The 113,954-nt window shown below is 42.6% G+C and overlaps 2 protein-coding genes across 6 annotated transcripts; one reads left to right on the forward strand and one right to left on the reverse strand.

The window, feature by feature from the left end:
• Window positions 1-432: 432 nt before the first annotated feature.
• LOC124134437 lies at window positions 433-11,717 on the reverse strand. Of its 2 annotated transcripts, none has more exons than XM_048381131.1 (4): window positions 11,567-11,717; window positions 6,725-6,866; window positions 5,336-5,550; window positions 433-2,213 (listed from the first exon to the last, which is right to left on the reverse strand). In XM_048381131.1, the coding sequence occupies exons 1-4, from the start codon at window positions 11,646-11,648 to the stop codon at window positions 1,969-1,971; spliced, it is 684 nt and encodes a 227-aa protein (XP_048237088.1). In that variant the 5' UTR covers window positions 11,649-11,717; the 3' UTR covers window positions 433-1,968. The 2 variants fall into 2 exon arrangements, with proteins under 2 accessions (XP_048237088.1, XP_048237089.1); XM_048381132.1 differs by lacking the exon at window positions 11,567-11,717 and adding an exon at window positions 7,057-7,455.
• An 18,587-nt stretch (window positions 11,718-30,304) lies between these two features.
• On the forward strand, window positions 30,305-98,813 carry LOC124134439 (proton channel OtopLc-like). Of its 4 annotated transcripts, XM_046499247.2 has the most exons (8): window positions 30,305-30,505; window positions 48,457-48,500; window positions 67,380-67,617; window positions 83,635-83,755; window positions 92,240-92,576; window positions 92,886-93,046; window positions 97,165-97,312; window positions 97,888-98,813. In XM_046499247.2, the coding sequence occupies exons 3-8, from the start codon at window positions 67,418-67,420 to the stop codon at window positions 98,784-98,786; spliced, it is 1,866 nt and encodes a 621-aa protein (XP_046355203.1). In that variant the 5' UTR covers window positions 30,305-30,505; window positions 48,457-48,500; window positions 67,380-67,417; the 3' UTR covers window positions 98,787-98,813. The 4 variants fall into 4 exon arrangements, with proteins under 4 accessions (XP_046355203.1, XP_046355202.2, XP_046355204.1 ...); XM_046499246.2 differs by lacking the exons at window positions 30,305-30,505; window positions 48,457-48,500 and adding an exon at window positions 54,069-55,280; XM_046499248.2 differs by lacking the exons at window positions 30,305-30,505; window positions 48,457-48,500 and adding an exon at window positions 65,522-65,789.
• The last annotated feature ends 15,141 nt before the right edge of the window (window positions 98,814-113,954 follow it).

Genomic DNA, 113,954 nt, shown 5'->3' on the forward strand with positions numbered 1-113,954 from the left:
GCAATTGGGATCAATGACATACATCAACCAAGTCAGCGAGCCTGAACACCCGATCCCGTTAGTCGCCTATTACGAAAAGCATAGTCACCTTTTACGGCAAGCATGGGTTGCTGAAGACCTATTCTGCCCCGGTAGTGGTAGTGGTAGTGGTAGTGGTAGTGGTAGTGGTAGTGGCAGAGGTAGTGGTGGTAGTAGTATGTTCTTGGTCAGTCTCACCTGCACGTTGTCAGTCTACATCTGCACGTGGTCAGTCTACACCTGCACGTGGTCAGTTAACACCTGCACGTGGGGTTTCACCAACGAGGTCTACGTGTAAGGCCTGCATGGCGTCCTGCTCCCGTCCTACAGACCTGTCAGCTGACAGACCGGGGTTTAGCCGAAGTACTGCCATAAAGAAAATACTTGTGTTTCTGTAATGGTCAAGAATGCGGAGGCATGAAATGGCATTTCAGTTTATTTCTCTACATTTCACCTGCAATACATGCTTTGTTTATTGTATTTTACAAAGCAGCAACCACACTGTACATTAACGCCCATAATCACATACTGTTGCTGCAAAAACATCATCAACTCACTTTATGGCATCTGTCTACAGAAGCGAAGGTAGCGAAATGTTTAAGATGTGCAAATAAGTCACATGTGTTTAATCGGCTTCAGTACAAAGCTAGAAACTGAAGGCCATTGGTGGCTTTGTCGTTTAAGGTGCTTCCGTGCTCTGGAATTCCCTTCCAGTGGAAATTAGGCAATCTCCAACTCTGGACACTTTCAAGACAAAACTAAAGACTTATCTCTTTAGATGTGTCTATGACCCTGTGTGAGGCGCTATGAGCGACTACGTAGACGGGAATGGCGCTGAAGAAATGGACCCCATTATTATTACCCATGTTTAGAATCAAACCCGGGTCTTCGGCGTGACGAGCGAACGCTTTAACCACTAGGCTATCCGACCGCCCATTGATTACTTGTCCCACATTAAGCTGACATACCGTGATATAGTCGATTTACTGTGGCGTTAAACCAAGCTCCCGCTCTCCCAACAAACAAATCAATCACATCGACAATACTGACTCCACAACGCGTCTTGTTAAGCATGTGGTGTTGTGTAGAGTTATTCCACGGGTACATGCATAAGCCAGAACATAACACGAAGTTGAAGAGAATACCGCCAATAGGATTAATAGCTCACCTGATCTCTTGCTGGAATATGTGCTATATTACATAATAAAAGTCATCAAGGGTTAACAAAAATAAACATCATTCTGTGAATACCTGGCTGGGTACAAGGCCACAGTGACATGTTAGATGCAATGTGATTGCAAGGACTCACATCGGCATATTCAACTGTTAAAATTGTGCCAATTATCAAAATACAAGATACAGTAAACTACGGTTATAACGAACTCAAATGGACTACTACTTTTAGTTCATTATAACCGTAGTTCGTTATAAGCAAATATATAGCATAACTACAGCAAATAGTCGGGACTAAAAAGTTAGTTCGTTATATCCGTCAGTTCGTTATAAGCGTGTTCGTTATAACCGTAGTTTACTGTACAACACATCATTGGCCCACTACAAACTTACTGCAAGGCAGGGTGGTCAGGCTTGTTTGATGCATGCCTGGGTATCTCAATTGCAGGGATCGATGCTCAACAACTGGATTGTCTGGTCCAGATTCTATTATTTACAAACCGCCGTCATGGCTGGAATATTTCGGCATTGAATAACAAACAAACAAACAAAACATTATGCAAGTGACGGGGATGAGGGGTTAAAGTACAAATATAGCCACCATTTTATGGGCACAAAGTCGGACAGGCTTCTGATAAATATTTTTATTTTGATAACTCCAGGAGAACTTTTCCGTATGGCTGCCACCAGTCGTTTCTACTACGCCCTGTTCACTGCCAAACCGCACTCATGCTGAAGGAAAGATTCTGTGTTGTGTATAATCCATCGGAGGACATTTTAGTTCATTCTCCACACCTGGTGTCCCTGCGTCGCCTGCGAGGTAGGCGCAGTGGACGTAGACGTGTACAGTAGACATTGGTGTAGCGCCACCTGGTGGCTGAAGTAGACGCAGTCGGCGAGAGCCCGGCACGACACCGCACACTCGATGTTGTTGTCTGACGTTACTGTTGCTGCCGCTTGCTGTACAAACATGTGGTCGTTCAGGTAGACGCTGTATGTGCTGTAGAGCACGTTAGATTCACCTGCAAAATAATGACAGTTATAAATGAAGTGGACCGTGTCATAATATTAAATGTCCAAAACAACAATGGCTGACACACCTGACCTCTGTTACGTTCAACACAAAATATATATAAATTATATAGTACTATGAAGTTGACTTAGTGCATCTTCCCGAAGCTAGAGAGTTAACTGACATTAAAAGTCCAGTTTCCACCCTTGCCGAACTAGGCTGGAATTACTTGGCTCGATCGTAGCGCCACCAGTGGCTATTACCATTTATGTCCCCGCTAAGCCTCTCCTATGGACCAGTCAGATTCCACCTCTCGTATCACTTGCGTGATGATACCTGACACTGCAGTAATCTAGACTTGCCAAACATTATAAACTTGCATGGGCTGTATGATATATATTTGTTTCAGGGTCTGTATGACACACTAGTCTAAGACCTGCACCACTTGGAACTTTTCTCCCACAGCAATCTGACACGGTGCGATATCACTGAAATGCTGTTAAAATCGGCGTCAAATCTTACTCATCCTGTTTCATGCATTGTAAATCACCAGAGCAGACCCTACGACTCCAGTGTAGGATCATGCACAGGTGTGCACGAAAATTACCATACAGAAATGATACAGGTGTTCGCGAAAAGCTGAGCGTATCCTGCCCCACGGTTGGTCCTCGTCACAAAAACATGCAAAGGCATGTCAATTGTTTACATGATAAGACACGGGAACACATGCTACAAGCCAAAATAGGGAACTGCATCTGACATTATTTTAGGCACAGTTTTGGAAATGTCATCCACATGTCTACCATAAAGCTTCACTAGGGTCTTGAATGTTGTAACCTTGATCGAACAACCATTGAGCAAAAGTCGTAACAGCTTGGTAGTCATTGAAATCTTTGGAGATAAAGCATGCTCGATTGTAACTCCAAAGTTGTAAAATGTAGACATGCAGGCTGGAGCTGCTGGCTTAATGACTATTGGAAAGTTGAAGTAATTCCTCTTGTCACAGATGACACAGCCTAGACGCCGCATTTCTCTGTGCAAAGTTGCGTCCCTTTGGCACAACAGAAACCTATGATCGTGAGGTTTAATCCCAGTACGCACCGATTATGTTCCTAGGCTAGTCAGCATCATATCCGTGAAGTGACCTGCATCACTTCGGACTTTCCTGTCACATTAAGCTGACACTTTGTGATATAACTGGAATACTGTTCAAAGCGGTGTTAAACTCACTCACTCACTCTTGTCAAACCGTCTTGTGGGGAGTTTCTTGTCACTCTGAATCTTTATGCATAGATGTAAATATGACACAGCTGAGGTGGTTTCTCAGGTCTCCTTTATTTCTAGTTTAGGTGGGTAAATCAGTGGAAGGGGATCGGATATTTGACCGTTATTGAACGATATCAGATCATCGATATATCTAAAGCTTAAGTTAAAGTTCATGGCCAAATTTCCTTGTTTTGATTTTGCCAATTCAGAACTTGCGATTCATATACATAAAGAAACAGATCCGCAAGAATGGAGCCCAATTGGTGCACTTGGGGATGCTTATGCTTCTTTGTCTTAATGTCTCAACCCCACATTGGCGTAGATACATCAATGAGGAAGTCCAGCATTTCACAAATTGTTTTCTCTGTAAACCTCGGAACCTCGGAAGATAGATATGTAGCTATATCTATGCGCAAAACGTTTAGTTACAAATGTCCCATGGATCAACGAATAAAGTTTTTTCTTATCTCGTTGTATGGGATAGTGGTGTACAAAGTTTAAAAATCAAATGTTTTGACAGAATTAAACTTGGTTCTTTTTCTGACATTGCACAAATTCAAACAAATTCTTTGAGTTTTTGAGAATCCTTATGGTATTAATTCCGCTTTTTTTGAATACGTTCTGTTGATATAAAGAAAGTCCTTCCTTGATTGTATTAGGGATTATTGCCCGTCAGAGATTTGGAGACAGAGATTTGGTGGTACAGTTGCTGTACCCAGAAATATATCTCTCTTAGAACGGATTTTTATGGTACAAAAGAGGGGAACACAGGTGGCCCAGTCGTCTAAGGCGCCGCGATTCGCTGTGCCCTTGGGCACGTCAGAAACCTGTGACTGTGGGTTGGAATCCAGGTTCGCCACAATTATGTTTCTAGGTTTGTCAGCACCATACTCATGCTCATGGGTTTCACCGAAGTGGTAAACGTCTGAGACCTGCATCACTTCGGGCTTTCCTCCCACATTAAGCTGACATGCCGCGATATAACTGGAATATTGTTAAAAGCGGCGTTAAACCCAACTCAGGTTTTACAGTCCAAAGTTGGTGCTACTGATGCATGGTTTCCGCAGATTTCTTCTTCAGCTAACAAAATGGCTTTATATGTGGCATTATTTGATATGTCGTTGATACCAAGTTCTTTGATAAAACAATTAACGCGTAACAATGCCTGCCTATATTGGTTATGTTACTGAGAACTTGCAAGAGATATCAACTACAAACTTTTCAAGTAGGGCAGCCAGACTTTGGTGACAGAGAGCTGAGAAAGAATGGGTTTATTCCAATTCCGTTTCCTACCAATGACAACATCACGCACTGACTGAACTCACTCTGGAACACATTCAACAGGTTCTCCATCTATTTTGGCACGTTTTTGGGAATATGCTTCAACAACATCCACAATGTTTTTTATCGTTGAAACAACACTCGGTTGTAGGTTGTTCATGATATTTTGTCCCATATTCGAATATCTGAACAAAGCGACAAAACGCTTTATATAACAAATTATCCAGCAGAAATATCTGCATAAAGCAGAGTCGATAGTACGATTCCGACTATATCTTAAGCATGTGTTTATGATTCACTATCAAATAGTGATGATACCAGAAGTAAGCGTATCCTGCCCCATCAGTGGCATCCGTCACAAACACATGCAAAGGCAAGTCAATTGTTAACTAGTCAAAATAGGGAATATATCACATGTAACCATAACAACAACCTAGATATACCAGGCCCAACACTTTCTGATATCCCGTTGTAATTTTAGCATGACTATTTTTGTATGTCATTGCTTGTGATGTATAACCTATTTTGTGTGTGACATGTATAGCGTAGCACGATCATATTGGACATATATGTGTGACAACGTACCAGTACTGCACAGCAGGTGGAAGGCTATGTCACACTCCCTGGAGTCCCACTGGTTGTCCCGGCGCCTCCACACTGCGCATGTCTGTTTGTCCAGATTATCCGGCTCGTCATCAGTCGTCACATCCCATTGCGCTGCAGTCACAGATTCACCATTGATCCAGTTAAACTGCTTGTCCTTCCCTGTGTACTCCATACCTAGCCACGCCTCCACTGAGCTGTCGGAGAGAAGAGATCAGGCTCAACAATTAAACTACATGTAACCACGCCCCATTGACCTGTTGGACAGAACACTTTAGCCTCAACAATTGAACCATGTGTAGCCACCTCCACTGAGCTGTTGGACAGAACACTTTAGCCTCAACAATTAAACTATATGTAACCACGCCCCATTGACCTGTTGGACAGAACACTTTAGCCTCAACAATTGAACTACGTATAGCCACCTCCACTGAGCTGTTGGACAAACGAGATCAGCCTAATAATTAAACTACATGTAGCCACGCCTCCACTGAGCTTTCAAACAGAAGGGATCGGCCTCAATGATTAAACTACATGTAGCCACGCCCCCACTGAGCTGTCGGACAGAAGGGATCGGCCTCAATAATTAAACTACATGTAGCCACGCCTCCACTGAGCTGTCGGACAGAAGGGATCGGCCTCAATAATTAAACTACATGTAGCCACGCCCCCACTGAGCTGTCGGACAGAAGGGATCGGCCTCAATAATTAAACTACATGTAGCCACGCCTCCACTGAGCTGTCGGACAGAAGGGATCGGCCTCAATAATTAAACTACATGTAGCCACGCCCCCACTGAGCTGTCGGACAGAAGGGATCGGCCTCAATAATTAAACTACATGTAGCCACGCCCCCACTGAGCTGTCGGAGAGAAGGGATCGGCCTCAATAATAAAACTTCATGTAGACACGCCCCCACTGAGCTGTCGGAGAGAAGGGATCGGCCTCAATAATAAAACTTCATGTAGACACGCCCCCACTGAGCTGTCGGAGAGAAGGGATCGGCCTCAATAATAAAACTTCATGTAGCCACGCCCCCACTGAGCTGTCTGACAGAAGAGATCGGCCTCAACAATTAAAATACATGAAGCCACCGCCACTGAGCTGTTGGACAAACGAGATCAGCCTCAATAATTAAACTATACGTAGCCACCCCCTAACTGAGCTGTCGGACAGAAGGGATCGGCCTTAATAATTAAAATACATGTAACCACGCCCCCACTGAGCTGTTGGACAAAGGAAATCAGCCTCGACAATCAAACTACATGTACCAACGCCCCTATTGACCTCTCGTTCAAAAGAGATCAGCCTCAAGGTTCCGATCCTCTACACATATTATAAAACTATGATGCGGTATAAACATTATACTTACTCTCCAAGATACGCCAAATATTTGTTCATAGCCTCTATGTCCTGAACAGTGTCAGCAATGGCCACCACCATCCCAAGCTCCTTACACTGTTCCCGGGCCTGCTTGAAGTTCACCTCTAGAGGCTTGTATACATAGGTCCTCACTGGGAACAAAAGCTACAGCTGATCAATAACCAACAGCTTGCAATCATTAACGTACAGGCAACTACAGTAAAAAAAAAGCGACATAACCCGTTCCGTGATAAGAAATCTCAACTAAAAGTAGAGTTCATTGCACAATTCCGACTCGATCATTGTGTTTGTTTATAAATCAATGCAAAATAGTGAACGTACCAGGTTTTCGCGGAACGCTGAGAGTATTCTGCCCCATCCATGGCACCCGTCACAAACACATGCAAAGCAAAGTAAAAATAGCGACAAAAACGTAAAGACTACTACAGTAAAAACATGGTTTTAATAACAGACAACCGCCTACAGTCAACCATGGTGTCAATAAAATACATTTACCGAAAACACTGGATAACTACATGTATGGTAGAGTCACAAGCTGATGGCACTTTTAAGAAATATGTGAACCTGTGAACTGCCAACTTGCCTTGGTTTAATCAAATAATGACCCCGAGTTTCATAAAGCTCAGTTACAGTCTAACCACCCAGTGTCCATCAGGCAACTGGTCTTGTGTCAAGCAGAAGCGTTGGCGTATTCGATAGAAACAATCACGCAGACCGACAGTCTGACACAGACAGGATGAATGGTTGGAGGATAGATACATAGACATACGGGCGGGCGGACGAATGGATGGATGGATGGATGGATGGATGGATAGGTTGGAGGATAGATACACAGACATACGGGCGGGCGGGCGGACGGACGGACGGACGGATGGATGGATGATGGATGAATGGCTAGGTTGGTAGATAGATACACAGACATACGGGCGGGCGGACGGATGGATGGATGGATGGATGAATAGGTTGGTAGATAGATACACAGACATACGGGCGGGCGGACGAATGGATGGATGGATGGATGGATGGATGGATAGGTTGGAGGATAGATACACAGACATACGGGCGGGCGGGCGGGCGGACGGACGGACGGACGGATGGATGGATGATGGATGAATGGCTAGGTTGGTAGATAGATACACAGACATACGGGCGGGCGGACGGATGGATGGATGGATGGATGAATAGGTTGGTAGATAGATACACAGATAGAAGGGCGGGCGGATGGATGGAGGGATGGGTGGATAGGTTGGTAGATAGATACACAGATAGACGGGCGGGCGGGCGGGCGGACGGACGGACGGGTGGATGGATGGATAGGTTGGTAGATAGATACACAGACATACGGGCGGGCGGACTAATGGATGGATGGATGGATGGATGGATAGGTTGGAGGATAGATGCACAGATATACGGGCGGGCGGACGGATGGATGGATGGATGGATAGATAGGTTGGAGGATAGATACACAGACATACGGGCGGGCGGATGGATGGATGAATGGATGGATGGATGAATAGGTTGGTAGATAGATACACAGATAGACGGGCGGGCGGATGGATGGATGAATAGGATGGTAGATAAATACACAGACATACGGGCGGGCGGACGGACGGATGGATGGATGATGGATGAATGGCTAGGTTGGTAGATAGATACACAGACATACGGGCGGGCGGACGGATGGATGGATGGATGGATGAATAGGTTGGTAGATAGATACACAGACATACGGGCGGGCGGACGAATGAATGGATGGATGGATGGATGGATGGATAGGTTGGAGGATAGATACACAGACATACGGGCGGGCGGGCGGACGGACGGACGGACGGATGGATGGATGATGGATGAATGGCTAGGTTGGTAGATAGATACACAGACATACGGGCGGGCGGACGGATGGATGGATGGATGGATGAATAGGTTGGTAGATAGATACACAGATAGAAGGGCGGGCGGATGGATGGAGGGATGGGTGGATAGGTTGGTAGATAGATACACAGATAGACGGGCGGGCGGGCGGGCGGACGGACGGACGGGTGGATGGATGGATAGGTTGGTAGATAGATACACAGACATACGGGCGGGCGGACTAATGGATGGATGGATGGATGGATGGATAGGTTGGAGGATAGATGCACAGATATACGGGCGGGCGGACGGATGGATGGATGGATGGATAGATAGGTTGGAGGATAGATACACAGACATACGGGCGGGCGGATGGATGGATGAATGGATGGATGGATGAATAGGTTGGTAGATAGATACACAGATAGACGGGCGGGCGGATGGATGGATGAATAGGATGGTAGATAAATACACAGACATACGGGCGGGCGGACGGACGGACGGATGGATGGATGGATGGATAGGTTGGTAGATAGATACACATATAGAAGGGCGGGCGGGCGGGTGGATGAATGGATGGATGGATGGATGGAAGAATAGGTTGGTAGATAGATACACAGATAGACGGGCGGGCGGATGGATGGATGGATTGATGGGTGGATAGGTTGGTAGATAGATACACAGATAGAATGGCGGGCGGGCGGATTAATGAATGGATGGATTGATGAATAGGTTGGTAGATAGATACACAGATAGACGGGCGGGCGGATAAATGGATGGATGATGGATGGATGGATGGATGGATGGATAGGTTGGATGATAGATACACAGACATACGGGCGGGCGGATGGATGGATGAATGGATTGATGGATGAATAGGTTGGTAGATTGATACACAGCTAGATGGGCGGGCGGATGGATGGGTGGATAGGTTGGTAGATAGATACACAGATAGACGGGCGGGCGAGCGGATGGATGGATGTATGGATGAATAGGTTGGTAGATAGATACACAGACAGACGGGCGGGCGGATGGATGGATGGATGGGTGGATAGGTTGGTAGATAGATACACAGATAGACGGGCGGGCGGGCGGGCGGGCGGGCTGGCGGGCGGATGGATGGATGGATGGATGAATAGGTTGGTAGATAGATACACAGACAGACGGGCAGTCGGGCGGATGGATGAATGGATGGATGGATGAATAGGTTGGTAGATAGATACACAGATAGCCGGGCGGGCGGATGGATGGATGGATTGGTGGATAGGTTGGTAGATAGATACACAGATAGACGGGCGGGCGGGCGGGCGGATGGATGGATGGATTGATGGATGAATAGATTGGTAGATAGATACACAGACAGACGGGCAGGCGGGCGGATGGATGAATGGATGGATGGATGAATAGGTTGGTAGATAGATACACAGACAGACGGGCAGGCGGGCGGATGGATGAATGGATGGATGGATGAATAGGTTGGTAGATAGATACACAGATAGACGGGCGGGCGGATGGATGGATGGATTGGTGGATAGGTGGGTAGATAGATACACAGATAGAACGATGGGCGGATGGATGAATGGGTGAATGGATGAATAGGTTGGTAGATAGATACACAGATAGACGGGCGGGCGGGCGGGCGGGCGGATGGATGGATGGGTGGATGAATAGTTTGGTAGATAGATACACAGATAGAAGGATGGGCGGATGGATGAATGGATGAATGGATGAATAGGTTGGTAGATAGATACACAGATAGACGGGCGGGCGGATGGATGGATGGATGGATGAATAGGTTGGTAGATAGATACAGGGATAGACGGGCAGGCGGGCGGATGGATGGATGGATGGATGGATGGATGGATGGATGGATGGATGACAGAGTGAATGAGTGAGCTGAGTGAGAGAGTGATACTATCATGAACCAATTATTTAAAAACGTATGGTGCTATCATGGACCCAGTGTTAATAAAAGAGCCATACAAACTTGGACCCAAATATCATAAAAGAGTGATACTATCACGGGTCCAGTATGTTTAAATGAGTGATACAATCTAGGACCCGCATATTATGATAGAGTTATACTACGATAGACCTGTATTTATATAAGAGTAATACTATCACGGGTCCAGTATGTTAAATGAGTGATACAATCTAGGACCCGCATATTATGATAGAGTTATACTACCATAGACCTGTATTTATATAAGAGTAATACTATCACGGGTCCAGTATGTTAAATGAGTGATACAATCTAGGACCCGCATATTATGATAGAGTTATACTACCATAGACCTGTATTTATATAAGAGTAATACTATCACGGGTCCAGTATGTTTAAATGAGTGATACAATCTAGGACCCGCATATTATGATAGAGTTATACTACGACAGACCTGTATTTATATAAGAGTAATACTATCAAGGGTCCTGTGTTTAAAAAGAGTGCTATAGAGTGATAAGAGTGCAATACTTCATGAACCCAAATATTATGAAAGAGTGCTACCATCCCAACCACCACCCCAACCCAACCCACACGACAAGCAGCTATATATATAAAGTGCAATAGTGAATGTCGTTTCTATGTTATAACTCCCGCTTCATGTTTGGGATGCATGTTTTACCTGGCAGGCGAACAGGACCGCTGTATAATAACGGACATAACTACGAAACACCAATGTCGATATGTGTTGTATGACATAACCGGAACACAAACAAGAAATGGTTCCCATGGTGATGTTTTCGATACGGGTATTAAACTTGTTTTAGGCCTCAAAATTGCAGTGTTTCAGCGACTGTTTTGATAACGTTTGTAATTTCGTTGTAAGATCCAATTTTCAAGTTTAAAGGCAGTTTCTATAAAATATCCAAAGTGGAAAAGTCTAGGATGTATAAACTAAACCTGGCAGAAGCAACAAAATACATTATTGACACATGACAACCAGCATCACGAGACATGTCAGTTCCACGTACGACCTACCTGCGGAACATGGTAAGACTCCAACAGTAACGAAGCAGAAACTACAAAACAGCAGAGCGATACATGCCTGCATCGCCGTCATTGCGCCGTCCTCAACTGCAGATGCACGGCACTAATGGCACAACTCTGACAATCGATGTCTCTCCCGTCACCAGCAGTACTGGGCCTGACGCTGACAGTCGCTAAAGCACTCAACAGGGTGCCTATGGACGTTTCTGAGAACTATTTTCGTCAGGGTTTATGTTTGCGCCCCGGGTACATGTATTTCAGTTATGTGATGGCGTGTGGGGTCAGTGTGGGAGGAAAACACGTTCCTCGACTGCATCTCCCTTAACAAATCTTAAAGTTATTATATACATGTTTGTGTCTATGTTGCCAAATCACTTGTTATTTTTACTTTAATATCATTCTTAAATAAATCTTGTATTTTTAAATAGTATCTTCCTTTAAAAATAAACTTTGGTGAAACAAGAGCAAGAGTTATGACTCACCAGTTTTACTACTTTGCTCAAACACACGTCCAAGAGTCATGAGAGACCATTCTTACCATTTTGATAAAACACACGTCCAAGAGTCATGACAGACCATTTTTACCACTTTGATAAAAACCACGACCACAAGTCTTGACAGACCATTTTTACTACTTTGGTGAAACGCTACTTTGGGAAAATAATGACAGGTGCTCATTCATGGAGTTTTTAGCGTTTCTTGCCGTTTGTTATTCTCTTGATAATTTTTCGTTATAAACTGTAAATTTATGATTTAACTCGTCACTCGAGACTGTTAATTCGCAAAGCGTTCTTTTTGTTACTTCACCAGCGTGTATTCTTTCGCTTCAGGTCTCGTAGATTTTTTTAGAATATTTTCTGTTGAAGTTGATTTTGAACCATATCCAAGTGTATGATAAAGAATTTTAGCTACCTCAAATAGTAGTTTTTGTGACTTTATAGTTTTTATGATTTTGCAAACACTGAACTACGTCTTAAGTCGTGATCAGAAGGGGTGGTGAACGTCCATGCATGTTTGGTAGGTACAAATTACGTTTCAAAATATACATTTGCAATGAAATAATTACATTTTCCGGTAGACAACTTCACAAAATGTATATAATAAATAGGATAGTCCATGTGTCTCACATTTCGTGACGGGGGAAAGTAGCTACCCCACTCGAGAAAATATCTGCTTTCCCTTTCACTCGATGAGGAGAAACTTGAAACACTCCACACATGAAATGTCCTCTTTTTGTAAGAATAGACTTTCACTTCGTCGCAAGCTCAGACTGTTTGGCCCTCACTCTATGAAGGCTCATACTCCAATGAACTCACACAACGTGAAGGTCAAGGACGTAGACATTGACCTATATACACAAGTATATTTAGTACGCGTGACTTCATGTTTACATTCGGGGCGGTCAGGTAGCCTAGTGGTTAAAGCGTTCGCTCGTCACGTCGAAGACCCGGGTTCGATTCTCGACATGGGTACAATGTGTGAAGCCCATTTCTGGTGTCTCCCGCCGTGATATTGCTGGAATATTGCTAAAAGCGGGGTAAAACAATATTCACTCACTCACTCACTCATGTTTACATTGACAACCACAGAACAACCAGCTGTATCGCGGAATAAAACAGTTTCTCAAAACGAGAGGTGACATTAGCTCAACTAAACATGCAGGAACCTTTTTGCAGTTTCTGATCAGCAAATGTACTCAAATGATATCCTCATTAAGAACTACCTCAGTAAGCGTGTCGTAATACATTTACATCAAATACAAGACGTGAAAATGGCCGACACGATAAACGTGACGGGAGAGATTTCCGTAGTTGTTAATCAACCCGTGGCTATTAGTGTTAGTCATCACTGATCATTTGGCCGATCACTGAAAGGTGATTGTAAAGATGCGTCGATACTAAGGCACATTCATAGATTGCTGTAGACTGTAACTGTCGTTTATAGACACGGATCAAATCGATACTGCGGTAGTTTGGATGTGCTTTTCTTCGTTTTGTTCTCTAGGATATCCTTGAACGGTCATGCAATCAAACTCTCTGACTAATCCCAATGTATGCTAAACCGCTAAGTTCAAGATTAAAGGGTCTAAATGGTGAGAAACATCGTGAATTGAAGGGGTGTCCCCAGAAATGTGGAAGTAGTCCGCCAGTGTTCACGTCATTTCAAGTTGTGTCGTTCATACACTAATGAACGTCAATTTCGCGGTCATGTGACCGTTCTCTCGTCCAATGGAAAAGCCGTATTTCGTGTAAACTTCATATTAAAAGGATTATATTATATTCTCGTGAAACAACTGATCATGACGTCATATAAACAGTAGGCTGCCTATAGTGACGTTAATCTCTAGGGTCGCCAAAGGCTCGGGATTAACAGTCACCATCGAGTCATTCACTCCTGACAGATATTCCGTAATTCGTCGTAACTCGTTTGTTGTCCTCTACTTATCATTCAATCAATATCAAACATCTTACACCAATTTGGCAGTATAGAACTGACAGTCACGTCAAGTGTGGTGTAGGCTCCTTAGTCATCAGTGCTATTCTCGTGGTAAACAGGGACTTCTATTCTATGTGTAGACTGCGCGTTTGCGCGCGAGCTGGTGAATGTTACTTTACAAAGCGTGCCTTGAAACAAATAACTTTACATCTATACTCTAATTTGAACAAATTCAGTGTCGACTAATGCATCTAGGTAACCTGCCTTGTATCACAGCAACCAGGGCAGATAAATATGCATTTTCACGTTGAGCGTGTCTCCTCTTCTGAGGTTCACTAGGCAATATTGACAAACACTGATCTTGTAAGTACCAACGGTTGCCATTCTAGTAAATCAGATATTAGGAAATATAAGTTCAATAATCTAGATGTGAAGGTAAATAACTTGCAGGTGCTCTCAAAAACATTTTAACATGTTTCTTTTTTATAATCTAGTGAGGTGTGTTGAGCGTGTATTCATATTATTATATTTTGTTTACAAAAGGCTCTGTTATGTTCGCTTTACGTTTTCTTCCAGAACATTCATCACCAATAACCTAAGGGTCATGGTGACCATGAATGTGTCCAAGGTCTAGGGTTGGATGACGGTTGGTAGCTCAGTCGGACGATGGGAGACAAAACCCAGGGGTCAAATTTTAAGGACGTCCTCGGCCGTGTTTATTGATGATGGTTGATAAATGCTCGAAACGGTACAGATTGATAATCATATGGCAGAACGCACACCAGAAGTTAGTGTCCAACGGTCCCAGCGGGGACAAGTGCTGAAAATCGGACGGCGTTTCTTTACCGTCAACGTAGTCTTTTTGATGATGTGGCGGTCGTAGACGACGCCACGATGGTCGTGTAATCGGTCAGCTCCTGTCGATGATCTGGATCGATCTCTTGGTCTGACCACGTGGGTCAAGTTTAGTAGGAAGAGATATTTGTTACGTGTCGATTCCTAAAATGTACAAATATGTTTACCCAGAAATCGATACGTAAAAGAACTTAGTGTGAACCGAAGAAACAACCAACAAGTGGTATACAATCAACAAATGTATTACTTATTAACTAGGTTTTCATTCAACACTAATTACTGCACAACAGTACACAATGGAGTGCAGGTACAATATCCAATGGTAATATATAATATGATGGCAGTAGTCAGTTTTAAATACCAAAATACAGTGGTGATATCTAAAGTCAGTTATAATAGTATATTCCCCCAGCGGCGACGGTGCTCAAGCATCCGAGATCAGCCTAGGCGTGGAATCAGGGATGATGAGCGATCCTCACAAGAAAACTGGTTCCGATGTAATGGAATGCGTGAGAGATTCGTAAACACGCCATTGGCCCCTTATATCTAGCTACTGAAAAGTCCTGCACAGTACCCTCAACATTCCAGATGTTTCTATAACATACTATCACCGTCCGCGGTATGCCGGACCGGAAGTTTACACACTACCAGCATCTAAAGGTAGTATCTTCCTGACGACTGATCACTGCCCAAACACAATGCAATGAGCGTCTACCGAATCTCAACAAAAACAATGCAACACAGTTACAATCACTGTAAACAATGAAATACACTGCTACATAACACATTACATAACGTGGCATAAGGTCATTGACCCACTTCATACACATACGTAAGATCCGGTGACGCGTTGCGGTGTTAACTCAAATTTATAGATAAACCTAGAAGAAGTTCCTGCCGGAGGGAGCTTATGATATGAGGTGATACGGCCAAAGGTCGGTGAATATATTAAACAAAGAATGGATGAGGTTGTCATTTGGGAAAGTACATAAACAATTCCGCATTTCGGATAATTACACTTATAAAGAAATCTGGCTCCCCACCATGACAAATTCCTTAATAATCACGAACCTGTATCTACAGCTGTAGATCGCCTCGGTTGCAAGCGTGTCAGCGTATCCCAGAGGTAAAATTGGCGTTCAAGATTATTGCATTTATATTGCGACGTGCATGCGCGTGCGTGCGTGCGTGCGTGCGTGTGTATGGCTGCTTGTACTAGTCCGGAGTCATGCCGAATTTATAGTGCTACTACTTTTAAGATACCATGCCGCAGTTGAAAATGAATACCCCATTCAGGCACAGGATACTGACTCCGAGCCGACCAGTCCTTGTTTTAGCCCCTTTTTGCTGAGCGCCAGGTAGGGTAACAACAAGTACCATCTTTAAGCGCCTCTTGGTATGCCCCCACGGACAGGATCGTTGTTCACAATATCACTGGATTGTCTGGTCCAGGTTCGATTATTTACAAACAATTACTGTGCTGTAATGGACTTAACAATCGTGAATATTTCGATCACGTCACAGACTCCACACGTATTCGAAGTCCAAGCCACCATCAAATGCACACGAGCTTAAAAGATAAGGTGAACCTTTAAAAAAAGTTTGCTTAAAAGCTAATAAATGAAAATAGAAATCAAATATAAATAAACGACGATTGTTCGATTTCCACCAAATCACGAGCTTTCAAAACTAAACACAGATATTATCTTTGGAACACGAGAAAGCCATTAGAAACCATGTACATTTCATAACTGATTGCGATATAACACACTGGGAAATGATGTCAATAGCTTCCCACATAATGTGATGTTATGAAGCACTCCACGGTGCAAGAATCTGTCATAATGACGTTATGGCTGTCTTCACAGAAATGGAGCTTTGTTTATGTTTGTCAATGCGTTTTCTTTTGTGGCAATTCACCTGAAAGCCTCCTCCACATTGCCAAATACCTTCCTTATCAATGAGTCGGCCCATACAAAAATCAATGTCTCTAGTCTCATGCATTGACTGCCAGTGAGTTATACACAGAGCAGCTTGAGTAAGTAAACTCGTCAACGAAGCGTCAAGAGATATGATAATTGTCCATTAGTAACATTGATCAACGTAAGGGTTTGGTGGCAATAGCATGTAGCCACGAAGGCAAATAAATCCAGTTCTAATTGAGAAGCCCTGCGGGATGACCATGTGTTTTTCTATTCACTCATATTGATAATATAATGCTAGTTTGATGTTGTGATCGCCCTGGCGTTCTTCTGGCAATAAAACAGCTATTCCTGGCCTCCTCTCTATATCTGTAGCAACCCCTGTGTACTCGGGCTGCTCTCTTAAACCGTGGGAAGATTGGTGCATTGAGTATAGAGGACAGCGGGGACAGCGAGGACAGCGGGGACAGTCGGTCCGTGTCCCCAACGTGACCTCTGAAAGTATCGGACGCTCTGTTTCAAGTTAGAATTGAAGGTATTCAATAACCATTCTTATCTCACCGTAGGGGTATCAGGCAAGACCAGTTCCTCAATACTTCGCGCTCGTCTCACCGTGGGGGAATCAGGCAAGACCAGTTCCTCAATACTTCGCGCTCGTCTCACCGTGGGGGTATCAGGCAAGACCAGTTCCTCAATACTTCGCGCTCGTCTCACCGTGGGGGTATCAGGCAAGACCAGTTCCTCAATACTTCGCGCTCGTCTCACCGTGGGGGTATCAGGCAAGACCAGTTCCTCAATACTTCGCGCTCGTCTCACCGTGGGGGTATCAAGCAAGTATAGTTCCTAAATTCTTCGCGCTCGTCTCACCGTGGGGGTATCAGGCAAGAATAGTTCTTCAATATAGGGGGTTTAACGTCACGTTCTAGATCTTGTGCGTGCGTGCGTGTTGTGCGTGTGTGGTGCGTGAGTGTGGTGCGTGTTGTGCGTGTGTGGTGCGTGTTGTGGTGCGTGTGTGTGGTGCGTGTTGTGGTGCGTCTGTGGTGCGTGTTGTGCGTGTGTGTCACTGCAAAAAAAAACATATATACAAGCTTGTATATCCTTTGGAAAGATTATATTTCCAAAGGATATACAAGATTGGAATGATGATATATACAAAAATATACAAATTTGTATATATGGTGTATCCAAATTTGTTTTCTTTCTATATATTGGTTAAGGGAGATAATTATTATGTATTTGTGTATAATTATTATATATGTGCAAATCAAAGTGTTGAGCACTGTGTTTCTTTGTATATGTTGGTAAAGGAGGATAATTGCTATGTATTGCTCTATAATTGTTTTGTATGTGCAAAATAGTATCAGAAGTTACAAAAAACTGATATAGTGGCGGGAAACATTACTGGAATGCTTAATTAGCACTCCACACTGTTAGCGGGAGTACATACTGTCCTTGCAATGATATTGACGGGTGGGCGGTTGAGGCGTCTGGTACTTTTCCTGGCGCGGTGCTGGGTATGTGAGTAGACTTTATGGTCAAATGCACAGAGAGGATTAGCTGTCGGGGGTGATTGCATTGGCCGTAACTTCAGTATTGAAAGTGTTTGAGCTTGGATTCGTTTTACGGGGAGACAGCGATGTGTTTTGTAACATGCTCTCGTGCACATATGCCAACAGAGTGGATTGCACAAAGGATGAAAACTATTTTATCACTACTTAAAAGTGTTGCATTTGGTTTGTTCGGAGCTGTCTGTTTCATTGTAGATATACATTGTTATTTTGTGAAATCTCGGCGGAAACGCGGAAAATCGCGTTTTGTAAAACGGTAGTCCTTGGAAAAATCATCTACAAAATATTATCAAAGATTATTTTTTAAAAATACTACGAAAATATTGTGTTTTCTTTGTATATATTGGTAAAGGGAGATAATTATCATGTATTTGTGTATAATTATTATATATGTGCAAATTGAAGTGTTTTAAGTTGAGCACTGTGTTTCTTTGTATATGTTGGTAAAGGAGGATAATTGCTATGTATTGCTCTATAATTGTTTTGTATGTGCAAAATAGTATCAGAAGTTACAAAAAACTGAAATAGTGGCGGGTAACATTACTGGAATGTTTAATTAGTACTCCACACTGTTAGCGGGAGTACATACTGTCCTTGCAATGATATTGACGGGTGGGCGGTTGAGGCGTCTGGTACTTTTCCTGGCGCGGTGCTGGGTATGTGAGTAGACTTATGGTCAAATGCACAGAGAGGATTAGCTGTCGGGGGCGATTGCATTGGCGGTAACTTCTGTATTTAAAGTGTTTGAGCTTGGATTCGTTTTACGGGGAGACAGCGATGTGTTTTGTAACATGCTCTCGTGCACATATGCCAACAGAGTGGATTGCACAGAGGATGAAAACTATTTTATCACTACTTAAAAGTATTGCATTTGGTTTGTTCTGAGCTGTCTGTTTCATTGTAGATATACATTGTTATAATGTGAAATCTCGGCGGAAACGCGGAAAATCGCGTTTTGTAAAACGGTAGTCCTTGGGAAAATTGTATTATGAGTAACCGGATGCGTAAATAACGTGTGTAATATATTCCCGTATTATATTTTATAATACTTGTTCTTTTAATATTGTTATCAATGAGAGAACGAAGATTACCTTGAAAAACCCAACAGCATGCATATGTTCTAGCAAAAGGAAACTTGATATATATTCATTTGGCTTAATTTCTACTTTGGAAAACTTAGTTGGGCTCTAAAAGCATGACGCTGTATAATTTGGCACGCGCATGATTGGGTGCAAACCATATGTACATCAATAATAAAAATAATAATAATAATACATCATGATGGCAGTTTCAATGTAAAGATTAAGTATTTCTAAAGATATGGAAAATAAATCTTGATAACTGCTTTAATCTTTGTTCTTTGGGAAAATAATAATGGAATTGGTTGAGTGACTCACGTATTCTACATTAAAAGTGACAGGAACGTGATTTACATAATTAAAATATAGAATAATATACAAATTATAAGAGACGGTTTGTGATTTATTTTGGGTTGAAGTCAGTATTTAACTTGCGCTTTCCGACATTATGCGTATTTCGCACACGGTTAAGAAAAAAAATGCAATTCATTTATTTATAAGAAGTACGAATGCATCAATCCTACATCACAGGACCATGTACATAATTTGTTGAATGTTATTTCGTGAATACAAAAATTGCATAACACATTCCCTGAGGACAAACCCAAATTGCCCGTCCCTTTGTGACAGGTGTTAATTAGAGAATGTATTGCCACCATATTATGTCCCGGCACTTTTATGACATGTAATGAACCTAGTCAATCCCTGGGTCTGTAACAACAACATGGGTCTAATAAAATCAAAGTAACATAAATGTTACGTAATTCGAATTAAAAAAGAGACTGAAAAAGGGTAATATAATTTTGGGAAAATATACGTTTTCTTGTATTTATGGACGACTTCACACAAGCTGAAAAATTAAACATATGTTTATATAGCTATATTTACATACATGGCATTAACATGTAATAATAATATTGATCATGTTTGTTAATTTGTACATTTCGTTGTTATTGGTATCCTGAGTATGTTGTAATAATGCATGTGTTCTGATCTTATTTGACGTAGATTACATGAACTAGTAGAGTGACTTTCTTTCATCAGCGTGGAAGGATTACCCACACATATACCCTTAATCCTTTGTCAAACAGAAAGAAGTCATATAGATATCATATCTAACTGGTACTAAAAGTTCACTATCAATCTCCTCTGATAACAAACTTACATTTAATATCCCCAAGCTACAATACCAAGCCTGCTCATAGAGTAATTATGAGAAACCCGAATGATATCCTGTCTACGTGGTCACACCCGGTGATTGTTAAGACATTCAGACAATATGGCAGTCTGTATTCATTTCTTATATCCCAAAAGTCCCCACCAAGCTTCCTTTTATTAACATTGGGATGAGGGGAGATATACATATTGTATTAAATAATACATCAATACATCAAAACGGAACAAAAAAGATAGGTCAACAGTGCGGTTGATGGAAAGGGGTTTCCTAAGAAAAGCTATTTAACTGTTTAATACTTAATACGTGTCTCAAAGTATGTATTAATTCTTACTACTAGTTATTATATATGTGCAAATCCACCCGAACGTCGGATGTACATGGCCGATTTCAAAATAGCTAAATTAGGCACTGTTCAAATTGTTTCCAATAAACCACTGATTAGAAACTCACTTAACCTTTAGAATAGAATCGTTTCTTAATATATTGTAGTTGGGGCATGTGAAAAAATTAATGCAGTGAACCATTGTGACAGCCACAAGAGCATGCATGATGTGTTATCTGAGATGTGTTTTTTAAGCCGATGGAAGTTTAAAGTGACAAAATCTGGTATCATGGCTTAACTGAATAGAACATTGTCCAAGTTTAATAATCCTCTTTTTCCGGTGACTATTCCAATTATTAATGGTATCAGGTAGGAATGACTTGGCATAGCATTCAGTTCTACAACGTATAGCCTGTGAATTGGTTAGATTTCTTTATATGTATTCACTAACAGCAAAAATGTTTTCCATCTTGTAAAAAGGTGTAATGGCTACGTTGGTCTCACTCTACATTTTCTCGTGGCTTGTACTTCTTATCGCCCCACAAATAGGCCGTAATCAGTGAGTGGGCGAGGTAAAAATTAACGTCTCATCGGCATTATTTCAGCGTCCGTAATGAATTTATGTGTAGACATTCTAGGATTAATTCTTGTTCTTTGGTACAATTATCCAAAACATGAAAGCAAAATATTGGCAATATATATATGCTTGTTCATGACTTATGTAAAAGGGGTTATTTATCTGAGTGAGTGAGTATGGTTCACGGCGGTGGACACCAGAAAGGTATTTAAGACAATTAATCATAGGGCTTACCTCTTTAACTCGCCAATATCAGAATCTGACTGAAATATTAATACCAAAGTCCTTTCATTTTAAGATTAGGTTTTGCACTTGGGCACACTTTGACGTGATATTGAACAGTTTTCTTTTTCCCTGGATTAAGTTTTACTTGCATTCATTCATTTGGTAATTTTCTCCAAATCGGCATTAATATTTTACGCAGTAGTATTTGGAACTGTCCATTTTGGGAATTGGGTGGACCCCACCGCAAGCACAGTAAACAGAAAGTCCAAAGTGAATAATATGTACTATAGTTTGTTGGCTCGACATGCATGACTCCATAATTTTAGCTATAAAGTCATAGTAATATTAAATTAATTTTTTTTATAAATAATTCATTGATGTATTTGACATGAGACGTAGCGACACTCATGTATTTTATAATAATGTACAATTTCAATGCCTTAAATCTGTTGCATTAAACAAATTCTTTGATTTGATGTTGTCATATTGTGACTCAATTTGTGTCTAGTCTTCCAAATGTTCTATTGCGAATACATATAGTGTCAGCGCTCATGATCGCCATATCTATGAATGAATGAAAATATCATCATTAATAAACTTACCTGAGCTCAATATGTGTTCTGAAGACAAATCGCTGTAAAGCATCTTGCACGCCTTCGTTCACGTTCACCCTCAAATGTACGGAAGGAAAATCTGCGACTGTGCGTGTTCAATGTTCGAATGCATTTTTGCGACAGGCGGTCGTTTTTTTATTAAGATTCCACAAATTCATAAATCACAACTGATGTAGCTGCCTTGGTTAACTGGAGTCAGGATATATCTAATTACAAACTCTGTTCTAATTATGCTAATCGAGGAAGTGCATTATACTGGATGACAAACATAGTAATCCTTTCATACTTATCTTTGTTTACAATGAACGCATGTCAAATGACTAAATAAACATCCTTTTTTATTTTCTTAAGTAGAAGTATCACAATGGGCGGTGAACACAACTGTTTGTAGAATGATAGTTTTAGAAAGGAATACAAATACAAATATACAGAAAGGGGTTTAAAATGGTTTCTTTCTTTGCATCCACGCATTGTTGTTGTGGATGCGGTTATTTGCTGTCGGAATTGTTTTTGCAATTCGATTAGTTAATTACATGTCACATGACAACTGCATGTCACGGGGGCCTGGACATAAATCACGTGGTGCACTATTAGGCCTATAATAACCTCAAAAACTCCTGAATCCTCAGCCAAGAGATGCAATAGCGAAGGCCAAACTAACTCTATTTCTGAGAGATGGACAGCTGCTCGAACGTATATGAACAGAGCAGCCAAGGATAAAAATGAAATCATATCAATATAAGAAAATAGAAATCATATCAATGCAAAAACAGAAATTATGTGAACACCGAACTCACAATAGATATGTGAACCCTTCTCACACACAGGAGTCCCAAAGAGGGACAGGTCAGCCGAAACTGCCTAGGCAGAAGGCGACCTCTTAAACACCTAATGCAACAACAACATGAATCCTCATCGACTCCTGAATATTACGATTTTGACTTTGTCATCTATTATCAGAACCATCAAAGGCGGCAAAATACAGTAAGCAACTTTTTCCTCCACTTTTCAATTAAGATGTAGACAAGTACAACACGTTTAGTAACGATTTAAAAAAGTGTACGAGTTTCTTAGTGTCAATAATTAGTAGAACAGACGTAAAACAGACATACGAATGGACACGTTATCGACAACAATCCTATATATTTTAGTAACAATGATTAGTTGGAGTGACTAGTATATATTTGCAAAAAAATAGATTTATAAAAGTTCAGCTTATTAAGTACAATACACCCATCAAATAGAGCTGCATGTGTCAGGGTATCTAGATAGCGCCAACATCTTGAACCGCTGCGCCGGAAGTAGGTAACGTTTCTAGCTCTTACGTCGAGTAAAATCAGAAATGATTCGCGTGAGACATATGATGTACATATAAGTGAACAGCCTCTCGTTATTAATGCCCTTTAATTGTAGTCATCTTACTATTTGATCGTTTATGCCACACAAAGCTGTAAGTTCCGTAATAAAAATACGGAAAAATGAACAGATTAATCTCATGGACATATATTCAAAAATGGTAGCATAACGAATGAAGTAATGTTTTAATGTCCGTTCCCATAATACTGTTTAGATGAAACACCGTTAGCAACTTGTGAAACTTTCTTTAAGAGGTGAAGAAATTCAATCAAGCAGTGGTAAAATCTAACCATATATACAAAATTGTATAGTTTTGGAAATACCAACTATACAAAATTGTATATTTTGGAAATACCAAATATACAAAATTGTATATTTTGTATATATGGGTATTTTTTCTTGTGTGTGGTGCGTGTTGTGGTGCGTGTGTGTGGTGCGTGTTGTGGTGCGTGTGTGTGGTGCGTGTTGTGCGTGTATGTGGAGCGTGTTGTGGTGCGTGTGTGTGGTGCGTGTTGTGGTGCTTGTGTGTGGTGCGTGTGTGGCTGCTTGTGCTAGTCTGGACTAATCCAGGTTTTATAGTGCTAGCCCACTGAGATATCATCCCGCAGTTTTGCCATGGATGTACGAATCAGACACAGTGTGTCTCCCAGCCGAACCCTCTATCCCCTTCACGTCGAACGCCAGACAGGGTAACAACAAGTACCATCCCTTATTGTTTGTTTTAAATGATGAGGCCATGGAATCAAACCACCGACCTTCAGCTCTCCGGGCAGACACCCTATCCACTACACCACTGAGGCGGGCTCCGGGACGACACCACGTCGACTACACCGCGGGGTCGATCTTACAGTTATGGAAATAAATTGTCAATGCATGAGAATAACCAGTCTAGATTATCTCCCGAAACAGATTCCATTTGGCATAAGGGACAAAATAGCAGTGGAGATTATATGAATGGACCACTGAAAATCAGTGTAAACACCAGGTGTTCGCGAAGTGTACGGATGTCCTGTGCCACCGGTAAAGGTGAGGTGAGGTGAGGTGAAATTGGGTTTAACGTCGCGTCCAAGATTATTGCACTTATATAGCGACGTGCATGCACGTGTGTGTGTGTAGCTGCTTGTACTAGTCCGGACTCATGCCGAATTTATAGTGTTAGCCCACTGAGATACCATGCCACAGTTTAACATGAATACTCCACTCAGACACAGTATACTGACTCCGAGCCGACCAGTCCATGTTTAAGCCCCTTAATGTCGCGCGCCAGACAGGATAACAACAAGTACCATCTTTTAACGTCTCCACCGGTGAAGGAAGACACATAGAGAATAGGACGAGCTTCGGGTATGTGTGCGTGCATGTTGTTGTACACCGCGTTATAGTGAGCGACGATCTATGCCCTTGGGGTACAATGACACGCTATCAACCCGATAACAGACTCCTCCGGGGGTACAAGTGAGTGAGTATGGTTTTACGCCGCTTTTAGCAATATTCAAGCAATATCACGGCGGAGGACACCAGGAATGGGCTTCACACATTGTACCCATGTCGGGAATCGAACCCGGGTCTTCGGTGTGACGAGCGAACGCTTTAACCACAAGGCTACCCGACCGCCCCCTCAGTTGGTACACGCTGCTATGTGTTGAAATAGGCAATTAACGGGATCTATGGATAATAACAAACAAAACTATTCCTGTGTCAGGATGGCAAGACATCTCTTCTTTTCTTTTTCACTGTTCCCAGAGTTATAGGGTAATACAGTATTCAGTCAAAACAAAATTTAAAGGTTTGACAAGACATGTTTGGGTCTGTAGGCTATTCCATTTAATACTCAATGCCAGTTTACAAATGAATGAACGTGTGAAAGGTCAACCCACCTAGGAATCTTCACTGATGTCAGTCTACTGGTCAGGCAGCGTATGGATCAGTCTACTGGTCAGATGACGTTTGGATCAGTCTACTGGTCAGATGACGTATGGATCAGTCTACTGGTCGGGTGACGTATGAATCAGTCAACTGGTCGGGTGACGTATGAATCAGTCAACTGGTCAGGTGACGTATGGATCAGTCAACTGGTCAGGTTATATATGGATCAGTCTACTGGTCGGGTGGCGTATGGATCAGACAACTGGTCAGGTGACGTATGGATCAGTCAGATATTGACGTCATGAATAAATGGAAGACGTCATATCGAGATGTTGTCAACAATGAAGCAATGTGACGTTAGTTCGTTTCAACTGACTAACCGGCACTGAGGATCGCTAAAATGCATATGCGGAAATATCCGAAAAGCCCTCAATCTTGTACCATTATAGACAATATTGTACAATTCTTACAATACGCTTACAAATCCCTGGCCCAGTTATCAAAATGTGTTCTTGATTAGATCTACTCGGGATCAGTGACTTCCAAGGAATGACAGATTGGTATTGATCGAGGCACAGGTGAAGTGATCAATATAAAGAATGGGGCCATCTGGAAACTCTTGTGAAGGTCAAGCAACAACCCAAACCCGATACTGGGTAACAGAGCCGTGCTATTACTGTCGGTGAAGAATCAATGAACGTATTGTTGTGAGCAATTAATAATGATTGACTTCTGTTGTACTTACAAATAACGCTAATTCATGTGTAGAAAGTCGATCCTCGTGAACCAGATGTTGATCAGAGTGTAAACATATCACTTCAAGCCAGCTGTCAAGTTTTTATAGCAGTTGTTTATCAATTACACTAAGTCATCATACCGATGTGTTTTCTATGTCTATTTTCCGATACGGGGTGTTCTAGCTACGTGGGGGTGGTCGGGTAGCCTAGTGGTTAAAGCGTTCGCTCGTCACGCCGAAGACCCGGGTTCGAATCCCGACATGGGTTCAATGTGTGAAGCCCATTTCCGGTGTCCCCCGCCGTGATATTGCTGGAATATTGCTGAAAACGGCGTAAAACCAAACTCACTCACTCGCTAGAGATACGTGTGTGCTTGGTTCGGGTGAGTGAGTTGGGTTTACAGCTGCTTTGAATAGTAGTTCTGTTTTATCACGCTTGTCGCGGCCATGCTTGACGAAGCGGGTTGTGACGCCTGTCACAACATCGTGAGTAAATAAGCCATTCACCTCCAGAGGGATTTGAATCTGAGCAACAGAATAATAAGACATTTTTGGAAACTGAACTTTGTGTTACAGACGAATGGGAAACTGAACTTTGTGTAACAGACGAATGGGAAACTAAACTTGTGTTACAGACGGATGGGAAACTGAACTTTGTGTAACAGACGACAGGGAAACTAAAGTTTGTGTTACAGACGAATGGGAAACTGAATTCTCTGTTATAGAGGAATGGGAAACTGAACTCTGCGTTACAGAGAACGAGGAGACTGAACTCTCTGTTACAAACGAATGGAAAACTTCACTCTCTGTTCCAGAGGTATGGGAAACTGAACTCTCATTTACAGGCGAATAGGAAACTTCACTCTCTGTTACAAGGGAATAGGAAACTGATCTCTCTGTTACAGGGGGATGGGAAACTGACCTCACTGTTACAAAGAGATGGGAAACTCGGTAAGGGGACATTTGCAACACAGTTCAAGAGAAATTGGAAACTTCATAACAGAGAAATATGAAGCAGAAACAGAAATCGAAAGCACTGTAACAAGGAAATGGGAAACATATTTATCGCGGGATGTTTCGACTACATCAGTTGTACAGACGTATTGTGACTGATGTGCCAATGCTCGTACTCCACCCGATTTCCACTGTCAGATATACCCACGAAACATCGGAAGGTGTGTGTCGCACTCATCAACATGAAAAAAAGATTCCGAACTATGTTTGAAAGCTGCACGGATGCCTATAAGTGGGTATATTTAAGGGGCGCTTCTTGCAGTTATTCAAAATGATAACGTTTCTTAAGCAAATAAATGTTTCTCGAAAAGTATTTTTTTAATACTCACATATGTTCAAAGTCAGCGTTCTCACAGCATTGCTATGTTGACGGCGAGGGGTTTCCAGAGAAGGGGTGGGGGTGGGGGGTGGGGGTGGGGGGTCTGTGGGTTGACTGTATTGTGGGCGTCTCTGATATGTGGGGTTGACCGTTATGTAGGAAGTCTGCTCAGTGGGGTTGACCGTTATGTAGGGATGTCTGTCACTGATACGTAGGTGTGTGCTATGTGGGGTTGACCGTAATGTAGGGATGTGTGCTGTGTGAGGTCGATCGTTATGTAGGGATGTCTGTTATAAAGGGTTTACCGTTATGTAGGGATGTCTGTTATTAAGGGCTGACCGTTATGTAGGGATGTCTGTTATATGGGATTCACTGATTAGTAGGGTGTGTGCTATTTGGGGTTGACCGTAATGTAGGGATGTCTGTTATGTGGGCATCGCCAATGTGTGGATTGACTGCGCTGTGCAGGTGACCGTTATGTGCGGGTGACCGTTATAGTGGAAAATGCCCGCTTTGTCGGGCTGGTCCTTATGTGCGGTTACCTGTGTTAATATGTAGATATGAACTTAAACATAACGGTGAATGGATTGTCGGTAAATTCCATTGAAGGGTTTTTACTTACTTCTCAAAGAATAAAATAACACACATGTTTTGACTTAACAAGAGTAGACAGATTCATGCGTTATCAGGCATTTCAATAATAAACACGGAATGTGGCAGCTCCAAGACTACAACTTAATGAGTGAGTAAGTGAGCGGATATTTAAGTTGTATCATATAAAGGTAGTCGGAAAGCTAAATGGACGCAGGTTGTTACCGTGACTTCTTTTTGTGAAACCGGCGGCGTATGTTCCATCTTAGTCATCGCTCTGCTTAGCAGAGAGTTCCTCACAGCAAACTCTGTACCTGGTAAATCCATTATACAGCACGCCAAGTAAACATAAACGAAAAATAACAACATTATCATCAGAAGAAGACCTTTAGGAACAAGAAGAACGAGGAATAAAAAAGTAATTCCTTCCTTCAGGAATATCAATATGATCAACCAAATCACATGTATAATGTGTCACACACATTGATCATGTGAGCAGGACACGACACTCTGCAGATATAAGTAAGTGAGTGGGTATGGTTTTATGCAATATTCCAGCAATATCACGGCGGGGGACACCAGAAATGGGCTTTACACATTGTACCCATGTAGGGACTCGAAACCGGGCCCTCAGCGTGAACCACTAGGCCACCCCACCGCCCCTCTGTAGGATACAGTTTGGGTGTATCTGTTGACATTTCTTATATAAAATTGAAAACAACATATGCAAGGCTTTGTTTCGAAGCTTGTGTGTATTTCTTCCTTGGCGCCGGCGTGTCTTAAAGGCAACATGACAGATATTGTTTTCCTCCTCAGGCATACTGTGAATCCCCCGCCATCATATTGCTGGAATAGTGCTAAAGGCGGCATAAAACTCACTCACGCATACTGGGAAGAAGCAGTAAACACATCAACGTGAACGGCAACGTTTATGTGCTACTGCCTCACGTGTGTTTCACGGAGTCGTAATGGCAGCTGTTGTATATGAGGATAGCCCAGTCTGTCATACAGACCCTGAAACAAATATATCCAATAAAGCCTATGGAAGTCTATCATATTTGGCAAGTCTAGATTACTGTAGTATAAAAAATAAAGAAAGTCTCTTGGCTCTTTTTGATTATATTTTATAACTATAATTCAACAATATTTTTAGAGATATATTAATTTCAGAGGCCAGACAGGATATGCAGAAGGATGGCCGGCAGAGTCCGTTACAACAGAGACAAAGGAATCTGGTTAGTCTGTCTCACAGTCTCTGAACCATTTTTTTTTCCCTTTCGCCCAGCCATCACTGCAATGCTATAGCCCTAAAGGAAGCAGGTCACGACATTTTCACGTCGCTGGTGCTCCTTTTCAGTTTAAATAAAGTTGTTTGTTTCTATCAAAAATATATTTTTTCAGAGACTAAGAGTCCAGGAAGGGTGTGTGTGCAGCTTTAAGCAATACTCCAGTCATATCACCATGGGGGACGCCAGGAACAGGCACATTGTATCAATTAGTGGAGTCGAACCAATGACCGGCTTGTAAAGCGAACAGTTACCTAATTGGCTACTTCGCCGAGGCTAGCTAAGCTAAAATACACTGACTACCTGTTATCTCAGCTTTAGATAAGCTTTAGATAAACTATTCGCACCGTTTTTCGATTCTCAAATAATTGGTTTATAATACGGGGAAAAGTCAACTTAAAGGTATTCCTATAAACCGTTGGTGTACAGGATCTGTTCAAAGCATACTGGTTTAGCAATCAGGTGTCTACAACATCTTTCAGCCACAAATGATAAGAACTGGTGAAAGCTAAATCCTCCTACAAATTACCAACTGAGAGAACGCTGGCACGGGCAATGACTTGATGAGGTTTCCAAGCAATTAGAACAGCAGTATGAGAAAACCCGTCATCACAGACATATAGCCACTGTTTCCCTCTTATCGGAGACCACAGAGGGGCGAGTGTGAGCGGATCGTGGTTCTGCTCCATCCCCTGTCACGAGCATCCCCACCAAACACTGGGTATCTGTACTGGCCGCAATCACACACTTCATCGCTTGATAGTCACAACCCCTTGCAGCCATCACAGCCATCACAGCCGTGTCAGTGAAGCCCAGTGGAGCTATAAGCGACTACAGATCGTACAGCCAGACTACAGGTCGCTACAGGGATATCCGACACCGGACCTCTGATAACATTTTGGTCGGCATACAGACAAAGACCAACCATTTTGTCAGGTTTCGGAAGCACATATCCCTACAAGACGCCAGCAAGGAGGTTTGTGTCAGGTAGGTTTCTGTTATGGTATATAATAGGTTGGAGGGATGTTGTCGTAGTTGCAAAGGCTGCTGTGCTGTTGCAGCTGTCTGGAAGGGAGCAGTCTCCAGGCTGACCCTGATGCCGCGGAGGGACGGGGTCAGGGAAGGGGGAGGGGGCTCTGTTTTGGGGAGCTGAATTTGTGATGCAAGAAACATTGACAACATGGCATCTCCTCTCACTGAGATAACACCGACAGCTGTTGCCTAATAAGACACGTCTTGTGATGGGCAGAACAGTTGTTTGCAAACCTTTTTTCGTGTTTTTTTTGTGTTTGTAAGCTTCAATATTCAAATTATGTACAGCTACACAGTAGTATGTGTCAATATTATTTCATAATATATTCATCTGCAAACTGTCATGTTCATGAATACGAACCAGCCAAATTATAATCATATATTTCTTGAGCCTTTGGGAGGACGAACAGTTGAACGAAGCGTCCCTATAATATACCCCGCTGTCTTGCTTAGCAGGCGGGGAGAGCTTTGTGTAGCCATCTCCGAGCTGATGATAACAGGTCGGGTCATAACAGGCCGGGCGATAACAGCCCCAGTGATAACCTCCTACATGTAGTACCTGAGGAATGTACGTGAAATCGAGAACATCTATGTTTAAGTAAATGGTCTGGCTAAGTCTGTGGTGGTGGTGAACGTCTGTGATGTAGGTCTGTGTTGGTGATGTAGGTCTGTGATGGTGATGTAGGTCTGTGATGGAGATGTAGGTCTGTGGTGGTGGTGGTGTAGTTCTGTGATGGAGATGGAGGTCTCTGATGGAGATGTAGGTCTGTGGTGGTGGTGAACGTCTGTGATGTAGGTCTGTGTTGGTGATGTAGGCCTGTGATGGAGATGTAAGCCTGTGGTGGTGGTGGTGAACGTCTGTGATGTAGGTCTGTAATGGAGATGTAGGCCTGTGGTGGTGGTGGTGAACGTCTGTGATGTAGGTCTGTAATGGAGATGTAGGTCTGTGTTGGTGATGTAGGCCTGTGATGGAGATGTAAGCCTGTGGTGGTGGTGGTGTACGTCTGTGATGTAGGCCTGTGATGGAGATGTAGGTCTGTGGTGGTGGTGAACGTCTGTGATGTAGGTCTGTGTTGGTGATGTAGGCCTGTGATGGAGATGTAGGCCTGTGGTGGTGGTGGTGTACGTCTGTGATGTAGGTCTGTGTTGGTGATGTAGGCCTGTGATGGAGATGTAGGCCTGTGGTGGTGGTGGTGAACGTCTGTGATGTAGGTCTGTGATGGAGATGTAGGTCTGTGGTGGTGGTGAACGTCTGTGATGTAGGTCTGTGTTGGTGATGTAGGCCTGTGATGGAGATGTAAGCCTGTGGTGGTGGTGGTGTACGTCTGTGATGTAGGCCTGTGATGGTGATGTAGGCCTGTGATGGAGATGTAGGCCTGTGGTGGTGGTGGTGTACGTCTGTGATGTAGGTCTGTGTTGGTGTTAAGGTCTGTGATGGAGATGTAGGCCTGTGGTGGTGGTGGTGTACGTCTGTGATGTAGGTCTGTGTTGGTGTTAAGGTCTGTGATGGAGATGTAGGCCTGTGATGGAGATGTAGGCCTGTGGTGGTGGTGGTGAACGTCTGTGATGTAGGTCTGTGATGGAGATGTAGGCCTGTGGTGGTGGTGAACGTCTGTGATGTAGGTCTGTGTTGGTGATGTAGGCCTGTGATGGAGATGTAGGCCTGTGGTGGTGGTGGTGAACGTCTGTGATGTAGGTCTGTGATGGAGATGTAGGCCTGTGGTGGTGGTGAACGTCTGTGATGTAGGTCTGTGTTGGTGATGTAGGTCTGTGATGGAGATGTAGGTCTGTGGTGGTGGTGGTGTAGTTCTGTGTTGGTGATGTAGGCCTGTGATGGAGATGTAGGCCTGTGGTGGTGGTGGTGTACGTCTGTGATGTAGGTCTGTGATGGTGATGTAGGCCTGTGATGGAGATGTAGGTCTGTGGTGGTGGTGGTGTACGTCTGTGATGTAGTTCTGTGATGGTGATGTAGGTCTGTGATGGAGATGTAGGCCTGTGGTGGTGGTGGTGTACGTCTGTGATGTAGGTCTGTGATGGTGATGTAGGCCTGTGATGGAGATGTAGGTCTGTGGTGGTGATGTAGGCCTGTGATGGAGATGTAGGTCTGTGGTGGTGGTGGTGTACGTCTGTGATGTAGGTCTGTGATGGTGATGTAGGTCTGTGATGGAGATGTAAGCCTGTGGTGGTGGTGGTGTACGTCTGTGATGTAGTTCTGTGATGGTGATGTAGGTCTGTGATGGAGATGTAGGTCTGTGATGGAGATGTAGGCCTGTGGTGGTGGTGGTGAACGTCTATGATGTAGGTCTGTGATGGTGATGTAGGTCTGTGATGGAGATGTAGGCCTGTGGTGGTGGTGGTGTACGTCTGTGATGGAGATGGAGGTCGGTGATGGTGATGTAGGTCTGTGATGGAGATGTAGGCCTGTGGTGGTGGTGGTGTACGTCTATGATGTAGGTCTGTGATGGAGATGTAGGCCTGTGGTGGTGGTGGTGTACGTATGTGATGGCGATGGAGGTCGGTGATGGTGATGTGGGTCTGTGATGGTGATGTAGGTCTGTGATGAGGATGTAGTTCTGTGATAGTGTTGTAGGTATGTGATGGTGATGTAGGTCTGTGATAGAGATAGAGGTATGTGATGGTGGTGTAGTTTTGTGACGGAGATGTAGGTCTGTGATGGTGATGGAGGTCTGTGATGGAGATGGAGGTCTGTGATAGAGATGGATGTCTGTGATGGAGATGGAGGTCTGTGATGGAGGTCTGTGATAGAGATGTAAGTCTGTGATGGAGATTTTGGTCTATGATGGTAGTGTAGGTCTGTAATGGTGATGTAGGTCTGTGATAGAGATGGATGTCTGTGATGGAGATGGAGGTCTTTGATACAGATGGAGGTCTGTGATGGAGGTTCAGGTCTCTGATTGAGGTCTGTGATAGAGATGTAAGTCTGTGATGGAGATTTTGGTCTATGATGGTAGTGTAGGTCTGTGATGGAGATTTTGGTCTGTGATGGTGGTGTAGGTCTGTGATGGGGATGTAGTTCTGTGATAGTGTTGTAGGTCTGTGATGGTGATGTAGGTATGTGATGGAGATGTAGGTATGTGATGGAGATGTAGGTATGTGATGGTGATGTAGGTCTGTGATGGAGATGGAGGTCTTTGATAGAGATGGAGGTCTGTGATGGAGATGGAGGTCTGTGATAGAGATGGAGGTCTGTGATAGAGATGGAGGTCTGTGATAGAGATGGAGGTCTGTGATGGAGATGTAGGTATGTGATGGTGATGTAGGTCTGTGATGGTGCTGTAGGTATGTGATGGTGATGTAGGTCTGGGATGGCGACGTAGGTCTATGATGGAAATAGAGGTCTGTAATGGTGTTGTAGTTATGTGATAGAGATGTAGTTCTGTGATGGAGATGTAGGTCTGTGATGGTAGTGTAGGTCTGTGATGGCGTTGTAGGTCTGTGATGGTGATGGAGGTCTGTGATGGTTATGTACGTCTGTGATTGTGATGTAGGTCTGTGATGGGGATGTAGTTCTGTGATGGCGACGTAGGTCTGTGATGGCGACGTAGGTCTGTGATAGAAATAGAGGTCTGTAATGGTGATGTAGTTCTGTGATGGTGATATAGGTCTGTGATGGTGATGTAGTTCTGTGATGGAGGTGGAGTTCTGTGATGGAGGTGGAGGTCTGTGTTGGAGGTCTGTGATGTAGGTGTAGGTCTGTGATGGTGGTTTAGGTCTGTGATGGAAGTCTGTGGTGGTGATGTAGGTCTGTGATGGTGATGTATAAGTTTTGACCTACCTAGAATAAGGGCTCTTATATTAAACATTCCGTGCGGTGGTTGATAGAACTCATTGAACTAGATCTGCTAAATTGGCCAGGAACACATTCCTTGCAACATGATCTTCCAATGCCACGCTTGGTAACGCACCGGCCGATGCTGTAGCTGATAATTTTTCTGGAATTCTGCACAGATTCCACAGATTAACAGTTCTATTAGCACCAATTTCCTGCATTGTCTTTACCCGTTGGAGGCAATTACTAGCTATAGCTCAACAGTTGTAGGTACTTCCCGCCCATGTAGTCATCACGCCTCTGACTGTCTCACCTGACGCCAACCGCAGGTGTTGTAATTAACCTTACCTGCCTGACTCACATACCTGTCCGTGCAACAAGGTCACGCCAAGGTCATCCTAAGGTGCGTTGGAGATTCTGAGTCAGCTGCAGTACACTCTGTTGTCATCATCTCACATTTTATAGGAAATGATGAACATGTGAACAACAGAGACTTGATGCAAGACATCAATACGGCGCCTGTATCAAGGCTGTTGAAAAGACAATACGCGTGTTTTGAAACGCAATCGAGTAACTGTTGCAATCAAATGCAACTATATGCTGTGTGGAGACACCTAAGACCTATTATTGTGTCATGTGACTATTTAAGACCGGCCGAGGGGCGGTCGGGTAGCCTAGTGGTTAAAGCGTTCGCTCGTCACGCCGAAGACCCGGGTTCGATTCCCGACATGGGTACAATGTGTGAAGCCCATTTATGGTGTCCCCCGCCATGATATTGCTGGAATATTGCTAAAAGCGGCGTAAAATCAAACTCACTCACTCACTAAGACCGGCCGCTCCCCGATCTACGAATCAAGTGCAGCCATAGCGTAGAGCTGTAATTCAATGTGTTTTAAAATGCACTTTATCTATCTATTTCATTGATAAACTACATGTACACAACACGTTAACACACTTTCAATATATTAACAGCGCATGCTTGTCCCATTCGCTTGCAAATATATTCGCGTGAAACTACCACATAGGGATTGATTGCAAATAGAGCAAGATGCTTGACGGGAATCTATGAGTGTATTAATAACGCTAAATCGCCAACTGTGTGAACATCTGACTCACGGTTCCAATCCAATGGTAACACGAGACTTTTGTGAAGGTCGGTTAGGGGAGGGGTGGAAGAAAAAGGGCTATCGTTGGAAGGGGGAGGGCTGTGGGAGTGGAGGAGGACTACGGGGGGTTGAAACGGGGGCTTGGGGGGGGGGGGGGGGTGCAAGAAAGAAGGCAAGGGGTGAGAAAGGGAGAAAGAAGCAATCAGGGGAGCGGTGATGTTTGAGTTTAGCAAGTCGAGAAGAATGTGTTGACACAACAGTGGGTTGCTGCTATAGAGGTGTCTACTCGGTACAACAGAGGAACCTGAGGAACAGTTGGCACCACGCTCTGTGTGCTATTCTCGCACGCGGGCTGTGAAACACGCATTGTTACAATAATAACAAAAACAGAGGACCTGAAAGCCAACACGTTTAGTCAAAACAACCAGTACAGTTTCTCGAGTCCCGAGTTTCTGTACAATATGAGCATGAATTTCATCTACGATACACAGATGGATTCATAAATAGCTACATAGACGGATGATGGATGGATAGATAAATGGGTGGGTGGGTGGTTGAGTAGACAGACAGACAGACAGACAGATAGATAGATGGATGATGGGTGGATAGATTAATGGATGGGTGCGTGGTTGAGTAGACAGACAGACAGACAGACAGATAGATAGCTAGATAGATGGATGATGGGTGGATAGATAAATTGGTGGGTGGGTGGTTGAGTAGACAGACAGACAGATAGCTAGATAGATGGATGATGGATGGATAGATAAATGGGTGGGTGGGTGGTTGAGTAGACAGACAGACAGACAGATAGATAGATAGCTAGATAGATGGATGGATAGATGGATCTCTGGCTAGCAAGGTCACATGGTTATCTAGCCAGTCTGTGTGATCCATGTATTTCTGACTATCTCGTGCTGAAATGGATATCGAGGGAACGTTCATCACTACCTTCCCCTCGTCCTATCTAGGCATATAAAGATTGAAGAACGGCACGAGACACCGATATCGCACTGTATCAGATTTCATTGGTTTTATAGATTGAGTTACAAATATACACACGTGCTTACATAAATTAGCATATCGTCTTGGACACGGAATTAAGGATGTGTTTAGTTTCATAATCCCCACTCAGTGCGTATACATGCACGGAAACCTAAAACAAGATCACGTGAATACTGGTGATACATTCTCATGTTCTCAACCACATCAGCACCCCAGAAGATCTGCAGCTGGAATTAGTCTTCAGCATCCCATGCTTGTCGTAAGAGGCGGCTAACGGGATCCGGTGGTCAGGCTCGCTGACTCGTTAATTGTGTGTCATCGCATCCGAACTGAGTAAATATATGCTCATGATGTCAGTCACTGGATTGTCTGGTCCAGACTCGATTATTTACCGACCGCCGTCATGTAGCTGGAATATTGCTGTGCGCTAACAAACAACAAACAAACAAACAAACAAGGAACATAGCTCGTTTACGGGGGTGATGTTGGTTGCTTATGCTATAGTCGGACTCCTACAACGAATCTCCTCTAACACAGATTTCTTATGATAATCGAAATGGTTTTGTCGCTTTTATTGTACCTACGTACCTGACACCCTGACAGGCCTCTGAGGGGGCACGGGTGGCCCAGTCGTCTAAGGCGCCGCGATTCGCTGTGCAGAGTTGCGTCCCTTGGGCACGCCAGAAACCTATGATTGTGGGTTCGAATCCCGGTTCGCCCCGATTATGTTTCTAGGTTTGTCAGCACCATACCCGTGCTCGTGGGTTTCACCGAAGTGGTAAAGGTCTGAGACCTGCATCACTTCGGGCTTTCCTCCCACATTAAGCTGACACACCGTGATAGAACTGTAATACTGTTAAAAGCGGCGTTAAACCCAACTCACTCACTCACTCACTCACTGAAAGGCCTCTGACATATATGATGACGGACACATACCAAGGTTTAATCCCTGAAAATCAACATGTTCTGTATTTTTCGACATATCTCCCAAAACTTGCATGTGCCATATTTGTCTGCTGAGGTGGGCATTCACAACGTCACAACGTCACACTTCATGACCTGGCCAAGCGCATTACAAGCCACTGCTACGAGTTTAGAGCTACTCTTTGTCAACGACGGACACTTTTGGCATCTACAAATTACTTCAAAGATAACCCACCTTCTGGCATCTAGGGAAGACTTAACAGCGAGTAGCACTAAATTATTGACAACCCAATCTTTGTTTAATTGACACTGGGGATTTTCGGGTTAGTTCAAAAGTACAGTTCATGACAACATTATCACATGTTTATGAAGTGCCGATTTACTGGGAACTTTCTACATCAAAACATCACGACAACCATCTTGTCTATGTCTCCGAGTAATCTTCTCACTAATCTCGTGTTCTGCACGAAACTAATTGCTTTTGGGGTGCTTCCAAACAGACGTAAACAGTTTAGAAACATATAAAGCGTTTTTTTCTTAATAGAAATGCATAAGGCCTAATAAAAAGTCCGGTCGAACGCCGAGTCTTCTTATCAGAAGGAGGTATCGCTCCAGGACCGTGCTTGATGCCTCCGTATTACTGTGTTCAAGTCACGCAGCATGGCTGGTGCATATTGAATAGCTACTGATATCAGACGCTCGAAAATATCAAAAGTGTTTTGGAAAGTTAATGACTGCATGCGGCAAATCGTGGATAGCTTGCATGTGCTTTCCTGGCAGGCGCTGCACGTGCAGCACGTGCTGATGTAACTGACGGTTGTGGAATAATTAAAGAGTAAACAAATTCGCGGTATTCGCTTCAGGAAGTCCCCGAATAACGCCCAGAAATAATTTCTGACATAAAATCACACTAGATAACACACGAAATACTTTTAAGGCTGAAAATACATTAGGGTGGTACGTTAAGTTTAAAATACACTGAGTTATAGAATGGGTTTTGTGTACACTTTAAATCGCTTGTGTATCACAACGTAACGGTTGGTGGGATGCGATCAGTGCATTTGATTACATCCATGCGGTACATTTATCCAAGCGTTTATATCCCTTGGATATGGTGGATGTGGTGGCAACCTCTGCTAAAAGTAATATTAACCATGTTCACTCACTCACTCGCGGAGGTGGGGTAGCCTAGTGGGTAAAGCGTTCGCCCGTCCCGCCGAAGACCTGGGTTCCATTCCCCCACATGGGTACAATATATAGGCACTAAATAAGTGCAATAACCTGTTAACACGACGTTAATGCCTGTTTACCTTACCTCACCATATTCAATTCAGACACTTAAACACCTAACTATCCAAGAAACCACTCACTCACTCACTCACTAACTCATCAACTCACTCATCTACTCAACCTACCCACAGACACACTCACTCACTAACTCATCAACTCACTCATCTACTCAACCTACCCACAGACTCACTCACTCACTCACTCCCAAGTCTGACACTGTCAAACCACTGGTGATACTTCTGTTGTCACAGTAACGGTCGTATTGCAAGGAATACATTGACAGGCAGTAGCACCGTTCTCCAGAACACGGCGTATTAATGACCCTCTGTCTGTAATCATCATTATTTAACGGTGGAGACTACATCTCGTATCCCAGTCTCACACGCTGTCATTGCAAATTCAATGTCCTAAACACCATAAATGTGCAAGATTGATTACATATCCAGATTGATATTTGATATGGCCAAGACGGCTACACTTACCATAAATCACCCGGATGTCAGTCAGTGATATGGCCGCTAGGGGGCTCCTATATATTCCTGTAGGTTTGATCATAGCTGCATCTGAAGCACTGATTGCAGGGGTCATCTCAAAGTTCGCCTGGTTTGGTAAATATATAAACCTAGCCCCATGGGGCCGCTATCACGAGATAGTTCTACATACATCCTGTCTCACTAGAACTACAATTTCCTGAAATGTTAACTAAACAACCTGTTGCATACGTTAACGTCTTCCATATCAACAAGTTCTGGAATTTTATCGAGGATGTGATTGTCGTCCACAGCCACATCGTTAGGCTGACACAAGTCGATAAGGCAATAATTGAAATAATAATTTCTAAATTATGTAAATACTGAGAACAAGTTGTCCCTATAAGAGACTGGAGTTCTGTCCACATAACTGGACTTGCCTATTTGGAGGATAGAATTCTTACACATCCATGGATTTATCTTCCAGTATAGCCTTAGAGCAAGGCTACCACATCTTCTTCATCAGGTTTTGATCACAGTTTTGTGGTTGTGTTTTGGCGCAATGTTCCTGAGTAAGATTCGTTGGCTTTGTACTACAGAGGTCTTGGTCGTGTCTTATCTGTCTACCATTTGTGTCAAAGTCATGAGTTGTATGCAAGATTCAACGTAGTGTCCAAATAATGGTCAAGGACAAGGGTCCATTGCATAGTGGCCAGTAACTGACCGTCGCTCATCTAGACGTTGAAACAAAAATATCCGAAACTCCAAGTCTGCAATTCTTTAACGATTTTCTCGTCCCCTTCCTGTTATATATTATGTAAGAAAAGTAACAAACTATCTTGACGATTTTCATTTCAGAGATTAAATGTTAATGTAGCTTGTAGTCCAGAAATATATATGGACCCACCCGATACCTGATTTCCCCATAGCGTTCCTCCATAGTCCTAACGTGCTGACAGAGACCGTCTGTTGCACCGAGTTACGGCTTTCCATCACCGTCAGCATCCCACCCCCCACGTCCACCCCCATCAGTAGCGGTTCTTAGGTCTCAAACGTTGCGCTGTGGTGGGTCATATCAAAGGCCATCCATACCAGCGGTCAGTTTTTATCTGCTGAAAAATCATCATTCTCTTTGAAGAAGTCGCCGACTTGTTTAATGATCGCCATACTATCTCCCACGTGACTACTGTTTGTTAGGAAGTCATCTGGAGGCAGTTTATGTCGACAGCGTGTGTACTGCTTGTGATACAACAACTTACGCTTCAGCAGCGTGATTAAGAAAGTGTTACCCGTACTGACACGTTTCCTAATTTACCGCCGATTAACAGCAGAGTCAGCTATTTATGTATGGAAGCCGGTCTAGTCAGATGGAAGGAGAAGCTAGGCCTTTAAACCTACTTTACTCTAATGCAAATATACGCGTCAGCTGGATGGTGAAAATATATTCCGCGCGAGTGTATGTTGCTAGAGTAAATATGACCGAGAATCTAAACAACTCTGGTTCAGAAAAAAATCCTCTGCATCTTATATATCCAACTGTCGCCATATACTATCCCTCATCCCGCATCTGCAGCTGTTGTGGCAGAAACAAAGTCAAGGCAATCATTTTTTTGCATAACAGGAATAGAAATTACGTGTTTATCGGTTCCTCTTCTCTATTCACGATGAGATGTTATAAGTTGCACAAGTTTCTAAGGCAATAATTATCAGTTTAATGTCTTGATTGTCTAAATACATTAAACTACGTGTATAACGAACTGACGGATTAAACGAACTGTTTTTGGTTCCGTCCATTTGCTGTATATATGCGCATAACGAACGTCGGTTATATCGAAATAAAATCAGTGGTCCCTCTGAGTTCGTTATAAACGTAGTTTGCGGTAAAAAGAATGTCCGCTTATCTAGACTTGCCGATTATTAGGATGGAGTTACTATACACCAATGGACATACCATTCAGTACAGCCTTGGAGCAAGGCTACTCTGCCCAGTGCAGTCTGTGAGGGCCGTTTCTATTGTTTACCAAGATAACTGGCCTCCGTTGTCAGCTATACTTTTAAGCGGAGCAGTTTTGTGAATATCGATTGTTTTAGCAATAGTATCCCGCCACTCATTCTTAAAATTCCAAATTTAACGAAATTCTTCATTCGTTACAAGGGTCAGTAATTAGACAAGCGTTGTTGAACGGAAGGGACAGAGATACCGGGAGTTATTGATACTGACCAGTGGGACATGTTTCACATCCGGCCTACGACATCCTCACAACACCGGGTGGCGAGGTGTCTTAAGCGAAAGACCCGGTTTTGATTCCCTGTATGGGTGCAGTGTGTGAAATTGGTGAACTGTTGCTGAACGCGGCGTAAAACACTACTCATTCACAGCGATTGGGCACGCGTAACAATGTTTCACAAGCGTTACTTCTAAAGGCTCAGATCGGTTCATTGTGTAGGCCACTGACTGGTGGAATACTTATCACAGTTAATCATGAGGTGAGGTGAAATGGGGTTTAACTTTCCGTTCAAGATTATTGCACTTACATAGCGACGTGTGTTTGTGTGTGTGTGTGTGGCTGCTTGTACTAGTCCGGACTAATGCCGATTTTATAGTGCTAGCCCACAACGATACCATGCCTCAGTTTAACATGAATACCCCACTCAGACACAGTATAAGGACATCGAGCCGACCAGTCCTTGTTTTAGCCCCTCAATATAATGCCGAGCGCCAGACAGGGTTACAACAAGTACTTAGTCTATCTTTTGACGTCATTTGGTATGACGCGACCGGGGATCAAACCCCGGTCCTTCCGCTCTCCGGGACGAAGCTCTACCCCTAGACCACGGAAGCGGTCCATTTGGTAATGAATTGCGAGGTTTCAATAGTTGATAAAATCGCGACAATGTCAAATTATTTTTTTTGTCATTAGCAAACACACTGATGGTTAAAGAGTTACATGAGCTAATGTAACTAGTTTACCCAAATCATCCGAGTTGTAATAACAGCAGTTAACTAGTCTTGACCTGTTTGTTATGTAGTGACACTCGTTGAATGTACGGTCATCATGAGGGATTCGACCATGTTGCGGTCCGGCGGTGCCAAGAGCTGTAACCGCTCAGCCAAGTTTGTACAGAGCCTGTTTGAGTGTTACTTTCATTACACTACCCACAACCCATTGATCATCAGATCAGAGAAATATATCTACCACTCAGCATTTATGTAAATGAGGCACTTGTCTAGTCAGTTGTTAATGGCAGATGAAAGGCAGGAATGTACTCTTCTGCGTTAGGCGTCCTCGTTGACCTCGGCACGGAGCCAACGCTTTTTCAACCGTTTTCTACAACATTTCCAGACAACATCTTGTCCTACTCCAATTTAGAAGTTGTGTACGACCACAAAGAGGTGATATCACATGACCCAATGTCTCCATTACCACTTTTAAAGGGCAGGTCCTTAGTTTTGTCAGCACCCGTGGGTTACACCAAAGTGGGCTACGTTTAAGACCTCCATGTAGCGTATCCCCTTGTCTAGGATTCAGGTACTTGTCGTAAGAGGCGACTATGCTTGTCGTAAGAGGCGACTATGCTTGTCGTAAGAGGCGACTAACGGGATCGGATGGTCAGGCTCCCTGACTTGGTTGACTTGGTTGATGCATGTCATTGAATCCCAATTACGTGGATCGATGCTCATGATGTCAATCACTGGATTGTCTGATCCAGACTCGGTTATTTACAGACCGCCGTCATATGGCTGGACTATTGCTGAGTCCGGCGTTAAAAAACCAAACCAAAAACCAAACGAAAAGGAACTGGCCAAGTTGTACTATCATGCTCCCACAGTGCAGAGGCTCCCTGCTTTGTAACACTATACACTATTTATCTTCATTTACCGTTTGACTACAGCATTTATATAAAGTACAGTTATATCAATGCAAAACAATTGCAATTACAATAAACTACGGTTAACTCAAAGGGAACACTAATTTTATTTTAATTCGCTATAACCGAAGTTCGTTATAAGCGTATATACAGCATATGGAGCAAATGGACGGGGCCCCAAAACAGTTCGTTATAAACATGTTCGGTATACACGTAGTCTATTGTAGTTCATATTTCTAACATATTTCTCACTACGATAAATGTACATGGTAATTTCGAAATGTTATTAGTACATAATGATATATTAAAACCATCTTTACTAGATTACTGAGGACTGAAAACATGTTACACGAAATTATACAGTGCATGTTTTTAGGCTCAACTGTTGATAACCAGGGGAAATGTTTTTTCTCTAAGATAGGAGTAGCTCTTCTATTTCGTGGTCATCCCAAAATTTGCATGCAAACAGAGCAGTGTCTTGGGTACAAGTTCTTAACTTCCGAAACACATGATTTTCAGGTTCTAAAATTCTATTCTAAATTTACACACAACTCATATAAAAGATTTTTCTTTCAAGTTGTTTGTACAGAATTATGTTTGAAATAATGCTTGTAATGGGCTAAGTAACTTGAAGTGGAAAGAGACATATGCAATTCTTGACTGAACATGTGTTTCAATTTGTGTTTCAGCGTATATACATATGATTCTGCATCAACGATATCTTATGAAAACAAAAGCAACAAAACACTTTCTATATTCATAAGAAACATCGACTGTACGATTCCGACTATATCATCAGCATGTGTTAATGAAACACTATGAAATAGTGATGGTACCAGGTGTTCGCAAAACGGTGGCGTATCCTGCCCCTTCGGTAGCACTTGTCACAAACACACGTAAAGGCAAGTCAATTATTCACCTGAAAAAAACCACTGGAACATATGGTACAAGTCAATGTAGGGAATTTGCATCGGACACCATTATTGTCAGAGATTCGTCAAACTTCGAAATGTGCTCAACATGTCTACCATAAAACTTTTTGAAGGCTTTTTGAAACCGTGATCAAACAACTTCTCAGCAAGAGTTGTAGGACGCTCTTTGAAATCTTAGGGGAAAGAACATGCTCTACTGTACCTCAAGAGTTGGGAAATGTCGACACTAAGGCCAAGCCTGGAGCTGCAGGAATGTTGCTCGAGATGAAGGGAACACTGACTATTGCAAGTTAAAGCCAACCCTCTTCATAAAGGATATAAATATAAGAGGAATTAAAATGCATCCTTGTCGTACACCACAGTTTGTTTAAACTTATCCATTATTAGCCTTCACACTTGACTGATGAATGCATGCTGGATGCAACGTTGAACATTTTTCATGGCAACCATTCTTCTCTGTTAACGTAGTCCGTGGTCTAGAGGTAGAGCGTCCGCCCGGACAGCTGAAGGTCCAGGGTTCGATCCCCGGCCGCGACATACCAAAAGACGTTAAAAGATGGTACTTGTTGTTACCCTGTCTGGCGCTCGGCATTAAGGGGATAAATCAAGGACTGGTTGGCATGGAGTCAGTATACTGTGTCTGAGTGGGGTATCCATGTTAAACTGCAGCATAGTAACTCCGTGGGCTGGCACTATAAAATCGCCATTAATACAAGCAGCCACACACACACGTGCATGCACGTCGCTTTATAATTGCATTAATCTTGGACGTGACGTTAAACAACCTGTAGACTTCGACAGATACTTGTTTCACATGGCCTGCAATGTAAATACGTTATCCATTCTAGCTCACCCAGGAGAGAAAACCTGCTTGAAATTCAAGTATCAGCTCATTTACATCCATCCATGTTCCAAGTCGCTTTTTCCAGTACAGTTGTAAAAAACTATCCTGTGGCGACGTAAAGAAGACATACTCCCCTAGAACTGTTTGGCTCAAGCGTAGAACCACTTTTGTGAACTGGTATTCCGATGTTCCAGGCCTCAGGATAAATTTCAGTATCCATTATTTTAATGGAAGGATTCTCTAAGAAGAGGAGTACATTTGTTTCTCCTATTGTGAAAACTTGTAGGGTATGACTATATCATAATACACCGTGTTCCCTATATGAACGAGTATATCAAGTGTATAGCCGAGGTACATGGCTTTGATATACGAGTATACCAAGGGTAGTAGCAGTAGTGGTAGTGGTAGTAGTGGTTGTGGTGGTAGTAGTGGTAGTGGTAGGGGTAATTGTAGTGGTAGTAGTGGTTGTGGTGGTAGTAGTGGTAGTGGTAGGGGTAATTGTAGTGGTAGTAGTAGTAGTAGTAGTAGTAGTAGTAGTAGTAGTAGTAGTAATAGTAGAAGTAGTAGTAATAGTAGTAGTAGTGGTGGTGGTGGTGGTAGTAGTAATAGTAGTAGATGTAGTAGTAGTAGTAGTAGTAGATGTAGTAGTAGTAGTAGTAGTGAGTAGTAGTTTGAGAGCTGATTTATATTGGTATATACCACGTACGTTGCATTTTCGAATATATGATTAAAGCAGGTATCTAAATTAAATATTCGTTCTGGACTCTGCATTAGATAGTATATCAGTTGTTTATTTCATGTAAGTGTTATATGTAGATCACTGACGTGTATATCACTGTTATATCACCTACATACTCACTATGACCACGTGCAGATCAAAGCCGACACTACGGGCTTGATGTTAGGACCGGAAGCGATGAAGATGTCATGACGAGTTTCCCGATAAGGGAGATAACTCGCGTCTACGCTAACCCTTGAATGAACAGCAAGACATCATAGCATCTAAATGTGCTGGACGAGTGGCTTCTGATAGCACTGCATCTCTGGCAGGCCGATCATGTGTACTCTGGGACCAGATGAGGTATGTCGGAGCAAGAACTGTGTCAATATCTGACCCTTCTGTATCTCCATCTCTGACCAGGAACAATGGCCGCCCTGTTCTCTGTGACGTCATAGGTGCACGCGGTGTAGATAATGAACTGTGGTTCCTGTTTCGCTTTGGCGTAGAATCAAGTCGTTCCAGTCTTCAGATAACCTCTCGTCCACTCCAGGGTATAGCACCAGCTCTTCTCGATTAACCCCTGTGCTATTTCTAGTACTTATAAATCTCCATAGACGAGGTCATTTCGGGTTATATACATGATATTACCATACATGGACAGGTTTGTGATAAACCACTTACGGCAATAACAGTAATCTGTAAATATCCATCTTCTGAGGTACTGACTAAGACCCCCATTACGCTGACAACGGCATACATAATTGTATCAATCGGGATTTTATCTCTTATGCTTAAAGCATTAGTGAGTGAGTGAGTGAGTATGGTTTAATGCCGCTTTTAGCAATATTCCAGCAATATCACGGCGGGGGACACCAGAAATGGGCTTCACACATTGTACCAATGTCGGGAATCGAACCCGGATCTTCGGCGTGACGAGCGAACGCTTTAACCAGTTGGCTACCTGACCGCCCCCTTTAAGCATTAGAGCGGAATTAGGATTTACTGTGTTGTAAGAAATGTTGTTGCTGTTACCACAATTCCAAGCGACTAAGCTGTCTGGCTATGCTCTAGGGTTTCGCACAACGGCAAAATTACATGATGAAGAGCAGGCATTACAAATATAAATGACCCCTGAAGATCGGGGTTACAATAGGTCTTCAGCAACCCATGCTAGTGGTAAGTAGCGACTATGCTTGTCGTAAGAGGCGACTAACGGGATCGGGTGGCCAGGCTGGCTAAATTGGTTGATGCATGTCATCGTATCCCAGTTGCGCGGATCGATGCTGATGATGTCAGTCACTGGATTGTCTGGTCAAGACTCGATTATTTACAGACCGCCGAATAGTGCTGAGTGCGGCGTTAAACAACAATAAATCAATCATAAAAAAAACATACCACACCAAAACATATACACATATTCTGACACACATACATACACATACACACATACTCAAATACACACACAAACACACACACATACACATGCACACATACACCCACACACATACACACGCACACATACACACGCGCACACATACACAAACACACATACACACGCATACCCATACACCCCAACACACATACATATACACGCACACACATACACACGCACACACATACACACTCACACACATACCCACACGCACACACACAAACATACACACACATACTCACACACACACGCTTTATTTTGCCAGTGGGGGGTAATCGAACTCTGATCTATGGCGTGAAGTTTTAACCACCAGCCTTGTCTACCGCCCACTCATGGACACGACATGCGTTTTGTTTATCATTCTTATATTCGAGTAATCCTCACCTTTGAGTCAGTGAATATTTGAATACGGTTTACCGCCGCTGTCAACAGCATTTCAGTTATGTCCTGGCTTGTCAGATTCATGATGGAGGAAAACCAGAGGGAAACCCAGAGGGAAAGCCAGTTTTAGACGTTACCCGCTGTAAAACGCATAATGAATATGAATCTTGGATTCGAACCAAGGTCAAAGGGTTCTGGGGCGCGTGCCCAAGCCTCCTTTTAAAAACATATAAGTATTTATGTATTTATTACTGACGCATCCAATGGCCTTGAAGCAGCGGTAGCCATTAAAGAATGCCATTACGGGTGAAATACACGCGAAGTTATATACCGGACCTCCACCGCCTTGACAGCAGCGTCAGGTGTCTCACTAGGCTTGTTGTGTTATGTCTTTTTCTGTTTACAAGGCTACCAACATCAAACATGCCGTTGTGGTGATAGGTGGGACGGATGGTGTCGTATATCGAGCCAGGAGAAGAATGTGCACGGCATTTGATAGAAACTGAAAAGCATCACGAATATACCATTCAAAGTGTTCAAAACAATAACAAATCTGTGAATTTGCTAAACCGACTTGAACCGTCATTTTACTGTTGAACAAAGATTAGATTTGTAACTTTACATTTTTCTCTCCCTTCACTTAAACCACCGCAAGATTTTCTTATCAGTTACACTGAGTGAAAAAATCCATTAAATGAATATACGACACAACTAATTTTTTATTCAAGAAAAGATAACCTATTTTTCCCCACGCCCTATTTCAAGCATCCCGGATTGCCCTGATGCAGGAGAAGGCTGTGCCGTTATGCGAGCGTCCCTGGTTTCTGGAAGAACGTCGATGTTATTCCTGTTTACAGTTACACTTAGTTCATCTGATGGGGAAACGGCAACTGCTGCAGTTAAACCGACATGGTTACATAATAAACTCATTACAAGATGTTACATTCGGAGAAATTACTCTCATATCGTTGACCCGTTTCGTCAAACCGAACACGCCATCTGCACATGATAAGCGACAACTGGTGCTATAAAACTGCTCAAAGTTCTTATCTTTTATCTCGAAGCAGAGGAAGAAACTTTACCAGCGTTCCCTGAATGGTCCCCGTCTTCCCAACCAGCTGATCCTATGTTCTTACTGTTTCAGATAAGGAAGCATTTGACCTTGACCTTGACCTACCAGGAATGACGGTATGTATCAATAATATGACTGTATTACGTGTAAGCCTTGAAACAACAATCATACATCGCCCGCAAACTCGGATTGTGTTTCGTGGTTGATCTTGAAATACACGTCCACCTTATTGACAGACAGGCAATATTTCAGATTCACGTATTTCTCCAACCTCATTAAAATCAGTCCTCAGTTCTCGCTACCGCTGAACAAAGATCTGAAGACATTCCATTAGGGGTCACGTCATAACGACCTTTCATCCGACCAATCAGAGCATCGCTTACCAGATTATGAAAGTGACAGTCGGAATGTGATTTCTAATCATGTAATAGAAAACTCCGAATGATAGTTACGGGTTTAACGACTGAATCCATACAATCTAGACCATCTATTAGCCATTACAGAATGTTCTTTTGTTCAGGTTTCAAATTTGTAATCGAGAATTTGTCAAAATATGTTTGGAAACGTAATCGCCAACTTGAAATTAGAGCCGTAAAGCACGAGAAAGCTGCCTTCTGATTGGTCATTCCATTGGTCGGTCAAAGTTCGCGCAAGGTCGGTCTGACGTGACCCGTAATGGGATGTCCTCAGATCTTTGTTTAGCGGTAGCGAGAACTACGATCTGATTTTAATGAGATTGGTATTTCTCCCAGGGCAACGTCGAGATTAGCCACTTCCGGTTACGTGGCCCCAAAAGACTAATCAATGCACTTCACGAATCCATTGGGGAATTACTTATTTTTTAGCGTATACAGAAATGTTTAGACTGTATCAATGAACTCTAAATGTTTTTTATCTCCTTGCTTCCACCCGTGTTATCGCAAACTATGAATTGTACAAGTAGAAGGTTTTTTGTGGGTTTTTTTTTAACCATCTTCAATCCAGTGACTGTATTCAGCGAAGCAGATATTTACTTAATCTCAAGTGGCTCCTATTGATATACTATACTCTTATGGCTGTTCAAATATATTTACCGCTAGATGGCGCTGCCGTCAGTTTGTTTGATATATGTGTGATGAGTATTGGCGCATGCTGCGAAGATAGCCGGGTCCTGAAGCCGCGGGAAACACGCTGATGTACCGAGTGCTTCATCAGCTCTCCTTCACAAGACTGATTACCTATTCAGCCCAAGATAAAATGGCCAATTCCACATTCAGGCATGATTTTGTTTAGATAACAATATAAAGAAGAAATCATTACATTCATGGAATGGAAGATATTTAAGACAATCGTGCAAAAGCCGGGGGGTTTCAGAGCTAGTTTAGGTTACCCTGCTACATTTAGAGATGCCCTATTGGGAGCCCCATATCACTCAATTCTAGACCATTCCAAAACATATGATTGTACCATAGACCATTCCATCCAGGATAGTTCTACCACAGATCGTTTAATTATATTGACCAGTGTTCCATATACTGTTTCCTTCAACCGGTATTCCATTCTCTCGAGTACCTTTATCTGCAGACCATCCTCTCGAGTACCTTTACCTGCAGACCATTCTCTCGAGTACCTATACCTGCAGACCATTCTCTCGAGTACCTTTATCTGCAGACCATTCTCTGGAGTACCTTTACCTGCAGACCATTCTCTCGAGTACCTTTATCTGCAGACCATCCTCTCGAGTACCTATACCTGCAGACCATTCTCTCGAGTACCTATACCTGCAGACCATCCTCTCGAGTATCTTTATCTGCAGACCATTCCTTCGAATACCTTTATCTGCAGACCATTCTCTCGAGTACCTTTATCTGCAGAACATTCTCTCGAGTTCCTTTACCTGCACACCATTCTCTCGAGTACCTTTATCTGCAGACCATCCTCTCGAGTACCTTTACCTGCAGACCATTCCCTCGAGTACCTTTACCTGCAGACCATTCTATCGAGTACCTTTACCTGCAGACCATCCTCTCGAGTACCTTTACCTTCAGGCCATTCTTCCGTATGTCATTCTACTGTAGACGATTATACCGTAGACCATTCTACTGCAGACCATTCCACAGTGCATTATCATACCTCAGACCATTCTTTCGTATGCCATATTTCACTGTGGATGAATATACCGTTGACCATTCTACTGCAGACCATTCCACAGTGCATTATCATACCTCAGACCATTCTTTCGTATGCCATATTTCACTGTGGATGAATATACCGTTGACCATTCTACTGTGGACATTCCACTATACATCAGTATACTGTAGACCATTCTACTGTAGAACATTCCACTATACATCAGTATACTGTAGACCATTCTACTGTAGAACATTCCACTAAACATCAGTATACTGTAGACCATGCTACTGTAGAACATTCCACTATACATCAGTATACTGTAGACCATTCTACTGTAGAACATTCCACTATACATCAGTATACTGTAGACCATTCTACTGTAGAACATTCCACTAAACATCAGTATACTGTAGACCATGCTACTGTAGAACATTCCACTAAACATCAGTATACTGTAGACCATTCTACTGTAGAACATTCCACTATACATCAGTATACTGTAGACCATTCTACTGTAGAACATTCCACTATACATCAGTATACTGTAGACCATTCTACTGTAGAACATTCCACTAAACATCAGTATACTGTAGACCATTCTACTGTAGAACATTCCACTAAACATCAGTATACTGTAGACCATGCTACTGTAGAACATTCCACTAAACATCAGTATACTGTAGACCATTCTACTGTAGAACATTCCACTATACATCAGTATACTGTAGACCATTCTACTGTAGAACATTCCACTATACATCAGTATACTGTAGACCATTCTCATTTCACCGTAGTCCATTTGACTGCACAACATTCTCCTATAGATCTTTTAAACCTATCTTTGAATCTTGCAGGTTTTTTCGATATCAGATATCCTCCATGTTGACCTACAGTGTCCTCTTGGGCAGACGTAGACTGCACTAAGTCTGTGAAACCAGTTCGTTAAAATAGTTTTACTCTTAGTACAAACAATATGTGTAAAAGTTCCACAGTCATGGCGCAGGGAAAGGGCAGATCGAGGGTTATAGGGTTACGACATTTGCACATGTGATTTGTATATATTCTCGATGCTGATTGGTTAGTTTTAGCGAAGTGACGTGGCAGTGTTTCATTGTTGACAACAATACGATCTGACCTCATCCATTGATAACAACAATCTCATTAAAATCAGATCGTAGTTCTCGCAACCGCTAAACAAAGATCTGAGGACATCCCATTACGGGTCACGTCAGACCGACCTTGCGCGAACTTTGACCGACCAATGGAATGACCAATCAGAAGGCAGCTTTCTCGTGCTTTACGGCACTAATTTCACATTGGCGACTACGCTTCGAAACATATTTTGACAAATTCTCGATTACAAATTTGAAACCCGAACAAAAGAACATTCTGGAATGGCTAATAGATGGTCTAGTTTGTATGGATTCAGTCGTTAAACCCGTAACTATCATTCGGAGTTTACGTTTTCGACGTTGCATGATTAGAAATCACATTCCGACTGTCACTTTCATAATCTGGTAAGCGATGCTCTGATTGGTCGGATGAAAGGTCGTTCTGACGTGACCCCTAATGGGATGTCCTCAGATCTTTGTTTAGCGGTAGCGAGAACTGAGGTCTGATTTTAATGAGATTGTTTAGCGGTAGCGAGAACTGAGGTCTGATTTTAATGAGATTGTTTAGCGGTAGCGAAAACTGAGGTCTGATTTTAATAAGATTGTTTAGCGGTAGCGAGAACTGAGGTCAGATTTTAATGAGATTGTTTAGCGGTAGCGAGAACTGAGGTCTGATTTTAATGAGATTGCTCTGAACAATGGTCCGACTTCAGAGGCGATTCCCTGGAGGTTTGTTTGCCCTGATAGTTTTACGAATTTTTCCATTTTCATTCTTTAGACGACAAGAGTAATATTTAGAATAACCGAAACTGCCGGTCAAAATGAAGTATACACTTGAAAATTGGATTTGACCAAAACATTTCAAATGTTATCTAAACGTTACTAGGTTGAAAACAGTCGCCGAAACACACCAACTTAAAGGGCCAAAATACAGTTACAATCCTCACGTGCAGACTAACGCTTAGTCTCTGAACATATATTTTTCATAATAACAAGTACTCCATATAAACTGAAAAGGAGCCCCAGTGGGATGGGAGATTCAGAACCTGTTGGAAATCTAGACTTGCTTCATTTAGAGCTTTTGCTTGACAGAAAGAGCTGGGCCGAAGGGAAAATATTATGGTTAAGTGACTGTGACTGACTAACACTTAGCCTATGACAACATTTCTTTTAAAATAATGATAATGTTTCTTCTTCAAAGGGACTATATATTCACAATATACACGGTGTACTATGGTGCAACAGTTGCAGCCTACAGAGGTTAGCCTTGTGTTCACGGGCACATGTCAGAGCCACGTAACAGCTCACTCTCAACTGACGATGTTGACAGAGGAAACAGACACCCTGGCATCTGCAGTATGTCTTCAAGACGCATGGCCTCCAAAACGTGTAATTAACCAGACTTGCACAAGTCTCTAAGGAAATATTGAATAGTTTCATTCATAATTTCTAGATTATGTAAATAATAAGAACAAGTTGTCCCTACAAGAGAACTGTTCACATATCTAGACTTGCCTGTTGGGAGGATAAAATTACTACACATCCTTGGACTTTTCTTTCAGTTGAGCCTTTGAGCAAGGCTAGTAAATAACCTACACAGTAGAAGAAGCTCTTCCTGTCTTGAGACAGATGCGTTGTTTTAACGCGCTCGTATTTTGTTGTAACCTCCTTTGTATCAGGTATATTTCCTGTGTGTTCTCGTAACTTATCATACACATTCCTGATCATTACTTGTTGCCAAAACAGAAACCTGACACTGTGTGATGTGTCCGACAAGCTCAGTGTTGCTTTGTTAAGCTAGACTTGATGCATTTATAAGGAAACAGTTTCTAATGAAGATTGAAAGTCTATTTTTAATAAAGTATAATTTTAAAAACTATCAACTTATTTTTGTTCGTATAAGAATCTGGATTGTCGGTCTATTAGATCTAGACTTGCTCATTACCAAGATAATATAAATAGAATCACATAGATTTTGGCTTCAGTACAGACTTGGAGTAAGGCTACTGCCGCCCCTGTTATTGTGATATCAATATACCTTACTCCATATGTGCTATAGCCTTAAAAAGACCCGTAGTATACACGTTATTCTCAAGTTACAAACCCAAAGCAATGGCCCTACATTTTTTTTACATCTCTAAAAGTTTCTTTTAGCCTAAAAAAACTCTTGCGCATGGATTGTACTGGCGTCTGCCGTTCTCTTCATCATCTCGCGCCCCCTCCCCTCCCACGCTGCCTCTACCCCCTTCTTCTCCCCCATCCCTCACCCCTCCCCAGATACAAATCTTGAAACAGATGCAGTTCCCCAAGATATGTGAACCCTAACAGCATCGCAACGCTCCTCCCGGCCTTACACGCGTGTCCGAGGCAAAATTAAACTGGGACCAACTGCCAGGTCGCTTCCCGCAGATTGACTGAGCGATTTAACTTGCTGATCGCAGGGTGCCTCAGATAGGGATATTTTAAAGAAGAGAGCTTACAAAGTCTTTGACTGTTTAATGAGCGGCCATGTTGACAGATGGGCGGTCTCCCATTGGATGTTGAGGGCGAAGATTGGACGCTGGAGATAGGACTTGTAAAAACTATCGGAAACATTGATGGGATATAGGTGAAGGGTCTGCCTTTCTTCAAATGAGCTGATCTCTTCCCTGCATGGCTCGACCCACGATCTCACGGACGATAGAACGACTCTAGACCTTACACATCTGATTGTAACAAAGTCGGTATCTCGAGTGCCTGTTGACTTCTTGCCCACATCTCATTGTCGTCTGCTTCTTCCATCGTCTGTCAGAATATGACGGAAGGCAGGTGAGGATCGTTTGGGTTGTGCTTTGTTTATAAGACAAGCTGGTTTACTGTTTACAAACTTGCAAGGCTGAAAGTATACTGACCGGGAGGCGATAAGAGATTAATTAAACACATATCTTGTTAGTCACCATATCGTCTGCTCGGAGCGTACAGGAGAGAAACAGTCTCAGCGTCAATCCTGGAGGTTGTGGTGTGATGTAATACCGTGAGTGTGTTCCAACAGGCCCTGCTGGGGACACTGTTTTCACACGTTTACCAGTGTAAATGCGTTAATTGGATATCAGAGCCAGAAGCGTCTGCACGTGTCAGATAGACAGCTGAGCGGTCAGTGTTGGAACTTCCGGCAAATGTCCGAGCGTGGAGGCAGACGATAACTCACGTGTATCTTCTCATTTCTGCCTCACTGACACTCCTACACCGTCGTAAATTGTTGGGAATTTGCCGGGGACTGAAGTAAGGAATCTCTCCCACACAGGCCAGATCCGACTGTAGCGAGCGGAAGGCTATCGCTTTAAAAGATAAGTGGATATTTCAAGATGGCTTCTAGCGGCGTTGACCCTGATGTTAAAGAAAAAGCCAACGAGGAAGTCAAAGAAGTCGTGGCAGAACATCCTCCCGAGGCTAAGAATGAGCAGGTTCCAGAATGTGTAGACAATCCTGCAATAGAGGTGACTGAGGCTCCCTCTAAGTTGGAGGAGGTCAATCAAGCGGATGATCCAACACCCGTCGAGTCGCCGCCAGAACAACAGGAACAGCCGATACCCGAAGAAGCCCCACCCGGGGAAGCAACCACACCCGAGGAACAGGCGCCTCCAGCTGAAGGGGAAACAGAGACTCCGAAAAAGCTCACGCGGCTCCAGAAAAGTAAGATTCTATTAATGTTTTGATGCAAAGTCGGTAAAGGTTCAAAGTGGCGTGTGTTACATTAGCGTAGCGCGATGACGCTAACTCAGAGGGGTTGGGGGCAGGAGATGGGGGTTCGGTAGGGGAGGGGGACCTGCTACACAACGCAAGCTGCTTGAAGGGGACGCGCAGCGTTCTTCGAGCATCTCATCAGTTCCAGATGGCGAACTACTGCTGTACCTGTTTGATGGAGTGGAGGGCTTTCATTTTTAACGATACTTGAATATTTAACATAGTTGGGATACTACATTGCTATTGTACATTATCCCATTCTTTGGTGGTTCATAAGTAATGGCAGGGGGAAATTTGAAGCAGACCCTATTTATATCCGCCTTTTAAATTCTGTTTACAAGGTTGTAGAGATAAACAAAGATAAACACAGGTAAACAAAGAGACCGATCAGCACTACAAGACAGGCATAACTAAGCGTTATTATGTTCGACATATTTTGACAAGATGGAGGAAGCTTCTGATGTAGCATTACCCTCGTTAAAAAGTGAATCAATTATACATGCCACACTCTGACATGCCAAATGTCTAAACAGCTCCGCATGTCGGACATTACCCAGGATTCATCTCCCCATCCTGTCCGGTTAGTTAATGGCCTGGAGAGTCTCGACCACTCACAATCAACCAATCACAGCTTAGGATCTTAAGGAGTTTGTAGTTTCAGACAGGCGATATATTTGCAGATGCAAACATCAGATACTGTTACAGACTGTGTCAATTCATCATCTTCCGTCTGTTCCCTGTACGTGTCTGTCCGTCCGTGGACTTCTTATCTACAGACAAACAGACAGACATATAGATAGATAAATAGATAGATAGATGGATAGATAGTTAGATAGATAGATAGATAGATAGATAGATAGATAGATAGATAGGGACAGAAATAGGTACACTATATATGTACATTCATGTGTCTGTCAGTTTGTTGTGTGTCTGTAAACATAAATTAATATTTATAGCTTGTTGCTAAGTTGATTTCCGTGATATGCATCAGCAACCCATGCTTGTAAGAGGTGACAAAGGGATCGGGTGGTCAGACTTGCTGACTTAGTTGATGGATGTCATCGTATCCTTATTGCGTAGATCGATGCTCATGATGTCAATCACTGGATCGTCTGGTCAAGACGCGAGTATTTACATTCCGCTGGAATACTGCTGCGCGCGGCGTTAAACAACAATCGAAAACGTAATATGTCATCAATCACGTGATGATTTGTAAGAAGAAAGCCGTTGACGATGACGTTGGTATATAACACCTCAACACTATCTGTACTAAACGACGAGACTCAGATAAAATCAGAACGGTCTATCAAGCTATAAGAGAAACCATCCACAGATAGGGCCGGGTGCAAACTATCTACATATGGACATTCTTCATTCTTGATAGGTTCTTACTTTAACAAGGATATTCGTAATTCATATGTTGATGTTACAAATTGAGAGGGGAAGATACTCCAACACTCCACTTGAAAATAGGTTCCGTCCGCACTGTGACTGCCATTCCGTGGAGGATGAGGAACTCTTCCTGCTTTCATGCCCACTGTGTACAACCTCAGGAGAAATCTCATCACACTGATAGAAATAGGCGACCCTTCCCAGACTGATAAAACCAATCTCCTAAAACAAACCATGGACCCTCCAAATGAATGGTCAAGTCTTGTTGCAAGGACTGTATTCGGCATGTTTAAGCTGAGACCATGAGAAATTCTATTCGTCTATCAATACAGTTTCAACACCAAGTGTACGCTGCTAGCCACCTCATGATATACATAAATGTTTATATACTGTAAATGAAAATAATATATAATACATCTATATATAATGTACATGATGTATATCTACCTCTCATGTTTATAGCTATATTTATGTCCATATGTAGATCGTTTGTACCCTGCCTCACGAGGATGTTCTGTACAATAACATTCTTGATTCTTGATAGGTACTCACTCTTACAAGGATAATCGTAATTCATATGTTGGTGTTACTTGATCACCAGATCACGGCTATTTCCCAAGCAGCACCTTCACGTCACGCGCCATGATTCCGAGTGATTGAGTGAGAGACTTAGGATTAAAGCCGCTTTGAACATTTCATGGCGTTCACGCTCCCAAAACCAAACACTTTCTCAAGAAACAAATATAATGCAACGGCCCTGAGTATAAACAGGCCGATTTTGTTTTAAATTTTAGATCATTTTTACAAAGTCTCGAAATATATTCTAAGGTCGTAAACAAGTGCTCGCCATCGGGAGACTCGTGTCTTCCCAAGCCCAGACGCTGCTCTTCAAGGTCACGTTGTCTGATAGTGCCTCGCAATATCTCGTAATGTCTCGTAATGCCTGGTAACACCTGGTAGCGACCACCGGGAGTAGGGCAACTCTCCTCAACGTGTTCCACTACCCCCAGCAACCTCAGATCATCGTCTACCACGTAAGTGGTTATGACTGCAATCGAACTGCCTCACCCGGCAAATGCTGCGCCTAATCAGCTTGATGAAGGGAAGGACGCCACTGATGCTAGGATGTGCCTCAACTCACTTAGAGGGATACATCTAAAAACAGGTGGAACAACGCTAGAAATAGTACCGTGTAGGTACCACGAAGTCCTGGGTGACGTTATCTACTGCAGGGGAACTACGTATCTGCTCGTATACTAGTATTTCAAGGATACAATGTCAGCAAACATGTATGGCGCGTGTTAAATGAATATGTTGTGTAGAGAGACTAGTATCTCAGTCATCGTTGAGTAGATATTTATAAGAATAAGTATGACGGCGTTCAGGTTTTGATAGCATTTTGTTCTGTTTGAAAAGATTTCAATCAAGTACTTTTACATTTAAGTATCATTTGATTCGAGAAAGCATTTTCATTACTAGTTTGGCATACGATAAATAAAAAATATATGTGGACATTACACTTTATCCAAGCGCTCGCTTCGATTCGAAATTCTCTGTGTGGACGTGCGTCAATGTAGACTAACATCTAGTCTGTGAAATGAACGTATTTTACAGAAAGAAACATTATAGTTATTAAATAAAATAGAAAGGGGCCCAGAGACTTTCTTCATTTTCAGATACTGAAGTAATCTAGACTTGCCAAACATTATAGACTTGCGTGGGCTGTATTGGATATATTTGTTTCAGGGTCTGTATAACAGACTAACGTCCCTGTTACCTGCCAGGATCGGTAATTCGTTAGTTCGAATCCGACATTCGACCTGATGGTGATCCTTTGTTGACGAGCACTATACCGGGTATATATATACACACACGATAGACCTGGAGATAAAGCCTGTATATTGTACGATCGACCAAATGATATACCCTGCATATTGCACCATAGACCAGATGTAAAGATGAATGGATGGTTTGATAGATAGTCGGTAACATTATTATGGTAAGGAAATAGATTCAGATTTTGGGAGATCAGGGTCAGAATTCGCTGTATAGTGTAGGAGTACCCCGGGATTGCGATGTCGTAACATGTGTAACGTACATGATGTTTTGTTACTGTGCACTGATATGTGCGTGTGTCCATTTTGATATCATCTTTATATTGTCTGAAAGGTCAAGATTTATTTTGAGAGTTGTGTTGAATCGGTTTATCTTCAAAAATATGACTGGATGTCAGACAGACAGACAGACAGACAGACAGACGGACAGGCAGGTTTATTCAGTATTATGGCCATATGGACTAAAGTACAATTGATACTAACTCATAATATGATGCTACGTGCATACAGAAATTACATTTTCTTGAATCTGATAGTAAAAACATGCTTTATGTAAGCAGCCACTGAATAGATAACATGTTTATTTTGTGAGTTGATAATATTTATCATTAACATTTAAGATTTAAAGTCATCATTCAAGAAGGGGAGATATGTAGATCTTAACTTGGAATACTTGTTACACTTAAATAAGACATGGAATTCATCTTCAGTTTCACCTCTGTCACAATTGGTACAAACACTGTTAACAGCATCAATATCTTTCGATTTATGACACATATTTACATTGAAATTATGTAATGAGATTCTAAATTTAAGAAACGATCTTATTAATGATTTGACAGAAAAATACATTTCCTGTTGAAGATGTGACTTTAGTTTATTATAATTGCTAAGATAATGCGAAGATGAAACAGTTCCGTACCAGTTTTGTGCAAATGTATCTTTCATTCGCTGCTTAAATATTCCCATAAATACTTGAATGTTTCTAATATCCCGTGCAGTCCACACAAAAGAAAAAACACATGTAAATAAACAGATTTCTTACTTCAGATACCCAGTTATGTTTACCTTACCATCCAACTGCTTTAACAATTTATAACATTGAAGAGGATATCTACATTTTTCCATTCCTAGTAACTTTATCCAGTATTTAACTGCTCTAACTTGGCTGTGCACAAACATATTGTGACTGGATGTCAGTTGGTATTGAGCTGGAGATTAAGGCACTTTGTCTGTTGTCAACAGTATCTAAGAGACAAGAGAATACGTAAAACCTATCCAGTTCTGTTTTGGCTGTAGTAACACTCGCATTGCAAACAGTAGTTTATATCAATATGAGGATGACAATATGTCACATGCCAGTAATATACTACATTAAATATATTATGTACAAGAACGTCAGACCTAGCCTTCCTCCAAGGCTGTACTGAAAGATAATTCCATGGATGTTTAGTAATTCAATGCCCCTAATAGGCAAGTCTAGATATGTCGACACTACTCCAGTCTCTTATAGGGAAAACTTGTTCTTTACTTGTTTATTTACTTAATCTAGAAATGACGATTTATGATAATTATTGCCTAAGAGACTTGTGCAAGTCTACCGCAGACCAGGTGCCTACAGATCCCTAGGTAGCTTGCCTCGGATCATCTTACAATAACAACATTATGGCAATTAACCCATTCCCTGGGCGCGTAATCCAATATCTTCCGAGGTAACACCTTGAAGTGACAGCACTATATTGCCGGCCTCTCGCCACAGCACGACCGATGTAGGTGACAGGCTAGCCTGACATTAACTCTGCATACAGGCCCTGAAATAGACTTGCACAAGTCTCTAAGACAATAATTATTAGCTAAACTAAACGGGAATGGTAATTCAATACAAATGTGATTGGTATCACCTGTGTAAACAATTTTATGCTGAACTGAAGAATCGATTGAGGATGACAGTAATATTTTTTAGAGATCTGTCTCGAGACTTGCACAAGTCAATAATTGTTAGTTTAAATCATAATTTCTAGATTATGTAAACGATAAGAACAAGTTGTCCCTATAAGAGACTGGAGTCCTAAGAATGTACTGTCCACATATCTAGACTTGCCTATTAGGAGGATGGAATTACTACACATCCATGGACTTTTTTCAGTTTAGCCTTGGAGCAAGGCTAGCCCTGAAACAAATATATCAAATACAGGCCATGCAAGTCTATAACAGTGGGCAATTCTAGATTACTGCAGTTTCTGAAAATGAAGAAAGTCCCATGGCTCCTTTTTATGATATTTTCTTAAGATAATTTGGGAACTTTCCGAGACTAGATGTTAGTCTAGTGACGGGTAGCACCACGGAATGCCCTGAAAGCTGCTTGCTATCCTGGACGTTGTACAAGGAATTATCTGAACTGGAGGTATTCCTGACAGTAATTATGTTTATATACCAAAAAATATTTTGATGATATCGTTTAGTAGCATTACTGGAGGTAGCGTGAGAAATAAGCCAGAAAGCACGATATCACTCCCTGGTTCATGCAACATGGCTGCTGGAGAGTGAAGACGTTACACGCGTAGGCGATGAGAACAGTGACGTCATCCTGTTACAGTATACATACTGTGCTGCAACCAATGCAAGTAATTTCATCAGTAGCAACATATACCAGTCACTTTATGATATATTTAATTCAATTAAAGTGGCGAATGTATTTGATAATATATCTTTATTAAGCCTTATTTTGTGACATTATTAATAGATTTGATGATCATTAATTCTTTCGTTTTAATAAGTAATCTATAAATTGATATCAGAAATTCGTGTCTTGATGTCAGTATTTCATTTACTGATATGCTCAACTTATTTAACAACATCAGTAATTGTATTTCTGATATTTTAATTACATGTGAGTTTGGCATATCGTTCAATTATTTCAAGGCCGTCATTTCACAATATCGTTCATTTAGGTCATATCACCAAATATTTAATAAAATATTAATACTTTCCATATCAGTATTCATGTAATGTTATTAATGAACAAATGCTGATATTATTAAATAAATAATGTTATAATTAAATAAATAATGATATGATATAAATAAATACTAATGGCGTGTAAAGTACTATTCCGGTAATAAAGGTAAAAAAGTATCAATCCACATATGCTCCAAAGATGGCCGAAGTTACGTACATTTCATCACGTGACGTGTTTTGCAGAACACCGAAGTGAACGTTCTGCATGTCGCTTCGTGTTCATTTATGTTATTCATCGGTATATAGGTATCTAGACTAGCATATAGTCTATGAAATATTTAACTGCACAATGCATTTTCTCTTCTCTATAATTGTTTTTTATATTTTCCTGATAGATCTGACTAGGGTTTGTTTTCATAAAAATCATAATTTACACAGTCACAGTGCAGGACTAATATGCATCCTGTACGTTCCTGTAAGAGAAAGATTAGACTTGCTCCAAGGCTGTACTGAAAGAAAAGTCCATGGATGTATAGTAATTATATCCTCCTATAGGCAAATCTCCATTTGTGGACAGTACATCTAAGGACTCCAGTCTCTTATAGCACAACTCGTTCTTAATATTTACATAATCCAGAAATTGATTTAAACTAATAATTATTGCTCTATAGGCTTGAGCAAGTCTAGTTACAGATGTCGTCTCTTGTTTAACCTACGCGGGTGTCTAAATATAGCCACAGGAGAGAACTGTTCTCGTTCACAAGAATAAAAATATTACCGTAATGCTAAACCGATTCTTCAGGTCAACATAAATCTGTTTACACAGGTGATACCAATCAAATATTGAATTACCAGTCCCGTTCAGTTTAGCCACGGATCATAATGAATTTCATGAACCCATGAACTTATAATTGATCTGGTGGTTTTTGCATGAACGTAAAGGTAACATGGTATACCACGTGATATCAACGTGACCTCGTTTATCAACGTTACATCATTTATCAACGTTATACAGCATACACCTTTAACATCGTATATCAACGTTTAATTGTATATCAACGTTATATAGCATACACTTTTAATATCGTATGTTAACGTGACATCGTATATCAACGTTATACAGCATACACCTTTAACATCGTATATCAACGTTACATCATTTTTCAACGTTACATCATTTATAAACGTAATATAGCATACACTTTTAACATCATATTTTAACGTGACATCGTATATACGTTATACAGCATAAACTTTAATATCGTATATCAACTTGACATTGCATATTAACGTTATATAGCATACACCTCTAAATCGTTTATCAACATAATATCGTATATCAACATAATATCGTATATCAACATTATATCGTTTATCAACATAATATATCGTATATAAACATTATGTCGTTTATCAACATAATATATTGCATGTTAATATAATAGCGTATATAAACATGTATATCAACATGATATATCGTATGTCAACATAATAGCGTATATCAACATGATATATCATATATTAACATAATGTCGTATACACGCATCACATCGTTTATTAGCAGAACATCGTACGTTGTATTGACAGCCTTATCGTCAATAGCATTCTGTTTCCAATGGATGGCTGATTTTCCCCGATATACATGCCGATATCAATCAGCACTTAAAATCAAGAATCAAGAATTGTAACGTACAGAGTGAGTGAGTGAGTGAGTTGGGTTTAACGCCGCTTTTAACATTATTCCAGTTATATCGCGGCGTGTCAGCTTAATGTGGGAGGAAAGCCCAAAGTGATGCAGGTCTCAGACGTTTACCACTTCGGTGAAACCCACGAGCACGGGTATGGTGCTGACAAACCTAGAAACATAATCGGGGCGAACCGGGCTTCGAACCCACAATCAAAGTTTTCTGACGTGCCCAAGGGACGCAACTCTGCACAGCGAGTAACGTACAGAACACCCTTATACGTAATGTACATTATATATAGAGATATTAAATATTGTTTTCATTCACAGTACGTAAAGATTTCTATAATGTATAAATATCATGATGTGGCTGGCAGCGTACACTTAGTGTACACTGTATTGATAAGTCACAATAGTTACAGTAAAGATTTCTATAATGTATATATATCATGATGTGGCTGGCAGCGTACACTTAGTGTACACTGTATTGATAAGTCACAATAGTTACAGTAAAGATTTCTATAATGTATATATATCATGATGTGGCTGGCAGCGTACACTTAGTGTACACTGTATTGATAAGTCACAATAGTTACAGTAAAGATTTCTATAATGTATATATATCATGATGTGGCTGGCAGCGTACACTTAGTGTACACTGTATTGATAAGTCACAATAGTTACAGTAAAGATTTCTATAATGTATATATATCATGATGTGGCTGGCAGCGTACACTTAGTGTACACTGTATTGATAAGTCACAATAGTTACAGTAAAGATTTCTATAATGTATATATATCATGATGTGGCTGGCAGCGTACACTTAGTGTACCCTGTATTGATAAGTCACAATAGTTACAGTAAAGATTTAACGCCATTTCTAGACGTTGTGTACAATGTGGGTTATTTTAATAGACATATCAGAGATAACTTTTGTAACAGATTTTGCTCGCATTGCCTTTCTTCTCAGTGTATTGATAGCAGCCTTATAAGATCCATTAGGACTACTCGAAGGGAGGAAGGAGTCCACGACCTGAACGATGGGGATGTATGAGTAGCGTCTTTAGTTCTGAACGGCCCGTGTTTGAGGGGAGAAATACCTCGCAGGGAACTTGCACCTTTAATATTGCACATTAACACGATCTAATGATCTGCCCACCATTAGCAGTAATATATTTATTTATTTTACCTAGGCAAGTCTAGATTAAACTAAACCAAGTCTAGTTTCCTTGATTCCACATATAAAAACAGCAGAAGAGGAAAGGTTCTTTCGAAGAACAAAATATAATTATCTTAAAGAGATGTTTTCACTGACTATGTGTAAGTCTTGTGTACGTGATGCCATCATATCTCTACTGTAACCAGGCAACACGTGGTTCCTTGTAATCACAGGTATCGTGGTGCTTATCTACAGCGCATGTTCACAGAGTCGGCTAAATGTTGCTTGCCTGCAATATCGATATCATGCCGCGTAGCAAGTCAATTTCAACGTCAATGTGAAAGTATACAACAGTCACGATTATATACCGAAACAGATTCCACTCCGCGTAAAAGGTAAAATAGCAGTGACAATGACATGAATGGATCCCTGAATATGAGTGATGACACCAGGTGTCGCGATAGGGCAAGCATGTCCTGCCAACCGGAAGTACCCGCCATTCACACAATTTCCATCATGTGCACCTCCTGTTTGGTATTTCACTCTTCCACACAACTCTTCGACATCAGTTCATTCACAGTTTTAGCCTGGCCACCCCTTGCTTCAGAGATCTAGCCCCTCCCAGTATCATGTGTGTTTTGTAACATGAGCTGTCTATCTCAGCAGAATCCCACTACTGTTCTCTGCGACATATTTATCTGGGATGGTTTCCCTCACCCCCTGTAGACGCGGGGGTCACGCTGCCGCCACCCTGGTCACGCCTAGCCATGCTCCACGGCTGTATTGAAAGAAAGATCCATGTATGTGTATAATTCTATCCTAATAGGCCAGTCTAGACATGTGGACAGTAAAGACTCCAGTCTTTTAAAGGGACGTGTTCTTATTATTTACGTAATCTAGAAATTATTATTTAAATTAATAATTATTGCCTTAGAGACTTGTGCAAGTCTAGGTCACGCCGTGATATAAACGAGGTTCTGTTCACACGTCCGTATACCCACAACTCACTGAAATATCAGAATATCTGCTGCTCAGGATAGCCGTGTTAGCTCTCCCGGTGAAACTAGGGTAAAGTCTGCTTAAATGGACACCCAGCAACTACAACCACTACTACTACCACTACACATACCACAACCACCTTTACTACTACCACTACGACGACGACGACTACCACGGAGTAGCATAGTAAATATGGCGTGCACCTATCGCACCAATTTGGAAATTCTCCCCTGTGTGTAGTGACACCCCTACAGATCCCGCTGTTTGCACTGGCACACGATCTTCTGCACCCATGTGCATCACACGTGACCGACACGTGACTACGGCACGGCCTGTCTTGGGAAAAGCCAGCAAAACACGACACGCTTCCATGTCGATAAACATCCCTGGTTAGGATACGCTTGTACCGTGATTCGTTGTGATTTGCAAGGTAGGCTGCGTTTCAATTTCATTCACTGTACCTAGTCAATCCCTATGTATTGTCTTGCACTGTATCTAGTCGTTCACTGTATCTAGTCAATAATAATTTGCATGGACAAATGTGTGGCACCCTTGTTAGGAAAGCCTTTGGCTGCCACCGTCGGGAAGATTCCTATTGTAGATTTTATACAAAGTATGTGATAACATATGTATCGCATGTCATGGCATTATTTCCTCCATCATCGCCCCCTATCACACCGACATCCGTGAGTCGTGGCTCCCGTCAAGAGTCCCCCCGATAACGCTGGATCCCCCACGTTGAAACATGTAGCTCCGAAACTACTGGAGCTTGTGTTTAGTGTCAGCTGTTGATATACAGCTGTATATTTTATCCATAATATTTAAAGATTGTCTTTATTAGTTTCTGAGTTTTTTCCAACTTGTATAATGTCAAGGTGGGTTCTGTTTTATAGAAGGGTGTGTGTTTATGCTGCCATGAATCACGTGTGCCTGCTGTGTGTCGGGTCGTGGTAGATGTGTCAGGCTCTCTCATCTCCAATATGACAGAATACACACCTGACCAGTCTCAGAGACGGTAGAGCAAACATGTTTTGATTAAAATAATTAATAGTAATATATTTTCAATTGAAGATAGTTCAACGCAAAAACATGAACAACTCGCATTCTGGTAGAAAACATAAAGATACCAAAATTCCCAGAGTTCCTGAAGTGAGACTAGGCTCTCGGGTACTTGAAGTCCTAGCAAGCTTGATTTAAGACAAACAAACCCCAAATTGTTTGACTATAAACTCAAAATTGTACGATGTTTATCAATCTAGCAGCTGGTTATTAACCAAAGACAGGCACTGTCTCAGTCTGATACAAGTCTGTCTCAAGGTCTAGACATAGGCCGAAGGTGAACACCAGGTGTTGGACCATAGTGAGTGAGTGAGAGAGAGAGAGAGAGAGAGAGAGAGAGAGAGAGAGAGAGAGAGAGATATTCTTTTACTGAAAGCCCAGGCAAGTCTAGTTTCCTTGAAAACAGCAGAAGAGGGAAGGTCCTTTTAAAGAAAAAAATACAACTATTTTAAAGAAATGTTTTCAAAGACTAAGTGTTAGTCTATACCCTTTTTTAACTACATCAATACAATATCAATTGCGAAAAACTTCATAGAAAGTTTTGTGTGAATCAGCATTTGTTTCCGAATTCGACTTGGTTCGATTCCAAGTCCTCGGCAATATTCATAACATAAAGAATCAACAGTAAAACAGTAGGATGGGCGTTTAGAAAATAAACAGCCCCATTATGAAACATGTGACACATTTAAGTCAGCTATAAGTAGCGCGTCCTCCAGCGCGACCAGTCGCTGTGCAAGTGCCCGAGGTGGCTGGTCTTGAATCATGTAACAAACACATACCATAGCAACCAAACACATTCCATAGCAACCAAACAAGTAATTCCTGCCACATAAACACCATATCTCCAGGCTTCACGCCACAGTTCCACGTGAAGCTATGAAATCAGTCTGTGATCACTGCTGGAATGCGGCTATTGGTATTCTATGACAGTATAAACAAATATGCCATGTGTGTGTTTCAGTCCAGAAGCGTTTTCCGGGACTGCCATTTATCGGCGCAATGCGTTCTGGGACATACATTGTGAACGAGCCCCGCGACGGCGCTGACAACGGAGTAGTCACCACCAGCAAGAAGCCCGACGACGACGACCAGGTGTGTTTGACGAAGATGGAGGCGGATGCAGAGGAAGGGGTCGTTGCCTCTCCTGAGATCGCGGCTCTTCAGAAGCGGAAGACTTGCAAGAAAAATACAGTTTACAGGTAGGACGTTTTGCGTTGATTGGGGTGAGATGAAAGTGGGAGGCCTGGTTCCGCTATATTGATTTGTTTGTTTGTTTGTTGTTTAACGCCGAACTCAGCAATATTCTAGCTATATGACGGCGGTCTGTAAATAATCGAATCTGGACCAGACAATCCAGTGATTGACACCGTGGTCATCGATGTACGCAATAGGGATGTGACAACAACCGATCAATCAAAAAGCAGACATGTGTTCTATCTGTAACTTTAAAACAATAATGGTTGAGCTCCAACATCCATTAGATTTCGCGTGTTATGTCTGTTATAGAGACTATACGTTCATACACAGAACACTTCCTGATCATTCTATGATGAATGATTATCCTGTTCAGTGGAACTGACAATGACAGATTAAATTCAAATGCCAATGACCCATCAGTGTGCACGCATAGATAACCTAATCATTTGTCCGTCCCGAGTCAGTCTGCCACTAGACCAACAGCACGGGGCAGTGCTGGCGTACGGAGGAAGGACAGTAATACAGATCTCACTAAGATCATATCCCTCGGTGTTTAGCACGATACAGTATATGCTCAGATACTTTAGTTCAATGCAACCACTCACGGAGGCAGGTTTAGGGCGTAATGCCTGCATGGCTTCTCCGAGGATGGAGACACTGCTGAACCAACTGACTACAGTGACTTGTACTTGTGAGGGCAAGATAGCCCTGACAGCCGCCAGCGAAACGTTCAGAAAGCTAATAACATGTAGTTTTTGATAGACATTTAGAAGTTGGAAGAACATGAATACATGACACTTTTGTGGATAGCAAGGTCTCGTCACGACCTTTCATCAGGACGAAGGAGTAAGAAGTAGCTCTGAAACGTCGTGACAAAGAAAAAAAGAAGTTGATATCCATGAAAAGTGTCATGTATTAATAAAAAGCATTCAAGCAAATGATGTAAACAATGTTGTTTTATGGCCAAAGCACCAAACATGGATTTGAATATAGCGTTCGACCTACATTTAGATAAGGGCCTGTATAAACCTCTGCCGAACATAATACACGTTTGTCACTTTTTTTAAGATGGCCACATTATTCGTATAAATCGAGGTTCATATTAACAATTAAATCTCGCTTGTATTGTAAAAAACAAATTTGAAGATCCGCGTTAGAATAAGTCTTTAGCAATCCATGCTTGTCGTAAGAGGTGACTAACGGGATCGGCTGGTCAGGCTCCCTGACTTAGTTGATCCATGTCATCTTATCCCAAATGCGTAGATCGGTGCTCATGATGTCAATCACTAGATTGTCTTGTCAAGACTCGATTATTTACAGGCCGACGACATATGGCTGGAATATTGTTGTGTGCGGCGTTAAACAACGAACAAACAAACAAACAAAAACGTATGGTGATAATACACAGACGCAAGTGGAACCTTTCGTTAAATTATCTTGTTAAGACGTTTAATTGAACATATCCCGATAGGAACACGTTAACCCATACGGCCTTCATACCTATAAATACCCATTAACGCACACTGTTTATTTTGGGAATAGTATTCGTGTGAAGTTGTCAAGACCTGCGACCCGGAGGACCCGGGTTCGATTCCCCACATGGGTACAATGTGTGAAGCCCATTTCTGGTGTCCCCCGCCGTGATATTGCTGGAATATTGCTAAAAGCGGCGTCAAACAATACTCACTCACTCAAGACCAGCGTGACGAACTATGACTAATCCCCGTTACACTTACAGACTCGACCAGTGACACGGGGGGTAGGTTTGGCTAGGGCACCTCGCCATCGCACGGACCATACACAATTCATTAGACAAGGAATGTTTATAAAAAGAGACAGAGCGACATTCCACGCGTTGTCATGACAAACACAATACACGCACGTGCGCGTCACGCGCCAGCTGCAGTTATGCACTATGACAGGAATATTATCATGCATCAACATGCATACCTGCATACCATGATGCATATGTGTACACGAGGGATTCGTCTACCTCTCGGCGAGCAGGTCATCATGGTAAGGGAACATTCCTCCACTATCTCGGGTGTAGAAACTTGGTGGTTGTCCAGGTTTGATCCCACATGAATACAATCTGGGAAACCTGTTCCGAATATCCCAGTGACGACAAAACTGCTGCTCAAGCCCTGCTACTAATACGTGAGACTTGGTCTTGCAAAAACTTGAGATGTTTCGGAATCAAATCAAGCTGTGTTGTTCCCTGCTGGTTTTATACTGGCTGGAAAATGCTTTGAATGTTGATGAAATGCATTTGAATAACTGATTAGCCTATTAAATGACACGCGATTTACATATCTTCAATTAAACCAAAAAATAAGCAATGTATTACACAATTACAGAAAACATTGCTTCATCAGTTCCCAAGTACACAACCGCCATGACATCGCATTCTGAAGAAACGCTGATGTATTTCATGCAGGACTAAATGTCTTCAAAATTTCTTTAAAATCTATTTTACTACTCGTGAAGATCCGGGTTTGAATAGGTCTTCAGCAACCCATGCATGCCGTAAGTGGCGACTATGCTTGTCGTAAGAGACGACTAACGGGATCGGGTGGTCAGGCTCACTGACTTGTTTAATGCATGACATCGTATTTCAATGGCGAGGACCGATGCTCATGATGTCAATCACTGGATTATTAGGTCCCGACTCGATTATATATAGACCGCCGTCATATAGATGGAATTGTGCTGAGTGCGGCATTAAACAACAAACACACAAACAAACTAATACGACATATTTGTAAGATACTCATTACATCCTGAGGTGGGAGTGTGTGTGTTGGTTTGGGGGGGGGGGGGGGAGAGGAGAGAGAATCAAAGTGTTTCTGTAGGTCACTTGGAAAGCCTGACATTCTTAAAATAATTCATGTTTTTGATAGATTTTCTCCACTAGGTCACGTTCGTGCATCACCAAGCAATGTGTGCATATCTTACTCCCTGAAACAAACTTCAGCTAAATAGCATGCTGTTCGTGAGTATCGTTGTAATCCAGTTCTATCCGTTAAAAGCATGGCGCTTCCAGATGGCATTTCTTGCAATTGCAGAAATCCCTCGATTTACTTCTGACTGTTTTGAAGTCCTGTATGGCGGATTAACTCGCTGTTTAGGCCGAGCGTCATTTAACCCCTGCAGCATGCGCCAGCTGAGGCACCGGATGCACGTGTGTTGGCAACCACATGGTACAAAGCCTTTCCGGAATTCTCGGAAATAATAATCGGATATTGTTCTTGATGCGGCATTTCTCCAGCTTTCATCAAGGAAACAACATGGCCATGAAATAACGTCAAGTGGTGTTGCATTTAAATTATAACACTTTGTAGAGTTATTTGAAGTTTTGAGTTTAGGAGGAACTTTACTCCATAACTTGTCCTGCGGCATTGTGCAATGCATTGGTTATCCTGAGCTGACGACATCGTCCTAGCGAGTCAATCAACTCCGGCGAAAAATATTTCAACGTTTCTTCAACTTCCTGTTTATTGCATTCTTTCACGAGACGTCATGTTTCTTAACGAACTTTATCTGCAGTTGCGTACTTTTGTTCTTCTTGTAAAACTCGACATGGGTAGTTTGAGTGACATTTAAATGTGACACAACATATCCCAACATGGCAGTCCTCTCTCACATCCGACCCATGAAGATCCGGGGTAGAATAGGTCTTCAGCAACCCAGGCTTGCTATAAAAGGCGACTATGCTTGTCGTAAGAAGCGACTAACGGGATCGGGTTGTCAGGCACGCTGACTTGGTTGATGCATGTCATCGTATCCCAATTGCGGGGGTCGATGCTCATGATGTCATAACTGGATTGTCTGATCCAGCCTCGATTATTTACAGACCGCCGTCTTATACATGTTGATGGAATATTTGTTATTGTGTAAAATTCTTCTTGTAAAACCCGACATCAGCAGTTTGGTTGACAGTAAAATGTGAACTGGAACTGGTTACTTTGCAAACCCGTGTAGTCTACACTTCCTAACCGGATCGCGCATTGTAGAATGGACGCATCTGGTCGGGCCAAACGTACGTTGGCAAGCTGTGGTACAGTTGTTTATTGTGGTTAGGGTACGTTAGGGTATGTGTCAGTACCTGAGCACCTAGGGTGAAACCTGAAGCACCCTGTACGATACAGACCGCTTCGACTTGACTTTCTAGCCTTGATATGTATTTGGTATCATTGTCTGAAATTACAAATATGGTGACATATTAGCTATGGCGCTGACGTCATTATTTGCTCAAATGTACAAGAATAAATCGTTTTCGCCAAATTGTCTGAAACTAGTGATATCTTTGGCTACCTCTTAAGAAATATTTGATGGTTATGTCAGGTACAGTGTAATACATAGTGTTTGAGTGTACTGGAGGTCTGGAGTGTCTTCCTAGTTCTGTTTCGACCTGATATGTTAGATGCCAATTCCGCGTGGTCGTACCTATAGCTAAATTGCTGGCATTTGGACGTTAAGTTCTTAGTGGATATGCTATCTCCACCGGGGACATGGCACCATGTTCTTTAGACCTGAATCGCCCACAGAGATCATCTGGCACTATCATGACCATGTTCTAAAGAACTGAATCACCCACATAGATCAAGAAAAGCATCAACACACCACCACAACCACCACCACCATCTGCAGCAGATAGGATTTCGACTTTTATTATATTTTATTGTCGGCATGATATCTTCCACTTTCTCCGACTCCGACAACCGTAATTTAGCGGCTTCCAGTCTCCGCAGCATACACACACGAGTGGCTTTATCTATATAGGTCATTAGCCCGCAATTAGTGGACACTGGCGGATGTGGAAAGATAAGGCGGTAAATCGGCTACTGTATGGGCGGAGGGATATTGGGTACAGTGACACCCTGTCATCTGGACAATGTAGACTTCAACGTGTAGTGTATGGTGGCATGCGTGGCACCACGTGTAAACACCCACGATATCTCACACGGTGCCAGCTTATCTCGTGCAGGGGATGAACCTGTTACATGGGTTTATGACCATTCCTAATTTGTCGTCCTGAACTTTCGTTCTTAGATACTAATAATTATACAGTCGACTGTTTAAAGCCCTTTTGTTTGTTGTTTAACACTGCCTGTAAATAATCGAGTCCGGACCAGACAATCCAGTGATTGACATCATTAGTCGCCTCTTACGACCTGCATAGTTACCTTTCAAGGCAAGCACAGGTTACTGAAGACCTACTCAAGCCCGGATTTTCAGGGGTCCATCATTTATTTGAGGGGGACAGAGGGAATCAGTTTGTGTTTCCTGAGAGTGTCGCGAAACAAATGTACAAGAACATGAGGAGGATCATTCAAACACATGACAAGCATTCGGGGAGGGGTCATTATTTTTAATACATTAGTGCCGCTGACCCACCCACCACTGCAGTAAATGACCGGTCCCTTATAGAAGTTCCTGTATTGCATTAATTGGACGTTGTGAGTATCATTTTACTCCACTTTTAGTAATATTCCAGCAATATCATGGCGGGGGACACCAGAAATGGGCTTCACATATTGTACCCATGGGACCACCGAACCCAGGCCTGGGTCGTGATGAGCAAACGCTTTAACCACTAGGCTACCCGCCGCCTCAATGGGACATTGTATCCCTGCTCAGGATAATGCTGTGTGAATAGTCATGTTTCAGATTAACTTTGGTTTGGTTTGGTTTATTAAACTGAAGATTTTACTGGCGAGGTCAATTACCCGCTGCTAATATCGTAAAACCCACGTTAATTTAATTTGATAATTCATTGTTAGATTTGTACTCAGTAAATCATATGCAGTTTATGGAGACTGTATCATGAATTATGACCTTGAACTGCCATCTTATTACTACGCCCGTACTTTAGGACATAGCCGTAGTAAACACTGCATTCTTTGTTATGTGAAGGTTGCATATTTCACTTACCCTGCAGGTGCTGGTTATCAGAAGCATCGCTCTGTAGTGGGGGATGTGTGTTGCTGCTGCATGCCGTGCATAACACAAACCATCCCCCAACCCTCACTGCACACGCATCTGCACTCTCAGCGCTGTAAGATAATTAACGCAAGACAGGTGTGCCATCAACAACACCTGTACCTAGGTACTGAACGCTGATAAATAGAGGGGGGACTACCTACACCTGTAGCTTGTGTACGCTGATATGTAAAATGTGTGTGTGTGTGTGGGGGGGGGGGGACTACCTACACCTTGAGCACTTTGTTTTGAGATGGTTTGGATGGAAATGGATGGTTTGTGTAATGTATGCAGTCAGACGTTACCTGATCTCGATATGGTGCCACGCATGTTAATTTAGCATCCACCATGCTATCCACACACTTTCTGTCGGAACATTCGCGCCCGTTGTAACAGTCCTATCTTAAATGAACAGAAGACCAACCATACCTATAAGAAAAAATATATGTATTTACCACCGTATGCCTACCCCACCAGGACTAGCTATTACTGAGTACAGAAATCGTAACATGTCTAGATAAAGGTTAAAAGTTCAAGACCACAAACATGCAGAAGATAATTTATTCCACTGAGAGCTTTTTCGGATAATTTAGTTTTCATCAGATACATCAAAGCCACAAGAGTCTGGTAGAGTTCTTGAGACGGTCCCCGCTGAGGCCGGAGTCGTCTGCTCGAGTCGTCTGCTGGCATATTGGTGCATCCCAGATCAACTGAAGGCGGAATTAGCTTCAAGTATTTCCATGGGGGAAGATTAGGGGCCGAATTAGATTCCAACCATATGAAAGATTAATTTCCGTGAAAAGTCATTCCAAGATGTGTCTGCAACCTCACAAGGATTTGATGATATACGATATGTCGGGTTGTTGTGTGGTGAAATGGGGTTTATTGCGACGTGCATGCACGTGTGTGTGGCTGCTTGTTCTAGTCCGGACTGATGCCGATTGAGTGTGCTATCCCACTGAGATATCATGCCACATAAATACCCCATTCAGACAAAGTATACTGACTCCTAGCCGACAAGTCCTTGTTTTAGCCCCTTAATGCCGAGCGCCAGACAGGGTAACAACAAGTACCATCTTTTGGTGTGACGCGGCCGGGGAACGCTCCAGGCGGACGCTCTACCACAAGACCACGGTGTCGGTCTCGGGTATTAGGATATTAACGGATGTGGCCATGTTGGCGTTTAACGAAATATGAGTACATCAAATGCTAACCGCCTTTCCCATGAGTTTAGGTTTTAGACACTTGTTTTCAGAATAGAAAACCTTCATAGTGTACAGATATTCTTGTCCAGCGCCGCTGTGCAGAGTTGCGTCCCTCGGGCTTGATTGTTGGATCGAATTCCGGTTCGCCCCGATTTGGTTTGTCAGAACCATACCCGTGCTCTTTAGTTTCACCGAAGTGGTAGCGCCTGAGACCTGCATCACTTCGGGCTTTCCTCCCACATTAAGTGAGTGAGTGAGTTTGGTTTTACGCCGCTTTTAGCAATATTCCAGCAATATCACGGCGGGGGACACCGGAAATAGGCTTCACACATTGTACCCATGTCGGGAATCGAACCCGGGTCTTCGGCGTGACAACTTTAACCACTAGGCTACCCGACCGCCCCTCCCACTTTAAGCTGACACGCCGTGGTATAACTGCAATACTGTTAAAAGCAGCGTAAAACATAACTCACTCACTCTTGTCCAGCGCGTGGTAAAATGTTACCACGGGGTAGAAGTCGCCTGCCCTATGCTTGTGGCGCCGGGGGGATTTAGGGGTACAACTGACCCCCACGTGGTGTAAGAGACGACACTGAGGTATCGGGAGGACAAGCTCGCCGACATATTTGATTGCGTTAAGGAGTGGGTCGTTGTTCATGATATCAATCACTAGTTTGTCTGTTCTAAACACGACTATTTATAGTTCGGAGTGGCAAAGTTTAAATATGGGACAGTGTGTCGTAAAACAACATTCGCACATTTTCAGAACCAGACCAGATGTATCTATCCACATCCGGATGTCATTGCACTGATGCGTAGGAGCGGCGGGGTAGCCTTGTGTTTAAAGCGTTAGTTCGTCACGCCGAAGACCCGGGTTCGATTCGGGAAGCTCATTTCCGGTGTCCCCATCCGTGATATTGCTGGAATATTGCTAATAGCGACGCAAAACCATACTCACTCACTCTGATGCTTATCTCTTCGAGTCCCTTGTAACATGATAAACCTTTGTGACCTCATCACAAACAGTAAGATGTTCACGAACACACACACGCACACGCGCGCACCTAGACTTACTCGACATTCGGGTTAGTGTCACATGGTAGGGACCAAGCCTGAGGTAATAGGACAAAGTGTGTTTTGATAAAATACTCCTTTCTTCAGGGACGTATGTAAGTCTAGCACACGCTTTACGTCCTCTGATGTACGAAGTCCGTGACATGCTGACGTGTCATGTTATATAGTTGCGAGTGGAAGAAAGTTGAACTAACTTGCCCCGTGTCTGGCGAGTGCACACCTATCGGGGTGCAGAGATAGCTTCATCTGAACACGCATACAGCAGATTGTTATAAAGGAAGCATGGCAGGAATTCTGTGTAATCACCTTCAAGGATATTCCAGGAACTGACTTCAGAGAGGTGTGACGATACTCAAGTTTTGACAGAACTGCCTGATTTTTTCAAATAAGCGGCTCTTTTTAGTTTTTTAATTTTCAGCTTGTTTCTCAAAACAAAAAGTTCGTCATTTCTTATTCTTTGTCCTAGAAGCATTGTGTCATGGACTTTTTCTCAATGCCAACACAGCAGCGTCTACGACTTATTTGTATGTTTGTTTAACGCCGCATTCAGCAATATTCCAGCTATATGACGGTGGTCTGTAAATTATCGATTTGGGACCAAACAATCCAGTGATTGATATCATGAGCATCGACCCATGCATTTGGAATACGATGACATGCATCAACCAAGTCAGCGAACCTGATCACCGATCTCGTCAGTCGCGCCTTACGACAAGCATAGACGCCTGTTACGGCAAGCTTGGGTTGCTGAAGACCTCAACCCGAAACTTCCCGGGTCGGGTCTTACTGACTTTCAGCTGTTTGAAGGGGAAATGTTCAAGGTGCAATGTGGATTTATCGCTTTGTTTAGGTGGAGCTGATATCCACGACTAAATTTAGGAGTCTGTCCCGCTACATATATCACTGTTGCGGTTGTGTGTATTTATAGGCACAAGTTTGTTCCATATAGAAAGTATATGCCGTTGCTAGGCAACAGAGAGACTGGCAGGTAGTTAAATTCAGGAATCACCACCTTGTCCGTTAAACCCATTAAAAATGAGGCGTACGCTCGGTTTGCGTTGGTGGTCGTTGGTGGTTTGGTGGATTATAAGTAACTACTAATTAGTCATTGTAAAAAATTATCACCGTCAAACAGTTTCGCTCTCTTGGCAGTCTGTGGCACATTAAAGATGAAAATGGTAGCGTGTATGTTTGGGGAGGAATGTGTGAATGCAAAAACACGTGTAAACACAAACACGTAGGTAGAGAGGCCGTGCTATGAGTCAGCCACTCTCCTCCTCTGGGTCCCAGACCAACGCTGCTGCTTGAGTGCAGTCACTCTCGGGGACCCGGCAACATGGCGAGGTAGGTCTTGATGGATTCTAGCTTCTAGCGCGTGCAGAGCACGAGACACACATGACGGTTAGGTCACGTGTCCTGTGTATGCGATACAAACCGCATACTTGTCGGTGAATGTATTGATAACCTAGATAGCGTGTAGTTGTAGCATCTTTGTTGACACAGTTCTTCTGTGTATGTCTTCATCTGGAATTCTGCTAAGCTTTGGCTGGTTCTTCATAGTAAATAGATTCAATGTATTTATAGGTGTATTCCTCTCTCCGTTGTTTGTTTGTGTATGTGTGTTAGACTGTTCATTGTCCACAGATCTGAAATCATAAGACACATTACTTGTCTTCACGACCAAGTTTAATAATGCTTTCTCAGTGGTTAATTTAACCCTCCATGCATCTCAATGAACTGTTTAGCTACTACCGATGGTGTGATATATTCACATGGTCTCATTTCTGAGTTAAGCTTCATCCAGATGTCGACTGTCAGAGCTGAGACACGTCCTGCATTGTGTGTAGCTAGTAATTGAAGACGACTGTTTTTGAATGGAAGCTTGTCTGTCTTGTTTTTATAACTGAAAACATAGGGATTTATTCGGAGAGGATGTACGTTTAGAAGGCTTTTTGAACATCTGTTCGTATATATCATGTCTGTGTAAGAGATGTAATCTTAGAGCCAAGGAATAATATTCACATAAAATGTGTCATCCATAAATGTGGCCAAATGAACAATGGAAATGTTGAACACCAGAACACCGGGTGTTTGTTGACATTTACACTCTCCCCCACCCCAGGGGGTACCGCCCTGTGTAGAGTGAGTATCAGATGAAGATCACAACAGATCACATGTGTATCCACAAGCTCAGGTTACGACCTTCAGGAATCCCTGGTTCTTACGGAGTAGCTTGGTAACATTTACACACAGGACGAGTTGTAGAATGTCTCTCACGTCACTATCACAGCTTCTTCATGCTGGTGTTTCATTCAGACCATTCCTTCTGTCGTCCTGGGGATATAAGGTATCAACTCTGGTCTTTTTTTAACCAGACACAGATGTGTGGCGACCTGGCACGAGGGTATGTCAGCAGTGCATGCTGGGTAGAGTGGGGTCTGAGGTCACGTGACATGTTGCCATGCTTGTGTTAGCTTGTTGGGGTATTGGGTCGTGGGGTACATCAATGATGACGAGGAGACTGCAGTTATTGCTGATGACAGATATCTACTTCTCTGGAAAACTTCTCCTTACAATAATCTTCTCTTACATTCCTTATTTCAACATCTGAAGATGGAAGGTCGTGGAGTGTACTTCTCTAATGGATACCACTGGTGATGGGACTTCTCTGGTTATAATTGGTGTTTGGCAAGATCCACACACTTTGCCCAGAGGACGCACTTCCCTCTCTTCCAGCGTAATGGATACCACACGTGACGGGGGGATACCTGGACACTCATTCAGCTCGTATAAAGGCAGCGGCGCCTCATATCGTGAACACCGGGTGTCTACAAGGTCATAGGGTCGCGGGTGATGGTGTCGACGCTGTCATATGGGTTCTCGGTGATGGTATCGACGCTGCCATTGGTTCTTGGTGATGGTGTTGACGTTGTCATTGGTTCTTGCTGATGGTGTTGACGTTGTCATGGGTTCTTGCTGATGGTGTCGACGTTATTCTGAATTCTGGAAATGGTATCGACGTTGTCATGTGTTCTTGGTGATGGTGTCGACGTTGTCATGAGTTCTTGGTGATGGTGTTGACGTTGTCATGGGTTCTTGGTGATGGTGTCGACGCTGCCATGGGTTCTTGGTGATGGTGTTGACGTTGTCATGGGTTCTTGGTGATGGTGTTGACGCGTGATGGTCTCAAAGTTGTCATGGGTTCTTGATGATGGTGTCGACATTATTCTGAATTCTGGTAATGGTGTCGACGTTGTCATGGGTTCTTGGTGTCGGTGTCGACGTTGTCATAGGTTCTTGAAGATGATGTTCACGTTGCCATTGGTTCCTGGTGATTGTGTCGACGTTGACATGAATTCTGGTGATGGTGTCGACGCAGTCATGGCTTTGCGGTGATGATGTCGACGTTGTCATGGGTTCGCGGTGATGGTGATGGCGTTGATGGTGTCTGCACTGTCCGCCTATGAAGACATACACACTTACCACAGCCAGGTCAGACGAGCCAGGTCCATATCCGGAAACAATAAACTTAGAATACACATTTACATGCAGTTCCTCCGAGCTGAGCTTATACCTGACGTCATCAAATACAACAGTCGGATAAAGAGTAACGACGAAATATGTCATATACTTCTCCAAAGAAGTTAAAGAACACCCGATGTGAAAGAATCGAGTTCTTTAACTTCTTTTTGACAGTTTATACAGCTCGTAGGGGTACATATTGGAAAATAGAGCATTACCACAGCATAAAAACTACATATGAACTCAATATCCGTTTATAAAAGCTGTTGATTTCATTACATCCATACTGTATTTCCTACATCGGCAGGGGGTACCAGCATCCATCTCCCACTCAAGCCGATACCATCACTCATTCAATCAGCTTCAAAGGCCAGGGCTGGGATCATCAGCTCCTATCACCCATCATGTTTACGTCCCACAATAATGTTTAGAAGAAGGCTCACCATAGATCCTATATGTTTATAAACGTCCTGGAATGTGGTTTAAGATAAAACTAAAACACGTGACAGGTAGTGGTCAGATGTTCCCTGACCAACGTCCACTACCTTTAGAGATGTAGTAGGCAGATCGAGGGGGAGCGACAAGTCACGGGGTTGCAGGTCTTGGGAAACAGAACCTAACAGTTTTACTGACGTACTATTTCGAGGTATGTCACGTTGTCCTCTGTGTCCTACTGTGGTAACTCATGGTACAGCCCGTGACGATCGGGTTAGAATAGGTCTTCAGCAACCCATGCTTGCCGTAAAAGGCGACTATGCTTGTAAGAGGCTACTGACGGGATATGGTTGTCGGGCTCGCTGACTTTGTTGATGTATGTCATCGTATCCCAATTGCGATGCTAATGATATCTATCACTGGATTGTCTGGTCCAAATCATTGTTATGTGTGGGGATGTTTACCTACCTTTGGTGTCTGAACGTGTGTGGCATTGCATTAACCTATAGCTTACCATTGATTCCATAGCGTTATTATCTTGGCTCGATCTCATACTGTAGCTGCAATGGACTGCAGCTGTATACTGAAGGTTGTATACTGAAGGTTCAATACTATTTTTATAAGGGAAGGCAAAGATCAATTTTAGATCTCTGCAGCAACGCTAGACTTGAACAGGTCTCTGAGGCAATAATTATTAGTTTAAGTCATAATTTCTAGATTATGTAAATAATAGAAACAAGTTGTCCCTATAAGAGACGGGAAATCCTCAGATTGTTCACATATCTAGACTTGCCTATTAGGACGATAGAATGACTATCCTACATGGACTTTTCTTTCAGTACAGCCTTTGAGCAAGGCTTTACTAACACCAACACCCACATTCCTGCAACCTGGGAGTACATATTAAAACATACACGGTAGGACGAGGGTTGGCGCTATCTTCAAACCGGTCCTAGGATGTTCTAGTACTGCGATAACGTCACCACATAAACATCTCACACATCACATTTTATTCGAGATGTAGACGAGAGTGTCAGATTACAGTCTATAAATATCAGGCCAGATCGGGTCATAGAAAACTACCCCGGCTCTGGGACAGGATGTTGATGTAAGGTTATGAATATACGGGCCCTTGTTGCCAAGTGGTTGTACGCTATGCATTCTTTGTTCAGTGGGTACTTTATAGCTCATAATGTATGTCTAGGTATGCGCGTGCGTTATGTTCCTGATATATGTAAATATTTTGCTTCTCTTTGTATGCTCTTGCTGCCGGCATTGGCTAACCCATCGTCGAAGAAAACCGTTCTTTATAATAATAACTTGGTGCAGTTTCATCTAGACTCGCCGAGGCTTCCAGAAATGGCGCAGGACCATGCCCTTGTTCATATAAAACACAATAGATAGTGGCGCGTAATAAATAGTTGTTAAAAAATTGATATACCTTTCAAGAATAGTTTACACTATGTTTTAGTGAGCACTTTGATAATATGGGTAAAGTGTCTTACAGATACCAATGAGGCATACCAGCATCATACCAGCATCATACCACATTTACTCCGATGCATACCGTTGATGTGACGTACATTAATATATAGAGGATTCATCACGAGTGTTTTTTAATATGGGTAATATCAACCGAGTCTTAGTTAATCGGTATTTGCCGAGCCTTTGGCGAGGCAAATACTGATTAACGGGACGAGGTTGATATTTCCCATATTAAAAAACACGAGTGATGAATTCTATTTATCATTTTCACATTTTTGCTTCCCAATTAAGGAATAATTGCATTAAACATTAACATTAGCAACTTGTCGAAATCTTACGTATAGATCGTGCGTAGTGATGTTTTCCATAGCCGTGTAAATCAAAATAAACAACCTCCTAACTCCTTTATGGCATATTCCTTCGCTGAGAAAAAAAGTTCCTCGGATTATTTTAAAGAAAATACTTGAACAGACTTTTACAGAATAATTGAAATAATGTCTCCAACATCAAAGGTATCCATGTTGCACCGGCGAAAAAAGTCCCACTTCCGGTTATCTAATTTGCATATCTAATTTGCATACTTATGACATTGGGGTATGACATACATGTTTTTATGTCATAAGCTTATGTCATGGATAAATGCTTTAGTTAAATGATAAATATGAAGTATGAGTGAGTGAGTATGGTCTTACGCCGCTTTTAGCAATATCGCGGCGGGGGACACCTGAAATGGATATGACGTATGAACACTATGCATGGAGTAGTTGTAAAGGACGGTTGCAGATTTGAGAAACACTTTTGAAAGTCTGATGTGCATCTGAAAGGTTTACAATCATCTTTGCGGGGTTGGGAAACACGAATGAATGTATTTAGATAGGAGTTGCAGAGCATGTCAAAGGAAACAGCAGATGGAGTAATACTCACCTCAGCAGGAGACAATCCGTGTATAAGTGACGGGTGTGAGAACAATTGTTCAAGGCAATTGAAACACGGTAACCACCTTTCCTCTTGCATAGCAACGTGGGCCAACTATTGGTGCTGTGTGTTTGTCCGATGCATCGAGGCGCGGTCGGGTAGCCTAGTGGTTTAAGCGTTCGCTCGTCACGCCGAAAACCCGACTTCGATTCCCGACATGGTTACAGTGTGTGAAGCCCATTTCTGGTGCCCCTGCCGTGGTAGAATATTGCTAAAAGCGGCGTAAAACCATACGCACTCACTCCGATGTTTCGATGAGACGCTACAATGGACATCGACACCGCGCTACACTATTGACTGTTTCGATGGTTCTGAAATGAGAAAAATCTAATTTACCTTATTATTCACCTCGACTGAGGAGACATACGTCCTTTGAGAAAACGTTCATGAATAACAGTATATATATTTTGTGATCAGAGCTACATCTCTAAGAACTCCCCACTGAACCAACAATGTGCAAGACTCTGACGTGACGAATAATGCAAATATATCTACCCTATTGGGTTTGTTTGTTTGTTGTTTAACGCCGCACTCAGCAATATTCCTGCTATATGACGGCGGTCTGTACATAATCGAGTCTGTACCAGACAATCCAGTGATTGAAGTCCTGAGCATCGATCCACGCAATTGGGATACGATGACATGCATCAACCAAGTCAAGGCGCCTGACCACACGATCTCGTTAGTCAACTCTTACTAGCATGGTCGCCAAGACCTGTGCAAGTCTCGTGTCAGTGCAGAGATGTAAATGTCATCTCTGTCTTCCCTTATATAAAGTATTGAACCTTCCGTATACAATTCGGGGGCACGGGTGGCCCAGTCGTCTAAGGCGCCGCGATTCGCTGTGCAGAGTTGCGTCCCTTGGGCACGCCAGAAACCTATGATTGTGGGTTCGAACCCCGGTTCGCCCCGATTATGTTTCTATGTTTGTCAGCACCATACCCGTGCTCGTGGGTTTCACCGAAGTGGTAAACGTCTGAGACCTGCATCACTTCGGGCTTTCCTCCCACATTAAGCTGACACGCCGCGATATAACTGGAATAATGTTAAAAGCGGCGTTAAACCTAACTCACTCACTCACTCACTCTGTATACAATTCAAACAGTCCATTGCGGCTACAGTATGAGATCGAGCCAAGATAACGTTCACGGGTCCTACCCTATTAGGAAGTTAATGTACTTATGATCATGTAACCAACGTGTTTGTGTTTTTTACATTTTCAGTGTACTTGTCGCAGCACTCTACTACAGCTCAGTGTTTGCGTGGTACCTGTTCAATCTTTCTAATTGAGCGTACTGTATGTTTGCCATGTCTCATATGACCTTCTGTTTCTCCCTCAAGGTCAGCGATGACGAAGTTGCTGTGTGGACTTTACTGTCTGTTGCTGGTTGTATTCGGCATCGTATTTGCCGTCGCCAACGCCCTCACCGTCAAGGAGAGGGAACACAAATACTACCTCGAGGTATGTACCTGTCGCTGACTACACTGCTGACAAAAGAAAGTATTCACTTTAAAATTGGATTTGACCAAAAAATTGCAAACGTTATCAAAACGTTACTAGGCTGAAAACAGTCTTCCAAACACTGCACTAAGTACTTAAGCTCCAGAACACACTCTTTGTTACCTTATCAAATACATCACTATCAAAAAACCATTTCTTGTTGTTTCATTTCTAGCCACCATGAAACATGAGTGTATACTTTATTTTGCCCGGCTGTTTACCTGTTATAGCCGTGAATGTTCGTGCTCTAGTTACATAGAATGCATATGTTCTAGTTCGTTCAAGTGCAGCTCAACCCTTACCAAGAACAAGTGGGGCCTGTTAACCACCATGGCCCTATAGTGAGCGTTATATTTACTCATGGGTTCTATTCCCATCAAGGCTAGCGCATGTGTGACGGCGTTCGCTCCATACATAGAAAACGTGCGGTCTAATCCCCAAGGGTGGCCCACCAGTAAACGCTTTCGCTCGTTACACAAAACACACGGGTTCTGATCCCACTACTGCTTCGTAACATAGAGTTTGTGAACCAAACTTCCAAGATGGCGAACCTCAGAGAGAACGTGGTTGACCTATTTGGTGTCGTTAACATCCGGTGATGGGGAGCTATTTAGCTTTGAGGAAGTCTATCAAAATCAGTGTTAATCTGGCATGTAATGATGACGGTTCAAGCTGTAATAGTTTTCATCATTACACAGCTGCAAATCAAAAGATATAATCCTGTTTTATGTCCCTAACTTGCCATTAACGCAGAATATTGCGCTCATGCCTTCATATGAAGTTATTTGATAAGGGTGGCCCACCAGTAAACGCTTTCGCTCGTTACACAAAACACACGGGTTCTGATCCCACTACTGCTTCGTAACATAGAGTTTGTGAACCAATTTATTTCGACTACAGGAGAGCACACATAAACACTTGTTCTGCGAGTGTTAGAACACCCATGCATCTGCACCCACAAACATCTCCGCCTGTTAGACGTTGTCACACATGGTGCTGTGGAGGTGGTGATTTATGTCCACGTACCGCCATCTTGGCTAGGCTACAAGTGGAAGACTGAATGAATCGGCAACACAGGACCCAGCATGGCGGCAGACATACGTCATCTGAACACCGCCACACGGTGGGGCAGTCCTCATCACAGTGGTTGAATCACACTGGAATATCTTCAAAACGTGCTTACATCATAGACCTATCAGTGGGTGTAAAATATATTAAGTATAAAACTTATCTGAGATAAACCTGTAATTGACACGTTTTCAGATGGCATGTACATTACTCCGCCCTGTGGCGTGGGAATGTCAGAGACAGAGAGTGTTTACTTTGCACGAAGTAGGAAATGTTGCATCTTAGTCAGAGCCTCCATCTGATAAATCTTGACACGGGTCAGATTCTGGCGCTTGGGGTTTAGGCAATCCTGGGTAACATCAAATATGTCGCCTGTCGACTGAGGTTGTTCAACATCAGATATGTCGTCTGGCGACTGAGTTTGTTCAACATCAGATATGTCGTCTGGCGACTGAGTTTGTTCAACATCAAATCTGTCGGCTGAGGCTGGTGAACATCAAATATGTCGTCTGTCGACTGAGATTGATCAACATCAAATACGTCGTCTGACGGCTAGGGTTCTTCAAAATCAAATATGTCGTCTGTCGGCTGAGGTTGGTGAACATGAAATATGACGGCTACTTCTTGTACTCCTTGTCGCAAATATATGACTCAAATCATGCAGTCGTGTATGTAGGAGGTGACAAAAAAATGGGGAATGTGAGAAATACATCAGTCCTCAGTGACGGTCCTCTGTGACGGTGTGAATCAGTCAGCTCTGAATACGTGACAGTCCTCAGTAGACCTTCCGGTGCACAGCCACGTCACCCTCACTGCGCAGACTCAAACCACGTCACCTCCAAGCTGCACCGATCTCACCTTGGCCTGTGACATCACATCACATGCTTCATTCATTCGTTCCGCCCCGCTGACAACTTCCAAGATGGCGAACCTCAGAGAGAACGTGGTTGACCTATCTGGTGTCGTTAACATCCGGTGATGGGGAGCTATTAAGCTTTGAGGAAGTCTATCAAAATCAGTGTTAATCTGGCATGTAATGATGATGGTTCAAGCTGTAATAGTTTTCATCATTACAAAGCTGCAAATCAAAAGATATAATCTTATTTTATGTCCTTAACTTGCCATTAACGCAGAATATTACCCTCATGCTTTCATATGAAGTTATTTGATAAAACATCATTCAGTGATGAAGGAACATCCCCGTTGTGTATAACCCGTCCCTGCCGGTCAAGATAACACGCCTTCTAAGGTTTTTCTATTTGAACACCATATTTGTTGATGCAAATAGATTCAAATCATTCAATGAAGCTGTGAGCAAAGTTGAATTGGGTTTGTTCGTTTGTTTGTTTGTTGTTTCCGCCTCACTCAGCAATATTCCAGCTATATGACGGCGGTCTGTCAATAATCGAGTCTGGACCAGACAATCCAGTGATTGAGCATCCATCTACGCAACTGGGATATGATGATATGCATCAACCAAATCAGCGAGTCTGACCACCCAATCCCGTTAGCCGCCTCTTACCACAAGCATGGGATGCTGAAGGCCAGTTGTAACCTGGATCTTTTCGGGAAGAAAGACAGAAGGAAGGCCACGCTTTAAAAATGTCTTTGTTTATAGACATGCGTGTCTGTAGAGATGCTCGTCTTCACATTTAGACAGATTAATAAACACCTGTATCTCACCAACTGTCTACAATACCACTTGTTTGTGGCGTTGTCATGGGGATTCGAGTCTGCCTAGTGTACCTGGGCTCTATTTCAAATATTGGCAGCCTCAATCGGAGGTCACATTGACATGGTAGCGTCTGTGTTGTAACCGGTCGAGCCCCCCCCCCCCCCCCCCCCCCTGGGGGTGCACGTGATGCAACACAGAGGGGGTGCGGTAAACAACGCGTGAGGGCCGGGGACTGGCTGTCTGATCCTGGGTAGCCGCGTGTAGTGATCCACAGGTTTCAAAGTCCATATCTGTCTGTTCTGTAACTTACATACGACGCGTACTTAATGGAATGATTTACCATCCTGGAGATGGATGCTATCCAAGGACTCTGTGTTGGATGCTTGTACACAACAGCAGTCTTCCTGTGAGGCCAGACGTAGAGCAGGAACTGGTTGAATGTACTCATTTACAGGGATGGAGGCACAGAAACTCGTTATTGGTCAGTAAATAAAAATTATATACCCCGCCACACACACACACCACCACCACCACGTTAACGAGAATTGTTAACGTGTATATATGTTATTACGCTACAACCTTCTTTTTCGTTTATGAGTACTATCAAATATAGGGGGCACGGGTGGCCCAGTCGTCTAAGGCACAGAGTTGCGTCCCTTGGGCACGCCAGAAACCTTTGATTGTGGACTCGAATCCCGGTTCGCTCCGATTATGTTTCTAGGTTTGTCAGCACCATACCCGTGCATCACTTCGGGCTTTCCTCCCACAATAAGCTGACACGCCGTGATATAACTGGAATACTGTTAAAAACGGCGATAAACCCAACTCACTCACTCACACTATCAAATATAGGTTATCCCTCAATATATCTTAACACCCACTAGTACCGCGTGGATCTGGTTCACCTTAGGTCCCCCAGTCGACTAAGTGGACTCAATGACTTAGCGGATTGCGCGTCATCATGCGTGGATGTGTGAATCGTCCCCGTGATTACAGTCACTGGTCTATCTGGGACAGAAGATAATAGATAAGACAAGATAATATTTATTGCAGAAACATTCCATTACGAGACAGATGCAATTTTGTTAAGACAAACATTATGATTCATATTCATATATACAGACATATATAATTCACACTCCTGTAGACACAAAAACCAATCAAAATTACATATTTGATATTGTAATATATAAAATGTCAACGGTTGATTAGGATGAATGGGTGTTTATTGTTTGAAATGATAGTCATGGAAACATGCAATTTATATTGATGGCTTCATTATTTGACAGGATGTAGTCAAATAATTTGTTTTCATGGTTTGATACAGTGAAGTAGGTAGTGTTTTTCATCTTCATATTTGTTTACTTTCATGCCGCGCGATCTTCCTGGGAAATTGCTGACTGCGGCGTTATCACTATTCAATCACTCAAAGGGGTACAGGTGGCCCGGTCGTCTAAGGCGCCGCGATTCGCTTTGCAGAGTTGCGTCCCTTGGGCAAGCCAGAAACTTATGATTGTGGGTTCGAATCCCGGTTCGCCCCGATTATGTTTCTAGGTTTGTCAGCACCATACCCGAGCTCGTGGGTTTCACCGAAGTGGTAAACGTCTGAGACCTGCATCACTTCGAGCTTTCCTCCCACGTTAAGCTGTCACGCCGCGATATAACTGGAATACTGTTAAAAGCGGCGTTAAACCCAATTCACTCACTCACTCACTCAAGCAAACTCATACCCACTGAATGGGTAATAATGGCCATAATTAATTAGATTATTACAGTACCATGGCGGTAGGTATCATAAAGTCTCTACCCACCAGAGACGTATATATGTGGCAACAGCATATGCCCTCGGGGTCCGATCGCGCGTGTGATCACACTTACTGCTATGTAACGCGAGCCATCGCCTGTGGAAATAGGTAGTAATGATCTAATGAAACGTCTTTCAATAACGCGTTCCAGTGACCTTCACTCAGCACACCAGAGGCGCTGTTCTGTCCCCGATACTGAGCGCCTCCTTTACCGGAAGTTACACACACGTGACCCGTGTAATGAGGCTGATACCTTCTCCTCACAGGGTCGTTAGGGAGCGTGGTGTGTGTATAATCTCATTACTCGGCACTGCTGATGAGCTGTATCAACATTACCCGGGGCTTGTGTATTGTTATGGCAAACTTCAGGGACACTGATTCCTTAATCGCTGATAATAAATTGTATTATTGAGACTGTTATAAGTAAAATACACAAACAGCGTCCAAAGTAGTTCTTATTAAATGTTCCACTTTGACATTTCATAACGCTGGCCGGGTCGTAACGTGGATTTACATTCGTCGTCGCAGGTTTTGTGAGAGACCACGACAATTCAGCGTCATTTTTCTCTTAAGATGTATTTGATACTGTTTCGTGAAATTTCGATCAGAAATGCATCTAAAAGAACATAAAGTAAGAAACCCCGTTTATCCAGCCATAACAAGTTAAGTAAGTCGAGACCCTGTTATTCCTGTCATGTTCGTGTTAATATGGTGAACCCCCGTTAATCCAGTCATTACGTGAAAAGTATTTTGAAACCCCGTTATCCGGCCATGATCGTGTTAAGAATGGTTAAATCCTGATGTTCCGGAAGATACCGTTCCCAGTGAAATCATCCGGATTAACAAATGTCCGTATTCACGAATCATGGTGAGGTGCTAGTGCCCATGTTTTCAGTTTGAAACGGAGCGGTGAGGTAGTCTACTAGTTTATGCGTTTGCCGAATGTCCATTCTCAATTCTCACTCACTCACTCACTCACTCCAGTTTAAAAAGTGGTCCGTATTAACGAGGTTACACTATCTTCCACAATCTGATGGAAGTGCTACAGATCCACCGAAGTACAACGTCTGAATGTAGAATAGAAGGTGTTGTACAGAAAGTCTTCATAGGACAGGGTACAAGCAGTACAACGTCTGCATGTAGAATAGAAGTTGTTGTGCAGAAAGTCTTCATAGGACAGGGTACAAGCAGTACAACGTCTGAATGTAGAATAGAAGTTGTTGTGCAGAAAGTCTTCATAGGACAGGGTACAAGCAGTACAACGTCTGAATGTAGAATAGAAGGTTTTGTACAGAAAGTCTTCATAGGACAGGGTTCAAGCGGTACATCTAATACATTAAATATTGATGCATAGAAAATTATACACAAACAATTCACACATGAACAAGCTGGACATGCATGCAGTTGCTAAGGTATTTTCTAACTTGGTAACCTGGGTTAGATTATGCCGAGGACGTTTGGTATATGGTATTTGAAACACTTTTGGCAGAAACAGATGTAGGATTGAGGAGATCTTTATATTTTAGAGACGTTACTGAATTTAGGCTTCTGAGTGATGGTTGTAGGTTAGATGTGAACGTCTGATACAGAGAACATCGTAGTAGAAAATCATCTTCCACTTCACCACCTGTGCAGTTCTTACAATATATTTCGTTAGATAGTAAGAATTGCACAGGTGGTAAACAACAAACAAACTTTCGCTAGATGGCGTACTGGTGTATCTGCCTTCTCATGATATCAGTCACCGGATTGTCTGGTTCAGACTCGATTATTTACAGACCCGCCGTCTTATAGCTGAAATATTGATGAGTGCGGCGTTAAACAACAAACAAACAAACTATTTGAACTGTGTGCTCCCAGTCTGTTAGCGAGATTTCAATAGGGAGGGGTAGGGGGCAGCTCTTGTTTATAGTTTTATTTACGTCCATATGTAGATAGTTTGTACCCTGCCCCGCGAGGGTGTTCTGCACAATAAAAGTTCTTGATTCTTGATTCTTGCTCCCTAAATCACTCACTCACTGACCTCGATATGACCTCCGACAATGGCCGACATAAAACAATGGTCGTTCAGTGGAATGGGGTAATTTACTGCAGTGGTTCACGTGCCTGGACATTGAGGAATTCGGCCACATAAACAGAGGCGTCCATATAGCATGGCAGGCTGGCCAGAGGATCACAGAAGTCATGGAACGCCGTTTGCCTAAGTAATTGATGCTAGAGAACATTCTGAATCCACTATATGGCGGACAAGAGGTCTTCATTACCTGCAGACTGCCACCCTTCAGTGGAAGGCTAATGAAGCGCCACCAGTGTGTAGATACTGTGCAGACCACACGTCCTGACAGAGCGGATCGTTAACATACTGCTGTCTTGTCTGAGAGACGCTAACATAGTATCATAGGCAGTTTGGCAGGGTATATAGGTTTTAACAGGGAGTCTATATGTTTTAACAGGGAGTGTATATACGTTTTATATATTCCCTTAATTAAGTAAGTTGATTATATCTATTTAAATAAACAGAGTGCTGCCAATACAAATTATAACAGCAGCTGGGGTATCATTACCATGACCCAACATATGTTTGTTTATTGAGGGGGGAGTAACATTTGATTGTGGTTTAAATTATCTACAAACTCTTGTCATGATTTAAAATGAGAATGCATAGTTAAATCATGTACATATATCTTCTGTGAGTATATTACAGGAAGTAAGTTTTGGTCTTTTGATGGGGTGTAATCCTAACAGTCAGATACGAACAAAAGCACTTCTACAAATACGTCTAAAGTTTTGACAGTTTATCTTCAAGAGAGCTAAAAGAAGCATCTGTTTTCACAAAATATAATTTCTACTGATTTTGTTGAAACTAATAAAACGGACATGAAACTTGTGCAGAGCTTCTGCTGCTCATAAGTAAAGAAACGTCTAAGAAATATATTCGGTTAGTAACACAGTGGTTGCAGTTTTAATGTCTCGGCCCAAACATTTCTTTTGTAGTTGATAAATGCCACTGAGCTTATGATGAAACTCGGGTACTACAGTCCACCAACAGAGAACATCGACCCAGTTCAAGAAAACAAAAATTGTCAATGCATACATCCAGTCCGACACAGATTCTGTGGGCGTAATAGGCAAGCCAGCGGTGACAATTAGTTGCATGGAAATCAGTGATGACTCCGGGTGCTCGGGAACGCGCGTTTAAAAAAATAATATATCATAAATTCTCAGAATAGTAACTTTAGACTGCGTCTGTACGTTTAGTTCACAATAATATAAGGCTAGTCCGGATCTTTCTTTTGTCATCATATTTGTCGCCAAAGTTGTAATATTATAGGTTGTCCATCGGCCTCGAGGGGGACTTGGTAGACGTTACGTTATCTTACGTAAACCAATGTAGGCCCTACATCAACCCACGACACCCGTGGGACCGGTGCACAACGGATTTATCCTACAGCAAGCCTAATTATATTATAAATATTTCTTATGTACAACTCCTCAGGTCCTAATCGGTAAGAATACCACAGTTCGGCATTTTTCACCTCGTTCATTTTTCACATACACCGAAGCGAAAACAGAAAACAAACTGGAGTTATTTCCCCTAGATCCATTTTATTCGGGAAATATAGTCTATATCGAGAATGGCGTCTTACATAATTAATTCGAGATATAAAATTGCGTTTCGTATGCTGCAAATGTTACATGCCATCAGTTCGGCAATTTGAAATGTAAGCTACATGTCAGTGGGGTGCATTGATAATGATAGAATGGGTCTCAGCCAATCAGAATCCGACATTCATGTGTAAGGTAAGATAGTACATACTGCATTGTACTTGTCTGTAATGATGCCACAGTGGTATAACGTAATACATCTCCTTACACCTGCATTCCTCCCTTCTCAAGGTGTTCCTGGTCTACCTGTACGCTGGCTCCCTAATCGTCCTCCTCTATCTCCAAATCGGCATCCTCCGAGGCGTCAAGGTGCGCCAGAACTTCTTCGACCACAACATCAAGGTGGTGATCCGGCGCAGCACTGAGAACATCCAGCAGTCGCCGTCCCCAACCCGCAGGTCCAACGATGACGACAGCATCCTGGAGAAGGAGACCCGCAAGGAAGCTCTGGATCAGATATCAACCGCCAGCAACGCCTCCATGCGCAGTCAGCTCGCACTTCCGGCGGATGGGGAAGTTGCGCATGTCGGAGAGGGAATCAACTTTTACCTCCGACTTGGGGCCCTAGGTGAGTAGAGATGTGCGATATACAAAAGTGATACTTCAAGTATTCTGAATATGTTTGTTATGATTTTTTTCTTTTGTCATAATTCATAGATACCCTGGTTAATCCATGTCAAATCTGAGGGAAACATCTGCATCCATTTGTAATCGTGTTTGGATGACGGGTATCGCCTAATACTTCAGTGCCAGTAACAAGACAATGAAAGTGTGAACGCAGCTAGAAACAGTTCGTAGTACCCCTGTGGTATTTCAGTTATTGTATACATGGCAGCCTACCTAATGTTGTGAACATTGCATTATATGTGTTTTGCAGCGTTCAGCATTGGGAGCGTCACCCTTGACGGTTTCCACATCTCGTCCTACTTCGAGACCGACAACACGGAGACGTGCGAGAGTAAGATCTTCACCCTTGTGTATGTTCTCCACCTCATCTTCACCTTCGTCCAGACGTTCTTCCTCTTCAAGAACCACAAGGTAACTGTACACCTACCCCTCCTCTTCTGAAGGGGCCACGGGGCGCCCTGTGTGATTCCATGGAGGTCGATGGCGGTCAATGCTTGGGTGAGATCAAGCGATATCTACGCTGTATATGGAAAAAATCAACTTTTCCACTTTTATCAACAAGTGTTGATATATTTGATATCAAAAGACACTCGGGTGAGATTCTCTATATATCTTCCGACCGCCATCGACCTGATGTAGCCCGAAATGCAAACAGGGTGCATTGTGACACGACACACTCGTGACGTCATATCAAACACTTTGACGTCATGTCATTCGTCTATGCTTGCCAGCCGACTTGTATGTACAGATCGGCGACTGGCCAATCATATAGCTGGATTCTTTAATGAGTAATGATAAAAATGAATACATGTAGGTGTATGGCCATGAAATCAGTTTCGAGAAATTAAATCGTTAGATGAACAAATATATGTACTTTCACATAATCCAAGCACTTTCAGATCAAAAGTGATGGCTAACGGAAGCGCTCATAACGATGAAGATGAATTACATGATGTTTAATGTTGTCGCGTCAATGTAACATCAAAAGACAAAACCTAATATGAGTATGCGTTAAAATGTCTGAGTACCGTTGATCCAAGATGGTCTTATCTGCAAGTTTATTTCTTTCGGAAGTACATTCGTCTGTATCTGCAGTGAATCCACGCAACGGGTAGGATTTGTATATTCCCGCACGGTGTGCCGTGTTATTGCAATATTTTGTTCTCAGTTGGAACATAAACTGTTTGACAGACGAGACTTGTTTAAATAAATAGATTTCAGTCAATCACAATTACATCAGGCGATATGACTTCATATACTATGGGAATGTCACGTGATGCCTCGTTTCCGCTTTACACTTAGTGGCATAAGCCCAAACTCTCCCTGTCAGCATCCCCCCTCTCACTGAATCTGATACTCTTTAGCCATGATCTTATCAGTTGTTCCCCTGCTCCAGTGAAGCAGGCACGGTCAAGCTGGTCCCAGTTTGTTTACTTTAGGGCACTGATGGCGTGGATCAGCTTGACACTCAAGAATTGAAACATAAGACTCCAAGACAAAACAGTGAAACTACAGTGACCAAATCAACTCTTTGAAAAACGTTTTGGAGGTAATAATTACAATAAAGTGTCTATTCACTGGAAACTGACATCCCTTGACCAATATATAAATCATGTTCAATTAGGTAAGTTTTTATGTTTATCGGGTTTAAACCCAATTAGGCAATTCATTAGCCATTACTAATGATGGTAGTTTTGGATTAGGCTCATACTCATAGGTATGTTAGTAGACTAACCCTTAGTCTATATAATTTTAATAAAAACCAATATCGCCAATAAATTGAAAAAGAGCCACACAGAGATGAGAGATTCAGCTTTTAGAAAATTTTATACTTGCTTCATGTTTTAGGGCTATACCATTTCAGTAAGGGGAAGGCAGAAAGGAAACTAAAAAGCTTGAGATTCTGTGAGGCAGACTAGTGTTTTAATAGTATTCTGTTCAACTTGCTCTTTCAGTGAAAAATTGAAAAATGGATTTATACTGGAGCAAATTTACAATATGTTCGCCACAACAAATAATGTTCAAAACTGTTTGACTGCCATGTACACACAATGCCATTTAGAAAGTGGTCAAATGTAACAAATAGTATATTTGGGATAACACTGGTAGTCAAGATCACATACTTTGTGTACCCCTCTGACAAGTGTATATTTGGCAGGGCTCCCATGGCCACTTGTCGGACTTTCAATTTTGTTTAAGCCTCGGTGGCTGAATGGGTTAGATCGCTGACTTTGTGTGCTGGCGATTAGGTGCCTCACTCTGGCAGTGTGGGTTCGAATCCTGGACGGGACTCAACCCGAAAAAGTACGAGAATCTGTACTTTGCAAAGAAAGTGTTATCCAAAATATAACATTTGTTACATTTGACCACTTTCTTAATGGCATTGTGTATTCATAGCTTTCGGCCATGGGAACAGTGCCAATTTACACTTGTCAGAGGGGTACTCAAAGTACGTGATCTAGACTACCAGTTGTCGGACTTTCATTTTTGTGGAAGCCTCGGTGGCTGAGTGGATTAGAGCGCTGACTTTGTGTGCTGGCGATTGGTGCCTCAGTCTGGAGAAACTGTACTTTGCAAAGAAAGTGTTATCCAAAATATATAACATTTGTTATGTTTGACTACCACTTCAGTTATTAAAAGGATATATTATATGCCTCAATAACCTCCTCAAAATCTAACGTAGCAATGTAAAATGGTTCCTCAAACCTTTTTGAGAATAATATGATGGGTAAAATTTTAAACTTTATAATTAGTGGGTTTACACTTGTCAGAGTGGTACACGAAGCTTGTGAGTACCATTTGTCAAACTTCCATTTTCGTCCCAGATGGGACTCAACTCCAACAATGATTACTAGGGTTTGCACTTTACAGATAAAAGTTTTATCCCAAATATGACATTTGTTACTTTGTACTTACTTATGTTTTAAATACTCTTTGCCATCAAAGTTAGAACAAATAGGGGTGACTATGGTATTTACATGAAAGGAAAACCAAGATGAAACTATTTCTATATAGTTTGTTTTAACTTAACTTCTCGTATCTACATGAATGTAACCAGAAGACCACGTGCACCAATTCCAGTACTGGGCAGTAACTTGATGTCCATTGCACCTGCAGGTTTATGAACACGCTTATAGCTCTTGAAAGATATTTCTTATTATGTCAAATGTTGAATCCAGTAAGTAAATACTGTTTCTGCTTCATGTAAAAAACCCACTTGATTTGTTAATTATGAACATTTGTTTTAATTATTCATCAATGTCTACTGTACTTTTGATGTTTTCGTACACAACTGACTAGATAAATGTTTCATGGCAAAAGAGTTATACTTTGTAATATGTCTTGCCTGCTTTTGAAAGCATTAATAAAGCCATTATGTTACGCACAATAAATTTAAATTTAAATGGGTTGTCTACAAGTTGACCAATAAACTTTCTTTTAATCTGCAGAACATTTAAATGTTTCGAAAGTAGTTTAAAATAACCAAATATCAATATTTTAAAAGAAGACAATTATTTTCTGGACTCACATACATGTCGTCTGCTACAGAAGAGCTTGTGGTCATTAATCAGATGTGACACACCGGGGAAGCTGGCAAGAGGACCCCTGCTGATAGCGGGAGTTTTGGGGGGACTGGAATGCAGTTAGCTGTTCCTCACTTTGAGGATTTCAGAGACCCTTATTCCACTAAGTGTTTACCCTAACACGGCTAGACTTGCCACGGCGCTCATTACTTAACAGGAAACAATACTCAATCCAAATGTGCCGTTAAATGCATTTTAATAAGACCGGTTTAATCTTGTGGTACGTAGACAGGGCAATGATCAAGTACTATCAAGTAAATACGTTAAGTCAGATTAAGGACCCGTGAAGATCCGGGTAAAAAACAGGTCTTGAGCAATCCATGCGACTATGCTTGTCGTATGAGGCGACTAACGGGATCGGATGGTCAGGCTAGCTGACTTAGTTGATGCATGCCATCGTATCCCAATTGCGTGGATCGATACTCATGATGGCAATCACTGGATTGTCTGATCGAGACTCGATTATTTACAGACCGCCGTCATATAGCTGGTATATTGCTGTGTGCGGCGTTAAACAAACATACAAATATACAAGACCAGATTAAGGTGGCACAGAGTACAGCTATTAATAAGATGTATTTACAAAGAACATATGCATGGTCGATGGTACAGTTGTGCAGATGATTATTATTTATCTACCGAGTTAGAATTAGTCTTCAGCGACCCATGATTGTCGTACTCGCAAGAGATTGATGCTCATGATGTCAATCACTGGATTGTTTGGTCGAAACTCTCTACCGACCGCTGTCATATAGCTGAAATATTTCTGAGTGCTGCGTTAAACATCTAACAACAGATCTACAGGTATATTTCTGCCGAGCATTAGGAATTGTTTATTTGTATGGTTTCACCCAATGAATGGACGAGAAGTACCATCGAAACGTCACGTTACACTGCAATGCGCTATGGTGCAGTTCAGTAAGACCAGTTTTGTGTATATTTCAGCTGGTGATTGACAAGTGTAAACCTGCGGTGAGGTTTGGGCTCATGCATCTCCTAGCAACCAACATCTGTGTATGGGCTGTCACGGCAGTCACGGAAACGGCCGAGGATTCCCGACAGCAAGACTTTTTCGCAAGGGTCAGACAAAATCGTAAGTCAATTGCATCATATCCGACGCTGAATCACACTGACCATATTATTGTGCCAAGTAACAGATTTAAAAATGAATAAATATAATGTTATTAAACTATCTGATTGGAACGACTTAATAAAGTAATATCTTAAACAACTAATACGACAAGTAACTAAGACATGCATGACTTCAGGCTCCCTCCAATAGTAAGCGACCGCTTCCGTGGTCTAGTGGTAGAGCGTCCGACTGGTCGGCTTGGAGTCACTATACTGTGTCTGAGAGGGTTATTCTGTTATTATGTTAAACTGGGGCATGGCATCCCAGTGGGCTAGCACTATAAAATCGGCATCAGTCCGGACTAGTACAAACAGCCACACACGTGTATGCACGTCGTTATATATGTGCAATAATCTTGAATGCGACGTTAAACCCCATTTCCCCTCCCCATTAGCAAGCAGACACGCCATGTTATAACTGAAATATTGTTCAAAGCGGCGCTAAACAAACGTTCTCACTCACTTACTTCATAAGTAATTCACTGTTATCCCCGGAAGTGACTAAGCTGTCGTTCATATATGTATCTCGCCTTACAGACAGCTCCATCTATCTGACGCGAAGCTGCTACGAGGAGGAAACGGTGGCGAGGACGGCATCCCCCTACCTCTTCCCCTGCACCATCATGTACAGTATCATCGCCGCCGGCATCATCTACCGCATGTACCAGCACGTGGGGGTGAAGGTGAAGCAGCGATGGCCAAGTCACACCTCTCTCACCAGCTCGGCTCCCCACGGCGCCGCCAGCATGGACTGCGAGAAAGCCAACAAGGGGCTCTTCTCAGGCCTCCTCATCGCCGTCGTCACTCTCATCTCCATAGCAACATTCTTTGTGTTTGAGGCTCGTTTGAAAGACCCTGAAACAGCCATCAATGTGTTCTTCGTGATGGAGCTTGCCCTCCTCAGCATCACGGGTGTCTGCATCGTCATCGGGCACATCCGGCTCACTCAGCTCAAGTTCATGGAAAACTACTTCCTGTCCTTGGATTCGATCCTCCTGGCAGTGGCGGTAGGGGGCGCTTACATCTACTTGAGCTTCATGCTCATCTCGGCGGCGTCCACCGTCAACATCCAGAGCCTCTCCAGCATTCTCTCCCTTGTTGTCATCACCCTGGGACTGATACAAAGCACCATGCAGACAGTCTTCATCCTCGACGGCCTGTGCAGGTGTTCGGAGAACGACAGCCAGATTGACAGGAAGCCCGGTCGCGCCATCGTGACCTTCACCTTGGTCTGCAACTTGGCGTTGTGGGTAGTAGGTATGTTCGAGAACAAGAAGACGACGGTGATCCCCTTCCATCAGGACTTCTACGGCATCCTCAGCTGGAACATCATGCTGCATCTGTGTGTGCCCCTCTACATCTTCTTCCGCTTCCACTCCGCTATCTGCCTCTCCAAGATCTGGTACCAAGCCTACCAGAAGGAGAAGATGCCTTGAGCTGTCACGTGGCACGGGGATCATGTGACGTGTGTGATGACAAACGTGACGACGCTTTTGTGACGATTGTCACGTGACTGTATCTTTGAACGTTGTTAATAACCATGCCAAAGACAATGACGTATTCTTTCAAGGCAGCTGGCTCACAGAGAAGGGAAGAACCGGTTGAACCATTGGGTACATCCGGGTGATTCCGTCATGGCTGGGATTACGGCAGGAACGTACTACAGAGCTAGTACTCGGTTTGGACTTAATGTGTGACTGCGTGAGCAATTTGTGACAAATAACAATACTCTTGTTTCCGCTATTTGTATCGTAATACTTGTTGGCTTGTTCTCTTGTCTTGACTCGGACACCCAAGGCAGAGATGAAAGGTAAGCGGGCGAGAGTTTACCGTGCACCTGCTGACGTCGATTCAAGGAGAACACGTGCTGAGACGTTGACATTGACGTGTAAAACAGGCGCGTGGCTCTGTTCTGACAGGAACTAGAGAAAAAACATAAACTGCAGCTCTTCACGTCAAGTAGACAGAGAATATGACCAGTGTCATGGACGTCAAAAACGTCATCAACAAGGATACCCTGAGTCGATGTTTTAGGTGTGATGACCAAGATTAATGCTCCAGTATTAAAGTGCCTCCAAGGAATTGGATATGTGGCATTTTGGTTGCCATGGTAACAACAAACATTAGAACAATCATGACCATAATGAACGAACGTTGGCGTGTAAAGTGTAAAATGTAAAGTGTAAAGTACATCAGCTCATGGCATGTGATCAACTGACATCTACTCAACTCAACCGCTCCTTCTACACGCAACCGTCAAGTATTTTAATGCATTTATGAAACATTAATGATTTTTATTTCCTTTCATATTGAACTAATTTTGTATTTTTATAATCTCGTAGCTAGGTTACATATTCTATTGATATTGTACTAATTATTGTTTACCGTCCGTCAAGCAGGTGATGCTGATAATGATGTGAGTATCTAGCCATGTCAATAAGTGCTACAGTCGTATCTGATCGCCGCACGAAATACAGGCTGCGCGTATGCGCGGCGTGCAATAAAGAACCACTGGCATGATATATGCTGTATAGTAGAAGCATAGACCTCACTGTGATGATATGGAACATTATGGAGTACTGTTTAACTTTTGTAATTATTATTTATATATTAAATTAAGACACGTGCGTATTTAGAGTATAGATTACGCTTATTAACCATCAGTTATATAGCCCATACTCGTCATAGAGAAACCTTTGCTCAAACCAGCCAGCTTTGTCCGACTCCCTCTCGGTGCTACATCATTTAAACATCGTAAATCGTATCGCATAGTCTTTAATATCAGGGCGGGTGGGGATATCTGCAGTGTATAACGGAAAATGTTGTGTTCCTCAGTATTAATGGCAGTTAAATGGCATTTGTGACTTAAAACTTCTCATTTAGATATTTATGATACGGGTGAAGAGGAACTTCAGTTGTGAAACAGATTTCAAAATGGCGCAGATCTCATACTCTGTACATAGATAATCACTCATACTCGGGAAACTTCGTCAATTTCCGTACGTTTCTATATCTCTGATTAGGGTCATGATAATAACATTGACTTATTCAATATTTTGAACATTTTGGGATCTTGTTGCGGCAATATTTAATTTTTTTTATTTTAATACAAGTCATCAAGCATTTAATACAATTCTTAGCCTAAATTACAATAACCAAAACATGACTAGTAGTTTCTTGGTCAGAGATATGATGATCGCACGGTGGTGTGACGAATGTCATTGCATGTTCATTGCTGTAAGTGCCTTGTAGCAAGTCTAACGCCAGGCCTGCTGAGACGGCGGTGAACGTCACGCCACACTCGTCATATTCGTCATAAACGTCACTTAGGAACATTGTGCATTTTGTTTCCATACTGAATTCAAAACATTTTTACTTTGTGAAAGGTCATAAGGAACATTGTTCGTTGCGTCTTCATACTGAATTCAAAACATTTTTACGTTGGGAAAGGTACTAAATGACGTTGATGACGCTAGTGACGTTACCGCCGTTCAGCAGGGCGGGTTTTAGCGATGAGCTGTACAGGCAGGAAGACAGTTTTAGAGTAGCCAAATAAAATGATAAAATACACATTTTGTTTTGTTCTGTATCTGATATTTAATGCCAGGTGTGCCAGTGTTGGAAGCAGGCAAATTTATTATTTCTTGCATTGTTTGATCAGCTAGTTGATACCTCTTTATAGAGGGTTTGATTTCTTATGAATCTGTCTTGACAGTCCAGTGATGTGTCAGATATTTCCCTGAGTTTATAATGTCTGGACTGATGTACATTTTCGGTCTAGTTTAACACAATTGGTCACAGACCCTCTGGATATCCGGTCAGGATAGGATATCATGTTCGTTATAAGAGACAACTTTGTGACTGCTCTGACTGCACGTCATCGTTACCCGGTGGATCGGTGATCGTGCGTCTCATGTTTGCCTGCCTGGTCCTGATTGGATTACTGACAACGGCGTTGAACACCATTTTCTCACTCCCAATTGGTCACAGTCGGTTTATTTCCGGAATTACGTTGTCTAGACTTAAACGTTCCCTTGTTCGACCCCAGACTCTGAGAAGAACACAGACCTGCCGATTTGGCTAATCTGATTGGTCAAAGCGGACCAGCCGAATTGATTATAACGGTCAATATGATTGGTCAGTGTGGACCACTGTTTGTCAATAGGGCCCAGGAAGTGTCAGATGTCAAAATCTGACTGCTGAAACCAGTGATGCCAAACTGTTTATTTGATGGTAAATCGGGGTTAAGGATGACAATAGTGGTCATTATTGTAGCATTATTATTATTCTAATAGTAGGCAATACTGTTTCAGAATATCAATTATATCTCGGTTCACACAGTGTTGAATTCATATTAACATTGAAACCTTTTTGGGACATTGGTTTTTTGTTTGTTTGTTTGTTGTTTAACGCCGCACTCAGCAATATTCCAGCTATATGACAAACAGACGTCACATACGACACAAGTCACTGGACACACACAACGTCATGTACGACACACGTCTTTTGATACAAACGTCACATACGACATACACCACTTGACACACAGACAATGTCACACACGACACAAGTTACTTGACAGACAACTTCACACACGACACAAGTCAATTGAAACACCGACAGCGTCATATACGACACAAGACACCTGACACAGACAGCGTCATATACGACACAAGACACCTGACACAGACAACGTCATATACGACACAAATCACTTAACAAACAGACGTCACATACGACACATGTCACTGGACACACACAACGGCATGTACGACACACGTCACTTCATCCAAACGTCACATACGACACAAGTCACGTGACACACAGACGTCACAAGTCACGTGACACACAGGCAACCTTCACACACAACATAAGTCACTTGACACAGACAACGTCAAACACAACAGAAGTCACGTGACACTGACAACGTCACATACGATACAGGTCACGTGACACACAGACAACGTCACACATGACACAAGTCAAGTGACACAAACAACGCCACACAAGACATACGTTACTTTACACACACAACGTCACGCACGGCATCAGTTGCTCGCCACACATGCAGCGGCCTCCAGTGGCAATGCAATGTACGGACAATGGAAGTGCTTGAAGTGCCTTGATACCCATACATTAAAACAAACCCGCCGACCAAAACAATCCACACTCTTCCTCGCTCTGCCGTGATGACGTGTGAGACATGTGACGTTCTCTTCCCTACTGCGTGAAAACTATACATCGAAATAACTAGACACCCAAATAACATTTTGTTTATTTGTTGTTTAACGCCGCACTCAGCGCCATTCCAGCTATATGACGGCGATCTGTCAATAATCGAGTATTGACCAGTGATGGACAGCATCGATCCACGCAATTGGGATACGATGACATGCATGAACCAAGTCAGCGAGCCTGACCACCCGATCCCGTTAATGTGATAACTTGGCTACATCGGAGGCCATACAATATTTCCGTCCTCGGAGAACTCGCATTCCACACAGAGCATTTAAACAAACACGCAAAAAGTAACCATACATTATCAACACCGTCGCTGCAATTCCAGCAAAGCCGCGATTTGTTTCCATACAGTGTGTGTTCATTCCACGTGAGCTGATAACAGTGTTGTCTGCCGTACCAAACATAACCTTGCTACAATGCTGTACTGAAAGAAATATCCATGGATGTGTAGTAATTCTATCTTCTCAATAGGCAAGTCTAGATATGTGGACAGTACAGACTCCAGTCTCTTACAGGGACAACTTGTTCTTATTACTTACATAATCTAGAAATTATCATTTATACTAATAATTATTGCCTTAGAGACTTGTGCAAGTTTAACGCCGGGAGAACATCCACACGAGAAGCTGAATACAGGAGATATAGCTGCAGGCGATAAACTCTATAAACATCATGTTAACAGTTTCTTGAGTTTTTGCGGGTAATTATTTCCCTGCACAGCCCTGTGACCCAACAAGAAGCGGGAGATAGCGAGAGACGCGGATACCTAGACGACATTTGCCATTGGTTTGTTTGTTTGTTTGTTTGTTTGTTAACGCCGCACTCAGCACTATCCGAGCTATATGACGAAGGTCTGTAAATAATCGAGTCTGGACCAGACAATCCAGTGATTGATATCACGAGCATCGATCCGTACAATTGGGATACGATGACATTCATCAACCAAGTCAGCGAGCCTGACCATGCACCTGATCCCTTTAGTCTCCTGAGATTAATCCTAACTCGGGTCTGGCCATTGGTAAACTGTTGTATTGCACATGTAGTATGACATCATATTGGTGACAGAGTGAATGCTGCACTCTGCAATATTTCAGCTATGACACGGCGGCTATAAATAGATCCGCCAGGCCAGTGTTTGAGCAGGTTCCCAGCGGCGCACGATGACACCCAATCCTCCTCAGTTGGCTTAAGTTAGGACGCGCATGACATACTGGGGATTTATTCTGACTCTTCGCGGTTATATACTTTAATTGGGTATGGTTCCTCGGAATCCTCTGTTGGCGAACGAACGAACGAACGATGTAATCATTACCGTTTATTCACTTTCACCACATGAATACTTAGCTTTGAAAAAAAAAAATTAATATTGACCCATGTATCCTACGAGGCTCGGCTTGAGCCTTGTAGGATACATGGTAGGCTAAGATCTAGTCTCTGAAATGAACATATTTTACAGATAAAAGCAGTTGTTAAATTACAGTTACGAAACATAATAAAAGGAGCCTGGAGACTCTCTTCATTTTAGATACTGCTTTATAGACTTGGATATATTTGTTTCAGGGTCTGCATGACAGACAAGATACATAGGTATTTTATTATATATTTTTTAAACTAATTATTCCTGTGTTCTCACATATTCCCGATTTCTACCTCATTTACTCACCTAATCACACACTATCTCATGTACTAACTCACCATATCTCATCATATTCACTATCTCCACACGCTACACTAAGTATCATCGTTCTAGTCATTCACTCACAGCCAGTCGACAATGATTCCCAACTGCCATGTCTTGCAACTGCCGCGAGAGGAGGGGAGGGGAGGGGCGGGGCTGAGCGGAGAGGGGAGGGGGGGGGGGGGGGGGGGGGGGGGGTAGTGATGGGGCTGTTCTGATGGAGTCATGTCTCTTCCAGCTACATCAACATGACACACAGCTTCCCGCTGCATCGCCCATACTCTCCCCATTAGTTCTGATGATCACACCAGGTGGCGCAACATGTCATAGGTCACGTGTTTCTCTATCAACATGGCGGACTCTCTGATTCATGTTGACCTTGAGTGGTCGTGCTTGTATGTTGAGAACACGATAACCCTCCGCCAGTTCATTACTTATCTCAATGATGTACAAGCAGGGACACGTCTCTCATGTCATCTATGTCGGTTAATTGATAATTATCCATGCACTAATTTGTCATTATAACGAGTGGCAGGAGGGCCATTGGAAGCGGGGTAACCTCTTGACCCCGGTTTAAGTTTTGATAAGAATTTATCATACGTGTATTGGTTTGTGGGTCTCGAGATTCTCGTATTTTAGAAATATAGGGCGAAATATGCCCTAGAAGCGACAGGGAGAGTCATGTCGTTTGGTAACGTGATTAACAACATGGCGTATAATAACATACTGGTGAACGAAGGTGGACAGACGCCTCCAGTAGAGATACAGAATACAGTGACTAGAAACTATTTCACACAGAGACCCTTGATATGTAAACGGATTTCTTCTCGCTCTGCATGTCATTTTGAACTCTCAAGAGATAAACTAGGGAGATTCAAACTCATGAGCAAGACCCTCTGGTTGCCCTCATGGAATCCCGTAGCTTCTTGCCTTTCTTTCACCCAAAGCATTCTGTCGTTGTTTGGATGGGGTGTTCGATTCTATTGTCATCCACCCAACCGCAGTATTGTGAATTGAGATCGAACTTAGCTTTCTCCAATTTTTTAAATCTCAGATCCTACAAAACAGTGCGTTCTTGGTAGCTCTCACCATAGACTATATTTTTTATATATTTCATGGTCTCTCCCCTTACCGACCTTCAAACGGAAATAGAAGTGTTGTACCCTTTGCCTGTCTTCCTTTATTAACATATCATAGCGTTGACAACTTGTTATACGTTGAAATTATTAACAGAGATGCTTTACTTCATATCGAACAGGAGCGGTCGGGTAGTCAAGTGGTTAAAGCGTTCGCTCGTCTCGCCGAAGATCCGGGTTCGATTCCCCACATGGGTAAAATGTGTGAAACCAATTTCTGGTGTCCCCCGCCGTGATGTTGCTGAAATATTGCTAAAGGCGGCGTAAAACCATACTCACTCACTCATATCGAACATTACAACCCTCCTATCCAATACACATTTTGTAAGGTTATCAGTATTATCCCGTGTTTATTTCACCGATGATTCATTTAGAAATATTGAATATAAGTTACCCCTTTGTATATGTTGCTTAAGCACATTGTGTGAATCGGGTGACACCGGTAGAGCAGGCCATGCTTACCCCTTTCGCGAACACCTGGTGTCATCATTGACTAACAGTGATTTTCATCACTATATTTTGCCTTATACACCCAATGGAATCTGTTTCGGCATATTATCGAGACTGGGTAATCTCTGGTGTTGACGTTTCGAATAATAAGTGTGTCCATGTCAACATTGGAAGTATATGTACTTCGTCCTTCACAGGATATAGTTACCTGCCTCGTGATTGTTCATTTCTATGTTACTGTCCAGATTAAATACCTATAAACGTGCACGCTTTAATATAGATCCTTGCAAATGGTAAAAGAGTCACTCCCTTTATCTAAAGGGATTTAATGTTACATTTTTAATACATTAATAAGAAATATACCAGGGCTTTTGTTTGTTTGTTGTTTAACGCCGCACTCAGCAATATTACAGCGATCTGGTAGCCGGAACTGGTTTTGCGCATGCGCGAAGAGGGCATTGAGGATAATGCGTGCGCATCCAAGATGGCGACACTTCCGGTTCCGGGGAGGGGCGTGTGCGCTTCCAAGATGGCGGCATGTCCGGTTCCGAGGGGTCATCCCCCTTCCAAGATCGCGGCGGGAGGGAGGAGGAGGAGGGTTCTTTGTTTTGGTTTGAGGGAGGTGATGGAGAGGGTAGTCAAAGCAAGGATGAAAGCAATCTTTCGGGGGAGATGGGTCTCCCTGAAAAGGGCCGTTTGGAGGAAGATGATGAAAAAACAGGAACGGGAAGCGGAAACAGAACAGGCCTTTTCACAGGCGACTACCCATTATAAAACTCTTAATTAGGACGCGTGAGTCCGGGAGTATGTGTTACATGTATTTAAGTTGGGGGATTTACATGTTTAGCCGTGTTATTCCACTGGTTACGGAAAGAGTTGTGACGAATAGCAGCTGGTGACTTGTACGGCCTCAGACCGGTTACACCACAATGAAAACAGGTTGACACGAGGCTCTCCATTAGAGTGAGTGAGTGATAGGCTGCCATTTCCATCAATATCCCAGCAGGGCCTACCACCCTGTTCAGAAAGAAAGCAAGTCAGGATCCGTGTATCGTGTGACAATTCCTCTTTTCAACTTTTACTTTTCAATACCTGGTATACGAAAGCAACATTGAGCTTTCGAGTTTTCAATCCTTTTTCAAGATGGGAAGTTGAATTGACGAAAAGTAAACAATCTTCGGAGTTATTGTGGTTCAAGTTGGATCATACATTAAGTCTATATTATGAGGAAGAATCACATGGTTCCTGATATCTCTTCTACATACCACACATTTAATAAAATATTCACCCCCATCCCACCCCCATCCACTGTTAGATCCTAGCAGCCCATACCTATCCCCTTTTCAGCGCTCTGGAATGAACAGACCTTAGTAGAATAGGTCTTCAGCAACCCATGCTTGTCGTAAGATGTGACCAACAGGGTCGGGTGGTCAGGCTCGCTGACTTGGTTGATTCATGTTATCGTATCCCAATTGCGTGGATCGATGCGCATGTTATCAAATCACTGGATTGTCTGGCCCAGACTTGATTATTTTCAGACCGCCGTCATATAGCTGGAGTATTGCTGAGTGCGGCGTTAAACAAACAAACAAATAAACAGACGTTAGGCTGCACTTATTGAATTAGTCATATATAAACAATACGTAACTTTATTTCGGGCACTGTATGTTCGTCTAATGGTTCCTGCTGCGTCGTGATCCTGCCAGCTGCGGGAAGGGGGTATATAAATCCAGCGTGCAGACAGATGAAGCTCGTGTAACGGAGACCTTCAAGAATACACAACAGTACCAAACCTTCAAGAATATAGGTTACGCATGATTCTCACCAAGTCTACACAAATATACCCTGGACTTTGTTGTGATAGTGGACTGGCTGTTCACGGTACAGCAAACATCCCAACACACAGGGATAGTCATTACCTCGCCGTTCTGTGCTTCCAGTTCCGCCATCTGTCTGGCTCGGGTCTGATGTAAACATATCGGGGCAACACCCCACTACAGCGATGTCCAGGGTGTACGAGACCCCCGCCCTTCACGTGTGGCCGACATCTAGCTGGGAGTGGTCAAGTAAGGTATGGGAAACATATCACTGGTGTGGTATTACCAATAAAAACACAGAATTCCTGGCATTCATTTTTGGTGAAGAAGCTGTCGGTTGAGTCGTGTTTGTAAATATAAGCAACGAAACCTTTTCCATATTGATAAGAAATATCTGAGTCGATTGTACGATTCGGGCAAAATCATGAGCATGTGTTTATGAATCACTATCAAACCGTGATGGTACAAGGTGTTCGTGAAAGGGTGAGCGTATCCTGCCCCACCGTGCCACCCGTTCAACACATGAGGGGCGGTCGGGTAGCCTAGTGGTTAAAGCGTTCGCTCGTTACGCCAAAGACCCGGGTTCGATTCCCGACATGGGTACAATGTATGAAGCCCATTTCTGGTGTCCCCCGCAGTGATATTGCTGGAATATTGCTAAAAGCGGGGTAAAACCATACTCACTCACTCAACACATGAAACATGTTGTACAAGTCAAAATAGGAAAGTGGGTCTGACATTATTTTTGTCACTTTGTATTTGTTGTTTATCGTGGCACTCAGCAATAGTCCAGCTGTGCGGCGCTCTGTAAATAATAGAGTCGGGACCAGACAATCCAGTGACTGAAATCATGAGCATCGATCTACGCAATTGGGGTACGATGACATGCATCAACCAAGTAAGCGAGCCTTACCACCCGATCCCGTTAGTCGCCTCTCACAAGCATAGTCGCATCGTTTGTCACTGATGCGGCAAATTTGGAAATGTCCTCCACAGTCATGTCTACCATGAAACGTGTTGACAACTTTACTGAGGTCTTGAATGCTGGTTGTAAACACTTTTTCAGCAAGAGTTTGAAATCTTCATAGAAAGAACATGCTCGATTGTACCTCCATCTTCCCGAAGCAAGAGAGTTAACTCATCATATTTTTCGGAGTGTTTTTTTTTTAATTTTTAATAATTTTTTCCGCGGAAGATGATTTTTTCCGAGGACTACTGTTTTAAAAAAACGCGATTTTCCGCGTTTCCGCGGAGATTTCACATCCCTGTAACTGACTATAAAAGTCCAGATCGTCCTGACTGGGCGCCGCCATTTTGTTTGAAGCAAATTCAAGTGATAGAGAAGTGGAATCTGATTGGTCTATGGGAGAGGCTGAGAAGGGACATAACTCGTAATAGCCACTCTTGGCGCTACGATCGAGCCCAGGAATTCCAGCCTAGTTCGGTAAGGGTGTAAACTGGACTTTAAAAGTCAGTTAACTCTTGCCTCGGGAAGATGTTGTACCTCAAAAGTTAAGAAATGTAGACACCAAAGCCTGGAGCTGCTGGAATATTACAAGGGAAAGTTGATGATTGGAATGTTGAAGTCATTCCTCTTGAAATGTACGCTGGGTTTGTGAACACATATAGGGAAAACACCCTGGTTATCAAGTGTGTAGTGTAGTGTGTAGTGTCAAATGTATTCTTAGTCGTGAACGATTTGGTACCCACGCCCCTTTATCTGAAGATATTGTCATTCGTCCAGAACATGAATCATTTGTGAGGAAACAGATTTATTTGGCCCCACCTGGCCATAGAATACCTCTTGGTTAAAAGATGGCACTTGTTGTTCCCCTGTCTGGCGCTCGGCATTAAGGGGCTAAAACAAGGACTAGTCGGCTCGGAGTCAGTATACTGTGTCTGAGTGGGGTATTCTTAAACTGCCGCATGGTATCTCAGTGAGCAAGCATTATAAATCAGCATCAGTCCGGACTAGTACAATCAGCCACACAAACACACACACGTACATGCACGTCACTATATAAGTTCAATAATCTTGGACACAACGTTAAACCCAATTTCACCTCACCTCACCTCAAATAATTTGTGTTTTATAGTCACAAAATATCCCAGTGACCATCCATCTTGTGATTACAAACAAATTATTGTTCCCCGTGTGTTATCAAACAAAGGGAAGATATTGACAGAACATTCAGGGTCAGATTATTTTCCAGGTGTTCAATAGAGGATGTTATGTAGAAGCATACAGCACGGTCAGGCGCCATCAATGTTCCACATCAACAGCAGGTTAGCTCCAACCTTTTCCACCACCAGTGCAATTAGGGCAAGCTGAGTTTAGCAACTACATCTTACACAGGGCCAGTGTAGCTCCAGCATATCACACAACAGCAGAGTGAAGCCAAGCTGAGTTTAGCAACTACATCTTACACAGGGCCAGTGTAGCTCCAGCATATCACACAACAGCAGGGTGAAGCCAAGCTGAGTTTAGCAACTACATCTTACACAGGGCCAGTGTAGCTCCAGCATATCACACAACAGCAGGGTGAGGCCAAGCTGAGTCTAGCAGATGCATCTTACACAGGGCCAGTGTAGCTCCAGCATATCACACAACAGCAGGGTGAGGCCAGGCTGAGTCTAGCAGATGCATCTTACACAGGGCCAGTGTAGCTCCAGCATATCACACAACAGCAGAGTGAGGCCAAGCTGAGTCTAGCAGATGCATCTTACACAGGGCCAGTGTAGCTCCAGCATATCACACAACAGCAGGGTGAGGCCAGGCTGAGTCTAGCAGATGCATCTTACACAGGGCCAGTGTAGCTCCAGCATATCACACAACAGCAGGGTAAGGCCAGGCTGAGTCTAGCAGATGCATCTTACACAGGGCCAGTGTAGCTTCAGCATATCACACAACAGCAGGGTGAGGCCAAGCTGAGTCTAGCAGATGCATCTTACACAGGGCCAGTGTAGCTCCAGCATATCACACAACAGCAGGGTGAAGCCAAGCTGAGTTTAGCAACTACATCTTACACAGGGCCAGTGTAGCTCCAGCATATCACACAACAGCAGAGTGAAGCCAAGCTGAGACTTGCAGATGCATCTTACACAGGGCCAGTGTAGCTCCAGCATATCACACAACAGCAGAGTGAAGCCAAGCTGAGTCTAGCAGATGCATCTTACACAGGGCCAGTGTAGCTCCAGCATATCACACAACAGCAGGGTGAGGCCAGGCTGAGTCTAGCAGATGCATCTTACACAGGGCCAGTGTAGCTCCAGCATATCACACAACAGCAGGGTAAGGCCAGGCTGAGTCTAGCAGATGCATCTTACACAGGGCCAGTGTAGCTCCAGCATATCACACAACAGCAGGGTGAGGCCAAGCTGAGTCTTGCAGATGCATCTTACACAGGGCCAGTGTAGCTCCAGCATATCACACAACAGCAGGGTGAGGCCAAGCTGAGTCTAGCAGATGCATCTTACACAGGGCCAGTGTAGCTCCAGCATATCACACAACAGCAGGGTGAGGCCAAGCTGAGTCTAGCAGATGCATCTTACACAGGGCCAGTGTAGCTCCAGCATATCACACAACAGCAGAGTGAAGCCAAGCTGAGACTTGCAGATGCATCTTACACAGGGCCAGTGTAGCTCCAGCATATCACACAACAGCAGGGTGAGGCCAAGCTGAGTCTAGCAGATGCATCTTACACAGGGCCAGTGTAGCTCCAGCATATCACACAACAGCAGGGTGAGGCCAGGCTGAGTCTAGCAGATGCATCTTACACAGGGCCAGTGCATACGTAGCCCCAGCATTTTACACAACAGCAGGGTAAGGCCAGGCTGAGTCTAGCAGATATATAATAGAGGAAGGAATCATCACAGTATATAACATTGTACATTTCCTTACACAGGACACTGTCCCCAGTTAAGTTAAAGCCACATCAGTCACCCCTGGTATTCCATTTCTTTTCACATGTAGGATATTCATAAAACTTAAGAAAAAATACTTAGACCACAAAAACACTTTGTATATTGCTTTTATTAGACAGATATATATCATTAAACATGTGATCAGATTGTTGTTACAAAATTTTAGTCAAAACATGCAATGCGAGAGCCAAACTATAGGATATCTTATTGTTTAAACACTGGACATGATTCTTTCGAATATTTGAAATTTTGCAATAATAAGTTGTTTTGAAAAAGAAATATAAATTCTGTAACACAAGGATTCCAAACAATACAGAGCTGGTACTCTATTATTATATGCATCATTTTTAACTTAATGGATTTTGGCACAACATTCATACCATAGACAAAGGTTCTCGACAAGCACCTGCTACTCTCCAAGTCTGATTATATACATATATATATGGACATAGATGGTCGTTGTTTAGGTTCATGTTACATATATATCCCAATAAATGCTTGTTAGTATTGCAAGTAAACAGACCATAATAGTTTCATTCTGGTTTTGATATGTTGGACATTAGCAGGACATTCATTCACATTCTTGTAGCAAGTTATTGAGCCAGCATTCAAAGTTCATCTTTCCTGGATCGCAATCTGACTAGAATCAAACATCAGTTCAAAAACATATCAAATCTTCACACTGCTCTCACATCTCAGGTATATCAAACGGCTTCACTCACAGAACTATCAACATGTAACAACATTTCTCAACTAATCATTCATAAGGTAATTTAACAACAATCATGAGATCCAAGACCTGATGAAGGCTTCCCTCTGTGAAATGAGGACCCGGTCACTTGAAGCATGCTTCACAGTAATAGCAAGAAACTCGTTATTACCTCATTTCATACATATCTTGTGAAACATAACGCCACAATTCAAAGACAACATTCTCAATTATTTAGACGCATTAAACAGAATATTATGAATATTATCCTCTTGCAACAATCTGAGAAATAAGTCTGCCTAATAGTTCAAATTATTTTAATATGTTATACATAATTCTTACAAAACAGTGTTTCTTGAGTAATGAATCTCGGTCATATTGACAACAGAATATTTTTCAAAGTTACTAAATTTCATCAATCATGAGGTGACAGATCGGTCCATGACAGTCGTGAGTACTACCACTAGCTTCCTAGTCTAGACTAACATCAAGCTAATCACCTAGCATGGCCACTAGAATGTCTATCTACCCAGCAATACGCGTTTCTACAAACATGATAAAATGATTACAATTCAAACATCAGTAACAGGTGGCTCATCTAAAATGTATTGTGTCAAGATTCAATGTACTGTGATACAAATGTATCAATGTATTGTGATAAAAAGATTCAATGTACTGTGATTCAAATGTATCAAGATTCAATGTACTGTGATACAAATGCATCACGATTCAATGTATTTGACATTGAAGGTTTTCTATTGGTTTGTTGGTACAGATGTCCATTCAAACACAAACAGAATATACAACAGTAGATGGTACAGCAATAACCCCTAACTGGGATATACAACCATATATTGCATAACGATGCATCACAGGCTGTGTATCACGTTACCATAACAACCAGGCCATATACATTTATTGTCTTGTTTTACATAAAACCTACCCTACCTTTGTAAAAAAAGAAAGAAAAAAGGTAATGTTTAATCTTAAATATATCTTGCTAAAAATCCTACCTCAAAAGTTAAAGCAAATTTACCTCATATTGGCACAGGATACGTTTATTATTTTTTTCATGATGACTAAAACGATTTGTAAAACAAGAAAATAAACTGGTTTGACCAATGAAAACATAACAAATCTGTGCATAGATATGAAGTGAGTGAAGATGTGCATAGATTGAAGACAACTGGCTGCTGTAACCATACCCCAGACACATACAGTTCAAATCACACACCTGATTATGTTTCTAGGTTTGTCAGCAGCATACCCGTCCTCGTGGGTGTCACCAAGGTGGTATATGTCTGAGACCTTCTGGCATCACTTCCAGGTTTCTTCCCACAGGAAGCTGACACGCCGTGCTATAACTGGAATACTGTTCCAAGTGGTGTTAAACCCAACTCACTCACACACATGGTGACAAGATGACAACAGTGGCTGTAACAACGCCATACATGAGGGCTGAACAAGACAGGGAACTCCTAATGCTACTGCACTAGCTAACTTAAAACATGTATTTTCTCAGCACTACATAAAATACAGGCCTACATTTCACCCAATTTTATCCAACTGCATACCAACTACAAATATTCAACTGAAAAAAACAAAAATATTCTCGTCACACATTTCCCTATATGATACAAAAACTCTCA

This window comes from Haliotis rufescens, unplaced genomic scaffold, assembly GCF_023055435.1.
Source record: "Haliotis rufescens isolate VD_foot unplaced genomic scaffold, xgHalRufe1.0.p SCAF_35, whole genome shotgun sequence".
Lineage (NCBI taxonomy): Eukaryota > Metazoa > Mollusca > Gastropoda > Lepetellida > Haliotidae > Haliotis > Haliotis rufescens.

Bases quoted from the DNA above. Each gene is read 5' to 3' on its own strand.
- LOC124134439 (XM_046499246.2), top strand. From the start codon at position 54,953: ATGGCTTCTAGCGGCGTTGACCCTGATGTTAAAGAAAAAGCCAACGAG. The intron at 67,618-83,634 runs GTAGGACGTTTT...TTCTCCCTCAAG, and splicing joins AAGAAAAATACAGTTTACAG to GTCAGCGATGACGAAGTTGC. The intron at 92,577-92,885 runs GTGAGTAGAGAT...TGTGTTTTGCAG, and splicing joins CCTCCGACTTGGGGCCCTAG to CGTTCAGCATTGGGAGCGTC.
- LOC124134437 (XM_048381131.1), bottom strand. From the start codon at position 11,648: ATGACGGCGATGCAGGCATGTATCGCTCTGCTGTTTTGTAGTTTCTGC. The intron at 6,867-11,566 runs GTAGGTCGTACG...TTTTGTTCCCAG, and splicing joins AGTCTTACCATGTTCCGCAG to TGAGGACCTATGTATACAAG. The intron at 2,214-5,335 runs GTACGTTGTCAC...ATTATTTTGCAG, and splicing joins CCACCTGCTGTGCAGTACTG to GTGAATCTAACGTGCTCTAC.